Source organism: Maniola hyperantus, chromosome 13 (genome assembly GCF_902806685.2).
Source record: "Maniola hyperantus chromosome 13, iAphHyp1.2, whole genome shotgun sequence".
Lineage (NCBI taxonomy): Eukaryota > Metazoa > Arthropoda > Insecta > Lepidoptera > Nymphalidae > Maniola > Maniola hyperantus.
In genome coordinates, this window is record NC_048548.1 from 1,235,684 (window position 1) to 1,374,405 (window position 138,722).

A 138,722-nucleotide genomic window follows, 5' to 3' on the forward strand; every position below is an offset into this window, starting at 1 on the left:
CACCGAATTTCCGTACTACAGTCGTATTTTTTCGACATTTTGCACGATGAAGCAAAAAAATAACAATTATGCATAAAAATAAATAAAAATCTGTTTTAGAATGTACAGGTAAAGCTCTTTCATATGATACCCCATTTGGTATAATAATCTTACTTGAAAATACCAATTATTTGTTCATGAACACATTTTAATTTTTTTTTAAAGAATATTAGTCATGTTAAATGACTAAAAATCCCCTTTCCTCTCCAATTAAGCGTCAGGCTTGTGCTAGGAGTAGGTACGACAATAGTGCAACGGGCGGGGTTTGAACCGTCGACCTTTCGGTTTTCAGTCCGCTCCTATACCGGTTGAGCTATTGAGGCTCAAATTTTAATTTTCTTTAGGATGTAACCACAAATTCTCGGTTTTCGGATTTTTATACCCTTACGTGTGCTGTAAGACCCACATATACCTAGCAAATTTCATGATTATAGGTCAACGGGAAGTACCCTATAGGTTTCTTAACAGACAGACAACGAAGTGATCCTATAAGGGTTCCGTTTTTCCTTTTGAGTTACGGAACCCTGAAAATCATAGGTACTTACTGCTATTATAATAAAAGGGCCTCTAATTTTTAAAATCTAAAATATTAGATTTTTATTCTTTTACGCAACTTATTGATGAAAAATGTAAAAAAAGTATTAGATTGGCTCGTTTTTCTAACAGGTACAAACGGAATACAAGAAATAGGCTACTTGACTCATATCTAATTTCGTCCAATAAATGATTATTTATTATAGTATTTTGCTTAAGACAACGAAATATATCAATAACAATTATTAAAAACGCAGGATGGATATATAAATCCAATTTAAAAAAAAACAATTTTTATTTTTATTTGAAACGCAGAAAACGCTGTCAGCCATGATGTGACGTCATTAAATATGTAAACAAAGAAATGTCATCCCTATGTCACGCGTGGACTAACGTAGTATCCATATATTATATAAAATTTAAAGTCCGTAAAAGTTTGTCAGGACTTTAAATTATCTACTTTTTTTACATTCTCGGATGATACAATAACGATAATTACTATATTTTTCATGTAAACTAGTATAGAAGTCATGTTTATTAAACTTTGGGAGGTTATGCTGTTGTTTACAAATGCATGACGTCAGAGCACAGATAATCTATCGGCCAAACATGGCCGACAGTGTTTTCACCTGTCTAAGAAAAATATATTTTTAAATTAAAGTTTTACGGTTTTTAGGGCGCAAAAAAATATAGTGTTAATTTTTTTGATCTAATCAGACAAATATTAACCATTTAAGACCTACTTAAAAAAAGTGTCAACTAGCCTATTGTGAGTGGACGAGTCAATTAAAAGGTCCTTTATCGAAGGTCTCCATAAAAGCTTAGATAAAGTTATATGACACCGTTACAAGTTGCCCTTTCTAGCATGTTAGACTAAAAATAATCCCATCTACCTGATAATTATGCATTAAGGAGCTATAATATCAGCAAGATTTACCGCTAGGTACAGTTTTATAGCCCTTTTTAGAGACTTACCTTTTATGAGCGTTTGACTAACGGCTGAAATCCATACTTCCATACTAATATTATAAATGCGAAAGTGTGTCTGTCTGTCTGTCTGCCTGTCTGTCCGTCTGTCTGTCTGTCTGTCTGTCTGTCTGCTAGCCTTTCACGGCCCATCCGCTCAACCGATTTTGACAAAGTTTGGTATAGCGATAGCTTGCATCCCGGGGAAGGATATAGGCTACATTTTATCCCGGAAAATCAAGGAGTTCCCACGGGATTTTAAAACAAATAAACACACGCGGACGAAGTCGCGGGCATCATCTAGTAAATAATAATAATGTTCTTTATTTCAGGCAAAAAGTAACCATATTATTACAGAAGTCAATAAAAATTATAAAAAAAAATAACTAAAAAAAAAAAATAACAAAAATAAGTACAATAGTGTATTATTGTACAGTATTTCTATCATTATTATTTTGGATTCGCACTGCGATGCTGCGTCAATCAATACCGGTAGATGGCGACATCCAAGTGCTCACATATCGTCCGGAGAATCTCATTATTAGAGTGGCGTAGTGAGCTCTATAGATCTCCGCCTTAGAAACCAGTAGAGTTGCGGCGATCTGTCGCCTGCTGATGCTGCCTGCAGTCGGCTACGGACTGTTAGCATTATAGCCCGTTGCAGCAACTTACCTTATAAGCTCTTTCAGCTTGGCAGCAGCTTGGAGTGAGGCATAGCCGTACTTAGCGTAGCGGGCTATGTCTTCAGACGGCGCGTTGAACGCTGCCACGTAGCGAGCTGGATCCTTCTCGTCTAACACTAGACCTGGAAACAAGGACACAGAAGATCATCATCATCCGATAGACGTCCACTGCTGGACATAGAGGTCTCTTGTAGGGACTTCCACACGCCACGGTCTTATGCCGCCTGAAGCCAGCGGCTCCCTACGACTCGTCTGATGTCGTCCGTACCTAGTGGGGGTTCTTCCAACACTGTGTCTTCCGGTGCGAAATCGCCATTCCAGCACCTTGGGACCCCAACATCTATCGGTTGTACGAACTATGTGCCCTGTCCATTGCCACTTCAGCTTCGCAACCCGTTGAGCTATGTCGGATACTCTAGTCCTACGGATCTCCTCATAATATGAAGGAGATAAATGACTCTATCTACGTCGTGTTCCTGATTCCTGAGGGTCATGACCTTTCCATTAATCACTACCCATTATTATAAATGCGAAAGTAGTATGTTTGTTTATCGGTTGGGCCTTCAATCAAGTCGCAACAGATTAGCGGATCGATGTAATTTTTTTATAGTGAAAGCCCTGGAGAGTGACATAGGCTACTTTTTCCAGGAAAGTGAAAGAGTTCCCACGGGATTTTTTGAAAACCTAAATTCTTGCGGACGAAGTCGCGGGCTAGTCATAATATGACTAATGGTTTTTGAGGGTGGGCAGATTCTATATTTTTTGGTACCTAGACTATGTAGAACTTCTGTGTATAGACTAGGTATAGACTATAAATGTGAGATATCACATATTTATAATTTACCTATTTGTTTCTATATTCTTTGTTAGAGCGGCCATTTTATCAAAGCCTGAATCATCTTTTTATTATTATTAGATGAGTTTAAAGAATGCAATAAAGCGCTAACCTGAATTTTATTGCTTGTAAAATTATCAGTTTATGCGATGTTAATCTCTGTTATTGTGTATAAATTAACTTTCATACGAAAGCTAGAAAGTAACTCACCCATTGAATATAATTTTGGCTCTAAAACACTATACAGCTCATGCATCTTCATCATTCCATATTCGGCTGCCTCCAGTACATCTTTGCGACTTTCTATAGTAATATTTGTCATTTTATCTTGTACGCCATCATCAAAGTAAAAATAATCATCCCCTTTGTAATCATCATAGTCTTCTTGCAGAGGAATACCTTTCACATCTTCCTCTGCTTGATTTGTATCAGTTATGTTAACTTTCGTTAAGTTTTCTTTATCACAATACTTAACTATGATAGTCGATATGTTTTTCGTTTCAGAAAACGAGTGGTTTTTATTCTGATTCCTTTCAATAATTGTTATACTATGTAAGTCTTTAGTAACAGAAGCATTCAGCATAGGCATTATGTTTTTCAAGACTTCGAAAATGCTAGATTTGTTGACGCTTGTATTATTAGGCTCTATAGTTAGTATTTCTACGTAATTAGGTTTGTCTAGACTTGGTTTTGATGGTTTTTCAATTTCTGGATGAATGATTGGTTTCGTTGGGTTTCCTGATTCGTTTGGATCATCCATTTTATATTTATCATTATTTTTAGGTGTTGTTGGATTTGATACATCTATTTTGTCTTCTAAACCACTTACAATCGTATTAACTTTCTTATCTGTAGTTGTTTTAGTATTATTTTTGTCAGGCACATTTAATATTATGGCTTCATCCAGTTTACTCTCGCTATAAGTCAGGTTAGCTATTCTTTTAATAGATGCAATAATATCGTTCACTAGTTCATCTTGAATTGTTTGACTAATGTTTCTATCAGTATTCAATGAACTATTAGTGGAATTGAATGGATTATCAGTTTTTTTGTCCTTCCAATTTGCTGCACTGGTTTTGTTGCTAATTTTGAAAATGTCTTCAATTATTTTTGTAAACGGGCAGTTGTGTGTTGTATTTTCGACTTTAGGTTCATTTGAAGCTGTTGAATTTCCATCGGTATTATAAATAAGTAGTGTTAGAAGTATATAAATTCCTTTTTCTCTGTAAATAATTAAAAAATAAACTTAATTATTTATTTAAAGAAAATGCTGCAATGTCAAACAATGCCCGCGTGGAATGAATTGAAAAATTGAGTTTTTAAATAAAAAAAACCGACAGGATTCGAACCTGCTAATATTTTTAGTAAAACATGCAGATTTTCAGACAACGTGAGGTCGCGTCTTGTGTGATAATGTTGATAGTGTAACAGACCCCTATACTACGACCCCTATACTATAGATACGAGCAATTCTTGATTGAGATTATTAAAGACAAAGAGCATGGTAGGTTTTGGACTACACAAATTTTTATTTGTCCTTTGGGTATACCGTTTAACTATTAGACTTCCTACAAATAGCTATCACTTGGATAATAACCTGGTCTCAACAATCCATATCCATATTTGATATTATAAAAACAAAAGTGTGCCTGTCTGTCTGTTAGCTTTTCATGACCCATTTTTGACGAAATTTGATAAAGAGACAGATTATTCAGGAAAGGAAAATAGTGGAAAAAGGCTGCTTTTTGTCCTGAAAATCGAAGAATTACCACGGAATTTTTAAAAAACCTAAATCCACGCCGATCACTTATCTCGGAAAATCGAAAAGTTCCCACGGGACTTTAAAATATCAAATGTGACTGAAGTTGACCTACCGAATCTAGTCGTTCATAGAATGTAAACAATAAAATAACTGACCTGAAAACTTCCATTGTGGTAATCCAATGACAACTATAAAGACATTATGACACTAGTTTAATAACGAACTATTTTAATGATCTAATAATGATTATGAGCTCAAAAGTAAATATTATACTTTTCCCCTTCGCAAAATTCAGATGAGCACTGTTGGTAAAAAGTCACTGATCTCGTGTATAAAAAACAGAGGAACTGGTTTTGAATTTCGAACGTAACTGTTCCTGGGTATTTTATAGCGTTCGTTAGTTGCACGTGGTGTTTTATGGTGTAGCGATGCAATTTTTTTTTCGTGTACTTTATCCCTGATACCGCGTGATATGTTGAGGGCAGTCGGGTTGGGACTAGTTACGTAACATGGGAGACAAGAATCAAGAGTACAGTTATGAGACCTCGCTTCGAACGATGATCTCGAGAAGTTGCTTGTTTTGTAGCGAAATGAGCTTTCTTGGCCGCTGGTCACACCGAAGCGAGCGAGTTTACAGGCGCACCTCTCGGGGTGAGATCTATAGAGCGCACTCTGACTTTGCTTAGACTTAAGACATAGTTAAAACGAGACAGAAGTATATCTCTCATATAAATCTGTCTCGTATTAACTCAATCTTAAGTCTGAGCAAAGTCAAAGTGCGCTTTATAGATCTCAGCCTCGGACTTTCTTGAGGCGGTGTGCAGAAGCCGCGAGCCTATTACGACTTCTAATTTGCCTGTCGTGTTAAGAGAGTCTAGTAAAACTTATACAACAACTAGTACATACAATGTCGAATAAACTTTGAATTAGGGGTATTCGACCAAAAATCTTTTCTATTTTATTCTACTTTAATATTTTGCAGACATACATGATCCACCCCATCTAGTGTTCATTTTGTTTATTGATAATTAGAAAAAGCCCCTCTTAAATTGGGACGTATTGTCAAGTAGGTACCTGAAATTAGCACCTTGCAAAGCTCTATCGCCAGTTTATGTTTCACTAGAGGATGCCCGCGACTTCGTCCGCGTAGATTATTATAAATAATTTAAAAAAATTAAGAAATTTGGTACAGAGGTAGCTTACATGAACATCCCGGGGAAGGACATAGACTACTTTTTAAAAGAAAAAGGAAAATTAAAAAGTTCCCACGGGATTTTAAAAACCTAAATCCACGCGGACGAAGTCGAAGGCATCATCTAATGTAAAATAAAAGTTATTTTTAAAAGAAAATGACCGATCGGTGTGAGTGGCCGCCGCCCGCCGAAGGCTCAATCATTAGATATCCATTCTTGGAGCGGACGTAAGCGATTTCGAGCCCCGGTTAAAGACCCGCGCAAACCGCCGCAAAAAACACAATCACAGATTCACAATTACTGTCATTGTGTCATGTTTTTGTGTCATTCCGTGTTTAGATTGAAACTACGGTGTAAGTTGATCGCACATTGCCTCAACAGCCGCAATAGGAACGAAAGCCGCAAGAACAATTTTCACTGCGTAATTTCTTTCTTTCGGTTTTAGGTTTGTTTCCGGTTCTATTTACGGCGAGTATGTAATGTAATGTGCTAAGCTATAAGATGTGATATAAGTCCCGCAAATTGCTAATGCGCATGAACGCCATTTTAGTGATATCACCACTAGACTGAAGTTTCGTGCTGATGGTATATTTTTATTTCGGTTGACGTCAAAATGACATCATTTCGATGTTAATGAGACATGGTTCCAGTGCAATAGCAATTTGCGGGACGTATAGCCAACTAAGCTGTGATAGCCTAGTGGGTAGGATGTCCGCCTCCTAATCGGAGGTCGGGGGATCGATCCCGGGCATGCTCCTCTGACTTTTCGGAGTTTTGTGCATTCTTAGTAATTGAATATCACTTGCTTTAACGGCGAAGGAAAATATCGTGAGGAAACCTGCATGCCTGAGAGTTCTCCATAATGTTTTCAAAGGTGTGTGAGGTCTGCTAAAACTCTTCTCACTCTGAGAGGAGACCCGTGCCACACTAGTAGATATATAGACCAGAGGGGAAGCTTCATACTAGCGCGGGCTCGCTGTAGGTTCACTCACTCACGCGCAGCTCACGCACACCACGACGTGTCACGGACGCTCCGTCTGCCGCCGTTTGCCATCGAACTGGGCGCAAACGGAGAGTCCGTGACACGTCGTGGTGTGCGTGAGCTAGTGTGAAGCTTCCCCTCTGGTCTATAATATCTACTCGTGTGCCCGTGCTCTGTAGTGAGCAGGCAATGGGTCGATCATGATGATGATGTAATGTGCAAACAACATTACTCAATATAGAGATCTGTAATAAATGAATTACAGGTAGGTATGATGTATCAAGATAACTTCTTGAGATAGATCTCATAAAGCTCTTCAAAGTTCAAGATCTAACACATTTTAAATGTTGCTTTGATTGAATAAATCATGAGATAAGTAAGTATAAATTTGAAAAAAAATTGTTATTGCGCTGGAACCATGTCTCATTAACATTGAAATGACGTCATTTTGACGTCAGCCGAAATAAAAATATACCATCAGCTTAATCACTAGGCTATCACGGTTTTTTTACCTTTTGAGAAAAAGTAGGTAAATTAAATGTTTTGTGTTCATAAAGTTCAATATTTATCCACAAAGACCCCTGTCACCTCCTGCGGAGTGTGGATACGCGACATACAGTTTAGTTAACTATATAACTGGCCACTAACTGTAATTAAATAACAGTTACACTTATAAGAAAGATACGTTGCAATGAAAGGTTTCTATCGATTTTATATCATTAAACTAGACCCGGGCGGCTTTGCTCGGGTGTTTAATTCGTCAAGAAAACCTATAGGTTTTACATAAAGGTTCCGTATTTCCTTTTGAGGTACGGAACCCTAAAAAAGAATGAGGTAGGTAGGTAAGTCTAAGTCGGTACCTAGGGGTATCACCTACCTATTCCTCGTTCATATATGAAGACATCGCAATCGATCTCCTTAGCAAGTAGAATGCTGACCTCTTAAAATATCGTCGGTTTAACTATCATGGCAGTCCCAAGGCCCATTGCGATTTGTACGTGACGACCATAGCCTGATTCAAAGTGACGAATTAAACATGCCACCTACCTACCAGTGCAGCTACTAGCACACTAGTGCAGGCGTTACCAATGACCTCCATTTGGGGTCCGTTTTTAAAATAATATGACCGTCACGGTCCATTTCTACTTTTTTTATATAAGATTCTAAGCCAACAAACCGCCCTCCTCTATGGCCCACGTCTTTACTTAGCCGAAACTCAAAATTAACTTAAATATATAAATAAAAACCAGCCAAGTGCGTGGCGGGCCACGTGCAGTGTAGGGTTCCGTAGTCACAATTAACCTCGAAAAACAGATATAAGTAACTCCTCTACTTAGCCATGATAGTTTTCCTTTTTATACTACTGCTGTGAATTTTTTCACGTTCCTATATACTACCTTTTGACATATAGGGAAGGGGTGGGGGGGGGGGGGGGGGGGGGACACACTTGACTCTAACAAAAATTAGCACATCATATTTTACAAACGGATCTAGAAATCGAAAAATGATGTTCCCAAACCCACAGTATTTTTAAAAGACCTATTCAACGATACCCCACACTATCGGGTAGACGAGAAAAAAAATTCATCCCCACTTTACATGTAGGGGAGCTACCCTTAAAAAAATATTTATCACAATTTCATTTCACCACTTTGTCGGCGTGATTAATATATTTTATACCCATGCCAAATTTCAGATTTCTAGCACTAATAGTCTCTGAGATTAACCGAGGGCGGACGGACGGACAGACGGACGGACGGACATGGCGAAACTATAAGGGTTCCTTGGTTACTGCGGAACCCTAAAAATCATAAAATATCAATGTAGAATAAGAGATGTGATAAAAAATATTATTTTTTCGTTTGGAATTGCTGAAGTCTGTTCAATGTTGAAAAGAAATGGTCGTAATCGATATCCCCCACCGGGTGAGCGCAAGGGCTATGCGGCTGTGCGGGTTTGCGGCTGTGCGGGTGTGCGGCTGTGCGGGTGTGCGGCTGTGCGGGTGTGCGACTGTGCGGGTGTGCGGTTGTGCGGGTGTGCGGGTGTGCGGGTGTGCGGGTCGTCCCCAACCTGATTGCCATCTCGACTTGTCACGTACTATATCTATTTGTTTCATGAACGAATGAAATAAGGTAAAATTTTCGAATGGTAGGACTCAAATAAGTCTAAGCTATACATACCTAGGTCTAGGTCTAGGTATTACTAACTGTAATGAAAAGTGTAAAAAATAGATGTAAGTAAGTAGTTCTTGTAAAAATAAATAAAAAAATAAACTTATAAAATTATTTATTAAATTTTATTTCATAAAATATTCGAGTATTTCAACTAAATCTAAAAATTAATACAAAAAAATATATTTTTTATGAATAATATAACTCTGTCTTCCGAGATCACACCTTAGCTTCCATCATTTCTTCTTATCACAATTACAATCTGAAAAATAAAATAAAAAAAATGTTAACGAAATCTATCTATTAAATAATAGTTATAGGAAAACCCCTTTTATCTATGGGAAAAACCTTATAAAGAGCCGTGTTAGCCCAGTGGTTAGATGTCTGCCTCCTATTCAGAAGGTCGGGGGTTCAATCCCGGGCACGTACCTTTAACATTTCGGTGTTAATGTAAGTTTTAACCCATTCAAAATATATCAAAACCACAAAACATCGTAAGGAAACCTGCTGCCAGAGAGCAGAGAGCAGCAATAGAGCCTCGATAGCTCGACGGTTAAAGGAGCGGACTGAAATCCGAAACGTCACCGGTTCAAACCCCACCCGTTACACTGTTGTCGTACTTACTCCTAGCACACAAGCTTTACGCTTAGTTGGAGGGGAAAGGATAAACATGGCTAATATTCTTTAGAAAAAAAAGAAAGTTCTCCATAATGTTGAGAACATTATGGAGAAGGTGTGTGAATTTTGCCAATCCGCATTGGCCAGCGTGACGGACTATGGCCTAAGCCCTTCTCATTCTGATGTATATAATCCTACTCTATGCTTGAAACTGAAACTTTTATTGAAATCACCCTCTTGAGTCAAATGGCAGAAGTATAATACATTATGATAGCGCCATCTAGTAAAATACTTTTGTACTTGTATGCAACACTAGCAAAAAATACCAAAACACTTTATAAAAAGTGACATTGCCATCTAGCGAGAAGGTTCATAACTACGTAGTATCGTACTTGCGAGTAACGCCATCTATTTCATTACGGTGGAATTTCTAAGTGAACGTATGTTTGTCACCTGTCACAAGAGGTCGCTAGTGCGTCCGCCGCTCGTCCCGCCCGGTCTTCTGCTGCTTGAGGTCATTGATCGCGGTGACGCTGCCGAATAACACTTTCGCTGTCACTTGCTGCAAAATAACATACGCGTGGTTAGATCGATGTAACTATGTATGAAAACATATTACATATATAACTACTATCATTATAATGTGGACATGTACATTGTACAGTATGTGGATGATGATGATGATGATGATGACGGTCCGAGTAATTTTCGCAGAGGCGTGGAATCTAGGGTTGCATCAGATAATTATTCTGGGTTAGATTTCAGTTACGAAATTATAAATTTCTTCGAGATTTTCTATAATCTCGTAGTATTATCTTCTTTGTCCTAAAATGTTCTCGAGTCGAATCTGTAATCACAGATGGTTATCATCACAACCACCCTACTAGAAAAGCGAAAGCAGCAAAATGATACTGCACCGTCGCTAAAAGTTCTCTGACAGGTCAATCTGTCAATCTAGTGCTATTCAATCCGCAGGGAGCCTTAGTAGATATTGCATTTGACGATTCAAAAGTGCTTGTTAAAGTTTACGAGAGTAAAAATATTTATTCTATTTTAAGAGAGGAATAGCAATACATTTAGACCTGTTATGTTAGTTAGGAGATTACAGCAGATTAGTTCGTAACAGTTAAAAATACAGGTAGATACTGCAGTAAATTAAAAATGTTCAAAGAAAATAAAAAGAAAACTTTCGTTTAAGCATAAAAGATTTCAGACTTGTTCACTTTCGTTCCGACTGCCAGTTACGACATAATATCTGAAATACCTGCCTAGAACCCGAAGCATCTAACGAGGCCCAATTAGAAAATAGAAAAAAGCTGAAAGCCAGTTTTCGCGGCGTGACAATTTTATATGTTTGAAGAGAAAACTCGAATTGCCCGCATTTTTCAGCAGCAGTTGGAAAATAGGTCAGAAAACGGCAATTTAGTTGAGAAAGCAAAAAACTTTTTGGCTGTGCTCTTTTTAAAAATGCTTGCATGTGTGTCGGGCGACCATGATGATTGTTTTTCAAAGAATAATAACTACTAGCTTGTGATTACATAAATTTAAAACCTCTATTTTACCCCCTTAGGCGTTTAATTAAAAAAAACCTTTCTCAGAGGATGTCTACGTCATAATAGAAATCTGCATGCCAAACAGCCCGATCCGTGATATGATATCCCGAACCATTAATCAGCAAGTTCAAGAATAGATGTGGACTGACGATATATGAAGAGGGTGGTAGAAATTGGCTTGGTAAGGAAGGCTGAGGACCGGGTATGGTAGCGCTCATTTAGTAGTTGCGGAACCACTGAGCCAAAAATTTTGAAAACAGGCTGAAAGTAGGATGATGAACCATGTCAACATGACTAATATGTATTCCTTTTTTCTCTCCAACTAAGTGCGCTTGACTAACTAAGGGCACATAGTTCGTACAACCGATAGGATAGACGTTGGGGTCCCAAGGTGCTGGAATGGCGACCTCGCACCGGAAGACGCAGCGTTGGAAGACCCCCCACTAGGTGGACGGACGACATGAGAGGAGTCGCAGGGAGTCGCTGGATTTAGGCGGCGCAAGACCGTGGCGTGTGGAAGTCCCTACAAGAGACCTATGTCCAGCAGTGGACGTCTATTGACGGACGGACGGACGACGGTTGATGATTGTGGTAGGAGTAGGAACAACAATAGTGCAATGTGTTAGGACTTGGGATCGAACCCACTACCTTTAGGATTCCAGTCCTCCTTTGACCGTCGAGCTTTATAGGTTTAGTACCTTTTATTCCGTAACCGCACGTAGGATAAATGGTACGTATTTTTATTTACGGGGATTTTCTATTTTTCCATCAAAAAATTCTGTATTCAAATAGGCTTTTGGAAATATCAAAGGCATGTCCTTTGACATAAATCCTTTGTGGGATTTTAGCGGCTTTGGTATAATATTTTTACAATAAAACCTCAAAATGAAAATAAATTCGACGCGAACGGGTCAGTTGAGGAATTTGGTTTTGGTATAATACGAGTATTTATCAGGCCGACAGTGAAACTGAAACCGGGAATCTATTAAAATTAGACGCTTTATCTAATATCGTGTAAGCTTTCATTATCTTCATTAACAACCGATAGACGTCCACTGCTGTATATAGGTCTCTTTGTAGGGACTTTCACACGCCACAGTCTCGCACCGCCTGAATCCAGCGGCTCCCTACGACTTTGATGTCATCTGTCAACCCAGTGGGGGGTCTTCCAACGCTGTGATTTCCGGTCCGAGATCGCCATTTTAGCACTAAGACCCCAACGTCTATGGGTTTTTAGAACTATGGGTCCCGCCCATTGCCATTTCAACTTTACAACTCGTTGAGCTATGTCGGTTACTCTGGTTCTTCTAATGATCTCCCCTTTCTGTCACTCATACCTCTATGACGTTTTGTCGGTCTCAACGACAGAGACAATGCTCTAAAAATCTGCTATCTCCTTCTAAAGGTCGATGTACATTACTTTCTGCCGCGTACTGTACTATAAGTTACTAATCCATTTTTTTCTACATTTTGTTGATATTCTTTCCCATAAATGCTGGTCAACCTACAGTTAGGGAATAAAAAAAGAATTATATTGGTCTCTTTCCACCTTGGCTCCCGTTCAAAGCAGCGAGGGCTGCGGTCATTAGGGTACTCCGAGCCTCCTCCGTGCAGTAAACCTCACTAATAACCGAGCACCTAACTAATTCTGTTACCTACGTTCTTACTTCGTTTTTTCTCTTGGCTAAATGATGATTGTGGTTCTCACGCCAAACTTTTATTTCACTATGAATGAGGGTAGGTAATGTTTTTGTTGCTTTACTGAGGTTAAAATATATTAGTGCAAAAAAAATTACGAGACATTTTACCGCGATTAATAGCGTCATCTGGTGACAGAACATCAGGCTCGCTGGATCGAACCCCCAACCCTCTGAATAGGAGGCTGACCTGAGACGTCTTAACCATTAGGCTATCACCACTATACAGGATGTAACCAGAATGCTAGCAAAAACTTAGCGTTATTGTTATACTACCTAAACACAATCCAATACCAATAACCATTTGCCTCATTTTGTATTTTTAGTGATTTAGTATTTTTCAAACCCGCAATGTATAGCGTGTAAAACTCGGGTTCAGCAGGGACGCGGCATTGACTCCGAGTGGCCCACTTATGCAACGTTCGTTGACCTCTAGCGTCAGTCAGATGTTTTATTTCCAATATATCGTAAACTTTTACAAAATTACAGGTTTTTTTTCGCGTTTTTTTGTGGTATCATATCAGTAATCATTAGTACTATCACCTGTCTTCGTGTTTGCCAGCGTACTGGTTACACCCGGTATGTTTGCCAGCGTTCTGGTTACACCCGGTATGTTTGCCAGCGTTCTGGTTACACCCGGTATGTTTGCCAGCGTTCTGGTTACACCCGGTATGTTTGCCAGCGTTCTGGTTACACCCAGTATGTTTGCCAGCGTTCTGGTTACACCCGGTATGTTTGCCAGCGTTCTGGTTACACCCGGTATGTTGCCAGCGTTCTGGTTACACCCGGTATGTTTGCCAGCGTTCTGGTTACACCCGGTATGTTTGCCAGCGTTCTGGTTACACCCGGTATGTTTGCCAGCGTTCTGGTTACACCCGGTATGTTTGCCAGCGTTCTGGTTACACCCGGTATGTTTGCCAGCGTTCTGGTTACACCCGGTATGTTTGCCAGCGTTCTGGTTACACCCGGTATGTTTGCCAGCGTTCTGGTTACACCCAGTATGTTTGCCAGCGTTCTGGTTACACCCGGTATGTTTGCCAGCGTACTGGTTACACCCGGTATGTTTGCCAGCGTTCTGGTTACACCCGGTATGTTTGCCAGCGTTCTGGTTACACCCGGTATGTTTGCCAGCGTTCTGGTTACACCTGATATGTTTGCCAGCGTTCTGGTTACACCCAGTATGTTTGCCAGCGTTCTGGTTACACCCGGTATGTTTGCCAGCGTACTGGTTACACCCGGTATGTTTGCCAGCGTTCTGGTTACACCCGGTATGTTTGCCAGCGTTCTGGTTACACCCGGTATGTTTGCCAGCGTTCTGGTTACACCCGGTATGTTTGCCAGCGTACTGGTTACACCCGGTATGTTTGCCAGCGTTCTGGTTACACCCGGTATGTTTACCAGCGTTCTGGTTACACCCGGTATGTTTGCCAGCGTTCTGGTTACACCCGGTATGTTTGCCAGCGTTCTGGTTACACCCGGTATTTTGCAAATAAGAGAGTGGAATCCCATTCAAATAAGTCCAAATTGGCATCATAATGAAATGGTCAAAAGAATTCGGAAACTGGTGTAAATTGGATCGAGAAGGCATCATTAAGATCGAGAGCGGCCATCTTGTCGTTTATGGAAGCGGAGAAAGGCTTTTGATTACCCTTGATTGTGATGCTTGTACAAATATATAAAACGAAAGGACTGACTGACTGATCTAGCAACGCACAGCTGAAACTACTGGACGGATCGGGCTGGAGTTTGGCATGCAGATAGCTATTATGACGTAGAAATCCGCTAAGAAAGGATTTTTGAAAATTCAACCCCTAAGGGGGTAAACTATTTTACCCCCTTAGGGGTTGAATTTTCAAAAATCCTTTCTTAGCCCTAGACAAATTTCGAACCCCTATGGGTTCGAAATTTGTATAGTCCACGCGGACGAAGTCGCGGGCATAAGCTAGTGGCATATAATGCAATGTGTATCATGTTTTCTCTGTGAAGTATTTCAAAAGTAAATAAAATGATGCTGGGAAATAACAGATGGTTGGGAGTGAGTAAGCTAAAGGGTCTAACCATGTTTTTAAGTTTTTATCTTTAGACCTGGAAATACTAAGGGTCAACTCACACTGGCGCGGAGTCGAAGCGACGCGACGGGTCATGTTTTTCCGCCTCCAGCATATTCATTTCTATTGTTCTATACTTTAAGTATAAATGTGTGCTATGTAAATATTAAAGCGCGCGTTGACGCGCGCATTCGCGCTTCGACACGCGGCTGGAGTCGAGTGGATTCGCGAGTCGCCGCGACTACTCGGGCGCAGTGACGCGTCAGACCACATAAGGAAAATATACGACGATTTAGTACAGAAATGAAAACATGACGCGTCGCGTCGCTTCTACTCTGCGCCAGTGGGAGTTGACTCTAACTCTAACGAACTAGGTATATACTTTAGATTATTATTTAAGCACAGCTGAAACTGCTGGTTCTAGAAAATTGAGATTTAGTATTTAGGTTCTTTCTACAGCTACGTCCAGACGCTCACCAAGAAAGGATTTTTAGATTTTTAGGATTCTGCCTTAAGTCTGATAATTTATTTACATAGAATAAACAAGCAGGCAACATGAAGAAGACTTACCCGCTAACTAGTCTGGAGTTAATCTATAAAAATCAATTTTTTAGCCATGGGAGAGGGTGTTGTTGTTGGCGTCACGTGTTTCCTCCACCGTGAATCTGACCTTGAACTTCTGCAGCAGCAGAGTGGGAAGAGGAAAGTCTACCTGATAGTTGGTAGTCCCGCTGGGCGGGATGTAGCCCCGCCCACCGTAGCCCGGCGTCGCGGTGTCATAGTACAGCGTTTTGTTGTTGGCGTCACGTGTTCTCGCCGTCGATGTGACATGTAAATACGGAATTGTTCAGAATTTGAAGAGGAAGGCTACCTGATAGTTGCCGCTGCTCTTGACGCTGGGCGGCGTGTAGCCCCGCCCGCCGTAGCCCGGCGTCGCGGCGCCATGGTACAGCGTGTTGTTGTTGGCGTCACGTGTTGTTGCCGCCGTGTATGTGGTCTTACAGTTCTGTGACATGGTGATCTGGAATTGAGAATTATCCACAATTTAATGAAGTCGGAAACTTCATACGATCGCGTCATCTACGGCAAGCTAGCTACCTATACCACACGAGTAGATCTACTCGTGTGCCTATACTATGACAACAGACGAATTAAAATACTTATGTAGAACTAGAGGATGCCCGCGACATCGTCCGCGTGGATTTAGGTTTTTAAAAATCCCGTGGGAACTTTCCGGGATAAAAAGTTTTCTATGTCAATTTCCGGGATGTAAGCTACCTCTGTACCAAATTTCATATAAATCGGTAAAACGGATGGGCTTTTAAGAATCCCGTGGGAACTCCTTAATTTTCTGGGATAAAAGTAGCCTGTAAGCTAACTCAGTACCATAAAAATCGGTTGTACGTAGGTACATCATCTTGAACCGTGAAAAGCTAGCAGACAGACAGACAGACACACTTTCGCATTTATAATATTAGTATGGATCTACGAAAGTATTTTGACGATTTAGGAAAATTCTCCCATTCGGGTGTAATCGGGTAATAAACAAGAGGTTTCCTTAAAAATTAAAACATCAAACATTCTTTGTTAATTCCTATTTTTTTCTAATAAAAAGCCTCGTTGTAAATGATCATTCGCGACGGATACACCAGTTTGGAGCGAAAGGCCTTTAATCAAAGGCTTTTAATGAAAAGTCTGTTTTGCATTTTCGGAATCAAGTTGCGCCCAACTCGAGCGTACGCATAGGGCTGACGCTTTTGTTTTGAAACAATAAGTAACAATTCCTAAAGGGACTCCTTTTAATAATATATTTTAGTTATAATATTATATTTTTATAAGTAATTATATAGACACTAGCTGATGCCCGCGACTTCGTACGCGTGGATTTAGGTTTTTGAAAATCCTTTGGGAACTCTTTGATTTTCCGGGATAAAAAGTAGCCTATGTCACTCTCCAGCCCCCCGATTGTGTAAGAATAACCATTTCATCGCTATCGCAATCGTCAAGAAATTCTGCCCTTTGATTGGTTGATTCGCTGTTTACATTTTTTCACAACCAATCAAAGGGCAGAATTTTGTTGACGATTGCGATAGCCATGAATTGAATGAAATGGTTATTCTTACACAATTGGGGGACAGGTCTTAAACTATACCCATGCAAAAATCACGTCGATCCGTTGCTCCGTTGTGACGTGATTGAAGGACAAACCAACAAACAAACACACTTTCGCATTTATAACAGGGGTAGCGAAATATTACTAGCTTTGATGGTAAGGAAAACATTGTGAGGAACCTGCGAGCCTGGAAGATCTCCATAATGTTTTCAAAAATGTGCGAAGTCTACCAAGACAAGACCTTATTGCCTCCTAGTAGACATAGTTCTGTTTCAATGTAAAATACTTTTTTCCAAGAAACCGCCAAATTGCTTCATCTTTCTCACACCACCGAACGCTTGCTTAGTTAGAAAGAGAGGAAGCGAACCTCATCTCGGTTTGTTCATGGCAAACAATTGCTCGGTTTGAATTGGTTTTTAATTCAATTTTAATTTAATTTAATTTTAATTTATTTTATTTTGTAGAGACAAACAGGAGGTTTTGGGATAATTCAAATATTTCAAATCCCAAAATCACCCAACGTGCCTAAAGACGTTTTCACTGCAAAAACACGTCAAATGTTTGTGACATCACATTTACAAGCTCCCATATTTAGCGCGCTTTTTGACAAAGTGGTAAAGTGAGCTGCTGATTCGATTAGTTGGCAACATCCCTATTGTATAAGTCCCGCAAATTGCTAATGAGCGTGGCCGCCATTTTCGTGACGTCAGCACTAGACGGAAGTTTCGAGCTGATGGTATATTTTTATTTAAATATACGTAAATTTACGTCATTTCGATGTTAATGAGACATGGTTCCAGCACAATAGCAACTTTATATACTTAGTATCCTTTTTTCACGCAACCTATGGAGGCAACCCTAGCGTAGCGTAGGTAGACAAACTACAAAAGCATCATCGAATTGCAAATTTTGATAGTTGCGCTAGACAAACGCAGAGCCTCTCGAATTACAATTAAACTTTCAGTGATTCCCATCTAAACTATATGTCTATATATAAAACTCGCTTATGCTCGCGACTTCATCCGCGTGGACTACACAAATTTCAAACCCCTATTTCACCCCCTCAGAGGTTGAATTTTCAAAAATCCTTTTTTAGCGTATGCCTACGTCATAACAGCTATCTGTATGCCAAATTTCAGCCTGGACCTGTCGCGTACTATAGGTAGCTAGCAGTTATCAAGTAGTCTTCACAAAACATGGCAGACAATTAAAAAAACTGGTCCTGTCCGAAACTGTAGCAATTGGGAGCGGGTACAGTTATTACGGTTAATGTAACTTGAGATGTGCAATAGTCACATGGTACAAGCTATAAGAGGTAGCGGGCTTACGCTGAGTTGTTCGAAACAAATACAAAAACTCAAGTGGAGATTAAACTAATCAAATCACAATTTCACCCTCACCTGGGTGCAGGCACTTCGACCGTCCGTTGTGCCAGATCCTTTTTTCCACGCACATGCAAACTGTGGAATCAACTCCCTTCGGCGGTGTTCCCATTAGATTACAACAGGGGGTTATTAAATGGGGTTTTAAAAAACAAAAACAAAAAACAAGAATACTATGGGATCTCATGATTGAATAAGTTTAATCAACACTTAATTTTTTTAATTTCATTCAAAGAATAGCTTAGCGTTCGAATAATAAGCTATAAAAAATAAATAACTGTCCCTGTCCAAAACTGAAGTAATCAGGAGAGGGGTACAGTTTATTGATTTATTAATTTACTAAACAATATCCTCAGTATGCTTACAGCAACACCTAATCGCATACAAATATACATACATGTGCGATTAGTCACATGGTCGATTTATACGAGGTAGCGGGCTAAGAATAAAAAGACCTACCTAATAAAAAACTTGACTTGTCCGAAACTGTAGCACAGTAGTAGGTACAGTTATTACGGTTAGTGTAACTTGAGACGTGCAATTAGTCACTTGGCACAAGGTATAAGAACTAGCGGGCTCAGAATAAAAGGCTAATATAAAACTGGTCCTGTCCGAAACTGTAGCACATTGCGAGCAGGTGCAGTTATTAGTTATTAAATTTAACGTAACACAAGAAGTGCAATTAGGCGTATGGTACAAGTTATGAGAGATAGCGGGCTTAGCGTAAAAATAAGTCAGACTGGACCAATTTTTAGTCACTTATTTTATACTACCTTAATATACGGTATAGGTACAGTTATTATTTATTAACAGCTAACGTAGCATACGACGTGCAATTAAGCATGTAGTACAAGTTATAAGAGATAGCGAGCTAAGAATAAAAAGAAGTATTAAAAATGGGCCGGCCAAAATTGTAGCAAACTGGGAGCAGGTACTGTTACTAGTTATTATAGTTAACATCGCACACGATGGGAAATTAATGTACATCGGCCTTTAGAAGGACATTTCGGCTTTGTAGAACGTAGTCTCTGTCACTCATACCTATATGACATTTTGTCGGTCTCAACGATTGAGACAGTGCTCTAAAAATCTGCTATCTCCTTCTAAAGGTCGATGTACATTACTTTTGGCCGCGTACTGTACAAGTTATAAGAGGTAGCGGGCTAAGAATAAAAATAAGTGATCAAAAAACCGGACCCATCAAAAACTGTAGCACATTTGTAACGGGTACAGTTATTACAGATAACGTAACTTGAGATGTGCAAGTTATCACATGGTACAAGTTATAAGAGGTAGCGGGGAAAAAACTGACCCTGTTGCGTTCTGAACTTTTGTAACGTTTATTATTAGCTGTTATTACTTGTTATACAAGGATGTTAATAAGAGTTATTTCTTAAATAATACACACGCACGCTGATTTGACTGGCGCTCCCTTGAGCTGTCACACTCAGGGTTGTCACACTCAGGGTTGTCACGTCAGGTCACGCGATGTCCTTACTTTTCTCACAAACCACATAGCTTTTCCCGCAACTTCTGTGTGATCTAAATATATAAAAGAAAAAGCGGACTGACTGACTAATCTAGCAACGCATAGCTCAAACTACTGGACCGATCGAGCTGAAATTTGGCATGCAATCAGCTATTATGACGTAGCGTAGACATCTGCTAAGGATTTTTGAAAATTCAACCCCTAAAGAAGTAAATAGGGGTTGAAATATGCCCCGAGTCGCGTGATTCATTTCAGCTGTCATCCCCCTCCCCCTCCCACCCCTCTCAGCCAACCTCACAACGGGCTGTGCGGACCGCGGCGCCAATAGCCTCATCCAGGAAACCAAGCTACATACTTATAATTATGCTAGCAGAGATTATGTAAAACTAACCTAGATAATCTAAATTATGTCTAGTCAAGACCCAGTGTATTAGTGCTGTATATTTTAATGCCTATTATCATATCGAATGACTGATAAGGCTGCAAGGACACGACGATTTGCATATTATATGAGCAAAAACAAGGTAAAGTTTATTATTATTATTATTTAATATTATTAAAGTCTGACTGTATAGAAATTATTAACTAGGTATATACAATACCTACATTTTTTTAATTAACATGTTCAGTGAATCAAACTTTATCTTCAAACTTCTCGCTCGCTTCGCTCGAGTGGAATTTTAAAAATCGGTGACGGGGCGAAATTTAGAAAAATCCGAAACACGTATTACCAAAAGCTTGAAAACCAATTTTTACTAGCATAATTTCAAAAATTGACAGAATTTCATACAAACTTTCATACACTCTACCATAGGTACTGAATTTCAGTTGAAAAATCAGTCCAAGAGGCCCCTTAAAAATCGGTGATGATATTTTCATCCCACCCCTCTCAGCCAACCTCACAACGGGCTGTGCGGACCGCGGCGCCAATAGCCTCATCCAGGAAACCAAGCTACATACTTATAATTATGTTAGCAGAGATTATGTAAAACTAACCTAGATAATCTAAATTATGTCTAGTCTAGACCCAGTGTATTAGTGCTGTATATTTTAATGCCTATTATCATATTATCGAATGACTGATAAGGCTGCAGGACACGACGATTTGCATATTATATGAGCAAAAACAAGGTAAAGTTTATTATTATTATTATTTATTATTATTAAAGTCTGACTGTATAGAAATTATCAACTAGGTATATACAATACCTACATTTTTTTAATTAACATGTTCAGTGAATCAAACTTTATCTTCAAACTTCTCGCTCGCTTCGCTCGAGTGGAATTTTAAAAATCGGTGACGGGGCGAAATTTAAAAAAATCCGAAACACGTATTACCAAAAGCTTGAAAACCAATTTTTACTAGCATAATTTAAAAAATTGACAGAATTTCATACAAACTTTCATACACTCTAGCATAGGTACTGAATTTCAGTTGAAAAATCAGTCCAAGAGGCCCCTTAAAAATCGGTGATGAAAATAATGAAAAATTTATATGGGAAAAATTATTAAAGTTTATTTCATTTGCCATTTCTATAAAGTCAGATCTTATTTTCTAAGTTGGTACATTTTGTAGGTATTCTTTAAATACAGGGTGTAGCCAAAACGCAAAAACGAAGACAGGTAGTACCTACTGATGATTACTAATATGATAGGTACCATACAAAAAGCGAAAAAAATAAAATAAAAAAAATCTCAAAATTTGTAAAAGGTCACGATAATATATTGCAAATAATCGGACGCTAGAGGTCAACGAACGTTGCAAAAGTAGACCACACGGAGTCAATGCACGTCGTGAGTGGGGCATTGACCCGAGTTTTGCACGCTATACATTGCGGGCTTGAAAAATACTAAATCACTAAAACTACAAAATGAAACAAATGGTTATTACTTATTAGTATTGCATTGTGTTTAGGTAGTATAAACAATAAGGTTAAGTTTTTGCTAGCGTTCTGGCTACACCCTGTATATGCTTCAATTTCTTTTGTTTCCGCATTGTGCCTACTTACTTAATTTAAATAAGGGTGGGGAAGATATTAATTTATTACGTAAGAGTTATGGGAGGCGTTGGTTTATCTAATTTTGTTTTGTTTTGTTCTTAGAATAAGCCGTCTAATGGTTAAGGTGCTGCAAATGTTCATGGGCGGCGGTAATCACTTAACATCAGGTGACCCGCCTGCTCGTTTGCTCGCTATATCGATTAAACAAAAAATATAAGGCCCAGTATCCACCTAAGCGGAGAGGAGAGGAGATGCGTTTAATCGACCAATAAAATTCAAAATAGATGACGTGAAAAAATTATCGTAATTTTTTAAAAATCGGATTGTTTTACTGTGCACATCTCTTCTCCGCTCCGCTTAGGTGGATACCGGGCCTAAGACGTTGTTGGTTTGCTTATTCAATCCCTACCACCGACCACGCACCACTCTAACTTTTCGGAGTTATGATGTGCCTACTGCAAAAAACTTACCTACTCTAAGATTCATCATCATCATCATTATCAACCAATGGACGTCCACAGCTGGACATAGGTCTCTTGTAGGGACTTCCACACGCCACGGTCTTGCGCCGCCTGGATCCAGCGGCTTCCTGCGACTCGTCTGATGTCGTCCGTCCACCTATCGGTTGTACGAACTAAGAACTCGAAGAAGAACTCTATTTGAAAGCCTAGGTTATTTACTCGCATGTCCGTGGCGTATAGGTGTAATAAATTGTATTTATAAGGTTTATTATTATTTAAATAATGTACCATTGGTTTGAATCACTAGGTGTTTATTATAGTAATATTATTATGTACGGATAAACATTAAACATGTTATGTACATGTAATTGCTAAATAGCTCAACCGGTATAGGAGTGGACTGAAAACCGAAAGGTCGACGGTTCAAACCCCGCCCGTTGCACTATTGTCGTACCTACTCCTAGCACAAGCCTGACGCTTAATTGGAGAGGAAAGGGGAATATTAGTCATTTAACATGGCTTAATATTCTTAAAAAAAAAATTGCGTGTAATGTAACTACCGGCTCAATACAATTATAGTTTTCGATAAACTAAGTACAGTTATATACGCGTAGTAACTCTTTGATTTTCCGGGATAAAAAGTAGCCTATGTTCCCCAAGATGCAAGCCATCTCTGTACTTACCAAATTTCGTTAAAGTCGGTTGAACGGTTGAGCTGTGAAAAGCTAGCAGACAGGCAGACAGACAGGCACACTTTCGCATTTATAATATTAGTATGGATATACCTAACGCTTTGCCTAAGGCATATACGGGTCAAAAGTTTAAAAAAACTCTTTTTTCTTCCTGTAAATTAGGTTTTCATTGTTGTCGATCTGTAAACAATAAAAAATACAAAAATCTAAAAAAAACAGTTTTTCTTCCATTTAAATGAGTGTTTTTTGTAATGCTTCTTTGTGATGAAAGAATGCTGTCTCTTTCAGGAAATTGGTACTAAGTACTCAAATCTTTTGTGATGAAATTTTGTTTTAGTCATTGACTTATATATTACTTCGTATGGACAGGGCTATTGAACAAACAAAATGGCACCGATGCAGTGGTGCTTTAGCACCAATGTAACCTCAGTGACGTCTAAAGTAAGATTAGTAAGTAAGTAGTACGGAGGCCTCAGTGCGCGAGTCTGACTCGCTCTTGGCCGGTTTTTTTTATTTTATGCACTAGATTTTAAACCATCAATAATCGATATAAATGATAAGATATGCCCAAGCGAACAAAATTTTTCACGGTTTTGGAACCAAATAAGCACCTCTTAGATACTAATGAACGACCCGTTTGAAATCCATCAGACGTCACTGAGGTTGCATTGGTGCTAAAGCACCACTGAGTCGGTGCCATTTTGTTTGTTCAATGGCCCTGTCCATATGAAGTAATATTGAAGTCAATGATCCTATGATTTAAAATCTAAAGATTTTTAAAGGGATTGGAAAAAGAAGTTTGTTTCTTTCAGTAGGTAAGTATATAAAGGTAAGAATTAATCTAAATATATGTATGTATAAAAGGAAAAGGTGACTGACTGACTGACAGACCGACTGACTGACTGATCTACCAACGCACAGCTCAAACTACTGGACGGATCGAGCTGAAATTTTGCATGCAGATAGCTATTATGACGTAGACGTCCGCTAAGAAAGGATTTTTGAAAAATCAACCCCTAAGGGGGTGAAATAGGGGTTTGAAATTTGAATAGTTAACGCGGACGAAGTCGCGAGCATAAGCTAGTGTGGAATAGTTTGACGGACAGGCACAAAAGAACGCGTTCTTGGCAATTTAATACGGGGGCCAAATTGACGTCTCAAATTAACCAGTTTTTTAATAATCCTGCACTTAGCAACCGTATGTATATTGCCTTGAAAGGGCTAACTGGTTACTCGTTTGCTCTTAATATGTAGCAATTATAAATGCATTCTTTTGGCTAAATTGACAATCAAATTTAAACTCTGTAAAATTGCTTTAGAGTTGCATTTAGTGTTGAGAGCAAAATGTGATTTTTTAAAATAATGTTAGCCCAAGCTTTGGAGTATTTAGGGCAGTTTTCTATATCGGATGCGATGCGATACTGAAATATCCAATTTGTATGACATCTTTTGTACAGGAATGTCGTAGATTCTTGTTAAATATTTATTATTGATTAATTTGTATGTAGCATAATTAATAAAACTTTATCTTAATTTGGTATAATAATAAATAATAATAATCTTTCCGCAGCTGCGCAGATAAGAATTAATTTATTTGGGAATGTTTGTAATGTATAAGCGTGAAAAAATAATTACAGTGTGAAGCCACCCCAACTGATAACACAAAAATCCTAACATCATGAAAATGTTCTTCATAATATCAAGGAAAAACTACATCAAGTTTTGAGATATTTGACAGCTTATCATTTAAAACCCATTGATATTATTTACAACAACATTTAATATTAATATATTATTGACTAGAGTCTAGACGATGCCCGTGCCTTCATCCACATGAATTTAGGTTTTGTAAAAGCCCCGTGGGAACTCTTTAATTTTCTGGTACAAAAAGTAGTCTGCGTCCTAAATTTCATCAGTTACATCGATAAAACACAAATGCCGTGAATAGTTATCAAACAGACACACTTTCGCATTTACAATATTACTATAAAAACGGATAAATTAATCTTTTCTTTATTTTTTGCGTTTTTCATGTATACACTTACAAGAATAACGTGAGGTACTTAATATGAGACCCTGTCAGGGTATAGCATATGTATATTTATACATTATAATTATTAGACAATTCACTTACAGCCGTACTCAGACTCCCTAATCGTTACTTAAGATTGAGTTAAAACGAGACAGATTTATGTGAGAGATATAGCTCTGTCTGTAGAAAAAACAGAAAATATTTATTTTCCTCTCGAAAAATCGCTTTGTATCGCTGTACGCTTGTAGTGGAACACCATCCGTATTGATCTACATACATAATGAGAAACTCTTTCATTAAACATTAAAGTATCCGAACAATTTGGTAGTTCTTAAATTCTTAAATCGATATCACAAATTACCTTATTTGGTGTTGACGACTTTCCGACGGCGGCCAGTTCACGAAACGCCGATTTTGGTCAATGATACCTACTTGAAATATGTAATTATTACTTTTCGACCGAGTTTGGACTAATATTACATTTCTAGGGTTCCGTATACAAAGGGTGACAACGGAACCCTATTACTAAGCCTCCGCTGTACGTCCGTCCGTCTGTCTATCTGTCGGCAGGCCTCAGACAGTCAGTGGATCTCGTGAACCGTAATAGGTAGAGGTTGAAATTTTCACAGACTATTGTGTACTAGCTTATGCTCGGGACTTCGTCCGCGTGGACTGCACAAATTTCTAACCCCTATTTCAACCCCTTAGGGGTTGAAGTTTCAAAAATCCTGGATGCCTACTTACTACATAATAACTATCTGCATGCCAGCCCGATCCGTCTAGTAGTTTGAGCTGTGCGTTGATAGATCAGCCAGTCAGTCAGTCACCTTTTCCTTTTATGTATTTAGATTTCTGTTGCCGCAATAACAACAAATAATAAAAATTTCAGAACAATGAGAATTAAAAAAAATTGTTACTTATTAATTATTGTACGATGGTACGGAATCCTTCGTCTACGAGTTCGACTCGCACTTGCGCAATTTTTTTCCTGTTCCGTTGCTTAAATTGTTCTTTTTATTGACCTCATTAAGGTCATGAGGAAATACTTTGATTCTTAAATTATTTTTCGTTCTTCTAAATTCCATACGCGAAGGGTGTCAACGCAACGTGATCTTATTTCCGCAGCCTCCGCTGTCCGACAGTCTGTCTGTTTGTCTGTCTGTCAGCGGGATGTACCTATCTGTACTTAATACTTATCTCATGAACCGTAGTAGAGAATTGAAATTTTCACAGAGTACAAAATATAATAAAAAAATCAAAATGTAAATACTTATGGATTATTTGGATGGAACTATAAACAAAGAGAACAAGTATGTAAACTTGTGCACTTTGTTCGTAAATTTAAGGAAATAATATTAAATGAGTAAATCGTAGGTAGTAGGTACTAATAATTGTACCCGGACATCCTAAAGTTAGTGATACGGTTAGCGGCTTATAATCCATATCAATACTTATAATAAAACTGTAACAGGTCAAATTCTGTACATTGAAGATATTTTGAAAATTCAGCATGGTTCCCGTAGGAGAGGGGATGAAAGTTAAAATGTATACTGAGTTGTAATTCATTAACGCGTAGTCCGATTTCATTCATTCTTTTTTTGTTAGAAAGGGGATATTTTAAAAATTGTTCCGTAAATATTTCAAGGTAATCGGTTTTTAACCGACTGTCAAAAATGAGGTGGTTCTTTTTTCTACATCGATTTTTTCGAGGTTTCTGGACCGATTTGCAATTTTTTTTTTAAATCAACAAAAAATGTTTTCGTGGTGGTCACATAAAAAATTCTGGATTCAACTCTTTAATCCTGATGCTGCAGGGTTACTGCCCGCCTGAGTTATCAAGATTCAGGAAGTGTTCATAGTGAATTCATATAGTAGGTACCAAGCAACGACTTTATTCTCAGACTTCAAGTCTCAACTCCTCAACCCTGATGATGTAGGGTACAGCACTCCTAAACTATAATGTTTCAGGAACTGCGGATGATACAAAATTATTTTAGGTACCAAGCATAGGCTACATCATTGAACTTCGGATCCTAACTCCTCAATCCTGATGCTGCAAAGTACTGAAGTCCTAAATCGTGGGGATTTTAGAATTTCTGATAGTGAATAGATATTTAAAAAAAAATTAAAAAATTTGAATCGACTGTTAGGCGGAACGAAGTTCGCAGGGTCAGCTAGTCCATACTATACTCTGATTTTTAATTCGGTGGAATTCTGACGTTGTCATTTTTATACATCAGGGGAGTTATTTGTATGAAAAACAGTGTGACCACCACCTGAAGTTCGATTTTACCCCCAAATTACATTAAGTCCCTATCAATATAAAAAGCCCTAAGACATAACTTCGCATTATAATAGGGTGCAATCTTTAACAGTGGAAAGTGGAAACTGGCAGCAATGGGATCGGTTGATTTGAGGATGTAATCTTGACTTATGTTATTATGTTGAACATTTCTAAGTTTATTTTTAGTTCCTTTAAATTTTAATCATCTTGATGTGCCTAAAAGTACACGCTTAGATTATGATTCAGGATTTTTTAAGAAATTCTTTTACAAAAACCTTGTTCTTTACGAAAACAACAAAAAATCGGCACAAATCTGTTGATTTATGTACACTTATGTACAATATTTATGTACACTTATGTACAATATTTAAAGTTTTCTTTTTGTGGGAATTGTTTTATCTCTGGTAACATTAAGAAACGTCAGAATTCCACTGAATTAATAATCAGAATCATCATCATCATCATCATCATCAGCCTGTGGACGTCCACTGTTGGACATAGGCCTTCCCTAAAGAGCGCCACCACACCCGGTCCTCAGCCTTCCTCATCCAGCCACTTCCCGCCAGCCTCTTTATATCGTCGGTCCATCGTGCTGGAGGGCGTCCCACACTACGCTTGCTTAAACGCGGTCTCCACTCAAGGACTAAAAATCAGAATATATATAAATAATAAATAATACAATATATAAATAATACAGAATACATTTATTTATTTTGCTCAGATATGGTAGGAACATGTATATTATTTACATGGGGTCTTAAAAATTAGGTAATCGGTCACATATCCTGCCAAGCATGGCGTGCAAATTAATTGAACCCATACTTATATTCTCTGAAAAAGGACCCCTGATGGGTTCGAAACTAGTCGGGCTAACGTCTACTAAATACGTAAGTAAAGCCGGTTTGTCATACATGTATAATTGAAATCACTCACGATAGTTTAAACGACACGTCTTGTTAGTGCCTTTAGTCAAAAGCTTGTTTTTATCTTATGATCTAGAATCTAGATGTTCTGATACCGTCTGACGTTGTAACGTGTGTAAACTTCCCTTTCACTTTCATGCCTCGGTTATTTTTAGGGTTCCGTACCTCATAGGGAAAAAAGGAACCCTTATAGGATCACTTTGTAGTCTCTCTGTCTGTCTGTCCGTCTGTGGTGTTCTAGAATCATGTTTGGCAGGTAGGTAGCCTGCGCTCCAGAATGCGATATCATTCATCGATTGGATTATACTAGCTAAATAAATGGCTATAGCTCAAAAACGGTTTAAATTATTCTGAATGATATTGTGAACAGTTCCAACACTTACTTGAACTTCCTCAGCTATCATTTCAACAGTAATTCTTCTGTTATCACGAATAAGTCCGTCAATCCTCGATTCCAATGAGAGATCAGAAACTTTCACTGGACGTCCACATCGGGGTTCATCACCTACACTAATTGTTCAGCCACTTTTAAACAGTACCCACTTGTAAAAATTCATACGGTTCATAAAACTTATACTGTACTGTATCAACATTCTAGAAAAAAATTCACTTGGTTTTACACATTCTGCGACTAAAAATCTAATGACTGAGCGCTGCTCTTCTAGGGTGCAATCTTCTAGTGGATTTGCCATGGTGAACTAAAATTTTTTAAGTTATGTTGACATAAAATGATGAAATAGCTGATCAGAGCATAACCCAAGGTTACCAACTAACACCTCTGAAAAGATTGTACACTTCTTCTTCTTCTTCCTTACCTTATCCCACGCTACGTGGGGTCGGCACAACATGTCTTCTTCTTCCACTCATTCCTGTCATTCGTCAACGTATTATCCACTTCTTTTTCACGCATATCCTCTTTCACGCAATCCATCCACCTTTTCTTTGGTCGTCCTCTCCTCTTTTTTCCTTCCACATGCATACTTAACATTCTTCTAGTGACATGGCTTTCTTCCCTCCGCATTATATGCCCATACCATGCCAGCCTATTACCCCTCATCTTTTCTACCACTGGCGCTACTTTCAAATTACCCCTTATACACACACATTGAATAGTAATTTTAAAATTATAGAATTTGTCTCTTTACTTATTGAAGTAGATTATACTTATATAGTTCAATCACAGTTTAGTGATAAGAAGACCTGGTCCGGTTTGATCGACAGCGAATCATTAGGTCACCAGACATCCGCTACCTGCGCTCCAGAATGCGATATCATTCATCGATTGGATTATAGATTATACCTAGAGGAACTAGTTGTAAGTCATTTAGGGCTGCCTCTCTTATCATTTGCGTAGTTGCATCGGTTAACGAAACAAACTTTTTTTCATTTTTAGAGTTCAGTATCTCAAAAGGAAAACGGAACCCATATAGAATCACTTTGTTGGTTGTCTGTCTCTATGTCTGTCGGTCTGTCAAGAAACCTACAGGGTACTTCCCATTGACCTAGAATCATGAAATTTGGTAGGTATTAATTAGGTCTTATAGCAGACATAAGGGGAAAAATCTGGAAACCGTGAATTTGTAGTTACATCACCAAAAAAAATTAAATCTGTTCATGAACTAATAATTAGTTAAGATACTATACCAAATGGGGTATCATATGAAAGGGCTTTACCTGTACATTTTAAATCTAATTTTAAAACTATTTTATTTTTACCTACTGTTAATCTGTCAAGTTACTCTGTACGTTATTAAGTCTGTCTGTTATTAAGTTAATCTACCTATACTTTAATCTGTTAGTCTGTAAGTTAGTGCATGTTAGTTTATAAGCAAAGTTTCACCTGTAATTGACGACCATACTGTTTATTGTATGTATTTAAATGTGCGGTCTTTTATGTATGGAAGTTGTCGGTGATAAATAAATTAAAAAAAAAAAAAAAAAAAAAACAGATTTCGATTTATTAGGTTTTGATTTATCGTGCAACCCTCGGTGCGTGAGTCTGACTCGCACTTGGCCGGCTTTTTTTATAAATACAGGACGTCCCGAGAGATACGTGACGTCTGGCAACACTACAACAACACATAACAACAACACACTTGCATAGCAGAAAAGTTTACTCACTTGACTTCAACTCGACCGATTTGCGGTGTCGTGCTCGTAGTTCGCACCTATTGTTTAAACACTGGCAAATTATAAACACACAGTCTTTATTCACAGTTTCAATTAGTACTTTTATAGTCACTGTCTTATTTCAGGTTATTTTCTACAAACAATTCTATGAATTTCTATATTCTTTTACACTACAAAGGTTTTTTACGTAAGTATAATTCAATGCATTATTTTTATAAACTTTTTTTGTACGAAACAATTGAGTTTAAATTTTCCGGTATTCTTCTCTTAGGCAGCCATTAAAAGTAGTAATTTTTTGAAAATTTTGAAAGTTCAGACTCTATCTCATAGCACTTTTCGACGAACACTAAACTACAAACTAAGAAACAACACTAAAATAAACTAACAAATGTACTAGTCGTGTCTGTAATTAAATTGACACGGTTGATAATACGACATTAATTATTTTTTGTTGTGAATTTTTTTGCCGCAAAAAATGGCGCCACCGCGTTCGAATTCCGCGTCTAAGAACACGAAAGTAATCGATTTAAGATCGAATTAATCGATGATTGTTATCTTTTTTAATTTAAATTAAAAAAACATAAAGTAGTGGCGCCACTGCCGGCAGCGAAGTCAAAATAAGAGCTTGCGGATGGTGCAAGTATTTATATTATATATTTATTGACTAAAATGCTCTATGAGAGGTAACGGTAGCCATACAAAGATATAAACTTTATATTTTGTAACAGACAGGACAAGTTATTAGTAACCCAACAATGAGCCCTTTTGGCTACTTTTCTTCTTCTATTTTTCAACTGTCAAGTATTGAATATCATTAGTTGCCAGTTGACTTTGGAATGAAAATTGTGGTGCGATATTGTAAGCAACAAATTCACCTTTAATGGTTTTTATCACCATGATCAACCCATTGTCGGCCCACTACTGAGTACTGGTCTCCTCTCAGAATGAGAAGGGAATGTTCTTTATGTTATAGATATAATAAAACACATGTAATAAAATTAAAAAAAAATTAGCCAAGCATGATGACTAATATGGTTTCACTGCCCCACATTGATTACGCTCCGGTGAAATGTCTAAACATAGCTTATTCCCGTGACCTCGTACGCGTGGACTAAACAAACTTCAAACCCCTTCTTTACCCCCTTAGGAGTTGAATTTTCAAAAATCCTTTCTTAGCGGATGTCTACGTCATAATAACTATCTGCATGCAAAATTTCAGCCCGATCCGTCCAGTAGTTTGAGCTTTGCGTTAATAGATCAGTCAGTCAGTCAGCTTTTTTTATATGTAACATAACATAACATAACATATATCTTTATTTGCAAAAAAGGTTTGACACATAAGACTTTGACCACTGGCTCCCAAAGAAGTATAAACTGTGTCATGGGAGCCAGTGCCTTCCCTGTTACATACGCTTTTTTAATTTACAATACAATTATTGAGTATCTAACTATTACTTAATAATAAAATCTAAATTAAACAATAAAATAAGATAAATAAGTAAAATAAAATAGAATGATGGGTGTATGATTGTGTGGGTGTGTGGGTGTGTGTGTGTGTGTGTGTGTGTGTGGGTGTGGGTGTAAGTAAGTGTGTATATTATTTTTACGTAGAAATGTGGTGTGCGCTTAAAAGTTCTTCAATACTCACATAACTAAGGTTCTTGAGATAGGAAATTATTTTTGTTTTTGCCGAGTAGTTGTTAATATTATTAATTGTGGTTTTCCTATCAATCGCTTTATATAATGTATAGATTCCTTTATTAAAGAAGGTTTACATTATAAAGAAAACCTTTCAAAATTCTCAGTTCTTAGACGCAAAGGTTTAAGCTATATGATGATAACATTATTTGTGTCAGTAAGTTTAACTTTTTACAACATGTATAGTTTTAATACAAATCAAATTTATTAATCAAAATACAGCACATAGCTCATCATTTTCTAAAATGTGTTGAGATTTGATGGAAATATTTGAGGAATGTTGTCCAGAAAAAATATATAGGTACGCTACGAATGCTAAATCTCCTTTTCAAGACGTGTATAATTTTGGATAGCTACTCTACTATAATGAATATCAATATAAACATACCGTATCCGGGTTCGCGAAATAAATTCGGGACGATAGTGGGGGAAACCCGGCACGAACTGCCTATAGAGCCTATGAAACTGCCTACTTAGGGCGACCTAAGTCCTGTTTGGTGATTTTAGGGTTCCGTACATCAAAAGGAAAAACGGAACCCTTATAGGATCACTTTGTTATCTATTTGTCTGTCTGTCGGTCTGTCAAGAAACCTACAGGGTACTCCCCGTTGACCTAGAATCATGAAATTTGGCAGGTAGGTAGGTCTTATAGCTGACATTCGGGGACAAATCTGGAAACCGTGAATTTGTGGTTACATCACACCAAAAAAATTTAATTGTGGTCATGAAATAATAATTAGTATTATCAATTTTCAAAGTAAGATAACTATATCAAGTGGGGTATCATATGAAAGGGCTTTACCTGTGCATTCTAAAACAGATTTTTATTTAATTTTATGCATCATAGTTTTTGAATTATCGTGCAAAATGTCGAAAAAATCCGACTGTAATACGGAACCCTCGTTGCGCGAGCCTGACTCGCACCTGGCCGGTTTTTTATGTAAATTTTTGACGGTTTTCATTAACGTTTCTATATTATTGTGACATGATTAATGATTTGTTTTTTTTAAATAATATTATAAAGTGGGTCGATGTAACTTAATGATCGTGACACGTGTAGTTTCGCCGAATCTTCGTACAGTTTCACTGGAATTCATGTCTGAATCGTCCTCTAAAGAAGCCCCTATCGTGACTATGAATTCCGATGTTAGCGTTATATAACAAGTTTAAGTTAATGAAGTCGGTTAAAATTTTTAAAAAACCAGCCAAGTGCGAGTCAGGCTCGCGCATCGAGGGTTCCGTAGTACAATCGTATTTTTTCGACATTTTGCACGATAAATCAAAAACTATGGTTCATAAAAATAAATAAAAATCTGTTTAAGAATCCACAGGTGAAGTCCTTTTATATGATACCCCACTTGATATAGTTATCTTACTTTGATAATTGAAAATACTAATTGTTAGTTCATGACCACAATTTAATTTTTTTGTGTGATTTGACCACAAATTCACGGTTTCAGATTTTCCCCCTAAAGCCAGCTATAAGACCTACCTACCTGCAAAATTTCATGATTCTAGGTCAACGGGAAGTACCCTGTAGGTTTCTTGACAGACCGACAGACAGACAGACAACAAAGTGATCCTATAAGGGTTCCGTTTTTCCTTTTGAGGTACGAAACTCTAATAAAGCAAGACATGGAATTCGGAGTTCCGGCATCCGGGCTATCCGGAAAATTAAGATAATGAGTGGATTTCCAGTAATGACAACCTGTCAATATTCAACACGTCTCAGTGATACCAAGAACACTGATCCATATCTATATATATCTATTTCATCTATATATATATATTTTTTTTAATTTTAATTTTGTTATTTGCGATCAGTCCGAGGACTTTTAGCAAATTAGGTGTAGGATATATAAAAATGAATCACTAAATGTGTTGCTGATCGCAAATCTCGAGAACAGCTGAACCGATTTCGCTAACTCTTTTTTATAATATTTCTTGTAGTAGATACGAGGATGGTTCTTACGGAGAGAAAAATTTTAACGGGATTTTTAAAAACCTTATTCCACGCGGACGAAGACGCGGGCATCAGCTAGTTAATATTATAAATGCAAAAGTATGTATGTTCGTATGTAACCACTAGCTTATGCTCGCGTCTTCATCCGCGTGGACTACACCAATTTTGAACCCCTATTTCACCCTTTTAGGGATTGAATTTTCAAAAATCCTTTTTTAGCGGATGCCTACGTCATAATAGCTATCTGCATTCCAAATTTCAGCTCGATCCGTCCAGTAGTTTGAGATGTGCGTTAATAGATCAGTCAGTCAGACATGCGCTAAGAAAGGATTTTTAAAAATTCAATCCCTAAAGGGTTGAAATAGGGGTTTGAAATATGTGTAATCCCCACGGACGAAGGATAGTTAATATTTTAAAAAGAAAAGTCAGAACTCATGAAATTTTTACTGTAACTTTGCACAGAATTTCCCTTTATAATGTAGACAAATAGTAAAGCCGGATTTTTCAAAATTCTCACGGGGTAAGGAATAGAGAGGATCTACATTTTTGATTCCACGCGGACGAAGACGCGGGCATCATCAAGTATTCCGTTCGTATATTAGTGATACCAAGAACACTAATAAGTAATAACGTATTATGTAGAGTACCTACAAAGTACCGGATTCCATGTCAGTTTTTGATGTCGGCTTTGATAAAGTTAGTCGTACCTATACCCGGATTAACCCAATCTAGGTACTCGGTTAATTAAGAGGCTTATCGTTTCTGTTACATATAACTCATTAATACAAACTGCGAGACATACGCGGAGGAGCATGACCTAAAATGTAACTCAAATAAGAGTGAATTATTAGTATTTAAGACACCGAAAATACGGACACGCTATGTTCCACCCGTATGTCTCGGCGGTGTACCTCTGAAGGTCATGGATAAATTTAAGTATTTTGGTCATATTGTTACGAGTGACCTAAGAAAAAGACCATCCGAGGACGGCGGGAGTTCGCGCACGCGTGGCACAGAAGAAGGAGCTGCTCCGAAGTGCGGCAGCGACGACGGAAAAGAGGACGCGGAGAGCAGGAAGAGGAAGAGGAAGGAAGCGAGGAGGATGACGACGACGCGACGAGCTCAGAGGAGGGAAGCGAGAGCTAGGTATCCAGATACGCAATGACAGGAGAGGATGTGGGAAACAGGAGACACCACGAACGTCGACGGGAATCTCCCGTATCAGTGACGTCTGCCCCAGAATGGGGAGAGTGACATGATGGGGACAAGGAAGCAGAAAGGAAAGAACTTGTAGGGAGTCAAGAAGGCGCCCCGGGAAAGAGCCACCGAGCAAGTACCGAACGGGCGCCCTCCCGCGTTTCGGCCCATATAACCGCGAGGTTGGTGGGGCCATGGGTGGTGGTGGGTTGACCTAAGAAATGATGAGGATATTGAACGAGAACGGAGGGCGTTGGCGGTAAGAGGCAATATGCTTGACCGTAGATTTGCCCGGTGCACTGCAGACGTGAAAGTAACTTTATTTAAAGCGTTCTGTCAGTCCTTCTATACCGGTGCACTAATAATGGGTGACATATACACGCCGAGCGTACAGCGTCCTGCGTGTTCAATATAATAACGCCTTTAGGATGCTGTTGAGGCTGCTGTGGCGCTGTAGCGCATCTAAAATGTTTGCCGACGCTCATACCAATGACTTTTTTGCCATAATGCGTAAAAAAAGCGGCATCTCTCCTGCAGCGCTTACGTACCAGCGACAAGGGCATCCTAAAGGTAATTGCTGCCAGGCCCGACTGCCCCCTACTACACCACTGCGTGGAGGTAGCTATTGGGTCAATATAATAAAATTAACTGTACCTACCCATTAATGAACAAACAAAACTAACTTACTAATTAAAGAAAAATTGTAACTAACATACTAACAATCTATGGATGGAAACGTGTGAAGTAAACGTTTATTTATTTATTTATTTATTTAATAGGAATATCGACGTTGGATGATTATACAGTATACGCAGCAGAAAATAATGTGCGTCGGTCTAAAGATGGAGATATCTCGCAAACTATTTTGGCCTTTACACAAGTTTAAAAAGTCCATTAAAAGTGTGCTCCTGAAAAAAGCATAATTACACAATAATTATTGAAGACTAGCTGATGCGACTTCGTACGCGTGGATTTAGGTTTTTAAAAATCAAGTGGGACTCATTAATTTTCCAGGATGAAAGTAGCCTATGTACTTCCCCGGGATATAAGCTAACTCTGAACCAAATTTCATCAAAATCGGTTGAACGGTTGGGCCGTGAAAAGCTAGTAGACAGACAGACAGACACACTTTCGCATTTATAATATAAGTATGGATGGATTATCTGAATGATAAAAGAGCGTGGATATGACCTGCTGCTCGTTCCAGCAACGCACAGGATTGCAAATACTTTTCTTATACATGGCATAATATTGTATATCAAATCTTTGAAAAGAGCAACCGCCGAGTTTCTCGCTGGTTCTTCTCGGTAGGAAAAGCCTTCCGAACCGGTGGTAGATGCATGTGAAGATTCAAAAATACTTGTAAAAGTTTTATTAAATAAATTTTATTTTTATTTTTATTTTATTTTTAGAGTTTGCCTTAGGGATATGCCTGCCTCTGTGATGAAGTATGTTGCAAAAGCTACATTTGAGCGTACGTCCGTATATTTAGGAATTAAACAATTCCGCATATCGGAGCGCAGTGATTGATAGCAGGATCATTTGCTGGCGCCGCGCCAGTGGGGATGGCACAGGGAGGTTTTTTGTTTTGGGCAACCGTAGCGGCCTCTACGTAATTCCAATTTATATGCAATTTTTCAAAGGGGCTTTTCAGGGGAAATATGTAATACTAGCGAAAGCCTACTACCCGCCCCGGCTTCGCAAGGGTAGCTTATTACAATTTCATAGGGTTCTCTAATTTTTTTGAAAATGTTCATGGGCGGCGGTAATCACTTAACATCAGGTGACCCGCCTGCTCGCTTGCTCGCTATATCTATTAAAAAAAAATAAAAAGAAAAAAAAAATAAAGTGTAGCCTATGTCACTCACGAATAATGTAACTTTCCACAGGTGAAAGAATTTTAAAAACGCAAACGTGCACGCTGTTCTTCTCGGTGTTGGGCGAGCCTCTTCCAAGTTTTCCCCGCAAGCTTGGTGATGTCGTCGCCTACTTTTTAACATGTATTAGTTCTCTCACTCTAGTTCACTCTGACTAGACCTTGGATGAATAAGACTAGACAATCTAGTGACTACCAAATTGTGTGTCAAAATACAGTCTAAAGCCTGACCACACAAATAAAACACCTCATAACATAATATCTATCTATATATATAAAAGGAAAAGGTGACTGCTGACTGACTGACTGACTGACTGATCTATCAACGCACAGCTCAAACTACTGGACAGATCGGGCTGAAAGTCGGCACGCAGATAGCTATTATGACGTAGGCATCCGCTAAGAAAGGATTTTTGAAAATTCAACTCCTAAAGGGGTGAAATAGGGGTTTGAAATTTTGTAGTCCACGCGGACGAAGTCGCGAGCATAAGCTAGTTAATTATAAAGTTTTGTTTTGTTCCAAAAAAAGAGTAATAAATACAATAAGTTAGGTAAGTTCGCCATCAGCAGACCATAGTTCGACATTTCCACGCTAGCTTTCCATGCAGATTTCGAACGACAAAAGGGCCTTTCCGAGCGGTGAGATGAAGAATAACAATGTATGTATCGGTCGGAATAAGATACATGAGACGATGTTTCCGTATTTCGTAAGGCTGTCGGCACTAGGCACTAGGCAGGCAGGTACTCGTCTATTTACTATTGCGAGTGCACTAGTCGGTCCACTAAACTTGTGTGCCAATTCTTGACGACTCGTGGGGCTCCTAATGAAGCGGATGTGGATGCCGAAATTACTATGAGTTAATCTGTATCATAGAGTAACGGAACGTTGCGATATGTGTCACCTGTCAACGTAGAAATGACATATCTGTCATTGCGGCATATGAATATAACCTTGGTCAACAATTGATTTGGCTTTCACATTGTTTGTACCTAATTATTAATTATTAAAAACTAGATTAAATTAGTTAAATAAAACCACCATTGATTTCCAGAAACATCGTTTTAATCAATATCCATACTCATATTATAAATGCGAAAGTGCGTCTGTCTATCTGTCTGTCTGCTAGCTTTTCACGGCCCAACGCTTCAACCGATTTTAATGAGATTTGGTACATAGGTAGCTTACATCCCGGGGAAGGACATAAGCTACTTTTTATCCCGGAAAATCAAAGAGTTCCCATGGGACGAAGTCGCGGGCATCATCTAGTTACCTAATATATCAGTAAACCTTAGATAAATTGGTTGTCCGATTCAAATCAAGATTACAAATCATCATCAACAACCCATCGCTGGCTCACTACTGAACACGGTATTGTTCTCAGATTGAAAAAGGTTTGGTCATAGTTCACCACACTGCCCCATTGCGGATTTGCAGACTTCACACACCTTTGAGAACATTATGGAGAACTCTCAGGCATGCAGGTTTTGTTTTCCTTCACCATAATGAAAACTCCGAAAAGTTAGAGACCGTGCGTTATTTTCCGGTGCGAGGTCGCTATTCTAGCACCTTGGGACACAAACAGTCAACATCTATCGGTTGTACGAACTATGTGCCCTGCCCATTGCCACTTCAGCTTCGCAACCCGTTGAGCTATGTCGGTTACTCTGGTTCTCCTACGGTTCTCCTCATTTCTGATTTGATCACGTAGAGAAACTCCTAGCATACGTAGTTCTCTCCATCTGTACTAACCAGGCCCATGGCTTCAGAACCGTCTGAACTTCCACACGCAACGTTCTTGCACCGGCAAGACCGTTGCGTGTGGAAGTCCAAACTAATGTCCAGCAGTGGACGTCTATCGGTTAATGATAATGATGATTGATCTATTAGTTAGTATGTTCGAGTGTGGTTTTTTTTTAATTTATATACTAGCGCTTGACTGCAATCAGACCTGATGAGATGGAGCGCGCTTGCCTAGAAGATGCCTATTCACACTTTTAAATATAAATCAAGTATTACGACAAAAATAATTTCATGAAATTCGGAAAATTGTTTACGATATAAAATATCAAACAAGCGAGCAGGCGGGTCAGCTGATGTTAATTACCACCGAGTTGCTCATAAAAATTTGCAGTATCAGAGAATATAAAAACGGTCAAGTGCGAGTCAGACTTGCACACGAAGGGCTCCATATCATTTTTTTTTTTTTTTTATTCAGATACAAGTTAGCCCTTGACTGCAATCTCACCTGGTGGTAAGTGATGATGCAGTCTAAGATGATAGCGGGCTAACCTGGAAGGGGTATGGCAGTTTTTATTAAACCCATACCCCTTTGGTTTCTACACGGCATCGTACCGGAACGCTAAATCGCTTGGCGGCACGGCTTTGCCGGTAGGGTGGTAACTAGCCACGGCCGAAGCCTCCCACCAGACCAGACCAGAAATTTAGAAATTATAAAATTCCAAACCCCTGCCAGGAATCGAAAAATATTACCATCGTAATATTTTACTATTTTTAAATTTTCTAGGCGGCCATTTTGAAATTTTTATGATTTGTTGATATTAGTCCCGCAAATCGCTAATTCGCGTGGCTGCGATTTTAACATTAGACTGAAGTTGGGAGCTGATGGTAGGTATATATTTTTATTTCCGCTGACGTCAAAATGACGTCATTTCGATGTTAATGAGACATGGTTCCAGCGCAATAGCAATGTGCGGGACATATGTATATAGCGGCAACAGAAATACGCATTTTGTGAAAATTTTGACGCTTCACGAGATACAGCCGCAGCCCGTTGACAGACAGAATAGCTCTACGTACAATATTTCGCTGCTAATGAACATAATCAAAAATATATTAGCCCCATTTTCCACCGCGTCAATTCGGAAGAAAAATGACTTTACGATTCCTACCGCGGTTCTAATGGCCTGTTACTAACTCGGGGGCGTTGAACCGTGCGAGTCGAACATCCGGCGCTCAAAGAAAAACTTGTATCTACTTAATGATTTATGATAAAAGAAAAATCGTTTTATCACCCTCAATTCATCACTACCCTATTATAAATGCGAAAGTGTGTTTGTTTGTTGGTTTATCCTTCAATCACTTCCCAACGGAGCAACCCATTGACGTGATTTTTTGCATGGCAAATGGGTATAGTTAAAGACCTGGAGAGTGACATAGGCCACTTCTTATCCCGGAAAATCAAAGAGTTCCCACGGGATTTTTAAAAACCTAATTCCACGCACACGAGGTCGCGGGCATCAGCTAGTTTGATATGAACGGAAGATAGTATGGAAAATTTGTGAGCAAACATTTAAAAAATGTCTATCAGCCGGTTTTTTATTCCAGGTCTTAATATTTGCAAAAACCTGTGATTTGTTCATTAATAATAATAAATATTTATTAGCAGTTATTTTATATTTCTGTTGTTTATTTTATTTTTTGTTGTTCCTGTTACTTTAATTTTTGTTGTTTCTGTTAAGTACTTTAATTTTTGTTTGTTGTTTCTGTTACTTTATATTCTGTTGTTTATTTTGTTTTATTTTTTGTTGTTCCTGTTATTTGATTTTCTGTTACTGTTACCTTAATTTTTTGTTGTTTCTGTTATTTTATTGTTTGTTGTTTTTTTTTAAAATATGATAAAAATGAGAAAAATAAATAAATGAAAGAATAAATAATTAATTTATTTAATAACCTTAAATGATGTCTATAACCTAACTCAGTACAGTTCATTTCTCTGGAATCCTGACCCCTAAACTAGGAAATCCCGTGTCTAAACTTCACTGGAGCGTTTACCCAACCGCGATTTTAATGGCCTGTTACTAAGTCGGGGGCGTTGAACCGTGCGAGTCGAACATCCGGCGCTCAAAGAAAAACTTATATCTACCAGTTGTTCGCCATACGGTTTAGAAATTTATTTATTGCGTGTGATTTGGCGTTTTTTTTCTAATGTTTTCGGAGATAGATCTCTTCCCGTGAAGATAATAATTAATGTTACCTACGAAAACTTTTTTTTTAAATTATTATTAATCCATCATCATCATCATCATGATCAACCTATCACCGGCATAAAGGATATTTAAATATTTAAAACGCACATAACTCCGAAAAGTTAGAGGTGCGTGCCCGGGATCGAATCCCCGACCTCCGATTAGAATATATAATTCCCACGGCGGCGTCGCGCGTCGTCGGGATTTAGTTACTATGGGTAGTGACTACACGAGAAACTAAAGCAAAAAGTAATATGATAGGAACGAGACGATCGAATCCTGTTCGTAATCGAAAGTGTAGTTGTGTTGATCCACCTCACTATTAGAACTAATAACATGTAGGTAGATACGTAGGTTTGTTCAACACTACACGTAAAACAAAAAACGTTACTATTGACTGCTGCGATTTCACCACCACCGCGAGAGAATAGGCTACTTGACTCATATCTAATTTCGTCCAATAAATGATTATTTATTATAGTATTTTGCTTAAGACAACGAAATATATCAATAACAATTATTAAAAACGCAGGATGGATATATAAATCCAATTTAAAAAAATACAGTTTTTATTTTTATTTGAAACGCAGAAAACGCTGTCAGCCATGATGTGACGTCATTAATATGTAAACAAAGAAATGTCATCCCGATGTGACGCAGGGACTAACGTAGTATCCATATATATAAAATTTAGAGTCGTGACTAACTTATATATCAACGCACAGCCTAAACATCTAAACAGCTGATCCTAGATACATGAAATTTGGTGGGTGTGTTCTTTGTAGGTAAAGAGAAGGTATCCACTAGGAAAGGATTTTTTGAAATTCCACCTCTGAGTGGGTTAAATGGAGGTTTGAAATTTATGAAGTCCACGCGGGCGAAGTCACGAGCATAAGCTAGTTTTTATATATTTCTAAAAACTCATAGTAAACGTAAAAAAATATCGTTTTCTCTTTATAAATTGAATAAGTTATCAAGTAAGACTTACAACAAAGTGATCTTTGCAAAAATAAATTTGGGTTGAAGTCGTTAGTCATATAGGATCCCTTTAAGCAAGTCTTCGCGTGTTACGTATATTTATTTCACTGGGCACTCTAATCCACAACTTTCCTGTGGTCTTTATCGATGCGTTTTTTACATTCTCGGATGATACAATAACGATAATTACTATATTTTTCATGTAAACTAGTATAATAGAAGTCATGTTTATTAACTTTGGGAGGTTATGCTGTTGTTTACAAATGCATGACGTCAGAGCACAGATAATCTATCGGCCAAACATGGCCGACAGTGTTTTCACCTGTCTAAGAAAATATATTTTTAAATTAAAGTTTTATGGTTTTTAGGGCGCAAAAAAATATAGTGTTAATTTTTTTGATATAATAGGACAAATATTAACCATTTTTTTTGCATGAAAACTCGTATCGTAAAATGTTGGTTGTTGTACTCTACTCAATGAGTTCTAAACAATGATACCCCATATGCTAGGGTACGAAATCCCCCCCCCCCCCGCCCCCCTTAAAATAATGAAACTAAATTAAAATTTAATAATCTGTTTTGGGTCAACATTCTACACCAGATACCAAAATTTCAGGTTTGAAACTCATTTCGTCTATACGAGCTAGAGACAGACGGACAGAGAGACAGCAGAGTGACATATTATAATAGGGCTTCTTTTTACTCTTCAGGTACGGAACCCTAAAACAAGGATATACCTATCAGTCTCCCTAGAAGCATGTATTGTAATAATATATCACCTCGCTGAAATTCTATGAAACGCGCAGACACGCTCATTGTAAGATCGTTAAAGCCCCTCATTAATATAAACTGAAAGCTTTCGGCTGCGGCTTCGGAAGACTATTGGCTTGGGGAGATTATTGTGTTTTGGAAATTGCGGCGAACGTTGTTGGAATATGATGGAATTCATTTTCATAAGCTGTGATAGCCTAGTGGTTAGGACGTCCGCCTTCTAATCGGAGGTCGGGGGTTCGATCCCGGGCACGCACCTCTAACTTTTCGGAGTTATGTGCGTTTAAAATTAATTAAATAGGAAAACATCGTGAGGAAACCTGCATGCCCGAGAGTTCTCAAAGGTGAGTGAAGTCTACCAATCCGCACATGGCCAGCGTGGTAGACTATGGCCAAAACCCTTCTCACTCTGAGAGGAGACCCGTTCTCTGTAGTGAGCCGACGATGTGTTGATCATGATGATGATGATGAATATAAACTGAAGGCTTTCGGCTGCGGCTTCGGGAGACTATTGGCTTGGAGAGATTATTGTGTTTTGGAATATTTATGAAATCGCGGCGAACGTTGTTGGAATACTCAATATAAACAAGAGTGAATAGGCACCTTCTAGGCAAACGCATCCCATCTTAGACCACATGATCACTTCCCATCAGGTGTGATCGTGGTCAAGCGTGCGCCTATAATGAATTAAAAAAAAAATCATCTACCTTTACGAAATTTAAAATTACGATGTACCTATCAGTTTCTCGCACCATTGCATTGTGTAATTTCAGTTAAATAGGCATTTGATTAATCTAAATAAACATATAAAAGAAACAGGTGACTGACTGACTGATGGACTGACTGATCTATCAAAGCACACCTGAAACCACACTGGACGGAGCACACAGATCACCTCCAACCACCGGGGTGGTCTGTGACGGAGCATAATAAGGTGGCATTTAAAGCTAGTAGTAACTAATTCAGTTTTTTTTTTAAATAATGAATATTAGCCATGTTAAATGACAAATTAGATTATGACCCTTTCCTCTCCAATTAAGCGTCAGGCTTGTGCTAGGAGCAGGTACGATAATAGCGCAACGGGCGGGGTTTGAACCGTCGACCTTTCGGTTTTCAGTCCACTCCTATACCGGTTGAGCTATTGAGGCTCAAAGGCTTGTAGGTATCTTCTCTATACATAAAAAAAATGAATCGCTGAATGTGTTGCTTATCGCAAATCTCGAAAACAGCTAAACCGATTTCGCTAATTCTTTTTTCATGATATTCTTTGAAGTGCGGGGATGGTTCTTACGGAGAGGAAAAATTTAAAAAAATAGAAGTTCGCCGGGGCAGTTATTTAATAAAAATCTTTTGAATCCATTAGTAGGTACGTGATGTGATGACGATGATGTACAGTATCTTAATAATAGGTATAACAACAGTAGGTAATACTTAAACCTTTTTAGAAACCGTTATAAATTGGTAATCCTTCTGAGAACAATAGCGATCTTAATCTCTTTGAAACAACGAAATGAATGGAGTTAGATGCCGTACATGTACTACTTTACGTGTACTAAAGTATAAGTTGTGAATGAAGGAGATAACAATGCTAGTAAATTAATACGTGCGAGTGTAACGGCAATTTTTTTGTACCGTGTTTAATTGTGTATATATGTTGAGATTTGGCTTTGTTTTTGTAGATTTAAAATGATTAGTCGTAGTCTACTGTGGTAGTTTTTTTGATTAGTGTATTTGTATGCAAGGTGTTTGTTATTATTATTATCATCATCATCATCATCTCACTATTCGAGGGTCCGGCGTTCGATCCCGGGTACACATCTTTAACATTAAGTAATTAAGTATGTGCAATTTTAACTAGGTTTATTTCGGTTTAAAGACATTTATTTCTCAATAAAGAACACAACAGTTCACTTATATATCGAGAATTACAATATGTAAACAACATTAAATTAATTACTTAAATTAATGGTATGTACATGGTATCTAAGTGTCACTTTTTAAGTTTATTTTATAGAATTGTCAACTATTATTATACCTAATTTTAATTATTGCTTGTAAATTTAAAAAAAAACTAAAATTTATTAAATTTTAACTATCTATCGCTTGTTTTAAAGGTGATGAAAATATCGTAAGGAATTTAATAACCCTGCATGCCTGAGAGTTCTCCATAATGTTCCTAAAGATGTGTGAATTCTGCGAATCCGCACTTGGCCAGCCTGGTAGACTATGGGCTAAACCCGTCTCATTTTGATTCTGAAAGGAGGCCCGTGCTCGGTAGAGGGCCAGCGGTGAGTTCAAATGAAGATGATGAATAATTATAGCATATCATTTTATTTATTGTGTGTTACTTAAACCAAAACGACACAACAACCTCATCTGAAAGAAAATAATAGGACTTGTATGTCGGAAAATGAAAGAGTTCCCACGGAATCCATTAAAAACATAACATGCATAAGCATGCCAAAATATTTTTAGAGAGTTACATTTTTGTTCTGCTTGCCGTGGAGACCCTGGGGCCATGGATTTTTGCACGAGACATTTCACCGCGATTAATAGCCTCATCTGGTGACAGAAGGGCTGACTTATTTTTTGCGCAACGGATCAGCCTGGCTGTCATGCGCGGAAATGCAGCCAGTATTCTTGGCACTATTCCACGCGGGCATGATTTATATAGTAATTAGATAAGGCTAGCTTTAAGTTTTATTGTAATATTTTTTAAATAATATAAATGCCTCATTTCCTTTTATATTTTATTATAATATTTTATTGAATCCAAAATACTTTATATAAGGCAAGTACAGGTTTAATTTCAGACACGTTAATTTCCGCATAGCAACCAACTGCCAAGCAATTGCTGCGAAATTCCAAACTTGCTGAAATGAATCAACTGTCAATGTATTGCATATAATTTTTTTTAACAATAATTAATTATTTTTTATGCAAATAAGTGTCGCAACTAAAGAGCTACGTAATCAGAGCACCTAATACTATTGTATAGCCTGACCAGTTTTTTTTTTCATGTACCAAAATTGTAGTTAAATTGTGGTCACGAACTAATAATTAGTATTTTCTACTTTCGAAGTGAGATAACTATATCAAGTGGGGGTATATGCAAGGTCTTCACCTGTATATTCTAAAATAGTTTTTTATTTATTTTTGTGCATCATAGTTTTTGAATTATCGTGCAAAATGTTGAATAAATACGACTGCAGTACGGAACGCTCGTTGCGCGAGCCTGACTCGCACTTGGCCGGTTTTTTTGTTTAAAATAGTTATAATTTAATTTCCGCAAAACAATATCAAGTGCATACTTACTTACCTATACTTATTTGGAAAACTAGTTTTAACTTTTGCTAAAGGAATGCACGCTAAATTATATTTTTAATACTAATATATGTAAAACAAGTTTTGTTACTATCAACAATATAATAAAATCACGCCACGTAATTACAGGTAGTAAGTAATTGTACCTAGTTGGAAATTAAAACGACTTTGCAAATCAGATCATACTTAATTGATATAGGTTATATTTTAAAAGCTTAAATTTTTTAATATTCAAATTAGGTCTTAAAGTCTCGCCGATAAATTAATATGGTTTCTATTTTAATTATTAACCTAACGGGATTATTACAATATAACGTAATTAGTATTAGTATACCTATTAATAATTATGTAAGTATATTAGGTTTAAAATAGCTGATATCTGGGACTTCGTCCGCGTGGATTTAGGTTTTTAACACTCCCATGGGAACTCTTTAATTTTCCGGGATAAAGAGTAGCCTATGTCACTTTTCAGTTCTTTTGCTATATCCATTCAAAACATCACTTCGATCCGTTGCTTCGTTACGGCATGATTGAATGACAAACCAAGAAACAAATACACTTTCGCATTTATAATATGGGTAGTTATGTAGGATGCAATGATATGTAATTACTACGTAGTATTCAGATATGAAATATGCGCAACTCACAATTATGACATGCAATAAATTATATTAAAACTAGGCCTGATTTGATTAATTTATTAATGTTTATATGATTTGTCGATACCTGCCTGGAAATTAATGATTTATTAATGTTAATAAAATTATAATAATTAATATATTATTTGTATAAAATAAGATATTACGATTATTACTATTTCATTCCTGTGTAGTTTAGACTTTGTAATATTTGTAATAATACTGTATTATCTTGTTGAAGAATTATGAACAAGTATATTATTATTTTCTTTACATAATACAGGTACAAATAATTTGAAGACTTGTTTTTCGTAGCGTGCAAAAGGTACAATAATGATCCCAAAAATAGAGATTTTCCCTTTAGATACAATAAAACTATCAAGAGGGATCGCGAAGGATAACACTTCTTATTTTGCTTTTAGAAATTATAACGAAACCACATAATTAAAGTTCAAAGACAAAACCAAAATAATAAGTTTTTAAAATTAAAAATCAGCCAAGTGCAAGTCAGGCTCGCGCAACGAGGGTTCTGTACTACAGTCGTGTTTTTTCGACTTTTTGCACGATAATTAAAAAACTATAATGCAAAAAATAAATGAAAATCTGTTTTAGAATGTACAAGTAAAGACCTTTCATTTATTATGATACCCCACTTGATATATGTAGTTATCTTACTTCAAAAATAGAAAATAATAATTATTAGTTCATGACCACAATTTAATTTTTTTTGTGTGATGTAATCACAAATTCAGGGTTTTCAGATTTTTCTCCGAATGTCTGCTACAAGACCTACCTACCTGCCAAATTTCATGATTCTAGGTCAACGGGAAGTACCCTGTAGGTTTCTTGACAGACCGACAGACAGATATACAGACAGACAGACAACAAAGTGATCCTATAAGGGTTCCGTTATTCCTTTTGAGGTACGGAACCCTAATAAAAAAATTGAAATTGTAAAAACATGTATAAAATGTATTCTGCTTTCTAGAATTCACCGATAGCCATTAATTAAGTTAATCAGTTCGTTTTCCCAACTGTCCCGAAAAAAAGGTCTTATCTAAAAAAAGTGTTTAGGAAAATGTATGGGGATGTATTTTATCACCATTAATTAAAAGGGTTAGCCCTGGATCGATTTATTTGAAACGATCTACGTATCGGCGAGCCAATCTCTTGGGACGACGACGTAGGGTTGCCACCCTGGTTTATTATAGAAGTAGTTTTTGCCTGTGACTTCGTCCGCACGGTTTCAGTTCAATAAAACCCTGTAGGATCCCTTGTTTTTCCCGGGATGAAAATCCTATGTAAGGAATAGTAAATTAGTGTTTGGAAAAATAAATATGTACTTCGTTGTATCCTGGAGATGGGAGTATGCTGTCATTCACGGAAAAAAGAAAAAAAAATCCACACTAATGATGTAGTGGGATACAACTAACTACTAAGTCTATTTATAAGGTTTTAGAAGTGCTTTTGAATCGTTAAAATAATTTTCTACATGGTTCAGAAATACCTAGGTATTAATAGACAGAGAAGAAAATAAATTAATATTGTGTACTTATTCATTTGTCAGTTGCAAGACAGTATTATGTTTTTATTTCAAGGATCTAGATCTAGGATATAGGGTACCTATATTTGATTTAAAATCGACTTCAAATACCAAACAGACAGACAGATAAAAACGTGTTACTTAATAAAAGAAAAAAAACTTTAAAGATCGCTGGTAAAGCCCTGGTAATGAAGATTAAAAAATGCAATAAGTAAACTTTATTAATTTTATAGCACTGCATATTTTGTGTCACTTTGAAGGTTATTTTAAAACAATAGGTAAGTGTACACTTCGTGTAACAGTGGGGAATTTCGAATAAAAGCTGAACGTATTTTCCTCAAATCGAAATTCCCAACGGCCCTTACTAAAAATATTTCACTTAATTCGTAAAAGCGAGCGGTACGTAGATATGCGTTGTAACTAAAGTTTTGCCGTCCTTTAACTAAAAACCAAAAAGTGAAAAGTGTTTTTTTATATAACACCAAAAAACGTGTGATATTTAAAAGACTTACTAATGTTTTTAAAAATAATGCTACGTAGCTTCAATGACCTAGTCCTTCATATTATCGGGACGATTCAATGGGGAATGGACTTGGTACCAACATGTCCTCCCCAGCAACGTGTCGGAAACGATATATCGGTATCGTGTTGGTCAGTGAAAAAGCATCCCAGCCCACTCCATATATTTCAGTGCCCAGGGGTCTATATCGGCGACGATAACTATATCGATATCGTGTCGGCCAATAAAAAAATGTCTACTCTACTAAAACCTTGATACAGTATTTTAGTTCTCAAGTGCGAATTTAAATACGTCACAGCATGACGTCATGGATATTTCCTTTAGCCTTATGATTCGCCCGAGTACATTCCTTGTCATCCAGTCACTTTCTTTGTTGCGGAAGGTCGTGCGACCGCAATGATTCAATAACTGACTGATTTGTCACATACAGGCGGTTTCACCTCCGTAAATGCATGGAAGCACAAAGACGGACGTACAGTTACCGTCAGGAAAAAGAACGTTGACCTTGAACTTGCGCAGTGGGTGATTTATTGAATTTCTTTCGCTTACCGCGCAGCGTAACGTCATCTTAGTCCTGAGTTTTTCCGTACTTAGACGTAGTTGTTCGTTGTACGTGAGACCGCAGGCACAGAATATCCGCAGGCTCCTAGCAGGTTACTCGGGTCGATGAGGCGCAGCTTGACTCGGAAAGCTTCGAGAAAATTCCTCAGAGCTCCGGATCACATAGGGATCCGAGACATGGTCGCTAACTTGGTCCTTGTGAGAAAACTCGGAGCAGAGAGTCACTCAGCGGGTACTGGAAACAGCTATGCTTGGAGTTTCTCTAAGTGATCGGGCAGACACTGGCTATAATAAAAAAAAAAAAATGGCGCCATACTTTTTTTTACTTTTTCTTTTTTGGTTCTTTTTACATTGACAGTCGTTTTTTGATTTTTTTGAATTATTACATGTTGTGCCAATATACAGACGTATTGACTATTATTTTCTTTCGTGGGATTTGACACGTATAATATCTAAAAACACCTCACGTATATATATGCCAATAAAAATTCTTGATGTAATCTAATAGAAAAATAACTAAGATTGTTAAAACATTGTAAGGTAGGTATTTACGCGTTGATTGAATTTACTGATTATTTTGTGGTTTAGTAAACAACAATTATAATAAAAACTGCAGGTCGATTGCGGCAAAACTGTATCAATCATTATTACAAGCTCAACTATTGTTGTGATTGGCTGAATTATTTTTGGACTAGATGATGCCCGTGACTTCGTCTGCGTGGATTTAGGTTTTTAAAAATCTCGCAGGAACACTTTGATTTTCCGGGATCAAAAGTAGCCTATGTCCTTCCCCGGGATGCAAGCTATCTCTGTAACAAGTTTCATCAAAATCGGTTAGACGGGTGAGCCGTGAAAAGCTAGCAGACAGACAGACAGACAGACAGACACACTTTCGCATTTATAATATTAGTATGGATTTATGGTAATTTTCTTTGTGGGTTTCCTTGTTATAGATTCCTTCATGCAAAATCTCGTTTTTAGACAGTGGCATACGTTGAAATTCATTCAGTCATTTAATCCTTTTATTTATATATTACTAGCTAATGCCCGCGACTTCGTCTGCGTTAACTACACAAATATCAAACCCCTATTTCACCCCCTTAGGGGTTGAATTTTCAAAAATTCTTTCTTAGCGGATGCTATATGCATGCCTTTCAGCTCGATCCATCCAGTAGTTTGAGCTGTGCGTTGATAGATCAGTCAGTCAGTCACCTCTTCCTTTTATATATTTAGATATGCTTTAGATGCTAGAGATATATTGTGTTTTCGAATTTCTGTATGGATGTGAATCTGTAATAGATACCTATCATTTCTATTCGATACTTATAATTCTGTGGTCAGAGGTTAAGATCTAGCCGTTAACAGCGGCAAAGATCAAAGCAGAGTTGAAAATCGCTTAAACCAAGTGAACGGGGTATTTATAGCTTTCCAAAGACCGAAGCCATATTTCTTCCAAAGCTCTAGTAACTAACTCAAAGAAGCTTTCTGGCTTTCTGGTACTCGATTCAATTGACTTCGCATTCAAAAAGCTTTGGTGATTAAAGCACAAGATGTCTTTCAAATGTTTTGCTTAGTAAAAGCACAGAATGTAAAATAGTATGGTAAAAGCAAGTGATATTTAAATCGCATGTAACTCCGAAAAGTTAGAAGACGACCTCCCTGGCGCAGTGGTATGCACTGTGGTCTTATTAGTGGGAGGTCCCGGGTTCGATTCCTGGCAGGGGTTTGAAATATTATAATTTGTGGTCTAATCTGGTAGGAGGCCTCAGCCGTGGCTAGTTACCACCGTACCGCCAAGTGATTTAGCGTTCCGGTACGATGCCGCATATAAACCAAAGGGGAATTTGTTTAATAAATACTGACATACCCCTTCCAGGTTAGCTCGCTCCCATCGTAGACTGCATCATCACTTACCACTAGGTGAGATTGCAGTCAAGGGCTAACTTGTATCTGAATGAAAAAAAACCGGCCAAGTGCGAGTCAGGCTCGCGCAATGAGGGTTCCGTACTACAGTCGTATTTTTTCGACATTTTGCACGATAATTCAAAAACTATGATGCATAAAAATAAATAAAAATCTGTTTTAGAATGCACAAGTGAAGCCCTTTCATATGATACCGCACTTGATACTTTTTTCTTCGAAAATTGAAAAATACTAATTATTAGTTTATGACCACAATTTTTTTTGTGTGATGTAACCTCAAATTCACAGTTTTCAGATTTTTCCCCTAATGTCAGCTATAAGAACTACCTACCTGCCGAATTTCATGATTCTAGGACAACGGGTACCCTGTAGGTTTCTTGACAGACAGACAGGCAGACAGACAGAAAACAAAGTGATCCTATAAGGGTTCCGTTTCTCTTTTTGAGGTACGGAACCCTAAAAAGATGTGTGCTCAGGATCGAGCCGCTGGACCCCCGAATCCGAGGCCGAGGCCTTAACCACTAGACTGACACAGCTTTTGTTTCGGTAATTTCGTTTCACTTAACTTTGTGGGCGTATATAAGCTGCTTATAAAGCTTTCATGTTTTACCTTTTTGTTTTAAAATATTATTATGCTATTGCAAAGTACCAGCTGATGCTCAAACTTTGCAAACAATATTATAAATTAATATTTTTACACCACAGCGAAAGTGCGACTAATACTTACCGAGTGGAAAGTTGGTTCTTCTATGGACTTCTGATATGATCTAAATCTAAACGTATATATAATACTAGATGATGCCCACGACTTCGTCCGCGTGTATTTCGGTTTTCAAAAATCCCGTGGAAAGTCTTGGATTTTCCGGAATAAAAAGTAGCCTATGTCCTTCCCCGGGATGCCAGCTATCTCTGTTACAAATTCAATTCATTCTGTCAAAATCGGTTGAACGGATGGGCCGAGAAAAGCTAGCAGACAGACACACAGACAGACAGACGGATAGACGGACACACTTTCGCATTTATAATATTGGTATGGATGAAAAGCTGGCTGACTGACTGACTGATTTATCAACGCACAGCTCGTGTTTAGGTAGTATAACAATAATAAGTTTTGGTTACACCCTGTATATAGATTTTGGCTGGAATGGTCGGAATGTACCTAATTACACTTGCGGCCAATAATATCGGTCACGGAAGCTGCGGTTACCGTGACAGGCGGGTAACGGGTAACGGGTAACAGTCGACCTATCCGTATCAGTTTCTCATAATTTCGTATAATGTGCATAATTTATTATTAAATGCATTTATGGTATTTATCTGTGACATTTTAATTCATGACTCTTGGCGTATAATTATACAAACTTATGCTCGCGACTTTGTCCGCATGGTCTACACAAATTTCAAACCCCTATTTCACCCCCTTTGGAGTTGAATTTTCAAAAATTCTTTCTTAGCGGATGTCTATGTCATGATAGCTATCTGCATGAAAAATCTCAGCCCGATCCGTCTAGTAGTTTGAGCTATGCGTTGATAGATCAGTCAGTCAGTTAGTCAGTCACCTTTTCCCATGAATCGCCCATGAACATTTGCAGCACCAGAGGAACCGCCGATGCGTTGCCGGCCTTTTAGGAATTTGTTGGTCCGCCTCTTGAATAACCCCATGTTATAATCTAGTGGGAACACCGCCTAAATAGTCCTTTACATTGTAATAGGATTTTTCAATAAGTTTACGCTTTATAAAAGGCTTGAAATTTTTTGTTTTTTTTTTAAACTTAATCCTCAAAGGCAATTCAAAATCACGAGACCACTACTTAAACCCGATAAAGATAGCCAAATCGGGCAGAAATAAGCAATTATCGGCGTCTCGTATCAATACGTCTCAATCGGAATTTGAACTGGTTACCCACTTTCTAAATGCTCGTTATTCGCTTGTAAGTGCAGTTGAAATCCGTGTACCTAAGTACATCCAGGGCAGAGTGGACAGGTAGGTATTCTAGTTGCCTTACATCTCAGAACAAGGACTATTAGAAGTAGCCCTATTGTGGCACTTACAGTTAAAGCGAGATAGCTAAATGCATTTCAGCTCTTATTAGAACGTGACAAAATGATTATGTTTTGTCCTTATCACCGTGGCCACTTTTTTTTGTTTGCAAAAATGTATTTGTACGTGTGTATTTGGCAAACAACGTGAAGTGTAGAAGGAACACGGAACAGAAATTTTTCTGTTCCGTGAGAAGGAATTACATTTCACAAGTAAGAAAATCTGCTTGAGTGTGTGTATCTAGTATCTACGTACATAATATAATAAGAAATATGACTGAAGATAGAGATTTCATCCCGTTTGGATTTAGGTTTTAAAAAATCCCATGGGATCTCTATGATTTTTCAGGATAAGCCCATACCATTTTTCAGGTCTTTACCCCCATGAAATTCCAAAAATCCGAAATACCTAATTCATAATTTTTTATGATTATTTCATCTTTTTTAACCAAAAGCGCAAATACTTCATGGATAAAACTTGACAAATCACAGATTTTACTTATTTTCATCCCTTATTTAACGCTTATTGGGGTAGAATTTCCACAAAACGTGAAAAAAATTTTGGTACATCTACGAAGAGATTTACGTTAATTTTTTTTTCAAAACACATTTTTAAAACTTTTGAGCTCTTATAAAAAACTTCGTCCTTTGCTAGATAAATAACAATATTATAAAAAAAATATTAACTTATTATAGATGGTCACGATAATATTATAGAACTTAATTGTATTATTGCAATAAGTAAGCACTTGTAATATTACTGTATCAAAATATATTAAAGGAAAAGGTGACTGACTGACTGACTGACTGACTGATCTATCAACGCACAGCTCAACTTATTCGGCTGAAATTTGGCATGCAGATAGCTATTATGACATAGGCATCCGCTAAGAAAGGATTTTTGAAAATTCAATAGGTGTTTGAAAAGAGATTGCCCATTTTCTTAGGAGCTTTGGGCCCCCCCTAATATAATTGTTGTGTCACCATGGTTTTAATTTTATTTTGTAGACAAATAATTAACTCTTTATATTCTGCAAACGATTTCTATTTATTCACCCTGGTTATAAAGAAATCTTATTTTTTATATTGCTGATATTGAGGTTATATTTAATTAATACTTCTTCAAAATAAATGCATGTTTACGATTCTAACTGTAATTGTAGATATTTTCTATAATAGAGTGAAAAAAAGTCGTTATAAAACATAATCGTAAAAAAATAACACATTCAAAAAAAAAATTAATTTAAGTTTTGATTCGACCCGATAAAGAGGGCCCGTTCACGGGCGATCAGTCCACGAGGACGAAGTCGCGAGCATAAGCTAGTTGGTTCATATTTATCAACCTTCCTTATTAATATTTACCCATTTCAATTTGGATTTGCGTTCTTGTAAAACATAAATTGGTTGTAAATACGACGTTAAATGACTGAGTTGTCGTGTATTGGTCACAATGATTCATTTCAACGTATCATCGTAATCGATGAAGCTTAAATCCATTACGCTATTTCCAATGTTCAAATCATAAGCGATAGCGGGTTTTCAGGGTTCCGTACTCGTATAGCTCACCAACATCGACTTCGCCATCATGTTAATTTGGAGGCTGTGAAGCTTCTAGATAACATGGACATCAAAAGGAGGCTCAAAAGAACCAAGCCGTTCGAATTAGTGTTAAAAAGTACATAAGTGCAGCGTTTGTGTAATAGTGCTTGTGCTATTTTATTTTTCTAGGTCACAAGAACACAGTGAACTGTAAGTACGTGTTAGAATAAACTAGGGACAGTTATTGGACTATAAATTAGATTTAAAAATTAATCATAAGTAGAAGTTTAAGCTAGAATAATATTACTTATTAGCCCATAGGCTAGATGGTAGTAGTAATAAAGCTGCCATTTTATAATGGTGCTTTATGGTAGGAAAAAAAAGGGTTCCGTACCTCATAAGGAAAAACGGAACCCTTATAGGATCACTTTGTTGTCTGTCTGTCTGTCTCTAGTTCTAGAGGTGTTAAATCCTATGTTTAGTTATCTACACTAATATTATAAAGAGGAAAACTTGGTTTGTATGTTTGTTTGTTTGTACTGAATAGGCTCAAAAACTACTGGACCGATTTTAAAAATTCTTTCACCATTCGAAAGCTACATTATCCACGAGTAACATAGGCTATATTTTATTTTGGAAAAAAATAGGGTTCCGTAAGATATTTGGGTTTTTCGGACACAAGGTGTAAAAAATCAACCAGAAAAGTTACTTATTTTGCGTACGCTGCCTAAACTATAAAAGATAGAACCATAAAATGTTCTAATTAATTGTAGATCTTATAAATATCTACAAAAAAGTCCGCGACACACTATACCCATCTATGTCGAGTGAGGCACAGCAACCATTTTTTTATTTAAAAATCTTGAATTTTTTTTGGACTACATTTAAACGCGTTTATTTTACTCATGCTATTAATCCTTATCAAAATAAATGATTTCATCACTAAGAACAGTTTATGGAGATAATATTTGGTCTTTGAATGATTAAAATTGGACGTTTGGTTTTGAAGTTATGGCGAAATTAAAATATTACGATTTCTGCTGCACGGCCCGTTGCGAAGTGGGCGTCACCAAGGCGGGGGTGCGCGTGCGGGAGGGGAGTTTAGTAATATTATAAAGAGGTAGTAGAGGAGGTAGGGGGTAATCTCTGGAACTACTGAACCGATTTTAAAAATTCTTTCACCAGTATTAAGCTACATTATTCCTGAGTGACATAGGCTATACGGGATCTTTAAAAACATAAAACCACGCGGGCGAAGCCGCGGGGATCAGCTAGTCAGTGATAAAACAGCAACAATGCTCCATAAAGCATACGTGTAAACAACTTTTCTATAATATAAAAATGAATCACTAAATGTGTTGCTCATCGCAAATCTCGAGAACCGCTGAACCGATTTCACTAATTCTTTTTTTTTAATATTCCTTGAAGTACGAGGATGGTTCCTTGGAGAGAAAAATTTATATAATAAAATGGGTCACGGTTCTATATAAATTCTGTCATTGTCCTTTTTGTAGTCTTTTTTTCCCCGCTGCCGCTACCGCGGCCTTTCGTCGCGCGTGGACGCAAATAAAGCTTTGTGCGGATTACAGTAGGTACGTACCATTTAACGATACAGCAGTGCTCGTAAAACGCAAACTTTTGAGAATGTCAAATACCATCCGGGCGACTGTCTCAAGGCTGGCTTTAATGAACCAAATACCAAAAACGAAGTGCCACATACCAGCTCTATTAATTTGATTCTCACTGAGGGTTAGGTACCTACTAAATAGATAGAAGTTGTAGAAATCTTTGCTGACTTAAAAATGGATTTACTTAGAATTGGTTTATGGACACAAATATTTGTGGATCAAGGATCGAGTTGCCGCAATTTCCGAGTTAGAAATAATATTTTGAAGTTTTTTTTTTCAAAGAATATTAGCCATGTTAAATGACTAATATTCCCCTTTCCTCTCCAATTAAGCGTGAAGCTTGTGCTAGGAGTAGATACGACAATAGTGCAACGGGCGGGGTTTGAACCGTCGACCTTTCGGTTTTCAGTCCACTCCTTTACCGGTTGAGCTATTGAGGCTCATATATATATAACAAGATATACAGATTATTTATTCGTTAGCTTATACATCGATATAAATGACAAGATATGGTCAAGCGACCAAAATATTGCACGGTTTAGGAATCAAATAAATCAGCGCCACCTCTTAGATACTAATGAACGACTCGTTTGAAATCCAGACGTCATTCACGTCATTGGTGCTAAAGCACCACTGAGTCGGTGCCATTTTGTTTGTTCAATAGCCCTCTCCATACGAAGTAATATATAAGTCAAAGATTATGTCAGCAATTTCATCCGCGTGGATTATACAAATTTGAAACCCCTATTTTTGAATTTTCAAAAATCTTTTTTTATCCGATTGTCTACGTCGTAAGAGCTATCGGAATATTATATCCATGCCAAATTTCAGTAAGATCCCTCTATCTATACTAGTAGTTTGAGCTGTGCGATGATTACATGATGTGTGTTACAGTTAGTCAGGCAGTAACCTTTTCCTCTTATACAGGGTGTAACCAGAACACTGAAAAAATGAAGACAGGTGATATTACTGATGATTACTGATATGATACCACAAAAAAGAACGAGAAAAAAAAACCTATAATTCTGTAAAAGTTTTCGATATATTGCAAACAAAACATCTGACTGTCACGTAGGACAACGAACGTTGCGTGAGTAGGCCACTCGGAGTCAATGCCGCGTCGTAGGCGGGGCACTGACCCCAGTTTTGCGCGCTATACATTGCGGGTATGAAAAATACTAAATCACTAAAACTATAAAATGAAGCAAATGGTTATTGGTATTGGATTTTGTTCAAGTATTATAACAATAATGAGCAAAATAAATAAATGATTATTAAGTTTTTGCTAGCGTTCTAGTTACACCCTGTATATTTAGACTAGATTATGCTCGCGACTTCGTCCGCGTGGACTACACAAACTTCAAACCCCTATTTCACCCCCTTAGGGGTTGAATTTTCAAAAATCCTTTCTTAGCGGATGCCTACGTCATAATAGCTATCTTCCGTCGAGTAGTTTGAGCTGTGCGTTGATAGATCAGTCAGTCAGTCAGTCAGTCACCTTTTCCTTTTATATATTTAGATTACACACTAAAGAGGACTTCACGAAAGCGATATCATCGGAACACAGCCTATTTGACGTAGAAATCCGTTTACCTATTCAGTGAGCGCACTCAATTCGTACGATTATTATTCGTACGTTTACGAACGATACAAATTCGCATCCGAAGTGCAATTAACCTTACACATTGAAGTGGGCGTTTGTAATTAAAACCTCGGTTATTGTTGTTAATGCTGTGTCATTTGTTATGAATAGTTGCACTAGAGAGGAAATTAGTGTTTTTGCGCCACTTTATTTTAGACATAGAGGAAATAATAAACATGATTGGAATTTTATTAGCCTTTTGTGAATTAATTTTTAGGGTTCCGTACCTCAAAAGGAAAAACGGAAACCTTATAGTATCACTTTGTTGTCTGTCTGTCTGTCGGTCTGTCAAGAAACCTACAGGGTACTTCCCGTTGACCTAGAATCATGAAATTTGGCAGTAAGGTCTTATAGCTGACATTATGGGAGAAAAATCTGAAAACCGTGAATTTGTGGTTACATCACGCAAAAAAATTGTTGTCATAATCTAATAATTAGTATTTTCAATTTTCGAAGTAAGAAAACTATATTATCAAGTGTGGTATCATATAAAAGGGCTTCACCTGTGCATTCTAAAACAGATTTTTATTTATTTTTATGCATCATAGTTTTTGAGTTAAGTATCATGCAAAATGTCGAAAAAATACCACTGTAATACGGAACCCTAGGTGCGCGAACCTGTTTCACACTTCGCACACACCCAAGCGAAGCCGGGGCGGGTCTGCTAGTCATAGGTTGGTATTAACTTTCATACTTAAGTGCTTAGACCGAGCTTTTGACCTGTGCTTTAACTGCTGATTACTTCTTGAAAGGCTAACATTATAAACCTCAATATTTCATTTCAAACTATCTTATTTATTGGCAATGCAATGAAATGACAATGATAGCCTAATGGCTAATTAGGACGTCCGCCTTCTGATCTCTGTACCCATAGTACAAGATTTTACGTCTCACCAAACGAAACCAAATTCGAGAGTCGAAATACTTCCGCGTTACAGTAAAATGGACCTAAACAGCCTTGAATTGAAGTCAAATATTCAATGCCACTGATTTTAATTTCGCAATGTTTCCGCTTGGAGCGCTGGCTGTAGAAGTGTAGACAAACTTGAGCTTTAAAACAAGGCTTTTAAGATCCAGTTTACTGTAACGCGGAAGTATTTCGACTCTCGAATTTGGTTTGGTTTGGTGAGACGTAAAATCTTGTACTACGAGTACTGATCAGACCTCTGGGTCGGGGGTTCGATCCCGGGCACGCACCTCTAACTTTTCGGAGTTATGTGCGTTTTAATTAATTAAATATCACTTGCTTTAACGGCGAAGGAAAACATCGTGAGAAAACCTGCATGCCTGAGAGTTCTCCATAATGTTCTCAAAGGTGTGTAAAGTCTACCAATCCTTGTCATTCTGAGAGGAGACCCGTGCTATGTAGTGAGCCGGTGATGGGTTGATCTGATCATGATGATGATGATGAAGTACAGTTAGCATAAAACGAAAACACTTTCGGTATTCAATTCCCCTCTGCTAATCTGCACTTGGAAGGCGTTGTGGACCACATGAGCTCGTGTGTTGTGGAATATGCCAAAACCTTTTCGGGCGAAGACATATTCTATTTTTAGTGTGTAAAATCAACCCTTATTATAGTGTGTTTGTCTGTTGATTTGTTGGTTTGTCCTTCAATCACGTCACAACGGTTGACGTCATTTTTTGCATGAGTATAAATAAAGACCTGGAGAGGACATAGGCTACTTTTTATCCCGGAAAATCAAGAAAATCAAATCAAAACAAAGAGCTCCCACGGGATTTTTAATTTTTTTACAACTAAGCATTTTCATGGAAATTTAGACACATATAAAATATTGGTTTGTAGAACGTATCTAAATTATTTTAATTGTGTTTGATTAGTTCATATTCAAAGGACAATCAAACGACGTTTGTATGGGGACGGCGCTGGGGAGCGCACTAGGGAAACTTCTCTTAATAATACCCATACTCATATTATTAAGCTAAGCCCACTATTATGTTAGCCGACGACCTTTCGTTTTATGGGTTTGCTAAATATTTCATTTTCGATTACCGCCTCGCAGTTTAGTGGGCACTCGATAATTTATCGAAGTCCAATATTATTAGGTTGGTACGGTTAGCAACGCAATATACTTTCAATTAGTTTATTTATATACTAAAACTACATAGCTCATGTCCGCCAATTCGTCCGCGTGGACTACACAATTTTCAACCCCCCATTTTACCCCTGAGTGGGCAAATTTTCAAAAATCCCTTCTTAATAATTGATGTCTACGTCTAGATATCTCCGTCCAGTACGTAGTTAGAGCTATGCGTTGATAAATCAGTCAGTCAGACACCTTTAATATATTTAGATACCACTTTAGAAGACAATTTGTATTGTTACCAGATGATGCCCGCGATTTCCTCCACGTGGAATTAGTAGGTTTTTTGTAATTACGTAGAAATGCTTAATTTTTTGGGGTAAAGTAGTAACGTCACTCAAAAAATCAAGTTGATCCTTTGCGCGATTGAAGGACAAATCCTCACGATGTGTTCTTTTATCGATTAGGTACCTAATTGTTTAAAACAGACATAACTTCAGAAATTTAGAATGGGCCCCACCAAATTGGAGATCAAAGATTTAACCATAGCCAATCACAGTTTTACAACTACGTAATATTAACAAACTAGATGATATCCGCGACTTCGTTCGCGTGGATTTTTTAAAAATCTCGTGGGATCTCTTTGATTTTTCGGAATAAGAAGTAGCTTATGTCCTTCCCCGGGATGCAAGCTTACTCTGTACCAATTTTCGTCAAAATTGGTTGAACTGCTGGGCCGCGATACACTTCGCATTTATAATATTAGTATGGATAGTATGGATAATAATAATAGAAGAGAAGTAGTTTTTTGCGCCCAGTACATAACAAGGGTCAAAAGTAAATATAGCTCATATTTCTGATTTACGGCATATTGCAAGGGATATATTTCGGAAACCCTTTGGTCCTTTCTTGACGACACAAGCGTAATTAAAGGCGACGAAACAATGTATCAAAAGTCCCCTGTCGAATAAACTTGTTTCAGAGTTTTGGGCATTTCGTAATGATTTATGTAGGTTCGAAATACTAAATCTAGGATATTACTCATATTTTTAGGGTTCCGTACCTCAAAAGGAAAAACGGAACCCTTATAGGATCACTTTATTGTCTGTCTTTCTGTCCTTAGAAAATAAAGGAGTTCCCATGGGATTTTTCAAAACCTTAATCTACGCGGATAGAGTCGCAGGCATCAACAATTTTTTTTTAAATTTAGTTTAGTCTAGCTTCTAGAATCTACTTAGCATATTCAAATTACCGATGTCTTGCTCGTTAAATCTAGATTATTTCTGACATTTGTAGAGCAATCGCATTGCAAGCGTAGGTTTAGTATGCAACCGCGAAATCCTTGAAGATTCTCATCGGCATTTGATATTAATGCAGACCAGATTGTTATGTCCTTACAGTCATCATCATCATCATCATCAACCGATAGACGTCCACTGCTGGATAGGTCTCTTGTAGGGACTTCCACACGCCACGGTCTTGCGCCGCTTGAATCCAGCCGCTCCCTGCGACTCGTCTGCTGTCTTCCATCCATCTAGTGGGTGGTCTTCACACTTGGATACTGCGTTGGTATAGAAAATGTGCCTGAGAGTCAGAGACCACCACGTATAGACGCCTAATAGCCGGACACCCCCGTTCGCCACGCTTAGGCAGTTAGGCCCACGCCCGTTCGGTACCCTCATTCCGCACATTGTCTTGATTACGTGACTTTCGAGTCCACCAATCATAACAATATATTCTCCCCTGTCCCCCGCTAACATTTTATACGATTTTGTTTTCATACAAACCCTTGTATATGCGTTCTCTTGAGGTTGAATTCTCTGTGCTAAGAGTACTCTATAACGTTCTCAAAGGTGTGTGAAGTCTGCCAATCCGCACTTGGCCAGCAAGGTGAACTACGGTCACAACCTTCTTATTCTGAGAGGAGATCCGTGCTCAGTTGTGAGCCGGCGATGGGTTGATCATGATGATGATGAAGAAGAAATAAAGTCTAACATTCCGCTGTTGGAAAGCGATTGTATTGATAAATGACTTTGTCTTGGAGAATATCTTTTTTTCTATAGATCCTGAAAGTTTGTAGCATTTCTAACAGACTTCCAAAAAGGAGGAGGGTTGTACCTATGTATGAATGAAGTCGGGCGAGTATAATAAAAGAAACTTGAAATCAAAGCGTGAAGCTCGCCCGACTTCAACATACATACACGTGTAGAAACAAAAGTTATTTTTTACTTTGTAGTGGTTTTGGAAGTCGGTTTTTTTTTAATTAAGTTTTTATGGGAAAGTAGCTGGAAGACAACTCGTACCTACTCGAAACTCGGAAGTAAATGATTTAGAATTCATATCTACTTCTCGTTTATTATACTTAGCTAAATTATAAAACGCTTATTTTTTCTCAAATAAATTCCTTGAAATGTGAACTTTATACAACATACTCACTATAAAATTACAAGTACTTACCTAGGTACATTTCGTAAGTACACATTTATGCAAAAATATACCATCAATCAAACTGTATCTACCTACAAAAACTTGCTTTTTTATTGCGACATTTTATCTACATTTTACCTTCATAATTAAAGGTCTTAAGATTTTTTTATTCGTTTGAAGGCTCAAAAATGATATTTAATTTGTTTGGCGACTTGGTTTTAAATAAAAAGTTGACTTTTAAAATTAAAAAAAATAACGAAGAATACAACTCACCCTTGTCCTCAAAAAGCAATCAACATGAAAAAACAAAACACAGACAAAAAAAATCACAAACAAAAAAAATATGGCGCGCGAAAATGACAGCTCCACAAAAGGGGACAGGCTGTCAAAACGGAAAAGGCGCGCGGTTGAAAAAAAAGTTTTTAAATTTCGAATTGCTAGTGCCGCGACTGCATCGCGATTCGCGTCGTGGGTAAAGACAAAATGAATAGTGAGGTGCCCGTTCAACGACTTTGTCGGTAACACTCGGTAAATGTGTAAGCCTCCTACAGACGTGGCCGACTTCCAAATACAACGTACTTCCAACCTGGGTAGTTAGTTCGTTATAAGTCAGCTGTCAACTTGGTTCTCAACTAGACTTGTAGGTGCCTGTTAAAAAGCAATGGTTTAATTTTAATTTTATGTTATTGGTTTGCCAACAGATAATACACATATGAAATAAAAATTACAATGCACAGAGAGAAAAAATTAGAGTGTATACCCAATTACTGGTAAACTGGGATGCATTTTTAAAAGTGTGCGAGTGCGGGATTACCAGTTAACTTAAAGCTAAAAATATAAATATGAAAAAATCACCTTGTAATTTAAAAAAAATACTAAATATATTATAAAACAAGAAAAATACGAAGAAGCATATCATGAGTTTATTCTGTCATATTCTGTATAAATTATGCAGACTAGTCGAATTACTTGAAGTCCTTATATATTACTTCATCAAGGTAAAAGTGAAGCAGCCAAACGAGCTTCAACCTAGACCATTTCTAGGAACCCTTACAGGATCTCTGCCTGTCCGTCTGTCCATCGTGTCTGTCAAGAAAACCTATACTTATTTTTAATTTTCAAAGTAAGATAACTACATATACCAAGTGGGGTCTTATATGAAAGGGCTTTACCTGTAAAATCTAATCCAAAACAGATTTTTATTTATTTTATGAATAATAGTTTTTGATTTAACGCGCAAAATGTCGAAAAAATACGACTGTAGTACGGAACCCTCAGTGCGCGAGTCTGACTCGCACTTAGCCGGTTTTTTTTCATGGACCTTCCCATCCATTGCATGATTGTTGTCACGCATATTTTACGTTATTTTCGACTACCCTATGCGGAAAAATTCGACTCGTGTGAAGTTTAAATCAAGTTGGAGTCGGAAGTCGTGCCCGTCTGTAGGGACTTTATAAATTGTGGCGGGAGTAATGACTGTTGATGCTTTCATTAGCGATTTTATTTTGCTCTCGATTTTAATGATCGAGTTCCGCGCGCAATTTGACAAAACGAAAGCGGAGCGTGTGGTTCCAACGCGCCGCGAACCGCTAACGGCCCTCTTTTCAGGATTCCGTACCCAAATATAAAGCTGTAAAATAGCCTTATAAAAACTGTCTCTCAACAGCTATACTCACGTAGTCTCCGTTAGCCCGACTAGTTTCGAACCCATCCGGGGTCCTTTGTCAAGGGAGTCAGTTCGCGCACGCGTCGCGTTTAAGACTGCGCGCCGCGCGTACCGCTGCCCGCAGAGCCCGTTGTTGTTGGTGACGGCTCCAGCGATGAAGATCAGCAAGTACTGTCGGGAGACGATCTGCAGCTGTCTCCCCATGAGGTTTGAAATTTGTGTAGTCCACGCAGTGTGTAGCATAAGCTACTTCAAAATAAATCAATGTTTACCTAATATCAAGACTATCCGTTCCCGCTACAGACTACAGTGGATTCCCATAGATTCTTGCAGCTTGGCATTTCAGCAGACAAATGCTAAAATGTAATGGAATTAGCACTATTGCTAGAGATGTACGATGTACTTTGTTGTCGAAGACTGAAACGATCGTTCGAACAACCGACCTGCTGGGCAAATTGATCAAGTGATCAATTCGAATGTGTGAGAATAATATAGATGTATGCGTGAATTTTCGGTGTGTTTTTATACAAATCTTTAGTCTAGTGCCTATCTTTATGGGATTATGACGTGGTCCCGAATATGAATCCCGAGTTGGGCCAAAAAAGTTATTAAGTTTTTTTGTGTATAATTTCTCAGTATAGCAGCCCGGAGTTGAGAAGTTAGTGGTGGTACACTCCAGTGCCTCGCAGAGTATACGAAACCGTCGGTTCTGCCTATTCTGCCGACTTCTCTTCAGTCACATTCGTGTTGGTTTGCCATCCCATAAGACTATGAGAGTAAGGGAAGGCACTGTGTTTGCGTACACACTGGTGCATCATAATAATATCTTCTACGTTGACGAAACTGCCGTGGCTGGAATGAGAAGAACATTATTTTTATTATTATATGGTTTGTGCAAGTGGGAAGTGTGGTTCAGCCCCCCGATTGTGTACAGAATTTGTTGACGATTACGATAACCATGAATAGTACGTTTTTCTCATACAATTGGGGGCTGCTTTTAATCACCTTAATCTTTGAATATTACAAGCGTGCGATGGCCCCTTCAGATGGGTTAAGCCGTGATATTGCTACTTTAAGTATGTGGAGAATAGAATTATGGTCAACCGATTAATCTATTCTCACAGTTTATTGCTTTAATTTGTTACTTTTTATTGAAAACGACTACCTACCATTTCATTTTACGGTAAAATAATGACGTAGGTAATCTGGGAAGTACATTATGAATTATAGTTACAGAAAGTTAATAACATCTTACTGTCTAGGCCGGAAATAAAGGAATTGCCGGCCCAATAATATTGGAAGGACGAGGCAAAACAGAGTTTTTTTGATATTTCAACGCTATCTGCAATCAGTCATTGAATGGACTTTTATCAGATTGTTATGAGTGTATTCAAGGTACTTCGGAAGTTATTTTAAAAGTACGGAACACCACCCGAGTCCTTTTAAACTAAACGAGGTTGTTAATGAATATTTCGGTACTTGTATCTCATTTAAGAAAAAATAATAAACTCAGAGTCCCTACAAGAGACCTATGTCTAGCAGCGGACGTCTATCGGTTAACGATGATGATGATGATGATGGTAAGAATTTTACCGAGAATATAGCTTAGTATCAAGACTATTCACGACCAGGGTACGCTGCGTTGTTTAGATTCGTATCGATTCAGCTTGGCATTTGGGCTGACAAATGCGAGCTCTCAGTGCGGAGGCTGTATCTATTAATTATACCGCTATTATACCAATACCGTAACCGTACCTTTTTAGGGTTCCGTACCTCAAAAGGAAAAACGGAACCCTTATAGGATCACTTTGTTGTCTGTCTGTCTGTCTGTCTGTCTGTCTGTCTGTCTGTCTGTCTGTCTGTCAAGAAACCTACAGGGTACTTCCCGTTGACCTAGAACCACGAAATTTGGCAAGTATGTAGATCTTATAGCTGACATTTGGGGAAAAATCTGAAAACCGTCAATTTAGGGTTAGATCACACAAAAAAAATCAAATTGTGGTCATGAACTAATAATTAGTATTTTCAACTTTCGAAGTGAGTGACTATATCAAGTGGGGGTATCATATGAAAGGTCTTCACCTGTACATTCTAAAACAGATTTTTATTTATTTTTATGCATCATAGTTTTTGAATTATCGTGTAAAATGTCGAAAAAATACGACTGTAGTACGGAACCCTCATTGCGCGAGCCTGACTCGCACTTGGCCGGTTTTTTTTTTTCGAGGGGGAAATCTTCTGAAGATACCCAAATGGGGGGATTTTTTTTAAGGAATATTAGCCATTTTAAAGGACTAATACTCCCCTTTCCTCTCCTGTTCCTAGTGCAACGGGCGGGGTTTGAATCGTCGACCTTTCGGTTTTCAGTCCATTCCTTTACCGGTTGAGCTATTGAGGCTCTATTATGTGGGATTTCTTCCCAATGAAAGCCCCTCGATGGCCCTCCCCACCACGTTATTGAGAGGCTCCGGGAACTCTAGAACGTACGCCGCGCCGCCGGTGCCTCTCTCGCGCGACGCCCGTTGGACACAGGAGAAAGTGCAGCCACTCGTGACCTCGAAATCCTAGCGCCAGGGACTATTGGTTGCACGGATCAGGACGTTGATCAACGCCGCCCTGATGTCTCCGCCTTCGAGCAGGATCAGCTCCCTCGCGAACCCGCTCGGCAGCCTCCTTCTTGAACATTACTGTTTCACAGAAGGAGACCACTGCCCGCCATGCTTCATTGTCCTCTAGCATTGCCAACCAGGATGCACCGTTACCATTCCTACGAAACAATAACGTATGTACCTAAAACGTATCTGTGGACTTAACAATTTTTTTTTTTTTTTTTTTAAAAGATTTATATGTATTTATAGGTCTCCTATAGGTCTATATATGTTATAGGATCCGTGATATTATTGGCCCCGATTCTCTAGTCTCTTTCTAAACTAAATTTAGAGTATCTGCATCCTTTTCTTTTTACTAATGCTAAAAAAGGAACGGAACATGACTTTCACATTTAAAGACTCAAAATTTTAGTGCACAATACAAATTTAAACAGTAGGTTCGCGAGTGCGTGCTAAAATCACGGGTTTTACCATCTAAAAATTAAATTTAGAAATGTCAAACTGCTTCTGTCCTTTTCATATTACAATAGTTAGGGTGCGATTACTCTAAAATAAGGTTGTGCTTAGAATCGGTGCCATTGTCGTTAGAGCTAAACTTGGAGTTTCCCTGATCAAATCAGAAATGAGCAGATCAGTAGGGGAACCAGTACCACAGTAACCGACAGAGCTCAACGGGTTGCGAAGCTGAAGTGGCGTTAGCCAGGGCTTACCTTACCCAGTATTTTTTAGAGTTTTTTTTTTTTTAATAGATATAGCGAGCAAACGAGCAGGCGGGTCACCTGATGTTAAGTGATTACCGCCGCCCATGAACATTTGCAGCACCAGAGGAGCCGCCGATGCGTTGCCGGCCTTTTACGAATTTGTTGGTCCGCCCCTTGAATAACCCCATGTTATAATCTAGTGGGAACACCGCCGATGGGAGTTGGTTCCACAGTTTGCACGTGCGTGGAAAGAAGGATCTGGCGCAGCGGACGGTCGAAGTGCACCAGACACCCAGATGGTGAGGGTGAAATTCCTTACGGTGGCGCGCGGTGCGGTTGTAGAAAAAAGAAGGTGGAATGAGGTCAAAAAGCTCCTCAGAGCACTCCCCATTATACAGGCGATAGAACACGCATAGGGAGCTAACGTTTCTGCGGTTAACTTGACCGTACTATATTTTACATTAACTAAAAGTATGTTTGCACTTTAGGGGCTATGATTAAAAGTTTTATACGCTTATGATCAATTATTGATCTATAAACGTGATATCCTGTGTTAACTAAGGCTGTAATTTCATCTGAAATTGCTAGATAAACGGTATTTATACCCCTTCGTGTAATTAAGGTGAATATAATTTACCGTTTACAAAGCACCTACCTACATTTGGTATCGATTTAAAACGCAATTAACTGTTTATTAGCAAAATAAATTCGTAATCTTAAAATAGTGATCTTGAGCGGCGATAGCCTCCGACTTCGTCCGCGTGGACTACTTAAATTTAAAACCCCTATTTTACCCTCTTAGGGGTTGAATTTTCAAAAATCCTTAGCGGATGTCTACGTCCTAATAACTATATTCTGTATGCCACACCGCTCAATCCTTTCAGCAGTTTGAGCTGTGCGTTGATAGATAGCCCCTCAGTCATCTTTTCCTTTTAATTAACTAGCTTATGCCCGTGACTTTGTACGCGTGGACTGCACAAATTTCAAACCTCTATTTTACCCCATTAGAGGTCGAATTTTCAAAAATCCTTTCTTAGCAGATGTCTGCGTCATAATAGCTATCTGCATGACCAGTCACCTTTACCTTTTATATAATATTTAGAAATGGCTGTGATAGATGAACAGACTGACTGGACGAAGCTATAAGGATTCCTTGTTTTATTACGCAACCCTAAAAACGATATAGCTTAGTTTGAAGATGAGATATATTGTGTACTCAGAAATGCAATAATCCAAGCTGGGAGAGCATAATATTTCGTTCGCCAAATACGTTGGGTTCGCGCCAAGAAAGAACTCCTATCTAGTATTCCACCACCGAGCTTCCCAAATAGATGTGGGGTTAGGCAATAAACCTCCAATCCAGGCCAATACTTATCTCGATTGTTACACTTTTATTTATGGCCTGAACCCTAATTGGCAGAAATGTCTATTGGAGACGGACAAAATTGGCCCCGATTCATCATTTAGATAGATAGATTTTTAATTGGAACCACTAGGATATGGAAAGCCCTCCCCTCCCCTCTGTTTACCTCTCCAATTTATTATGGGATCAGATTTTAATTGGAACCACTAGGATATGGAAAGCCCTCCCTTCTGTTTACCCCTCCAATTTACTATGGGATCAGATTTTAATTGGAACCACTAGGATATGGAAAGCCCTCCCTTCTGTTTACCTCTCCAATTTATTATGGGATCAGATTTTAATTGGAACCACTAGGATATGGAAAGCCCTCCCTTCTGTTTACCCTCCAATTTATTATGGGATCAGATTTTAATTGGAACCACTAGGATATGGAAAGCCCTCCCTTCTGTTTACCTCTCCAATTTATTATGGGATCAGATTTTAATTGGAACCACTAGGATATGGAAAGCCCTCCCTTCTGTTTACCTCTCCAATTTATTATGGGATCTTCAAGTCAAGAGTGAATAGGCATCTTCTAGGCAAGCGCGCGCTTCATCTTAGGCTGAATCAGCACTTAGACGTCTATCGGTTGATGAAGACCCACTAAGAAAGGATTTTCAAAAATTCCACCCGAGCAAAGCCGAGGCGGGTCAGCTAGCTATGAATAAGTGCGGTCTGTACTTTTTTAATAGGAACTTATTTACCTACTTGTTTTTCTTTACAATTTTAAAGGAAATCTTGTACATATTTTTTCCAGCCCGCTGTTCTGCGAGCGTTGATAAGGCCGTCTTTGTATAACCTATAAGGACAAAGGTCTGGCGGGATGGCACGCGATTGTTTAAACGTGGGATTAGCATGAAGCGCGCGTGTCCATTGCAGCGTCATGACGGACAGCGGAATGACGTTGTACGAGAGCAGGTGGCACAGGATCTACGGCAAATTTCACGACAATTAGGGAACTTGTAACATAACGCACTTGTACCATATTCGATTATTTAATTGACCAATGTTTCTATAGGGTTAAAGATTTTTTTTGATAGCTGTAGGATTTGACATAAATATTATTACTATTGATTTATGACATTTTGATATTGTAAGTGTAACCATTTGCAACATTTTGCTGCCGTGTCATCTCTATTTATTTTTAATTTTTATTGTAAGCAAAAGTTTAATCACATATTTTACGCGCCATACACATAAATGGCAAAATATGAAAGAGACCACCCATAAATGCACCATCATTTATTGTTACTCATAGTTGGCACCATAAAAATAATTTCATTTCATTTCAACGTCGAGACTTTGATGTCACTGGCAGGCATTTCCTACATTTGACGCTAGGTAGCATATGAATCGCCTATTTTTCTTTGATTTCAAATCACTCATAGCCTAATATTTAACATAATATCGTTGATTCGGGATGAAACCCAGAGTTCCCTCACTCTGTCTACGGCGAAAGATCGAATTTCATGTGATGACATCTAAGCGGCCGGCGCTGAAAAACATCTTTTTATCTAAGCGTATTATTAACCAGGAGTAATTTCATACTTCTCCATGAAATATGATCTTCCGTCTTTTCATTCCCAAATTAATGTTTTATATTTGTCGTCCGCTATTATTATATAATGGAAACAAACCGAATAGATTCGGCTAACAGTACATTACATGGTAATGATAGAGTCGGTATCTTATCTTTACGCTCGGTTTAGCAAAGGAGAAAAGAATGTCTGAGGTTTCCTTAATTAAAAATGTAAGAAGAGATTAGATAATACTTTTGTTTAAGTAATCTTAATCTTAAATATATAAAAGGAAAAGGTGACTGACCGACTGACTGACTGACTGATCTATCAACGCAGAGCTCAAAATACTGGACGGATCGGGCTGAAATTCGGCATGCAGATAGCTATTATGACGTAGACATCCGCTATGAAAGGATTTTTGAAAATTCAACCCCTAAGGGGGTGAAATATGGGTTTGAAATTTGTGTGTCCACGCGGACGAAGTCGCGAGCGTAAGCTAGTTAAATATAACTTGCTTTAACGGCGAAGGAAAACATCGTGAGGAAACCGGCATGCTTGAAAGTTGTCCGTAATGTTCTCAAAGGTGTGTGAAGCCTGCCAATCCGCACTTGGCCAGCGTGGTAGACTCTGGTCAAACCCTTCTCACTCCCTTTAAACATGTTCAAGTATTATTTGCGCATTCGATTCCCACTCTTACTTGACTGTTTTTATAAATCGTTAAACAGTAAACTACCATTCGCGCATGTAAGAGCACTCCAAAGTTACAAAAAGCCTATTCTGTAAAATGCAGCAGCGCGAAATATCAGCAATATTGCAACCGCAGCATCTGCAAATTGCAGCACAGTGCAGCGCCCACAGAGCGGGCCCGCATCTGCCGACGCGTTTTCCATTTTGTATCACGATCGATGCCTTTTTAGGGTTCCATACCCAAAGGGTAAAAAAAACGGACCCCTGATAATTATGTTTTCAAAGGTGTGTGAAGTCTACCAATCCGCACTTGGCCAGCGTGGTGGGGTGATAACCTATCTCGCGACACGCGTAAATCTCGCAATCATTGCTGTCAAACGTTCGGCTAGAGAGAGACAGCAATAGCCACAAAACAAAATAAGAAAAAGAAGAAGAGAGACAGCAAATGACTGTCGCATTGCTACTGCTGTCGCGTCGCTGTCGCTACTGCAACGTTTTACGTAATCACGTCCTGCAGTACTCAGTAGTGAGCCGACGATGGGTTGATCATGATGATGATGATTAATAATGTCACTCATTAACTACGGAACCACACCTCATGCGGGTCACGATGCGAACTTGGCATATTATAAAAATTTTCACGAAACATTTTGAAGAGCTTTCACTTATTTTTAGTTAAAGCACCCTTTTACAGTGAACTTTTATATGGTTCAGTCGAATGGATATTATTTTGCAAATATTATGATTTCTCGCTCCAGGTACTGGTAGAGCTTGTAAAAGTTGGAAATCTCTATTAATCTAAATCTATTATAAAAAGAAATGGTGACTGACTGACAGACTGACTGATCTATCAACGCACAGCTCAAACTACTGGACGGATCGGGCTGAAATTTGGCATGCAGATAGCTATCATGACGTGGGCATCTGCTAAGAAAGGATTTATGAAAATTTAACCCTGAAAGGGGTTGAAATAGGGGTTTGAAATTTGTGTAGTCCACGCGGACGAAATCGCGAGCATAAGCTAGTGTTGTAGCGACCTCGTCCGCGTGGACTTAGTTCTTCAAAAAATGACGTCGATCTGTTGCTCCCATGGACTATAGAAACTTGTTCCGTTGCGACGTGATTGAAGGATAAACTAACAAACCAATAAACAAACACTTTCGCATTTATAATAGAGGTAGTGATAAAAGGGGTAGAGATGAGTAATATTGAAGTTTAAAAATGTTTGCAGTGATATTACTACGAGTAAAAACGGATTTGGACACTTTTTGCATTGGAACCTCCATTACAAGTATCTCGATGTTCAATTGAAATGCAAACTATCAACGTTTAAATGCCAAGAGTACTGACCTATTCTCTCCAAATAAGCGTAAAAGGTTCTAGGAAACTACGACAATCGGCAGAGGTTCAAACTTGCGACCTTTCGGATCGTAATCTGTTTTACCGTTGAGAGTTGAGACCTTTTAGGGTCGCAAGCACTTTAGATACTTGATACTTACCTTTTCATACAGTTTTCATTACCATTTCTATAGGGATCTCTATAACACATTTCTATAGGTATGTCTAATACATGAAATTGTGTTTACTTGTATAGTCTAGGTACTACTACTAAGTACTTACTAACTTGTTAAGTTACTAGCTGATGCCCGCGACTTCGTCCGCGTGGAATTAGGTTTTTAAAAATCCCGTGGGAACTCTATGATTTTCTGGGATAAAAAGTAGCCTATGTCACTCTTCAAGTCTTTATTTATACCCATGCAAAAAATCACGGCAATCCGTTGCACCGTTGCGACGTGATTGAAGGACAAACCAACAGGCCAATAAACAACAAACTAACAAACCAATAAACCAACAAACCAACAAACAAACACACATTTATAATAAGGGACTTTTATACTTCTTTTAAAATGTAGAACCTAATCATGTAAAGCCAGAAGACGAAAAAATAAAACCAAATCAATTTGTGTTATAACTTAGTGTAATATGTACAAATTGTCAGTTTAAACGTAGCATGTTTATATTAGCTGTAACATAAAAATGCAACTCCTCAATATATCGAAGTAGGTTGCCTGCACATCGGATTGAAAGAGAGGTGATGCAAAATTATGTGGGTTAGGTAGTTAAGCAATACGATTAAGACAATAGTATGTAAGATTTCTTTATTGGTATTGTTAGCCTATAAGTTTTGTAGATCATAAGCCGGCTCTGAGTAAACATCTTTCACGGTTGCCGCATTTTATTATTACCTACGGTCTCAACATACTTCATTAGTTTAAACCACTTACTCACCTATTTTAAACCACCAAAGCCTTTAATCTCGGAACACTGCAATTTGAGCTGAGTTTTTCACGTGTAGGTATACCTAATTGGCGCAGAGCCAGTGCACTTACAGGATTAGGCTTTTAGTCGGACGTGGAGTTTCCCCCGCGGGCACAACCACCACTGCGGTTTGGCGGTGAACACTTCTTTGTAAAATCTACTAATTATGTTAGACAAGCTTACTTTTATAGTGCTGCGGACATCTAAATATACACTGACTGACAGAAAGGTGACTGACTGACTGTCTGACTGATCTATCAACGCACAGCTCAAACTACTAGACAGAACGGGTTGAAATTTGGCATGCAGATAGCTATTATGACGTAGGGATCCTCTAAGAAAGGATTTTTGAAAATTTAACCCATAAGGGTGTGAAATAGGGGTTTGAAATTTGTGTAGTCCACGCGGACGAAGTCGCGAGCATAAGCTAGTTGCATTTATAAAATGTTTAATCATAAACATTGCAATTTGAGCTGAGTTTTTCACGTGTAGGTATACCTAATTGGCGCAGAGCCAGTGCACTTACAGGATTAGGCTTTTAGTCGGACGTGGAGTTTCCCCCGCGGGCACAACCACCACTGCGGTTTGGCGATTTTAACACTTGTTTGTAAAATCTACAAATTATGTTAGACAAGCTTACTTTTATAGTGCTGCCACATTGCAGTTATAAAATGTTTTAAAACATTATTGAACATTAACTAATAATAGCCTCATCTGGTGACAGAAGGGCTGGCTCATTTTTTGCGCAACGGATCAGCCTGGCTGTCCAGCGCCGAAATGCAGCCAGTATTCTTGGCACCATTCCACGCGGTCATGATTTATATAGTAATTAGATAAGGCTAGCTTTAAGTTTTATTGTAATATTTTCATCAAAGTCAATAAAAAAAAACTAATAATGTTCTATAACATCACTACCCCTATTATAAACGCGAAAGCGTGCTTGTTTGTTGGTTTATTGGTTGGTTGGTCCTTCAATCACGTCGCAACGATTAGGCTTTTAGTCGGACGTGGAGTTTCCCCCGCGGGTACAACCATTACTGCGGTTTGTCGGTGTTAACATTTCTTTGTAAAATCTACAAATTATGTTAGACAAGCTTAAACCTATCTCTCTCAAGGATTGACCATTTTTAGGGTTCCGTACCTCAAAAGGAAAAAGGAACCCTTATAGGAACACTTCGTTGTCTGTCTGTCTGTCCGTCTGTCATGTCTGTCAAGACTGTGTTAGTCTGTGTTTTGATTAAGTCTGCTTCACCTGCAGTCACAGACACAAAGTGTAATTATCATCATTAACAACCCATCGCCGGCTCACTACTGAGTACAGGTCTTCTCTCAGAATAAGAAAGGTGCGGATTGGCACATACCTGAAGAACTCTCAGGCATAGCAGATTTTTTTTTCTTTTTTTCACCGTTAAAGCAAGTGGTATTTTAATTGTCGAAAACTTATAGGTACATAAACCTGGGATCGAACCTTGACCTTTCAAATAGGAGGTGGGACGTCTTAACCACTGGGCTATCAAGGCTAAAACATGTAGGTATATATTGAAGTAATCTATAGCGTCTATTTAAATAATTTTTGTTTAGATAAATATTTTAATGTATTCTACAAGTACTACAAAAATAATAATAATAATATGCACTAGTGGGTACCTAATTTATGTACACGTGTAACCTTACTTGCTAATCAAAAACAATTCGCAAGGATTTTTATTACAATGTTTTAGGGGTCCGTACCTCAAAACGAAAAACCGACTTTGTTGTTTGTCTGTATGTCAAGAAACCTATAGGGTACTTCCCGTTGACCTAGAATCATGAAATTTGGCAGGTAGGTAGATCTTATAGCTGACATTTGGGGAAAAATCTGAAAACCGTGAATTTAGGGGTGGATCACAAAAAAAAAATTGTAGTCATGAACTAATAATTAATATTTTCAACGTTCGAAGTGAGTGACTATATCAATACGACTGTAGTAACCCTCATTGCGCGAGCCTGACTCGCACTTGGCCGGTTTTTTGCATTTATTTCACTTGTTGGATAGAAGCAGGCGTTACTATGTGGAAGTCCATGATACACAAGGAACTAAAAGTTTAACTCTCTATAATCCGCCAAAACAGATACAATGTCAGCTGTATGGTACAACGTGCAGCATGCGATATGCACCGCCTGCCCTCCCACTACTGAAGAAGCAGGAAAAGCAAGCAATACACACCGCCAACACTACACAACAAAAAAATACCGCATACCCGAATCTCACCCGCGCTCGCCCGCACCGAGTTAGCGTGGAGGCTGGGCGTTTCCTCCCCGATTGCCATCTCTGTCTATCTATCTGTCTATCTAGTTCAATATAATGTGTTGCGTGTGTACAGTTAATTTAGTACCTAATATTATTAATTAAAAATTCATGTTTTATTTTAGTCATTCATATTTCACCAAAACTCAAAAGAATTCTCAAACGAATTAGCAAATTCATCTTTCGCCTTTGACGCTCCTTCGTCGATCGTTTCGTAATTCGTCAAATCGAATTTATCAGCCAAGAATGTGTCAGCAGCATACGTAGTCGCCTTCTCAGTGGAGAAAAAGGCATCTACTTTATAAGTGACAGGTTTGGCTGTTGTTGTACTGAGCAACACTGAGCTCGCTTCTCTACTTCTCTTCACTTCTTCCTCAGGACGACAGAAGGTGTCCCAAAAATGCCAGCCGTGTGGGCAGATGAAAATTTGAGGATACAAGTGGCCATGCCTTGAAATGCATACGTAGTAGTGGTTTGGGCTGCTGTCCAAAACGCCGAATTGGCCAACTTTGGCGCAATCTGGAACAGGTTTCTGGCTACATTGGCCATGTTGGAGTTGGACCTGTAACAAGCGTTTTGTTGAGGTTTCTGTTTTTAAATTGGGTTAAGTTAAAGTTGGGTTGGGTTAAGAAATTGTTAAATTAGCACATCAAATGCATACGTGGGCTTATTCAATCTACTTTAAGATGAAAGACCCGGTCTAGCCGCGAAATTTGAATTTAATTTGTCCTTCAATATCGTCGCAACAGAGCAACGGAACCACGTGATTTTTGCATGGCTATAGTGAAATACCTGGAAAGAGACATCGGCTACTTTTCATCCCGGAAAGTCAATGAGTTACCACAAGATTTTTAAAAACCTAAATTCATACTGACGAAGTCGTGGGTATTGTAATTGTAAGGTTTAAACAAAGTCTTCCTTACCGAGCACTGAGCAGTTCTTGGATCATAGCCATAATGTCTTGGGCAAAGCGCAGTTCTGTGATCAGCTGGTCTGCCATCAGGGAAACCTTCAGGAGGAGAGCAGAGGTGGAATTTCCTGCAGTCGTAAGCATCTGGGAATATGCCCACCTGCAAAACAAAATACAAATATTACTTGAAGTATCGACGTCAAAGCATTTATTGAAATGGGGTACCATTGTATACTTGGTGATTGTCAGTTGTTGAGTTTGTAAGATGTACTTACTTAATGGCGATATATTTAATAACTTAAACTTAAAACTAAAGCTACGAGGGTTCTAAACGCGCCCAGGTCTTAAGGTTTCGGTATCAAACTTTTTTGACAGCAATTTTTTTAACTATATGAGCTTGCGCTTAATTGCATCATTATTATCATGACCCATCGCCGGTTCACTACAGAGCACGGGTCTCCTCCCAGTGTGAGAAAGGTTTTGCTGGTCAAGTGCGAATAGAACGAGAGTTTACCATAATGTTCTCAAAGGTCAAAGGAAACTTGCATATCTGAGAAGACGTGCAAGTTTCCTCACGATGTTTTCCTTCACCGTTAAAGCCAGTGATATTTAATTGCCCGAAAATTTAGAGGTACGTATCCAGGATCGAACTCCAGACCCCGGAATAGGAGGCCAACGTCTTAAAAACTAGGCTATTAACGCTTTATTCTATTTCACTTCTGACAAAATGAAATGCAGACCTTTGTTAATTATTTACCTATGAATTACCAAGATAATGCCACATGCCAAGTAAAAGAAAGAGACATTTGCGTGTTGTCTAAAACTAAAGGTCTCATTTGGACACAGTTAGGACCGTGAAATGTGAAGGCTTTTAGCAAAATAATATGGCCTAAGACAATGATACGGGTAGGTATTTGAAACTATAGATAGGTAACCACTATTATGTTTCGCTGTTAAATGCTGGCTTACTCTCTATTTAAAGTATGCTACTGAAAAAAACAGAGAATCAAAATTTTGTAGCGTATTAGGCGGAAGACACGGTCTGCCCGCGAAATTCAAATTTAATTTGGTTTTTCACAATCTGTAAACTAATGCGACAAAGTAGACTTATGAGATTCAAATTTCGCCCCAAGCAATATTATCTTCACAGGATTTTATAAAAATATTTACTTGAAAGTGTCCAGTTTAAGAAATTAGTCAAAATAATGAGTTTGACGTGACACAAATTAGTCACAAATTAGTCATTATTTTGACTAATTTCTTAAACTGGACACTTTCAAGTAAATATTTTTATAAAATCCTGTGAAGATAATATTGCTTGGGGCGAAATTTGAATGCCATAAGTCTACTTTGTCGCATTAGTTTACAGATTGTGAAAAACCAAATTAAATTTGAATTTCGCGGGCGGACCCGTGTATAGTCCGCCATCCGAAACTAGTTGTTTCGATAACTGCAAAGTATCGCTACTGCGCGAAACTCGATATGCTCGATTTTGGCAATGGCAGCAAGCAACCGTGGCCTAGCGGTCAAGGCGTCGGGCGCGAACCTAGAAGAGGTAGGTTCGAATCCTGCCGGTTCCGCAATTTTTGATATGTAATTATAATTATTTCGAAATCTTTGGTATTCTATATCAATGGGAGTAATAAAGTTTTATTACAATCATGTCTATTGCTTTCGGATTGATCCCGTATTCTCCTTGACATTTCCTGTCTGTCGAGATCTTCTCACGTCTGATCGAGATCATCGTTTCCTCGACGTAGATGCACCGTTGTCTTTGTTTGTAAACAATATAGAGAGAGAGCCAGCGAGGGCCAGACCTTCGTTATGTTATAAAAGCTGAAAGTTTCTCGGCGTATTGTCCCCAACACAGGGAGGAACGATCAGCGACTATGAAGTTGGATCATGGTGGCTTTGGGTGATAACAGGTAACAAGGGTGTAAAAAACCTTACATGAAAGTATAATTTTGTTTTATTTTCTACGGAATATTATCAGGAATCACGTCACGCATTGCCAGATATTTAGTGTCGTAGCAACTCCCTGTCGGACGCCCTTAAAGTTTATAAGTTAAAGGGTGTCTGGCAGGGTGTTACCACTTTTATAAAATAACGAAGGTCTGGCATTTGCGGGCTCTTAGTCCAATACGATCACGACTAAGTACAATGTTGGTACATAGAATCGTATACATTTTATATAACCTAGGACAACTTTAACCTTTTCGAGGGCTATAAAAATAGATGCTTGATTTAAAATCAATGGTTCTTATTCAGATAAATATAGTCACTACTTATTTCGACAAGGGCCATATTTTATTGTCTGCAAACAGCGCTTACCTTGGAAAATGATAATAATATTGGAGTGGGATGGATTATTATTTATTTATTTCGGCCGTAGAAAAATTTGTTGGAATGTATAATATTAAATAGGTATATAAGATGTAATAAGAATGCTAGCAAAAACTTAGCGCTATTATCACACTACCTAAATTGTCATACATACTACCTACACGCAATCCAATACCAATAATTATTTGCTTTATACTAATTGTAGTTTTAGTGACTTAATATTTTTCAAACCCGCAATGTATATCGTACAAAACTCGGGGTCAAAGCCCCGCCCACGACGCGGCATTGACCCTTCGGCACCTAACTACGCAACGTTCGTTGAGCTGTAGCGTCAGTCACATGTTATATTTGCAATACATTACGAACTTTTAAATTAAACATGTTTTTTGTAGTATCTTATCAGCTGTTATCAGTAATCGTCAGTACTATCACTTGTCTTCGTTTTTGCTAGAGTTCTACTTACACACTGTATATTACAGGGTGTAACCGGAACGCTAGCAAAAACGAAGACAGGTGATGGTACTGATAATTACTGATATGATAACACCAAAAGAAACGCTATATTTTGTATATAAAATATAAATATTAAATCATATATTTTGTAAAAGTTCACAATAATATATTGAAAATAAAACATCTAACTGACGCTGGAGAACAACGAATGTTTCGTAAGTAGGTCATTCGGAGTCAATGCCACGTGTCGCGTGGTAGATGGGGCATTAACCCCAGTTGTGAACGCTATACATTGCGGGGTTGAACAATACTAAATCGCTAAAACTTCAAAATGAAGCAGGGTGGTATAAAATAGCGCTAAGTTTTTGCTAGAGTTCTGGTTACAACCTGTATATACCTGTTCACAAATATGACGGTATTTGTCGGTCGCAGCGTCGCATTCTGGCACAGCTTCCGAAGAGCATTGTTTTAGATGAGCGTTGCAGGTTTGTCCGTCAGAACATTGCTGAAGAGGTACCTGGAAAATAGAATAACACTAGATCATGCCCATGATTTCTTCCGCATGGATTTTATCATCATCATCATCATCATCATCAACCGATAGACGACCACTGTTGGACATAAGTTTCTTGTAGGGGTCCCAAGCGCATTTCCATCGATTTTCCGGGATAAAAAGTACTATATTATACTTATATCTGTTCCATATAGCGCCATTTTCAATTATGTGATTTTTTTACTTTTAAATTCGTTTTTAAATTTCCGTGTCTCAAAAGGAAAAAAACAAAACCTAATAGGATCACATCGTTGTCTGTCTGTCAATTCTAGAGAATTAAAACCTATGTATGCGGCCGAAAGTAATGTACATCGATCTTTAGAAGGAGACAGCAGATTTGTAGAGCACTGTCTTTTCGACCGACAAAGCGTCATATGGGTATGAGTGACAGAGACAACGCTCTACAAAGATGCAATGTCATTCTAAAGGCCGATGTTCATCACTTTCGGCCGTGTACTGTACCAACCTATCTCTACCATTTTTAATGATTAGGTTATTTTCAGAGGTAAGCAAACATTTCCGCACCTTTCTTCATAAAACCACAGAATAATATGTAAGTATTTATTTAGTCACGCTGTTGACCATCATCATCATCATGATCGTCAACCCATCACTGGTCCACTACTGATCATGGGTCTCCTCTCTGAAATGAGAAGGGTTTTGGCCATTGTCCACCACGCTGGTCAAGTCTGGATTGACAGACTTCACACATGTTTGAGAACATAATAGAAAACTTTCAGGCATGCACCCTGCATATTTTAAAAGAATTTTTATTGAAGTAAACTTTTAAAATGCTTTTGAATCGTCAAGTGAATTTCACTGGTTCGGAATGTTCTTCCTATCGAGAAAGAGAGAAATTCGGAGGCTGCTCTTCAAATATCGAAGGGACATACCTTTAGCCATCCGAATGGCAACGGTATACAAGTGACAGCGTGACTGCAGTTCTGGCAAGTCATGCCAGCCTCCATGCAAACACCCTCGATGTCTAGTTCCCCTTGGCCCAGGGATTTGCCCAGGGGCACCGCTGCCATACGATTGCCAGAGACAACCCCGCTTAGGTCGTATGAAGTAGATTGCTGTGAACAGAAAAAATATCCATATCTTAATATATAAAATGTGTGTGTCCGTCTGCTAGCTTTTTACAGCCCATCCATTTAACCGATTTTGATGAAATTTTGTTCAGAGTTACTTTCATCCCGGTGACCGACATAGGCTAATTTTTATCACGAAAAATCTCATTATTTTAAGCGATTTTTATGTTACAAGTGACAGCGTGAGTGCAGTTCTGGCAAGTCATGCCAGCCTCCGTGCAGATACCCTCGATAGTCAACGTTCACCCTGACCGAGGGATTTGCCAAGGGGCACCGCTGCCATACGATTGCCAGAGACAACCCAGCTTAGGTCGTATGAGGTAGATTGGACAGAAAAAAATACACTTATCCAAATCTACTAATATTATAACACCGAAAATGTGTCTGTCTACCTGTCTGTTAGCTTTTCACGGCCCATCTGTTTAACCGTTTTTAATGAAAGTTAGTGATGAGATGGCTTGTATCCCAGGAAAGGACATAGGCTACTTCTTGTCCCGGAAAATCAAAGAGTTCCCACGGGATTCTTAAAAAATCTAAATCCACTGACTGACTTAGGTTATACATCAACGCACAGCCTAAACCACTGGTCCTAGAGACATGAAATCTGGAGGGTGTGTTGTTTGTAAAGAGTAGGCATCCACTAAGAATTTCTACCCCTAAGTGGGTTAAATGGCGGATTGAATTGTATGTAGTCCAGGACGAAGTCGCGAGCATAAGCTAGTCTGAAATATAAAACCATAAAAACGAAAGACATTGCGAAAGTATTCAATTTCATAACAGTTAGGAGACGCAGAAAAAAGTTCTCCTACTTATCATAAGTGCCAAAGTTTCATACTCCATCACGCCTAAACGGTTGTAAGGATTTGAGGAAAAGAACGAAAATAGATGGATCTGTACTGAAGCCCTTATTAGGGTTCCGTAGTTTAACAAGGGGGTAAATGATGATGCAGTCTAAGATGGAAGCGGGCTAACTTTGAAGGGGGTAAATGATGATGCAGTCTAAGATGGAAGCGGGCTAACTTTGAAGGGGGTAAATGATGATGCAGTCTAAGATGGAAGCGGGCTAACTTTGAAGGGGGTAAATGATGATGCAGTCTAAGATGGAAGCGGGCTAACTTTGAAGGGGGTAAATGATGATGCAGTCTAAGATGAAAGCGGGCTAACTTGGAACGTGGTAAATGATGATGCAGTCTAAGATGGAAGCGGGCTAACTTGGAACGTGGTAAATGATGATGCAGTCTAAGATGGAAGCGGGCTAACTTTGAAGGGGGTAAATGATGATGCAGTCTAAGATGAAAGCGGGCTAACTTGGAACGTGGTAAATGATGATGCAGTCTAAGATGGAAGCGGGCTAACTTTGAAGGGGGTAAATGATGATGCAGTCTAAGATGAAAGCAGGCTAACTTGGAAGGGGGTAAATGATGATGCAGTCTAAGATGGAAGCGGGCTAACTTGGAAGGTTCAACAATTTAATTAAACCCATATCCCAGATTGGCTTCTACGCAGCATCGTATCGGAACGCTAAATCGCTTGACAGCACGGCTTTGCCAGTAGGGTGATAACTAGCCACGGCCGAAGCCCACCACCAGACTAGAGAGTGTTCTATTTAGAGAAGAGAAGCAATACTTACAATGCCATGGCATCCAAAAAGAAAAATTAAACACTTAATCCACATTTTACGAACTATCTCACTTAAAAGTTAAGTTGAACTAAATTCGTCAGTACATTATTTTGGAGGTCTACTCCCTGACCTGCGTTATCAATAACTCTAAACATTGATAACTACGTGATGTTAGAGCTAAAATTATAAACTGAATTAATTCATACTTTTTTAATACAGCTCATGCCCGCGACTCCGTCCGGGTGGAGAACACATGTATCATGTTTTATCAAAAATTCTTTAATTTTCCGGGATAAAAAGTATGTCACTCAGGTTTTTTTATACCCATACAAAAATCACGTCAATCCGTTGCACCATTGCGACGTAATTGAAGGACAAACCAACAAACAAACACACTTTCGCGTTTAAAATAAGGGTACTGATTTTATTTATTCACCAACTTCCTAACTCCGGGCTGATATGTAAGTAACCTGCTAAGAATTTCTAAACAGAAAATTATGGCCTGGCCCGGGAATCGAACCCATGACATCGTCATCCGCAGTTAAACATCCAGCCACCTGACTGAGGCTGTCACGCCTAGATATAAAAATATAGCAAATTCAAAGTAGATAACATTGAATAAAAAATTTAATGTAGGGTCGTACTTATAACACAACTAGCTGATGTCCGCGACTTCGTCCGCGTGGATTAAGGATTTTCAAAAATCCCGCGGGAACTCTTTGATTTTCCGAGATAAAAAGTTGCCCATGTCAATTTCCGGGATGCAAAGTACCTCTATACCCATGTAAATCGGTTAAACGGATGGGCCTTTAAGAATCCCGTGGGAACTCTTTGGATTTTCCGGGATAAAAAGTAGCCTATGTCCATTCCTGGGATGTAAGCTCACTCTGTACCAAATTTCATCAAAATCGGTTAAACTGTTTGGCCGTGAAAAGCTAGCAAACAGACAGACACACTTTCGCATTTATAATAATACTAGCTTATGCCCGCGACTACGTCCGCGTGGCCTACACAAATTTTACACCCCTATTTTACACCCTTAGGGTTGATTTTTAACTCATCGCTTTAGTTAGCTCGTAGCTTTAGTTTTAAGTTTGCGTAAATTATTACGCAAACTTAAAACTAATTATCACCACTATATCTTACAAATCTAACACCAGACCATCAAAAAGAGTATTTTATTACCAATTTTGAATTTTAAAAAAAAAACTATGAGATTTTAACATATATGAGCTTTAAGTATAAAATATGTATGTCATACTGCTAATTATTGCAAAAATATTAACTACAAAACTTCTTTATAGACACTTTAAAACTGACAGAGTTTCATACAAACTTCAAACCCCTATTTTACCTCTTCAGGGGTTGAATTTTGAAAAATCTTTTCTTAGCGGACGCCTACGTTATAATAGCTATCTGCATTCTGCATGCCGAATTTCAGCGTGATCCGTCCAGTAGTTTGAGCTGTGCGTTGATAGATCAGTCAGTCAGTCAGTCATTCAGTCAGTCAGTCACCTTTTCCTTTTATATATATATATATAAATATATAGATAAGTATGGATGGATTACAAAATTTAAAGTTTTCTAAAACAATTAATTACAAAGTAACTAAGTACCTAGGTACCCTAGTTCAAAAGGAATTTTTTATTGTAAAGAATTTCTGATGTTCACAAAAGCAATGTTTTACAAGTTTTACGAAGTTTCGGCTTCTTTTAAAAGTGAAATAATAGTTGGGGAGAGTTCGAACTCCTCACAAAGGGAAAATAACAGGATCTCAAGTTTAGCTCTAAGTACCTTCGGAAAAACAACACTCGAATTACCTACGTAACTGTTTTGGAGCTGTTAGGGTTACCATTATTTTTAAGTATTTCGTTGTCGTCAAATAATATCCGTCCACAGCTGGACATAGGTTTGGTAAAGGTGACTGACTGACTGAACACTTTTTTTTAACCACAAATTCACGGTTTTCAGATTTTCCCCCTTACGGCTGTAAGACCTTCCTACCTGTCAAATTTCATGATTCTAGGTCAATGGGAAGTACCCTGTAGATTTCTGGACAGACACGACAGACAGACAGACAACAAAGTAATCCTATAAGGGATCCTTTTTTCATTTTGAGGTACAGAACCCTGAAAACGATAAAGGAAATGCGGACAATAGGTACTAAAATCAGATTATTTAATGAACACGCGGCATCTATATACCAAGTCAATGAGAAGGTACACCTGCGGTCCCATATTCGCATTTCTTCAGCGTGGAGACCTTAGGAAAAGGTTTTATGTTTCCCGGAAGGTCCTCAAAGAGGTCCCGCCTAACTTACTTGTAGGTAGTTGTTAATAAACATTAAAAGGCCCTCGCGAACTGTTTGCCCTCCGCCCTTCGCCCTACAAGGTGCTAATCAGCCCTTCGTCCTTAGAAATAGGACCTCAAGGACGGAGATTTGAAGAAATACGATAAAGTGTTTTTCTTTTTTCACGTACAACGGACGTCTAAATGCTACAAGAAATACGAGAAAACGTTTTGTTAGAAATCGTACTAAAATATTGTATTTGTTTGTTGGTTTGTCCTTCAATCAAGCCGCTACGGAGCTACGAATCGAACGTTGAAGATTTCTTATCAGAAACACCCAGTCACTTTTTTTGGTTCGACTCGGAACTCGAATCTGGGACTTTATCCGGGAGTAAGCTAACCACTAGACCAACGAGGTAGGACGTGCATCATCATCATCATCATCATCATCAATCCATCGCTGGCCCACAACTGAGCTCAGGTCTCTACTGATCGTGGGAAACCTGCATCCTGAGAGTTCTCTTAAGTATAATGTTATTATTATTATTTATTTATTATTTATTATTATACCATAATGTGCACTGTCCTTACAGGGTAGTCCTAATGCGACAGTGCACTCTAATCTATATTATACCTATTAACAATTATACTTAAAATTAAAAAATAAATTATTTACAACGATAATAAAATTATTAATCTACTACTTAACGGCTATCTTATGAATAACTAATAATCCACATTGCTATCCTTGTGAGCTCAGTCAGAGAGCAACAAAAAATATCTATTCTTTCGGCTATTAAGTGTGCGGGTGCGGAGTGCGCGCGTCAGCGGCGCCTGCCTGAGCAAGTTGGTACGCCCGTACGGCACGGCCAGCAGCGGCGGCCGGCGTCTCCGCTCCACGTACCTCTCCGGGGCACACAGACTAACCTGCGCCAATATGTCTGCATCGCAAACCTTCCCTCTCAATATCTTGAAGATATATGTAACGAGCGCAAGTTCCCTCCTTACCCTCAGCTCGTTATATCCTACCATCCCTAGAACAAACAATGTTGGGTACATTAGAGGATAATATGGATATACCCCATACAGCCTCATATACAAGTACCTGACAAACTTGTTCTGTACCCTCTCCAACATCATACAATATTTGGTTTCATGAGGAGCCCAGATGACTGCATTACTTTCTAATTGGCTTCTTACAAGCGCATGTTCTCAAAGATATGTGCAGTCGGCTAGTTCCCACTTGGCCAGCGTGGTGGACCCTTCTGAGAAGAGACCCCTGGTAGACGTTAATGGTTTTTTTTGTATGAATAAAAGCTTAAATGAAATTTTTTTTAAACTTTATAATGTTAAAGTATATCATGTGAAACCAATTATACAACCCGGTCATAAATTTCACTAATTGACATCGAATCGAATTCACGAAATGAATCGGGTTTCCATTTTATAATGCGGAAAGTGGGCCAAAATATATTCGGTAGACTAGAATAAGCATAGAAGTTGTGGTAGCCTAGTGGTTAGGACGTCCGCCTTCCAATCGGAGGTCGGGGGTTCGATCCCGGGCACGCACCTCTAACTTTTCGGAGTTATGTGCGTTTTTAAGTAATTAAAATATCACTTGCTTTAACGGTGAAGGAAAACATCGTGAGGAAACCTGCATGCCTGAGAGTTCTCCATAATGTTCTCAAAGGTGTGTGAAGTCTGCCAATCCGCACATGGCCAGCGTGGTAGACTATGGCCAAAACCCTTCTCACTCTGAGAAGAGACCCGTGCTCTGTAGTGAGCCGGTGATGGGTTGATCATTCATGAGAATAAGCATTAATTTTCAAATCAACATCTCAACCCACTTGTGGGTACAGGAAACGAGTCTTCTCTCAGAATGGGAAGACCATTAGGCCATCACTTTGCTATATAAGTACGGATTGTCTGACTTCACCAACTTTGGACATTTGTTTAGCCCTGCAATCTCACCTGGTGGTAAGTGATGATGCAGTCTAAGATGAAAGCGGGCTAACCTGGAGTGATATGGCAGTTTTTTTCATTAAGCCCACACCCCCTTGGTTTCTACACGGCATCGTACCGGAACGCTAAATCGCTTGGCGGCTCGGCTTAATGTACGAAACGGTGAATTAAAAAAAAAACTATGAATGAATGAATGAATGAATGAATATTTATTTATTACTAAATTTTTGTACATTTCACTTAAATGGAGTCCTGGCTCCTAAACTAGGAGATCCCGTATTTTAGGAGCCAGTGCCTTCCCATACATATTGGTTGAACTTAAAAAATAATTATTAACAAATACAAATATTGTGTTTGTGTGTGTGAGTGTGTGTGTGTGAGCGGGTTTGCGCGCGTGTGTGTGTGTGTGTGTGTGTGTGTGTGTGTGTGTGTGTGTGTGTGTGTGTGTGTGTGTGTGTGTGTGTGTGAATGTGTGAGTTGCTATGTGTGTCTGTTTTAAGGTCAAATCACAAAATCTTTTTTTTTTCTTTCCCTTTTCCTCTCCAATTAATCGTGAAGCTTGTGCTAGGAGTAGGTACGACAATAGTGCAACGGGTGGGGTTTGGACCGGCGACCTTTCGAATTTCAGTCCGCACCTTTAACCGTTGAGCTATTGAGGCTATAATAAGAGGCTTTAGGTGGTATATACTTCCAACATTTCCTTTTTAAACGGTTTTAATTTCAATAAATATAAATGAAATATTGTAATTACGTGAAATCTCTATTAAATCTATTTTTTTACCACACCAATTAATATTTCGTGCATAAATTTTCGTATTACAACTCAGTCACTCGCCAAATTAAACGAATCGTTTTCCCCAATTCTTTATAAGCGGAATCAATTTAAAATGAAAAGAGTTTTGGCAGCGTGGAGTCTGCATCTCCGACCAAACACTCGTAGGTATATCTAGTTCTAGTAGGTACCTACCTATCTAGTATAGGGCTGCCATAATGCTTGGATTTGACTCGCTCCAGCAATGCTTAAAAAAAAAATGCACAGGGCTGCAATGGCTTGTATAGTACGGTATAATAACATTGTAAATTGAAAAATTAAATAGAGCAACCGCCTCGTTCTCTTCGTTTTCTTGCTGATTCTTCTCGGTAGGAACGGCATTCCGAACCAGTGGTAATTTAAAACTACCTGACTATTCATAAGCACTTGTAAAAAGTTTACATGAATAAAAAAACATTATATTCTATTCTATTCTATTCTAATTGCTGAAAGGACGACCGGCGGAGTGATTACGTTACGTATCTCGCGACAGGCTTGCGACATGCGTAAATCTGTCAAACGTCCGGCTAGAGAGAGACAGCAATAGCTACAAAGCATAAGAAGAAGAGAGACAGCAATTGAACTGTCGGATTGCTGTCGCTACTGCAACGTTTAACGTAATCACCCCGCGGGAAATCCATCCATAAGCATACTTTGATACTGTAAATTCAAAAGTGTCAGTCTGTCTGTCTATGTCTGTGTGTTACGTTTTCACAGTTAAAAGGCTAAACGGAGAAAATTAGAGTGAGAGAAATCCTCATATAATACCTACCTATTAATATTATAAATGCGAAAGTTTATAATTATCTAATATTTACCTTTTCACAGCCTATCTTCTTACCCAAAAGGTAGAAAGATAGAAAGAAAAAGTGTTTATTTGGTGCCACAGAAAGTACACATCTAAATATATAAAAGGAAAAGGTGACTGACTGACTGACTGACTGACTGATTGATCTATCAACGCACAGCTCAAACTACGGACGGATCGGGCTGAAATTTTGCATGCATATATCTATTATGACCTAGGTGTCCGCTAAGAAAGGATTTTTGAAAATTCAACCCCTAAGGGGGTGAAATAGGGGTTTGAAATTTGTGTAGTCCACGCGGACGAAGTCGTGGGCATAAGCTAGTAAAAAATAAAATAAAAATCAGTCAAAATAAGATGCGTGGCGTGTGGTACCAAAAATATGGACTCCACCCAGCATTTGCTGATTGGACGTATGGCAGCCCTAATCTAGTATCTACCTGAACTACGTGCTGCGGCAATGCAGAGATACACGACAAACTACCGAAACACCTATTTTTGAGGAGATAACAAGAAAAAAAAACCGGCCAAGTGCGAATCAGACTCGCGCACTGAGGGTTCCGTACTACAATCGTATTTTATCGACATTTTGCACGATAAATCCAAAACTACTTACTAGATCTCGTTCAAACCAATTTTCGGTGGAAATTTGCATGGTAATGTACATCATAGATTTTTTTTAGTTTTCATTCTGTTATTTTAGAAGCTATAGGGAGGGGGGGGGGGGGGCGGGGGGCGGCACATTTTACCACTTTGGAAGTGTCTCGCAAAATATTCAGTTTACAAAAAAGTTATATTAGAAACCTCAATATCATTTTTGAAAACCTATCCATAGACACGTATGGGTTTGATAAAAAAATATTTTTGAGTTTCAGTTCTAAGTATGGGGCACCCCAAAATTTATTGTTTTTTTTTTCTATTTTTGTGTGAAAATCTTAATGCGGTTCACGGAATACATCTACTTACCAAGTTTCAGCAGTTCTTACAGTTTCGGAAAAAAGTGGCTGTGACATACGGACGGACAGACAGACACACTTCCGCATTTATAATATTAGTATGGATTGTATGGATATAATTTATGATTTATGATTTATTTATTCATTTGCTTTCATGGTTACATGAAGCCCCGTTAGGGCATTGCAAAGTTAAGTACATTAACAATACATACATGCTAAATATATAATTATTATACAATTACATGCAAACTACGTGTTACATAATTTTATAATAGATTTTATCAGGTAATTATATAGGGCATTCATTTTGAATCGAAATTATTTTTATTTATTGATTGATAATGTCAATTAGTTTCTTCTTTGTTAATAATTTAGTAATATTAAGTAGGTACAAGTATGTTAATATAAAATAGTTTCGATTTTCAGTAAGAATGTCATATTAAACTTAAATTAACAGGTTATAGTAAGTACAACATAGTCTGAACATGGTTTTAGAAGTAGTAATTCTTATAACTTACATAAGTATTAGTAGGTATTTAAAAATTCTTTGGTCTAAGGTCTAAACATACAAATAGGATATGCAAATATAGTGTCGGTCGTGCAATTGAGGTCATGTATTAAATAGGTAGGTATGGTTAGTTTTGCAGTAATTCGTCTATCTCATAGAAACTATTCTGTATGAGCCATTGTTTGAGTTTACGCTTAAAGGTCCTATCGTTATTTTCGTCTGTAATATATTTAGGAATTTTGTTATATAATATGTGAGTTGTTCTGTATAACGGGCCGCGACTAGAGATTTGTAATTTATATGTGGGGTATACTAGTTTATTTTGCAAACGTGTGCTTACTATACTTATTCAAAGCACTAGGTAATTCCTTAGTGTCTAAAAAAAGTGTTTTTGAGTTGAAGCTTTTTTGATTTAGGGGTGCGGTATGGGTACCTACCTAGTGATAGTATAGGTATATTATTAGGCAGGGTAAATGCAGTGTATATCCGCAGTGCCACATCACGTTCACGGCAGCGAGCCAAGCCGAGGGGGCTTACTGGCTCCTCCTATAACGCGATTCATTTCACGAGGGGCTTGATTGAGTTGCGTCATATACAATGTACGACCTATACGACCACTCACTTGGTCACATGACCGATAAAATCAAAGTCAAAGTCAAAGTCTTTGAATAAATTCAAAATCACTACCCATATTATAAATGCGAAAATGTGTTTGTTTGTTGGTTTGTCCTTCAATGACGTCGCAACGGAGCAAACGGATCGACATGATTTTTGTCTGCTAGCCTTGCGGATGGGCCGTGAAAGCACGGCCCATCCGTTCAACCGATTTGGACGAAATTTAGTACAGCGATAGCTTTCATCCCGGGGGAAGGAGTGAGGACATAAGCTACTTTTTATCCCGGAAAATCAAAGAGTTCCCACAGGATTATTAAAAACCTAAATCCACGCCGACGTAGTCGCGGGCATCCTCTAGTCTAAATATATGAAAGGAAAAGGTGACTGACTGACTTACTGACTGACTGACTGACTGATCTATCAACGCACAGCTCAAACTACGGGACGGATCGGGCTGAAATTTGGCATGCAGATAGTTATTATGACATAGGCATCCGCTAAGAAAGGATTTTTGAAAATTCAATCTCGTCTTTGGTGGCGCGCTCTTGGAAAGGCCTATGTCCAGCAGTGGCCACAAACAGGCTGATGGATTGGAAATTGATCGAGCCGATAATCGAACCTAGGCCCACGCTCAACTACCATGTCGTCGGTTGTCAGTTACCCATTTACTTTTCATTTTCACTGAGAGATTTTGCATTGAAATCTCGCAAGGAATTCTGTAAACAAACTCTTTGATCTCCAGTTCTAAAGGCCGCCGTTTCGTATACAATTTATTTGTAAAGTCACTTTTGTGATGCTTAACTAGATTTTGCCTACGGCTCCGTACACAGAAAGATTGTACTTCATCATCATCATGATCAACCCATCGCCGGCTCACTACAGAGCACGGGTCTCCTCTCAGACTGGCCATATGGGTTTTGGCCATAGTCTACCACGCTGGCCATGTGCGGATTGGTAGACTTAACACACCTTTGAGAACATTATGGAGAACTCTCAGGCTTGCAGGTTTCCTCACGATGTTTTCCTTCACCGGTAAAGCAAGTGATATTAAATTAACTAAAACGCACATAACTCTGAAAAGTTAGAGGTGCGTGCCCGGGATCGAACCCCCGACCTCCAATTAGAAGGCGGACGTCCTAACCACTAGGCTATCACAGCTTGTACTTAATACATATTAATAAAATAATCTCAAGTGAAAAATTGGTTGGTTATAAAAAATGATTTAATAAACCATCCAACTGTTGTGTTTTAAACCGGTTTTATTAGAAAGGCTATAATGCAAATATGGTTTTAGAGTTTTTTTAAAGTTTTTTAGCGTATCCGATAGTATACAATAGTTTAGAACCAGTATAGAGTTTTAGACAGCGGTAAAATTAAAATTCTACAGATCCTATTTGTTTCAACCTCCATGCAAAACTGGTCCCAAACTCATATAAAACAAAGCTACGGCATTACTCATAAAACATTTCAGTATTTTTTGTCTGAAATTCGAGCCTAGACAAGTTAAAATATCCCCCCAAAAAAGTGGTAACAAACTATGGTTAAAACTAACTTATGTTTTAGAGTTTTGTTGGTGTAACCGCGCAGTATGTGACAACCGCAGGGCGACAGATTTCGTTGACAGTTTTAACTTTCAAACATACGAGTGGTGTATACAGTAGTTTTGGTTTGGGGACATGAAAAGAGCCTCCCCTTTTTTAAACGACTTCAAAAAAGGAGGACGTTCTCAATTCATCGGAATCTTTTTTTTTTTCAATGAATGTTCCCCGATTACTCGAAGACGCCTTGACCGATTTTGAAAATTCTTTTTTTGTTTGAAAGGGTATACTTCAATTACGGTGGTCCCATATGAATTTGGTAAAGATCTGATAAATATCTTCGTAGATAGACAATGGAACTCCTCAACGGATAAGAGTAAATTGCTCGCGATCAGTGTAATAGCTTAGTAAACTGTAGATTTTTGACCAGTCAGCATATTTTAATACGATGGGGCCACTAAAAATTGTGAAATAATTTTTTTTTACAAAAAATAAATAAAAACCGAGCGGGGGAGAGGGTAACAAGCACCCAGCGTCCCTGGAAGCCTATACTACACAACAGATAAGTAGGCTAACTAATCTTTTCACCACTGTGGCGGTTACCACAATAGAAACTAGATGGCGCTGTTCAATCGATGACGTAGTCTCGAACAAATGTACCGCCGATAGTAATCGCACTAACGGAGTTTTCTGCAATCTGGACTATATATAGAAGTTTCAAGACATAACCGTCGGCCCAGCTGGCGCTACCGAGCACAACCAACCGCTCGGTGGGAGATCTCCCCTTTGGTACGGTCGAGCCTGCACACCGCTCCCGTACACCACTATGGCCACCTTTAAGACCGAGCATGTTGCGGCTTTTTAGGCTGCCCGTGTTTGAGGTGACCGTTGACTCGAGAAGAAGAAGAAGAAGTAGTTTTGGTTACACTGTATTTTGGTTACAAACAATGGGTTAAGTGCGAGTCGGACTCGCACACGAAGGGTTCCGTACCATCGTACAAGATATGGGTACATAACAATTTTATGTAGAACACTTCAAGTTAATGACCGTCACGGCGCGGCGCCATCTATAGTCCGCGACAGTTGAGATAGCAATCAATCAATAACAGTTAGCTATTTTACAAACGGATCGTTGCCCCTTCATTCAGCTTCACCTACCAGCTCGCTTCATTTGGGACCTTATTTATTTATTACATACTAGATGATGCCCGCGACTTCGTTCGCGCGGATTTGGGTTTTTAAAAATCCCGTGGGAACTCTTTTTATTTTCCGGGATAAAAAGTAGCCTATTTTTATTTTATTTTATTTTTATTTTATTTTTATTTTTAATGTAATTTTAATTTAATTTTTAATTTATTTAATTTAGTTAAATGTACCAAAATTGTAGTTACAAAGTAATAATACATTAAGTTACATTGGAAATGCTTATCTCTAAACAGAGATTTCTTCCAGCTTCCCATTCAAGGTTGTGAGTAAGGCGTATCAAGTAGTGGAATAGGACTACGGTACTAGAATCTAATAAAATACATAAATATCTTATAATAAATACCCAAATCAACTTATATACAATAATAATACTTATAATAAATAATTATATACTATGTCCTTCCCCGGGATGCAAGCTATATCTGTACCAAATTTCGTCAAAATCGGTTGAACGGATGGGCCGCGCAAGCCTAGCAGACAGACAGACAGACACACTTTCGCATTTATCATATTAGTATAGATCTCTTATGTCATTGAATGCGGTGCGTCAGCTGCAGTAATAATAATATGCCAGTGATCAGTGGCGTGCACAGAGTTTGAAGCCAGGGTAAGCATTAGTAAGATAGGCCTTAGATACACCTTATAGGGACCTGCTGAACGGCAGGTCATAAAGAAAAATGAGCACTGGTCATTTCAACCAGGGTAAGGAGTACTTTTATGCCTCTATGAATTGCACACCACTGCCAGTGATAATGTTGCTATGCATAATGCAAGGCAGGCTTATTGATATAAGGTATTACAGGAATCCTAAGCAGAACTGCCGTGATAATTCTGTTTGTATGATATTATATGGGGCCCTACTATGGGTCTGTAAAATTTAAATATTCGAGTATAAAATGAGAAATCTGACAAGTCTACTTGAAAAAGAGCTTTGAATAAAACTAAATTGACGTGGATGAAGTCTCAGGCATCATCTATTTGGTACAGAGATAGCTTGCATCCTGGAGACGGCCATATAGGCTACTTCTTAACACTAAAATACCCTCTGTCCAGAGGCGTCTTTACCTATGGCGCAGGGTGTGCGGCGCACACGGGCGCCGGGTCTAAGGGGGTGCTGAGCGCCCTCTAATGCGACACCTCCAAAGATGCGTCGATGCCGGCGCTCTCAAAGACCCTGCGCTCGTGTTATGGCCGACGCCGTCATCATTTAAAATCATCATTTAAAATTGCACCATTTGCATCCGAATTTCCGTTTGAAACTATAACTGTTAGTACCTATTCCATTTTGACTCTGCTCCTACTAGACTAGAGGGCGCCAGGGTACTGGTTGCACACGGGCGCCACAAGGGCTAGAGATGCCTCTGCCCCTATCCATACTGTTTACAAAGAAAGAGTTTTGGACGAACAGATGACGTGGACATGTATAGATGAGTACTTGAATGAAAGATATTTTGTGTGTAATAAAGTGTTTTTACTTACTTGCTTCCTACAACTATAACTCGCAGCTCGTAAACAGACAAAAAAATATTCAAAACTCGTTCGCAACTCTTTGTCGCTTCGAGTCTCGATCGATAACTTATTGTAGGGATTAGTAATAATGATATATTAAACGGTAGCGTTGCGGTATGTCTGTTTGGTTTGCGGACGTGACTATAGCTCCCAAACTGAATCCTTCCGCAACCGCAGCAGAGTAATGGCGCGTTAATAACCGCACAATAATCGCTTTCATCATCATCATGATCAACCCATCGCCGGCTCACTACAGAGCACGGGTCTCCTCTCAGAGTGAGAAGGGTTTTGGCTATAGTCCACCACGCTGGTCATGTGCGGATTGGTAGACTTCACACACCTTTGACAACATTACGGAGAACTCTCAGGCATGCAGGTTTCCTCACGATGTTTTCCTTTACCGTTAAAGCAAGCGCACATAACTCCGAAAAGTCAGAGGTGCGTGCCCGGGATCGAACCCCCGACCTTCGATTAGAAGGCGGACGTCCTAACCACTAGGCTATCACAGCTTCGTAATAATCGCTTTAACTAGATATTATTTAACAATTATTACCTACGTCACTTTAACTGGAAATAATTTTCATACAAATAAAGACCGCCCAAGTGTGACTCAGACCTTTTTTAGTAATATTAAAAACTAGCTTATGCTCGTGACTTCGTCCGCGTGGACTACACAAATTTCAAACCTCTATTTCACCCCCTTAGGAGTTGAATTTTCAAAAATCCTTTCTTAGCGAATGCCTACGTCATAATAGCTATCTGCATGCCAAATTTCAGCCCGATCCGTCCAGTTTGAGCTGTGCGTTGATAGATCAGTCAGTCACCTTTTCCTTTTATATATTTAGAAGAAGAAGATAAGAACTGAGATGATTAATACTCAACCTCAAGAGTGATTATTGAAAAAGTTGGAACATTGGCTCGAGTAGGCAGCGATGCCGAAGTGGATTCTTGTTACGTTTAATTACTGCCGGCGGCAGAGCTTCTAGCGTTAAGGCCGGTCCGTATTGTTCCAGTTACTGGATCCAGTGAGTACCTACTAGCACTGGGGACCAGCGCGGCGGGGACGCATCTCGCGACAGGCTTGCGACAGGCGAAAATCTCGCAATCTCCGGCTAGAGATAGATAGCAATAGCCACAAAGCAAAAAAAGAAGAAGAAGAAGAGAGAAAGCAAATGAACTGTCGGATCCTCAATAGCTCTGACTAAAAACCGAAAGGTTGACGGTTCAAACCCCGCCCGTTGCACTATTGTCGTACCTACTCCTATCACAAGCCTGACGCTTAGTTGAAGAGGAAAGGGGAATATTAGTCATTTAACATGGCTAATATTCTTTTAAAAAATATATATTAAAAAAAAAATTGCTACTGCTGTCGCGTTGTTTTCGCCACTGCAACGTTTTACGTAATCACTCCGCCGTTTTGTGGTAATTTGCACGTTTTGGACCACACTCTTGTTCCTTCTTCATCGTTCTTCCACAGAATAGCGAAAAACACGTTTATGTATAGTTGACATCCAATCAAAACGTACTGTATGCTTAGTATAAGATTTTACGTCTCACCAGCGTTGCTAAAATTCGAGATTCGAAACACAATAACGTCAAAGTAAAATGGACCTAAAGAGCCTTGTAATGTAGTTAAAAATTCAATGCCACTGATTTTAATTTCGCAACGTTTCCGCTTGGATCGCTGGCTGTAGATGTGTAGACAAACTTGAGCTTTAAAACAAGGCAATTAAGATCCAATTTTACTATAACGCGGAAGTGTTTCGACACTCGAATACTATCAGCGTTGGTGGCACATAAAATCTCGTACTAAGCGTACAGGGCGTTAATCTTTGAATGGACTCTATTTAATTAATTACCTTTTATAATAAAATCACGCAAACTATTTTGGACTTACCTTTGCACAAGTTTAAAAAATCTATTAAAAATATGCTCCTGAAAAAAGCATATTATACAATTGAAGATTATCTAAATGATAAAAGAGCGTGGATTTGACCTGCAGCTCGTTCCAGCAACGCACAAGACTGCAAATACTATTTAATACATGGCATAATCTTGTACCTATATCAAATATTTGAAAAGAGCAACCGCCGAGTTTCTTGCTGGTTCTTCTCGGCAGGAAAGGCATTCCGAACCAGTGGTAGATGCATCCGACTATTCGTAAGCACTTGTAAAAGTTTATACGAATAAAAAAGATTTTCATTTCATTTTCATTTCATTTCATTTAATAATCAATCAATCAATCAGCCTGTTTGCGTCCACTGTTGGACATAGGCCTTCCCTAGAGCGCGCCACCACACACGATCCTCTGCCTTCCTCATCCACCCACTTCCCGCTAAGGTCGTCAGTCCAGCGGGTTGGAGGTCGTCCCACACTGCGCTTGCCGATAAGCGGTCTCCACTCCAGAACACGTCTGCCCCAGCGGCCATCGGTTCTGCGGCAGACTGCACTAGAACGCTATACTGGAAAGCTGCTAGAATGATGTAAACCAATCGTTTCCAAAAGTTAATTGCGACTTGGAAGACATTAGAGGAAGATGATGGAACTGAAAGGAATACTTAGCGAACTTGTTTTTGAAGTTGCTCACTGACTTTTGTAAAACGTTAATTATTTTGTTCAATGTTTGATAATGTTGATAGGCCTGAAAATTTTCCTTTTATGTTATTTTTACGTGATAGCTAACTGTAGCCCTCGGTTTTGGCCATGTTGGTTTGTTTGGAGAAAACGACTAACTATCGGCGATTTTCTCTGTCAAGAAACGCTCAATAAATGCACATTCCGTGTAAACGAAAGAGATGCATATATCAAAAGTTGATCTCTGACTGTTCACAATGCCAGCGACGACTCGCTTTACTAGTTGTGTCGCTGAGCTACGAGCTTTCAAAAATAAACTCGCTCAGCGATATTCGTTCGGCGATGCTCGCTCGCTTGAACACGTGTAACGCGCGCGCAGGTTTGCACAGGACTAAGCGACCGCGGGAGAATGGCGCGTTTGTCGCACTTGCACAGTCGCTTATAGCCTGGCGACAAAACTATCGAAACTAAACACTCGCTTCCCGCTGATTGCCAACTCGTTTATAGTTTCTAGTTCTACTCGTTTCTCGTTCATCTTTGGTGGTCGGACCACTGCCTAAAACACGGCCGTATTAGTTTTCGCCTAAGTTCCGAGCCTCGATAGCTCAACGGTTAACGGAGCGGACTGAAATCCGAAAGGTCGCCGGTTCAAACCCTACCCGTTGCACTATTGTCGTACCTACTCCTAGCACAAGCTTTACGCTTACTTGGAGGGGAAAGGGGAATATTAGTCAACATAATAAACTTGGCTAATATTCTTTTAAGGTGGTTTAATACATCCAGCCGCGAAAATTCAAATTTTGGTTAGTTTTTCGAAAACAGTAGACTAATCTCATAAGACATCAAAGGCTTATGATAATGAGTTTTGCGGGCATAACATTTATGCATCTACATGTTTTTCCATAAAAACTTTGGTCAAATATACTCATTTACTTCATATTTGTGCAAATTTGGGAAAAATCAGAAAATTATGTTTCAGGAACATACCTAAAATTTGAATTTTCGCGACTGGATATGTATCAAACCACCTTAAAGAAAAAAAAAAGAATTCTGTGCACGGTATCAATGAACAAAAATTCTATTTCGAACATAAACTTTCGTAAGTAAATTATTTCAGTTAGATAATCAATGTTGATGTTTTTGATAGGAAAATTTTTCAATTCCATAATCCTCTTATGAAAATGAAATTTCTTTAAGAAGTTGAGCGACTTCAAACACGAGAGTACCTACAGACCTTACTTACTTATTTAATTTTAGTTCTTTTAGTTCGAGATATTTTTTTGAAGAATACTATTATTATCGGCCGTTTATGTTCACCATCAGTTTGTGCAGCTATTCTTTCCTTTATCTCCACGCGAGTATTAGACATTAATTCAATGGGTTTAGACCTTAAGTCTAACCCATTGAATTAATATGAGGTAGGTAGTTATTTCGAAATTACAGACAGATATTTCAATTTTATTTATTAGTATAGATCAAAAGCATTTTAGAATGAGGAGGTTTCCAGACAACGTTCGAGAAAATTTTCATAGATGGCGCTGAATATTACAACCACTAAAGATGAAAAATAATACCTATATCTATATGATATCTATATGCTTTAATGTTTAGGTTGTGTCAATCAATGACATAGATGAAGAGTAACAGCTAGCGTGCACTGCAATTTTCCTTACGTTTCTTCCCCACAAAATCTGTGAACTATATCTAATAGAAGTAATTAATTAAATTTGCATCCGATTTAAATTTGCATAGATGATATAGATATAGGTATTATTTTTCATCTTTAGTGATGGAAGTTTTCAGCGCCATATCTATGAAAATTTTATCGAACGTTGCCCTGAAACTTCCTCATTCTGTTTAGCGGTGTGCCTTGGAAACTGGCTATCTCGGGCACAGGCGGCTCCGAAACACGGACCCTCATCAAAAAGTCATTGATAGCGCGCTTGTAGGTATATCACCGGCCAGTGCGCTAGGTTATGTCGCCTCTACTACTGTCGTTTATTTACTACTAACTTTATACATTACAACAAAAGTTTGGAACATCGGTGCAAAGTTGCCTGTCTATCGGTATTTTACAGGATATATTTCGGAGAGCGTGCCGAAGAGATTTCCGACCAGTACCCGTAGTACAAGATTTTACGTCTCACCAAACCAAACCAAATTCGAGAGTCGAAATACTTCCGCGTTACAGTAAACTGGATCTTAAATGCCTTGTTTTAAAGCTCAAGTTTGTCTACACTTCTACAGCCAGCGCTCCAAGCGGAAACATTGCGAAATTAAAATCAGGGGCATTGAATATTTGACTTCAATTCAAGGCTGTTTAGGTCCATTTTACTGTAACGCGGAAGTATTTCGACTCTCGAATTTGGTTTGGTTTGGTGAGACGTAAAATCTTGTACTACGGGTACTGGTTCCTCTTTCACCTTTCTACTATCGTACCGCAAGGCATCGCCAAGGTCTGCATCCGTACGTAGCCGAAATTCCACGGATAGTACGAAGCGATTTGCCTCCTCATTTCTAATTCGAATCGCTAAGATTTGGAACACCCTGCCAATATCAGTTTTCCCCTCCAATTATAATATGGGTACCTTCAAGTCGAGAGTGAATAGGCACCTTTTAGGCAAGCGCGCTTTATCTTAGGCTGCATCATCACTTGCCACGGTCTGATTGCAGCCAAGCGCTAGTCTATAAATTAAAAAAAAAGAGTTCCCGCGGACGAAGTCTGAGACGTTGTTCCGACCAGATACGAGAAGCGGTCAATGCCTTCCGTAAGTTCTCCAACAGGGGAAAATGGCGCAACATCGTGAAGAAAGTGACATCCGAGGGAGCCACGATCCTCAAAATTAAGGGACCGACGCGTGAAGAAAAAGAAGAATAAGTAAAAATATAAAAATCGGCGTACTGTGTCTGTACCGACTGGGCCGATGGACTTTGTAATGCTGAACATAGGTCTTGTAGGAATTTCCACACTCTGATGACCTTATGCACATAAAATATTACTAGGTACTTACATTTTTTAATGTATATCTAGCATAAAAGAAAACCGCAGGAGAACCTAATGACTGTACCATCTGTAAAGACAATCCAGCAATTGTCAGTCCGTCAGCGGTCGCCAGTGCAAACTAGTACCTATAACTTCGCAATTACGGCTTGCGGTCTCACCCCACCTAGCGGTCTATCGGTCTAATGAGCGGTCGACTTATCATCCGTTGTATCTTACTACATTTGCTGAGGTAGCTAGAACTGCCATTTTAATCTTTCTATTATTGTTTACTAGCACCTTAGCCGTCACCAATTTAAACTAGTACAACTTCGCAATTATGACTTCCGGTCTCACCCCACCTAGCGAACTATCGGTCTAATGAGCGGTCGAATTATCATCCGTTGTATGTCGTTGCGGAGTCTATTCTGTTTGCTGAGGTCTATGTGTCGTTAGGGCTGCTTCTTCAGTACATTTAGTGCTTTTTATAAGACAGATCTACAGAGCGTACGTTGATTATGCTCTTTTATTTAGAATTAAGACAGATTGATGTGTCTGACGTAAGTAATAATATCTGGTATACCTCAATCTGACTCGTTTTGACTCCAAGCGGTGTCTGAGCAAACTAAAGAACTTACAGTTTATACATCTCAGCCAAAATACATGAAACCAAATCAGTAATTCATCAGATCGTCAGTATAAACTAGTATAGAAAAATAAATAAAAACAAAAAATAAATAACTTCGTAACTACGGCTTGCGGTCTCACCCCACGTAGCCGCTCTATCGCTGTAATGAGCGGTCGAGTTATCATCCGTTGTATCTTGCTGTGGAGTCTATTCTGTTTGTTAAGGTCTATGTCCGTTGTTAGGGCTGCCTCTTGGGGAGTTAATCACATGCATGATTTAAGGAAAGCAATGATAAACTTTAATCTATAGTAGTTCGTTTGCCTTTGTGTTTGCTATTGTGTGAAAGAACGATGAAGAAGGAACAAGAGTGTGTGATGTTGATGTGATCCAGTACGCTTAGTACAAGATTTTATGTCTCACCAACGTTGATAGTATTCGAGTGCCGAAACACTTCCGCGTTATAGTAAACTGGATCTTAACTGCCTCGTTTTAAAGTTCAAGTTGTCTACACATCTACAGCCAGCGCTCCAAGCGGAAACGTTGCGAAATTAAAATCAGTGGCATTGAATTTTTTACTTCAATTCAAGGCTCTTTAGGTCTATATTACTTTGACGTTATTGTGTTTTGAATCTCGAATTCTAGAAACGTTGGTGAGAAGTAAAATCCTATACTAAGCGTACAGAATGTGCAATTATAAGTGCCGCAAATTGCTAATGCACGTGGCCGCCGTTTTAGTGACGTCAGCACTAGACTGAAGTTTCGAGCTGATGTTATATTTTTATTTCGGCTGACGTCAAAATGACGTAATTTCGATGTTAAATGAGACATGGTTCCAGCACAATAGCAATTTGAGAGACATATACCATAAAAATTGCAAGCATTTTTCGAAAATAACACCCTCCCAACTCAGATAGTAGGGGTCCCAAAAAACCGTCGATCGACAGGCGGCAACTAACGACCTCGTCGATTTATGTCCTCATTGGCGGCGGAATTAAATTGAAAACCGCTCGTTTGCGCGACAGATTGATCGGGGTCTTTTAATTTCTTCCCCCCACCCCCTTTACACGACTGACAAAAAAAGGAGTGTGATGTTTTCAGGGTTCATGGATTTATGCATATGTAATATGTCAAATCATAAAATGATTTATTCAAAATCTCTAGGTATATAATATAAAAATGAATCGCTAAATGTGTTGCTGATCGCAAATTTCGAGAACAGCTGAACCGATTTCGCTAATTCTTTTTTCATAATATTCATTGAAGTACGGGTATGGTTCTTACGGAGAGAAAGATTTAAAAAAAATCCTGAAAAAGAATCGATTGTTAGGCGGTACAAAGTTCGCCGGGGCAGCTGGTAGGTAATAAATTTCACTTTTCGATTGTCAGTTGTTGGATTTGTAAGATATAGTGCTGATAATTTTTACACAAACTTAAAAATAAGGCTACGAGGGTTCCAAACGCGCCCAGGTCTGAGAAGAGCCCACAAAAAACTCAGCCGGGCATTTTTTTGTTTGCGAGTTTCTTTATTCCATCATGACTTCTAAATGCCTGAACTATTAGATGTATGGGGTATCGTTGGAAGTTGGATTCCCAAGCTAGCCACTACCCAAACTATGACTACGTCCAGTCTGCCAAGACTGTAGCATCTAAAGAGGTAAAATAGGTTAACTGTCAGCATCCAACATGTCGGCGCGTCTGTAGACGCTTTGTCACACACGTCGTCGGCTAGACAAAAGTAGTAAACGCTTGTGTGAACATCAAAGGGCTCCTCGTGTAAAGCCGCCTCTATCGCGACGTAGCGGTGTGTGCGCTACTTTGATTCATCTAACTTGAACGTGAAGCCGGGGTTGTCACTTACGCAAAAAGTAAAAAAAACGTATTTTTCCCATCAACTAGGCGTTAAATAAAAATGTTAAATTTTGAGGTTTTGTAGGGTTCCGTACCTCAAAAGGAAAAATAAACCCTTATAGGATCACTCCGGATCAGGAGAAAATCCGAAAACCGTGAATTTGTAAACAAAAAAAAAATTGAATATATTCAACAAATAATTAGTGTTTCCAGCTTTCAAAGTAAGATTACTTTACCAAGTGGGATCTTCTTTCTTCGCTCTGGGCTGGTTTCCGCACTAAAAACGTTTCCGTCTGTTGTGCGTGGAACCAAGTGGGATATCATATGAAAAGGCTTTGCCTGTAGATTCTAAAACAGATTTTTATTTGTTTTTACGCATAATAGTTTTTGATTTATCCTGCAAAATGTCGGAATAAATTTTTTTTACAAAAAAAATAAAAACCGACTTCGATACACAAACACTAAAAATTGAAAAATAATTTAATTTATTACCGAATATATTATGTATACATGAGTTGATATAGTTCCATAATAATATTTTTTGGTGCCGGTGCCAATTAGCTTCAGCTGCGCGAATCGTCTAGACTTAGAATTTTTATGAGACTCCACAATGGCACCTCATTGGCACCTCATTTACACTGATCGCGAGCAATTTACTCTTATCCGTTGAGGAGTTCCATTATCTATCTTCGAAGATGTTCATCAGATCTTCACCAAATTTAAATGGGACCAACTTTGAAGTATACCCTTTCAAACAAAAAGAATTTTCAAAATCGGTCCAGGCGTCTTCGAGTAATCGGGGAACATACATAAAAAAAAAAGATTCCGACGAATTGAGAACCTTCTCCTTTTTTGAAGTCGGTTAAAAATACGACTATAGCACACTCTCGGTGCGCGACTCTGACTCGCACTTGATCGGTTTTTTTCTTAAAATTTGTTTGAGAAAAAAATGTACCTGCAATAGAATAAAATTTAATTGATTGCAATAAATTGACAACCCTATGTCAAAGCTTTTTCTTGCCTATGAAAGCTTAATGTTTTTTCTATTCTTCTATTTTTTTCCGTAAAATTACATTCGAGATACAATATAGCTTTATTTGATCGACTGAATTTAAGCTTTCTGTAAGTTTTGGCTTATTTCATTTTTTCAACCTAAAGCAGCCACCCTAAGGTGTATACTCGGAAAAGTGAATCCATCTATCCATTTTAAGGATTTTTTACATTATTTTCTAGTCTGGGGTGGATAGTCGGAGTCTATGTTTCCGAGTATATACATCCTGGCAAGGTGTACCTATACTCGGAAAGGGTGATCCTGGGTGACTGTTTCAGGGTGGATACACGGAATCAACGGCTTGCGAAGCTGAAGTGGCAATGGGCAGGGCACATAGTTCGTACAATCGATAGACGTTGGTGTCCCAAGGTGCTGGAATGGCGACCTCGCACCGGAAGACGCAGCGTTGGAAAACCCCCCACTAGGTGGACGGACGACATCAGACGAGTCGCAGGGAGCCGCTGGATCCAGGCGGCTCAAGACCGTGGCGTGTGGAAGTCCCTACAAGAGACCCATGTCCAGCAGTGGACGTCTATTGGTTGATGATGATGATGATGATGACACGGAATAAGCGCAATGAACTAAATAAGTAGATACGTATAGAAGGGCTATTTCAAATAAAACACGTTTTACAAAGAAATAATTAGGTAATGTTATATAAAAAATATTATATGACAACTTGAGACTATCAATGCATACTCACAGGCTAACTCGTAGTATGTATCGTAAATGCGTAATCTAAAATTTTTAAATAGTAGGAATAGTTAAACTAAGACCTTTGCATAAAATCTATAGTTAAATTAATTGCTTAATAAACTAAAAGTACAATTCTTATAATTAACTAACAATAGTACCTATCAATTTCAAAATATAAACTTAACATTTAATGATTCATTAGGTGTTTTTAACACGTTGTTACAAAGACGAGTTCAACAGCGAATTCAGCGACGAATACAACATCAACATCAGTTAAGGTGTATAGGAAGTAACTAACATCCCTTCCAATTTGGCTTTATTAAAAAGGGCAACTTCGATCGTCACTTTATGTTACTACGCCTTTACACCTAGATTACTTCTCGTAAATCAAGGTAGTCTCAGGGCTTATCTAGGGGAACGTATTACCTAATAATATACCTAAGATGTGAAAGCTGTGGTAGCCTAGTGGTTAGGACGTCCGCCTTCTAATCGGAGGTCGGGAGTTCGATCCCGGGCACGCACCACTAACTTTTCGGAATTATGTGCGTTTAAATTAATTAAATATCACTTGCTTTAACGTTGAAGGACAACATCGTGAGGAAACCTGCAAGCCTGAGAGTTCTCCATAATGGTCTCAAAGGTGTGTGAAGTCTACCAATCCGCACATGGCCAGCGTGGTAGACTATTGCCAAAACCCTTCTCACTCTGAGAGCCTCAGCCTGAGAGAGAAAATTTCAGCCCGATCCGTCTAGTAGTTTGAGCTGTGCGTTGATAGATCAGTCAGTCAGTCAGTCACATTTTCCTTTTATATAATTAGAGCCGCGCTATCCCGTACGGGGTTAGCGCGGGGGTTGTGCAGGACATCCCCACCCCGATTGCCACCTCGACCTGTCGCGTACTACAGGTATATTTAACGAGACCATGTGAACTGCTGCAATTGAATTTTTTTTTAACCGACTTCAAAAAAAGGAGGAGGTTCTCAATTCGTCGGAATCTTTTTTTATTTATTTTTTATTTTTTTATTTTTTATGTATGTTCCCCGATTACTCGAAGACGCCTGGACCGATTTTGAAAATTCTTTTTTTGTTTGAAAGGGTATACTTCAAAGTTGGTCCCATTTAAATTTGGTGAAGATCTGATGAACATCTTTGAAGATAGATACTGGAACTCCTCAACGGATAAGAGTAAATTGCTCGCGATCAGTGTAATAGCTTAGTAAACAGTAGATTTTTAACCAGTCATAGCATAATTCCATGGGACCACTAAAAATTGTGAAATAAAATTTTTTTACAAAAAAAATAAAAACCGACTTAGATACACAAACACTAAAAATTGAAAAATAATTTAATTTATTACCGAATATATTATGTATACAAGAGTTAATATAGTTCCATAATAATATTTCTTGGGGTCGGTGCCAATGAGGTGCCATTGTGGAGTCTCATAAAAATATGAAGTCTAGACGATTCGCGCAGCTAAAGCTAATTGGCACCGGCACCAAAAAGTATTATTATGGAACTATATTAACTCTTGTATACATAATAATATATTCGGTAATAAATTAAATTATTTTTCAATTTTTAGTGTTTGTGTATCGAAGTCGGTTTTTATTTTTTTTGTAATTTTTTTTTATTATATTACACCTACTCTAAAAGTGATTGAAGCATAGGTCAACCGTCAACCAGACCCTACGCGTGGACTACAGGCACTACAGGTGCTGATTTCCCTTGCGGCCGTATGGGTCGCACTACGCAATACCATGCGATTGGATAATAATTGCGTCACGTAAAATTGGACTTTATGGACTGTTGCTTTTTTGAATATTGGATGAAGTAAAAATATAGGTTTTTTTATTTTTTAATTTTTTTTAATTCAGATACAAGTTAGCCCTTGACTGCAATCTCACCTGGTGGTAAGTGATGATGCAGTCTAAGATGATAGCGGGCTAACCTGGAAGGGGTATGGCAGTTTTTATTAAACCCATACCCCTTTGGTTTCTACACGGCATCGTACCGGAACGCTAAATCGCTTGGCGGCACGGCTTTGCCGGTAGGGTGGTAACTAGCCACGGCCGAAGCCTCCCACCAGACCAGACCAGAAATTTAGAAATTATAAAATTCCAAACCCCTGCCAGGAATCGAACCCGGTATTTGGTACCTATCAGTTGTTTCCCACGACTTCGTTTGCGTGGATTTAGGATTTAGGTATCTAAGTATTTTTCCCTTGGAATTATTCCAGATTCTTTCAAGTGCTGGTACAATAGCTACCTACTAGAGGAATCATCATCATCATCTTCATCATATCAGCTTGCAGACGTCTTACGCACAGAGATTACTGATATCCTGGAGACGGACATAGGATACTTTTATCTAAGGAAATCAAAGAATTAAAAAAATTATACAAATAATAAGCCGGTGTGTGATATATGTGTATAATGGAAATCACTCACAAACACGATCATCGATTCTCACGATAGTTTAATTACAAAAAAAATAAAAACCGACTTCGATACACAAACACTAAAAATTGAAAAATAATTTAATTTATTACCGAATATATTATGTATACAAGAGTTAATATAGTTCCATAATAATACTTTTTGGTGCCGGTGCCAATTAGCTTTAGCTGCGCGAATCGTCTAGACTTCATATTTTTATGGGACTCCACCATGGCACCTCATTGGCACCGACCCCAAAAAATATTATTATGGAACTATATTAACTCTTGTATACATAATATATTCGGTAATAAATTAAATTATTTTTCAATTTTTAGTGTTTGTGTAACGAAGTCGGTTTTTATTTTTTTTGTAAAAAAATTTTATTTCACAATTTTTAGTGGCCCCATGGAATTATGCTATGACTGGTTAAAAGTCTCCTGTTTACTAAGCTATTACACTGATCGCGAGCAATTTACTCTTATCCGTTGAGGAGTTCCAGTATCTATCTTCGAAGATGTTCATCAGATCTTCACCAAATTGAAATGGGACCATTTTTGAAGTATACCCTTTCAAACAAAAAAAGAATTTTCAAAATCGGTCTAGGCGTTTTCGAGTAATCGGGGAACATACATAAAAAATAAAAAAAAATAAAAAAAAAAAAGATTCCGACGAATTGAGAACCTCCTCCTTTTTTTGAAGTCGGTTAAAAACAGTTTAAACGCTAAAATTCAATAAATATAATATACCTACGTCATAACAGCTATCATCATCATCATCAGCAACCCATCAACGGCTCACTACTGAGCGCAAGTCTCCTCTCAGAGAAGGGTTGTAGACCATAGTCCAACACGCTGGCCCAATGCGAATTGACGGACTTCACACACCTTCGAGAACTTTTTTTTATGTGGAACTCTCAGATATGCAGGTTTCCTTCACCGTTGAAGCGAGTGATATTTAATTACATAAACGCAAAGTCAGAGGTGCGTGCCCGGGATTGAACCTGCGACTCCCGAATAGGAGGCCACAGCCCTAACCACTAGGCTATCACTGCTTATAGTAATAACAGCTATATTCATGCCATATTATTATTTCAGCCCGATCCGTTGAGTAGTTTGAGCTGTGCGTTGATAGATCAGTCAGTCAGTCACATTTTCTTTACCCGACTACGGCAAAGCCAAAAGGAAGGGTTATGAATATGATTAATATATATTTAAAGAGCGTAATGTATAATTAAATTTGATATTGATAAGTTTGTATAGAAGCAGGCATTATTTTGCAAAAATTCATGATATACAATGAACCAAAAGCTTAATTATTGTTAAATGATTAGTGTCATCATCATCATGATGATGATGATCTTGTATCTAAAAAAAAATTATCAACCCATCACCGGCTCACTACAGAGCACGGGTCTCCTCTCAGAATGAGAAGGGTTTTGGCCATAGTCTACCACGCTGGCCAAGTGCGGATTGGCAGACTTCACACACCTTTGAGAACATAATGGAGAACTCTCAGGCATGCAGGTTTCCTCACGATGTTTTCCTTCACCGTTAAAGCAAGTGATATTTTAATTACTTAAAAACGCACATAACTCCGAAAAGTTAGAGGTGCGTGCCCGGGATCGAACCCCCGACCTCCGATTGGAAGGGAGGGATTGAAATATTTGTCGGGAGAAAAACACTTTATTCAGGTTTCATTATCTTTTTTTTGTATTCAAAACAATTGTGAGTATCTATACCTATAAATATCTGGGCTAGACTCTAACATACTATGACTAATTATGAGAATCTAGCTGCTAGATATCTATATCCATTTTCCCTATTTCTGATTACAGGGACCGATACTACAATTAGTATTAGAAAAGGAGAAAAATAAACAAGTCTTACTCCGCCATTGATTTGGCAGGCTTTCTCACTAAACGACGTTGTCTTCCAAGTAGCATTAGATAGATCTTTAATACCTGCTACTAGTTTCTCAGTCGCTATCTTAGCTTCTGGCGAAAGTGTCAGGGTTTTCCCTAGTTTCCACGCCCATACTGTAAACATGTTCATTCAAGGTGAGAATATAAATAAGGGTTCACACTCGCGAGCTGAGCGGCTCACGACTCGCTCAGCAGTTGTACAGTGCCCGGCAAACAACTTGGACGCGATTGGCTGGCGAATGGCGGGTGAAGGCGATTGGTTGATCAGTCGGCGCGAGTACACGCGATTGGCTGCTATGTTGGCTTTCGCTTCACGGATTCGTCAACTTTCTCCCACTACGCTGTTTCAGGTCTAAGTTGTTTAAATCAGGCACTATACGAGTCGGCTCAACCTTATATATTTTGTTGCAAACCAACCAGTGTTCATACTTTTGCATTCACTCGCAATGACTTAATCCTATTGTTATTGCTAATGACAATATCAAGTGGAAACACGCCAGTTAATATTGAATGCACTATACAATGGTAAGTGCTTGTTATCATCACGTTGTGTGCATTGAATAAATTCATTTTGTTTTTCTTTATATATTTTATTCATCATTTCTTTATAATAAATATAATATATATTATCTGTGAATTGAGCGGCTCATGAGCCACTCAGGTCGCAGATGTGGATCTTCATTTATAAAAGTCAGCTTGAAAACTGAAGCTAAGGCTCAACGCATACCAACAGATTGGAGCGGAGTTGAGGTGCAGCGTCTTTTTTGATTAAACTCTATTTTTGAAGTTTTTACTAAAAAAGGTGTGTTGAGAGTGGCAGACCAGAAACAGAGAAGATTTTGGTGGAAAAAATATCATATTTTAAATATACTTATGTTAAATAGGCAGATCTTAGCAAGCCGGGAAGGAATCCCGCCTCTACACAGTCTCTGTGGTGGTTACCTGAACTCGTGTTCCCATCCTTATTCTGACAACTGTACAATACCATACTTTCGTGTCCATAATTAGTTACTGGCATTACCACATAATCGTAAGAATTGCCATCTGCAAAAAAAATATTAAAAGTGAGATTGCAATTAAGGATTATAACTTGCAAATATAGTAAAGTTTAAGCAAAGTCAAAGTTTGCTGTATAGATTTCAGCCTCAGTAGCTTACGCACTAACTCCGACTTCCGTCATCCGTGAAAATACGTATCTGTGCTTCAGATTCAAACCGGACGTACTATTACGAACACATGTCAAAGGTGTCCGCTGAATAGCTTGGATTTTGATCAGAGATCGGGTTAGTGCATCAGCAATATCCGAGTTCGGTCCGAGTTTTTTATTTCCGTATTTTCACGGACTCGGATCAGAGGAGTGCGTAACCACTCTAAAGGTGGTAACATGATTTTCTTACGCCGACACGCACGTGCGCACATAGTCGGTAACGCGTCCATAGGCGTTCGATGCGTGTTCGTGCGCGTGCGTAGGTGTGGAACTGCCTTAAGAATCTAAGCACTTACCAGTAAACGTAAAGTTCAGTACACCATAAGCAGTCTTACTTAACGAAACGGAGGCATTCCTGTAGACTACACTACCAGCAGCCACTTCCGTGCTAGAGAACTCAAGTCCAAAAAGAGTTTGAATTGACAAGACGACGGTGAAGGTGGTGGTGGAACAGTCACCAGTCTCAAGGGTGTTCTTGACTCTTTCTAGTTGGTACCATGTTCCTGCTATCTACAACATTAGGTAGATAATTTGTTTTTTTTTAATTTATAGCCTAGCGCTCGGCTGCAATCAAACCTGGTGGCAAGTGATGATGCAGCCTAAGATGGAGCGCGCTTGCCTAGAAGATGCCTATTCACTCTTGTCTTGAAGGTACCCATATATTAATTCGCTGGGAAAACTGATGCTGGAAGGGTGTTCCAAAGGTCTTGAATTATCTCTTTGTTTAAGAATAGAGTTTAATAACGCCTAAAAAAAGAAACTTTAACCCTACAATGTTAAAACGAGACAGATGTTAGATATCTCTCACATAAATCTGTCTCGTTTTAACTCAATCTTATGTCTTAGCAAAGTCAAAGTAGGTATACGCTTTATACATAGATCTCAGCCTAAGGGTGAAATCTATAGAGTGCACTCTGACTTTGCTAAGACTTAAGACTGAGTTAAAACGAGACAGATGTATGTCTCTCACATAATTCTGTCTCGTTTTAACTCAATCAATCTTAAGTCTTAGCAAAGTCAAAGTACGCTCTATAGATCTCAGCCTAAGATCTTAGAGGGGGTGGCCTTCCAACATCAATGCATGAGACCCTGTAAGGGTATGGCAAAAAAATATAGATATAGAATAGATAGAAAAATTGCTACATTAAAATTCACATAAGTATAACTTTAGTTTTTTGACATTTGTGATACTATATTTGTATTTTTTTTTGTGACTAAGTATTTAATGTGACTAATTTTATCAAAACTATGTACACGTTGTTAGGTATATCATAACATATTGCATGCTAATAGGCAGAATTTGGCAGTACCTTTTTGTTTTTGTAACATCTCCACTGTTTACCCAGATTCCCAATAAAGAAATTTGAATTGAATTTAATTTAGTACAAAATGTACTTACACTTGTCACATCGAAATATGCCTTTATTAATCCTGTAAAATTACAGGCTTTATCAAGAGTGAGCTGCGCGCGCGCAGTTGACAAAAGCAAAACAATAACCACCTTGAACATTTTTCTAGTTCAAAACAATAATTAAATTGCACTGATAATTGCTACACCGTCATAAGCTCATAGGTACATTGAGTCTTTATAGTACAATCTACCTATTGCCAGTTACCACTTATGGGGTTTTAAAGGTTCCAGTACACAATAGCCCAAATTAGTCAGTGTGTTCGGCAAGTACCGGCCAATGGTGTCCATTCTGATGACTCTCTTTAAACTATATTTAGAGTAAATATCCGTATCCCTTTCTTTTTGATTTAACTAAAAAAGTACGGATAATGAATTTTAAATAGACTTAAAATTTTAGCGCAACCTACGTTACAAACACTGTGCTAAAGACCTAAACGTCACTAAAGTCACAGGCATCCTAGTTTTAAATTTAGTTTGTCTTTCCTTTTCTTATTACATTGGTAAGAAAAAGTTGCGAATGCACTAAAATTAGCCTTCAAAATCAGTCATTTAGTCATTTATTATTCTTGCATTCCAATATTGATAAATTATTAATATATATTATTACAATATTGAAGCCCCGTTGGGGCACAGCAATTTTAGTAGGGAGACGGCGCCAATTAATCCAGTACCAATTTCCATAATATGTTTGTATGATATCGCACAAAACACGACCAGCCTGCAAGTGTTTTCTAAGTGTAGAGAACACAACTTTATCTACTGAGAGTTTCTGGTACAACAGGACTGCATCTGCTTGGAATTTGGAAAACATCCCACAGCAACTCTTTGATTTCTCGGAATGAAATATAAACTCATGTGCGGCTCCGGGATGCAAGCTGTCTCTGTACCAAATTTCGTCAGACTCAGTTAAATAGCTGTGGAAAATAAGCAGATAGGCAGCACTTACCGAAGACTTTAGGCCAACGTGTATTGGAGTCATCACAATCCACCCTATATCAGTAATCCTACCAGTCACTTACGCAAATAACTTGTAATCTAATCTTTTTCACATTTATGTACATTGTACATACATAGGTACTAGCTGACGCCCGCGACGTCGTACGCGTGGACTTAGGTTTTTAACAATCCCGTGGGAACTCTTTGGGTTTCCGGGATAAAAAGTAGCCTATGTCACTCTCCAGGTCTTTGACTATACCCATGCAAAAAATCACGTCCATTCGTTGCTCCGTTGCGACGTGATTGAAGGACAAACCAACAAACCAATAAACCAACAAACACTATTTCGCATTTGTAATAAAGGTACTGATAAGTACTTAAGTACGCCCTCTTACATGAAAGATTTCCTTGTCTGACTAATTTCGTCCATCCATACATCAATATCAATGCCCAAGTGTGTTTGTCTGTACATATATGTTACCTTTTCACGGCCCATCTATTTAATCGATTTTAACGACTTGTAACATGTAAGTGTATTTCGGCTTTGTAGAGCGTTGTCTCTGTCACTCATAGGTTATGTGACTTTTGTCGGGCTCAATGACAAAGACCGAAAAACCGCTATCTCTTTCTAAAGGTCGATGAAAAATATTTTGTGCCGCGTACTGTACTGTGGTTTTCTTCAAAGCCGTTTCTGTGACTTCATCATCATCGGCCCGTGGACGTCCACTGTTGGTCATAGGCCTTCTCTATAGAGTGCCACCACATCCGGTCCTCAGCTTTCCTCATCCAGCCACTTCCCGCCAGCCTTTTTTTATCGTCGGTCCATCGTACTGGAGGGCGTTCTACACTACGCTTGCTTATACGCGGTCTCCACTCAAGGACTTTCCGGCTCCAACGGGCATCGCCTCTACGACAGGCATGACTTGCCCACTGCCACTTCAGCTTGCTAATAGTTTGGGCTATGTCAGTGACCTTGGTTCTCCTGCGGATCTCGTCATTTCAGATCTTATCCCTCAGCGAAATTCCTAACATACCTAGCCCTCTCCATAGCTTGCTGAGCTACTTTGAATTTGTGAACAAGGCCGTTTGTCAGTGTCCACGTTTCAGCACCATAGGTGAGGACGGGAAGGACACACTGATTAAATATTTTCGTCTTCAGGCACTGAGGATTATGATGTACAGTGCTACAAGGCTCTCTTGGCAGTTGAATGACATTGACAGGGGGGCGCTGTTGGAGAACACAGGCTTAGAATATTCAAACAAGAACAAAGGGGACACTTGACGGCAACGTTCGTTCCGATTTTCGCCACGCGCCAAGATAGCCTTGTCGCACTGTAGATATAATTATGTTACAATTCGTTAAAATAATGAAGTCGGTTGAAAAGTTACAACTATGGGCTCTAAATAAGAATGTTTTACGCAGCAACTAAAGTAGGTCAAACTATCCACCAAATTGTGGTTTAAACAGTAGATAGAGTTAATTACTGCCTAAACTCCTGAACGGATAGAACATAAACTGCATACAACGCCCAGTGAGGGCGAACTCCTACAAAACTAATTACTCAAACTCTGATAAACCAGCGAGTTATGGCCAATTCTATTATGTTAATAACAACACACCCATTCCGCTTCAACTCGACTCAATAAGGGTCGACGCATACCCACAGAGAACAGTGGACATGTCGCACATAAAAGGTTTTTAAAAATCTCGTCCGAACTCTTTGTTTTTTCGCAACAAAAAATAGCCTGTATCACTCTCCAGTACCCGTAGTACAAGATTTTACGTCTCACCAAACCAAACCAAATTCGAGAGTCGAAATACTTCCGCGTTACAGTAAACTGGATCGTAAATGCCTTGTTTTAAAGCTCAAGTTTGTCTACACTTCTACAGCCAGCGCTCCAAGCGGAAACATTGCGAAATTAAAATCAGTGGCATTGAATATTTGACTTCAATTCAAGGCTGTTTAGGTCCATTTTACTGTAACGCGGAAGTATTTCGACTCTCGAATTTGGTTTGGTTTGGTGAGACGTAAAATCTTGTACTACGGGTACTGGTCTTTTACTATATCCATGTTGAAAATCATGTCGATCTGTTACTCTGTTGCGACGTGATTAATGAATATACCAATAAACTTAAAACCAACAAACACTTTCGCATTTATAATATGAGTATAGTGACGCTGTCGCTGTGATAAAACGATCACATATCCATCAATAATTTGATTGATCCACTCTGCTCCACTCCACTCCACTCCACTCCACTCCACTCCACTCCGTTTCACTCCGCTTCGCTTGAGTTTACACGAGCGTATGATGAAGGCAGAATGCGCATAAAAGACAGGGTTATGTTGTTTACGGCTACCTGGGTAAATGTGTGGTATCCTTTATACCCAAGTTATAGTCCGCAACAGGTAGAGATGGCAATCGGGGTATGAGGCAGAGGCTGTGCGGGTGTGCGGGGGTCCCCACCCCGATTGCCACCTTGACCTGTCGAAATATACGTACAAAAAAAGGAATAAAATATGTAAAAAGTTATATTTTGATTGCATCGCGCGCTGTGGCGCGGCGCGCGGGCGTGCTGCCAGATGATGAATATGCAGATCAAACAATACCGCAATGGCGTATTTATTGTATTTACTTTTTAATTGTTTATTTTAAACAATTAAAATCCATACTGATTGTCGGCTCATTGTTCAATTCAATCAATTCCCAAATATCTATATAATAACTCTTAGGTGTGCTAATAGCTTAATTGTTAAAAATTATTGATCTAATATTTTTAAGTCATATTATAATTTTAAATGAAAATTATTATATTGATTATCAATGGTTAACAAATAAACTATTAATAAACTTAAATCTAAAAAAAAAAAGTCATATAATTTATACTCCTCGTAGCTCTAGTTTTAAGTTTGCGTAATAATTATCACCACTATTATATCTTAGAAATCCAACATCTGACCATCAAAAAGAGTAATTTATTACCTATTTTGAATAAATCATTTGACTTAGACTTTGACTTTTCTTTTTATAATATTAAAAAATAAATAAACGTGGTTTTTGAAGCCAATTACTTGATTCTTTGAACATCCGAAATGTGTCTCAACACCGCTTTAGAGACGTGAATCGCCTTAACCGATTTTGAAAACTATCCAAAATCGGAAATGATTTATTGATATAAAAAAAACTTGTTTAGTGTTTTTAAATATTGCATTTTAGTTACGTTACAATTTCTAGAACTAACTAATAAGTACAATTTCTAATACACTACGTTTTAGCTGTGCCAGAAGCATTGAGCCAAGGCTCTACAACCTAAAAAAATGTATCCTTAGATTTTAGTTATGGGCCATTCTTCCATATTCTCAGTTTTAGTTACAGGTTTTCTATTTTTAGAGCTATATTTCCACCAAAACCTGTAAAAAATTGGGCTTATGTGAGAGCTTAGAATTTATAGCTAATCCTATTTCAATACTGTAAACATGCTAGGGCAAAGAAAAAGGATGTGGTGCCTTCCAATTCACCGGTTCACTACAGAGCACGGGTCTCCTCTCAGAATGAGAAGGGTTTTGGTCATAGTCTACCACGCTAGCCAAGTGCGGGTTGACAGACTTAGCACATCTTTAGTAGAGAACTCATGCATGCGGGTTTCCTCACGATGTTTTCCTTCACCGTTAAAGCAAGTAAATTTTGCCTATCCGCACTGGGCCAGCGTGGCAGACTATGGCCTAAACCCTTCTCACTCCGAGAGGAGACCCGTCTCAGTAGAAGCCCGGCAATGGGTTAATCGTAATGATGATGACTGGGCCAGAGTGGCATGGAAAATTGTTTTACCTTTCCGTCAGCATAATACAAGTTCCCAGGATAAACCCAGCAGCCAGCACAATGAACGCCGGGGCAGCTCCTCCTAAAGCCAGGGCTCTTGGGGAGCTTCCTGCACACTTCACCTCCCGGGACCAGGTCCTCTCATGCGTGCACTGGAATATACCTCTTTCTAGAAGACGAGCTAGGCTGAAAGAATGATTGATTTTTAAATAGAGGGTCTTCCAAAATACATAAAATCCACGTTCTTTGTTAGTTTCAAGTGTAATAACCAACCAGACCAGAAATTTAGTAATTATATAATTCCAAACCCCTGCCAGGAATCGAACCCGGGACCTCCCACTGCGTACCACTACGCCAGGGAGGAGGGAGGTATATAGTTAGGGCCCTACGTTGAATCTAAAAAACTAAATTACCTCCAGCTAAAAAACTCCCGGTACGGACTGTTCTTCTGTACACTGGAATAAAGCAAAACTTTCTCTATAGAATGTAAAGAGTCCAGATCACATAGCTCTTGTTGGTCGAAGGTGCGAGAGATTCTGTCGTTCGCCGCGTTCGTCTCAGCGTGGTATGCATATCCTGGAGTCAGTATAGAGCTTTTAAAATTCCAAATCAAATTTTTTTTTGTCAAAGACCAAAGTCAAATACTTTGTTAAAAAAAAAACGGACCGAATTGCTGAAACCACCTCCTTTTTAGAAGTCAGTTAAAAATACTAGCCAGACTCGCACTTAATCGGTTTTTAGGGTTCCGTACCTCAAAAGGAAAAACGGAACCCTTATATTATACCCTTATACTTTGTTGTCTGTCTGTAAAGAAACCTATAGGGTACTTCCTGTTGACCTATAGAATCGTGAAGTTTGGCATAAAGGTAGGTTTCATAGCAGACATGAGGGCAAAAATCTAAAAACCATGAATTTGTGGTTACATCACAGGAAAAGAATTAAAATGTGTTCGTGTACAAATATTGCTACTTTCAACTTTCAAAGTAAGATTACTATACCAAGTGGGGCATCACATGAAAGGGCTTTACTTGTACATTTTAAAACAGATTTTTTATTTATTTTAAGCATAATAGTTTTTGATTTATCGTGCAAAATGTCAATAAAATACGATTGTAGAACGGGACCCTCAGTGCGCGAGTCGCACTCTCTTCGTCGACTCGACTCGACTCGTCGACGACTTCTCTATGTCACTCAGGAGTAATGTAGCTTTCTACTGGTGAAAGAATTTTTTAAATCGGCTCAGTAGTTCCAAAGATTACCCCCTACAAACAAACTTAACGACATTACCTCTTTATATAATAGTATAGATATAGTAGATAGAAAATGAGCCGAATTGCCGAAACCACCTCCTTTTTGGAAGTCGGTTAAAAATACCAGACCAGACCAGACCAGACTCCCAATCGTTTTTTTAAAGAAAATCATTACCTCCTTTTCTAACCAACTCGATGCCTTCGTTCATAGACGCAACCACAGTTGTTCCTTTCTTCATCATGTTTCTTAATTTACTTTTTAACGCATCCTCACTATCTGCCTTCTTGTTGTTGAAATAATAGTCCGGCAACTGGAAAAATGCATTATTAATTAATTCAACTACGGTATCTCCATCATCATCATGATAACCCATCGCCGGCTCACTACAAAGCACGGGTCTCCTCTCAGAGTGAGAAGGTTTTTGGCCATAGTGTACCACGCTGGTCATGTGCGGATTCGTAGACTTCACACACCTTTGAGAGCATTATGGAAAACTCTCAGGCATGCAGGTTTCCACATGATGTTTTCCTTCATCGTTAAAGCAAGTGATATTTAATTACTTAAAACGCACATAACTCCGAAAAGTTCGAGGTGCGTGCCCGGGATCGAACCCCCGACCTCCGATTAGAAGGCGGACGTGCTAACCACTAGGCTATCACAGCTTATAGTGTATAGCTTATAGGTATACAAACGTAAGAATGTAAACTAATCAAGCTCGATGTAGTTTTGTAGACAAGTTCTAGAAACTACAAAAGTTAGTTCGCGTGCCCGAAATAGAATTGTTTCTCTACTTGAGTATTCTGAATTCTATGGTATTAGTAAATAAATAAATAATCATTTATTTGCAAGAACGTTGGTACAAAATAAAATAAAAATAAAATAAAATAAAAATCTTTTTTATTCGTATAAACTTTTACAAGCACTTACGAATAGTCGGATGCATCTACCACTGGTTCAAAAAAATACAACAAAATGGAATACAAAAAAATGGAAGTATACAATACTAGCTGATACCCGCGACTTCGTACGCGTGGATTTAGGTTTTTAAAAATCCTGTGGGAACTTAAATTTTCCTGGATAAAAAGTAGCCTATGTCCTTCCCCGGGATGCAAGCTATCGCTGTACCAAATTTCGTCAAAATTGGTTGAACGGATGGGCCGTGAAAGTCTAGCAGGCAGACAGACAGACAGACAGACAGACAGACAGACAGACACACTTTCGCATTTATAATATTAGTATGGATTGATAAAGTCGACTAAATTAATAGTGTGCAAATATTTACTACTATAATATAGTAGGTTATAAAACTTTATGATCCTCACATAGACTAATATATTATGGATCCTCAAAATAATGCACTTCGAGATCTAAAGCTACGGCCACACTTACGTGTCATGAACGCGGGATGCGGGACGCAATGCGGGAGCGTCCGCAACGCGAATCTATATACGTGCACACCTAACCGCCACGCTGTTGACTTTCTCGCTTCATAGTCACCTATGCATACTGATTCTCTAACTCAGAGTCTAACACTGATTGATAGCCATAGAGCTCATTTGACATTTATTTATAATCCATTGAAGGTTTGCTACGAAAAATCATTTAATATAAGCTATCATTCATCGTTGAACACTGAGTTAGCGAATCACCTAGCAGGTCGTGCAGGTTTGGATGTTGCTTCACCTGTAACCATGAATAAGTATATCCAGTATCCTCGAGTATTGGCTGAAGTGGACTGGCAAGCAGTTCCCACAGAGAGTTGATGGAAGGAGGAGGTCCGTTCAGCAGCCAGCTTACCACGCTGCTGGTATAGTAGTTGTATATCAAGATGCATGATAGACCTGTCACTAGTATTGTCATTTTCTTGGCTATAAAAAAATGTTCCATTTGAAAATTAAAAAAAAAAAAAACATAATTGACAAATATATCTACGAATTTTGAATTTTTTGAATACCTGCTGATGTTCTTCGCAAATCTTCGAACTCTTCAAAAACTAAAACAAAAAACCTAAACTTAATTAAATATTATAATCTTTTGATTATACTAACCCTTTGGTTGAATCGATTATCGAAGAAGAAATAAGTTAATCATCTGAGACGCTCAGTGGTTTATAAATACCAACTTAATAATGAATCATCATTCACTCGTATTCAAAATTTTAATTCAATATAACAATTGGAATTTCGGCTACTGAAATGATGACATACAGACAAGACAAGTAACATAGGACAAGTTGTATGTAACAAAATCACTGAAAATATACGCTTTTATTTATTTATTTGTGTCAAACTAGTAAAAAAATACTTGCATTGCTGACAAATCAACGCCATAACAGACAAAATGGAGTAATGATACGCGTTTATTGGCTGGTTTTCCACGATCACTGACAGCAGCAGAACGATGCAGCAAAGTATACAAATCCCAATCACACACCACCAGGTGCCTGGTGAAAATGGACGTAGAAACTCATTCTCGAAATTGCCCACACCTTGAGAAGGGATGCGGTAGTAAAATCGACTTCTAAAATTAAAAGGAGAAAATACAGGGTGTAACCAGAACGCTAGCAAAAACCAAGACAGGTGATACTATTGATGATTACTGATAATGATAACATCAAAAAAACGCAAAAAATCCAAAAAAAATCCTATATAAGTTCACGCACATAAAACATCTGACTGACGCTAGAGGTCAATGATCGTTGCGTAAGTAGACCATTCAGAGTCAATACCATGTCGTAGGTGGGGCATTGATCCAAGCTTTGCACGCTATACATCGCGGGATTGAAAAATACTAAATCACTAACTACAAATTAAGGCAAATGGTTATTGGTATTGGTTTGTGTTTAGGTAGTATAATAATAACGCTAAGTTTTTGCTAGCGTTCTGGTTACACCCTGTATGAACAAGTTTGAGTTGAAAAAAAATAGGGTCTTCCCGATTGAATTTCTGCCACGGCGGCCAATCTCCATAGAGATTAGCCAACTGCGCGGGTGATGTTTATAGTACATAAGTGTATGCGCAAACACAGGTGCACTTTCTATTCCCTCACTCTCGTACCCCAATGGCACGGAAATCCGACACGACCGGAGAAAGATCAGGCGCAGGTCTGACAGCTTTACGTGCTCTCCGAGGCCAAAATGACGAAAATCATGTTTTTTCAAAATAAGTAGACAATCGTAAGTCCTGTGTAGAATATTCACCTACCCGCCTGGAGCACTTCGACCACCCGTTGTGCCAGATCCTTTTTTCCACGCACATGCAAACTGTGGAATTAACTCCTTTCGAAGGTGTTCCCATTTCGACATGGGGTTATTCAAGGGGTAGTGCCAGATCCTTTTTTCCACGCGCATGCAAACTGTGGAATTAACTCCCTTCGAAGGTTGTCCCATTACGACATGGGGTTATTCAAGGCGTTGACCAACAAATTCCTGAAAGGCTGGCAACGCATTGGCGGTTCCTCTGGAACCGCAAATTTTTATGGGCGACGCTAATCACTTAACATCAGGTGACCTACCGCGTGCTCGTTTGCTTGTTATTTTTTATTAAAATAAATATGAATACAGGTCAGTGATTGTAACTTACTCAATAAAAGTGACAGGTGGTGCGATCACATCATATCTGTCAAATTGTGCTGGATGAAGGCGCAAAAGTGGCGTAATGTCTTGCTCTCGAAAGTAAAGTGCGTTCGTCACTGCCTGGAAATTGTTTCAAAGTTCATGTTGGGTCCTAATGGCTGGCTCACTACAGAGCACGGGTATCCTCTCAGAGTAAGAAGGGTTTTGGCCACAGGCAACCACGATGGCCAAGTGTGGATAAACAGACTTCACACACCTTTGAGAACATTATGAAGAACTCGACATGCAGGTTTCCTCACGATGTTTTCTTTCACCGTTAACGCTTTAATATTAGGCAACTGTCCCTTTGCCGATTAGCGAGAAGTGAGTTGAGTTTTAAACTCGAGTTGGCGAGTTAGAATAATTTCTTTTCGGTGAGCTAGTTTTTTCTTTGTTAGCCCTTGTCGCAGTCATAAACTAGTGCAGGAAAAGTTCTTACTGACAGTGCACACACATCAATTATTAATATATTTATATCTTTTATTCACACAGAATCGATTTCTTGAGCGAGAAATTAATAGTCGATAGCTATAGTCGCTTGCTTGTTAGCGGTGGGACAAGTACCTTATGCCAGTATTTAAAAAGATATTAACCTTGTGTTCCTTTATATAATCACCGACCCATATATCCATAATGGTGTAATTGTATCTGAAAATGAGAAAGAACATGGCATAATAATAGGGATAATGACTACTAGTCAAATCAGCGACTTTTTATAGACATCAAAACGCTCGCTTAGTAAGGGAGCTTGTATGAAATACACAGATGTGACGTCATAAACATTTGACGTAAGTTTTTTTGTTAAATCGATAATTGGAAATGGTTAGCAAATTTAAAACTAACAGCGGACGTGGATTTTACAAATTTTGGAAGATCCTTATTTAATCATTCCTAAGAAATGATTTATTTTTGACATAAGCGTCAACCCCATTGAATATTAGTAAAGCGTAACCGTCGAGTTTCGTGACTTACGGGACCACTAAACCTGCATGTATCCCGCATCACGTCCCGCATCCCGCGTTCTTGACGCGCAGATGTGGCTGTAGCCTTAAAAAATAGACTAGCGCTTGGTTTCAATCAGACTAGCATGCTGATTCACTAACTCAGTGTTCAACATTGAATGATAGCCTCCGAGCTCATTTGGCATTCGTTGGTTTTACATTGCTGTATAACTGAGTGATATCGACATGATTTTTCGTAGAAAACCTTCAATGAATTTAAAATAAATATTATATGAGCTCGTGTTATATTCATCGTCGTCACTTAGCGAATCATCTCGCTGATGGCTAGGGATGATACAGCCTAAGATGGAGTGGGCCTAGAAGATGCCTCTTGACCTCTAGGCTCTTGAATTAAATGTATAGTTCCCGACAGTTAAATAGTCGCGTCCGACCTACGATGCGAGTGCGAGCTCGCGCACGTATTGTTCCACACGGTCGTATACTGTGTACGGATGTAGCACTCACACTAATGCAGATGGCAGACGTGGGGTGCGGCGTAGCACTTGGGCTGGTGTGTTCACCACTGGCGCTAAAAATGCTATAGCGACGTGTCTTGCGGTTTCAAGAACGACTATTTAACTGCCGCAGACTATACCTACTTACCTAAAGTTATGTATACCAGCGATTTCATGTAGGAGTATAGCGCTTGTGTGAGATACAGTAGATACTCTATAATCAGGGGTCATACTTAATATCATCTGCGGATCAAACACTGGAGGTATCGGTGTCATCTGCAATTTAGAGCCAAAGTTAGAGGTGTGTGCCCGAGATCGAACCTCCGACCCTCAGGATAGAAGTCCGATGTCTGGACCACTAGGCTATCACCACTTGTTATATTAATGTATTATTATTCTAGACTGTAGTAATTATAATAGTACTTACTACTACTACCATTTTGAAAGCCATCTCCTGAAAATCCCAACGTCTATAATATTTAAATTCCTTTGAAATGTTCAGACCTAAATTAATAATGTTATCTATATATATAAAAGGAGAAGGTGACTGACTGACTGACTGACTGACTGACTGACTGACTGACTGACTGATCTATCAACGCACAGCTCAAACTACTGGATGGATCGGGCTGAAATCAGGCATGCAGATAGCTATTATGACGTAGGCATCCGCTAAGAAAGGATTTTTGAAAATTCAACTCCTAAGGGGGTTAAATAGAAGTTTGAAATTTTGTAGTCCACGCGGACGAAGTCGCGAGCATAAGCTAGTTAGGTATATTTTTGTACCTCAAGATGCATAAAACTATATTATGTGCTCGTATATTTATTAAAATTTAAAGAAATGTATATACCTTTATCTACATTCCAGTCTCCTATATTTTTGATGACGAATTTTCCGTTGCGTGCTTTTCCAAAATTATACACTTCGTACAATTTAAAAGAAGAATCATCTGTCAAAAAATAGAAAGCAGTTGGCTAGTAAGTTTTTTTTTATTCACTGTAGGCACAGGCTCATCTGTTGGGAAGTTTGACGATCTTCCTGGTACAGTGGTGAGCGCTGTGGTCTTATTAGTGAAAGGTTCTGGGTTCGATTCCCGGAAGGGGAAATTTCCAATTTTATAATTTCTAAATTTTCTCTGGTCTGGTGAGAGGCTTTGGCCGTGGCAAGCTTTAAAACTAAAGCTACGAATGTTCTGAGAGGGCCCACAACAAACTCAGCCGGGTATTCTTTTTATTATTACCATGTCACAAAATCATTTATTAGAACTTAAACTTGAAGCAACTCATTCCCAAGCTTTCTTTTTTCCGTTGGAAAACCAATTATTGATTTAAATAATCTTAAAATCTAAATAATCATTGCAGTAGGATTTTTATCATGTCTTCATTTTCTTCGCATTATTTTAATGTATACTGTAAGTTACCTTATCAAGACGACTATTTGTTCTATAAATAAAATATTACTTATTAATTTATCGTTTAACAATTTCAAGAGATCGATAACATATAACCTACTTACCTATTTTAACTGACAATGTAATATCAGCATCTATGCTCAAGTGCAGATTACTGAGAACTGCTGTTGATGTCATTTCATTCTCGTTAACATTATATATCTCATCATCAAGAGTCCCTTCAGAATCATCTGTTTCATTTCCCAGAATAACGTCATTTTTGAAAACTTCACTTTCTTCTTTAATGAGCCATTTGTGTTTGGAATCGAAGAGAACGTTTCCAGATGCCTACAAATTAAAGACTGTTGTTATATAGCGTTGGTTTTAGTATAAGACCCCCCAGTTTTAACCTCCAATTATAATATGGGTCCCTTCAAGTCATCTTCTAGGCAAGCGCGCTCCATCTTAGGCTGCATCATCACTTGCCACCAGGTCCGATTGCTGCCAAGCGCTTGTGTAATATTTGAAAAAAAGCAAAACCTGAAAGTAGTTTGTTTAGGATCAGTAACAGAATCGATTGAACCATTTTTACGTGTTATATTTTAATTCAAAAAACACTTTAAAATCCTGCAAGTTTGGTCACCTAGTTAAGTGACCAAATGCACCAGCTAATAGGCTACTTGACAATTTTTTTAAGTTGGTCTTAAATGGTTAATATTTGTCCTATTATATCAAAAAAATTAACACTATATTTTTTTTATTTTTTTTATTTTTGTTTATTTGAAAGTAATCAACAGCGTAAATACATAATTATTATTTAAATTTAAATCTAGGTATAACAGAAGGCCAAAAGAGATTACTTAAAATTATAATTAAACTATTTTAACAGAATAGAGTAGAATAAATGTAGGTATATACAATAATAAAATAAAATTACAACAGTGTGTGTATGATAATAGTTAACAGTATAACCACAGGGTTATACTGTTGTTTACAAATGCATGACGTCAGAGCACAGATAATCTATCGGCCAAACATGGCCGACAGTGTTTTCACCTGTCTAAGAAAAATATTTTTTTAAATTAAAGTTTTACGGTTTTTAGGGCGCAAAAAAATATAGTGTTAATTTTTTTGATATAATAGGACAAATATTAACCATTTAAGACCAACTTAAAAAAATTGTCAAGTAGCCTATTCAAGCCGTGCAAGCGAGAGCGCGCACTATCGATGCTAGCCGTCCCGTTCTTTAACTGCCGCTAGCTTGGGGTGACCATGTTTTGCGAGGACAACGACTCAACACAACATGCTTTAACTTCGCATTTTTTTAACATTTTTGAAATTTTCGATAGGTGGGTACCTATATAATCTTGTATAAAAGTTTTTGCTTAAATATACTAAAACTAACGTTATATTGCTGATCTAGCGACTGACAGTGACTTCATCATCAACAAAACGTTACAGAGGGCCTTGATTTCGTCAAGCAAACTCCGTCATCAAGGCTGATCAGAAGCAGCTTCCTTCTAGCTTCGAACCCTCAAAACCCTCACGTCTTTCTCTACACCATCTATCTACGTTCTCTTATCTCTACGGTTTAGACGCTGGGTTTAGACATAATAATAATTGTTTTAATTGTCATTTTTTATTAAGGATATTCTATTACTTACGTGATACATAATTTCTTCAAAGTCAGGACATTTTGGATTTATGAAAACCCCGGTAGACGTTGTAGTTATTTTCAAACATAAATCGAGATCCTTTGAATAATTTTGCAGGTTTTTATCAATATTAAAACTTGATACAGCTATATTCTGAATTGATGCATATTTTGCAAAGTTATGGTGAAACCCTTTAAAAATTAACAAAAGTTAAAGTACCTATTGATACGATACATTTTTATTAAGTAAAGGAAATTTTTATCTTCTAAATATATAAAAGTAAAAGGTGACTGACTGACTGACTGATTGACTGATCTATCAACGCACTGCTCAAACGCGCTGGACGGATCGGGCTGTTCGGGGTGTGTCGGGTGTGTCGAAATTTGGCATGCAGATAGCTTTTATGACGTAGGCATCCGCTAAGAAAGGATTTTTGAAAATTCAACCCCTAAGGGGTGAAATAGGGGTTTGAAATTTGTGTAGTCCACGCGGACGAAGTCGCGAGCATAAGCTAGTTTTTATTCTAAATCTGAATTCTGATTTAAATATTATCTTTTTGTCGTAACAGGTCGTAACATAAAAATACTTGGATTGCGCCTTTGTTTATAGATACTACTTAGAAAAGAAAAGTAGATAAAAAGAGAAGAACTTTAGAGAAAAATAGATGCCATCTTACATGACTCTTTCCCACATGTCAATAAACACACAAAAGTCACACGCCTCCCTTTGAAGTAATCAACGGAAAAGTCAATCCAATGGCCCAATATCAACGGTGTCACATATGAGATGGTTATTAAGTGACTAATGAATAGCATTATGATTGCCAACGACCGCTGTGTTGCGTGTTTGAGAGGGCATTAAGTGAGTATCAAGTAACTATGAGGTTTATAAAGGTGGCCGTAATAAGCTATCAAATATTAAGACCGGCCGTAAGTGAGTGGTTTGCTTTGATGTGATATCATAATCATTATTATATTAACGTAGTTTTGAATACTAATGAGCGCCTTATTTATTATTATTATTGCTAAGTGTGTGTAATAGTATAGATAGCGGTAATCAACTTGATTTTTCCCGCTATATTGTCCGCATGAATTATATTTTTTAAAAATCTTATTGGAATTTAAACTTAAATTATAATTATTCTTAGTGGGATATTTTTCTTAGTGGGAGTCTACCTTAGCACAAGAATTTACTATGCAGAATCTCAAGATACAAGTACGTTGACATGTCAGCTGTATGATAAGCTTAGAATCCTATGCCTAAAATCTATCTATAATTAGGTAACCCTAAGATTTTAGATAGATTTTAGGCATCGTGGACTTTTTCAGAACTATTTGAAAGAAACAACACCACATTGTAGAGATTGCGCCTTTGTTTTAGGAATATTATTTCAGAAGAAAAATAGAGTTGAGGTAAAGAGAAGAAGAAAAGAGATACGGCCGGCCCCCGGCTACTTCTTATTTTTAAGGCAACCATTGGTCATCATTTTATCCCACTAAGTGGAATATGAGAGATTCTCCGACTGTGACAAATGGACCAATGGGCGGATATGACGACCATTTGGCTACTGAACTACATTACGTAGAAAGCGCTAAAATATTCTGGTCATTCTCAACTTTGTCTATTTTGGAGACAGTTTGAAGTAAAAAGGTAAGGGTTTTTGCGGTCTTTTTAGGGTTCCGTACCCGAAGGGTAAAACGGGACCGATTTACTAGATTTTTTTCAATGATATATCATATCATATTATCATAGAGAAATACAAAACCTTTGGCAAAATTACTTATTAGTAATTTTGCCAAAGGTTTCTATTTCTCTACTTCCATACCAACTTCCATACTAACTTCCATACTAATATTATAAATGCGAAAGTGTGTCTGTCTGTCTGTCTGTCTGTCTGCTAGCTTTTCACGGCTCAACCGTTCAACCGATTTTGACAAAATTTGGTACAGAGATACCTTGCATCCCGGGGAAGGACATAAGCTACTTTTTATCCCGGAAAATCAAAGGGACTACGGGATTTTTAAAAACCTAAATCCACGCGGACGAAGTCGCGGACATCAGCTAGTAGGTTATAAAGAAACTCCCAATAACTTGCAATTACGTGATATCTACTTTGATTCGTATTCGATTGAGTTGATATCATTTGCCTGTCATTTTTGACTCGATATCATTTTTGTGATCAAAGGGGACCTACCTATGGTAATATGTACGAGGACTTGGTAATTGACATGAATCTGTAAATAAAAATTAGGTACGCCCAACGATTTTATCTGCGTTGTTTTTAGGGTTCCGTACCCAAAACCTTTTAGAGCCTCAACGGTTAAGGCACGGACTGAAATCCGAAAGGTCGGCAATTCAAATCCCACCCGTTGCACTATTGTCCTAGCACAAGCTTTACGCTTAGTTGGAGGGGAAACGGGAATATTCTTCATGATTAGCATGGCTAATATTTTTTTTTTTAAACCGGCCAAGTGCGAGTCAGGCTCGCGCAATGAGGGTTCCGTACTACAGTCGTATTTTTTCGACATTTTGCACGATAATTCAAAAATTATGATGCATAGAAATAAATAAAAATCTGTTTTAGTATGTGCAGGTGAAGACCTTTCATATGATACCCCACTTGATATAGTCACTCACTTCGAAAGTTGAAAATACTAATTATTAGTTCATGACCACAATTTTTTTTGTGTGTGATCTAACCCTAAATTCACGGAGTCAGATTTTTCCCCAAATGTCAGCTATAAGATCTACCTACCTGCCAAATTTCATGATTCTAGGTCAACGGGAAGTACCCTGTACAGTACTGTACCAGACAGACAGACAGACAGACAACAAAGTGATCCTATAAGGGTTCCGTTTTTCCTTTTCAGGTACGGAACCCTAAAAAGGGTAAAACGGGACCCTAATACTAAGACTTTGCTCTCCGTCCGTCTCTTTGTCCGTATGTCTATCACCAGTGACGCTGGCTGCCCGTCACTGATCTGTTCTATCTAGAAACCTAGGTTTGGAACGGTTGTCCCGCCATTCTTCGGTCTGTTATAAATTAATAATTTTAACATGACGTGTTAATTCGCTGCTTCAGCATTTCAATTTATATAAAGCGAACAATCCGCGAGGCGGCGAAGCAGTCCACATTTCCATATTGAACAGTTAACACTGAAACTACTGTATTCGCGTGAAGTAAAAGTTCCGTGTGTGTGAATTTCCAAATTAAATTCGTTGGACATTTCTTGTGGTTTTTTTTTTTCAAAAGACTGTCGAAGCGGACCTCCTAACAATTGGTGTCAGAAGTGGGATGCTGAGAAGGTTCACGCAAGAGGACCCTTAGCATCCAAAGAATCCTGAGGTCATCGCAGTCGTGATCGACGATAAGCCTCGCCCGCAGGGTTGAGCCCGCATCACAACCACTAAGCACCGGTTCTACTCAAGATCGACGATAAGTCTCAGCCTGCCAGACTGAGCCCGCATCTCACACGAAGAACGCGAATATCCTGGACTCACTCAAAAACATCAGTGAAATAAATTTTAAGCCTTCAAAATTACGAAATACAATTTCTTCAATATCTTCAGAAACCTACTCGATATCGTCGCCGCGTGAAATACGAGACGCATTCCGTACAGTTCAAAGCCTTCACGTGTCGCAAACGCATCGACCTAATTTAACTTTCAGTGCAGTGACATCAAAGTGAAAACCTTTTTGTGAAAAATAAATCGTGATGTTTGCCGTTATCCTGTAAGTAGTTTATATTAATTTTGTATAAAAAGCGTAAATTGTCTAAATTGTATATTTTCGTACTGTATTTTAAATTTAAATCCTTTTTTTTTTCTCTCCATATCTCAGTTTCAGTAATCAAAAATGAGTTTAAAGTCAGAAAGTTCGGACGCAAAAGTGACTCTCTCTATACTCACTAAATTCGTAAGGTCTTATGATGGGAATCGGGAAACTCTTGCCGCGTTCCTAACTAACTGCGATAACGCAATTAGTTTAGCTGCTCCCGACCAGCAAAATATCTTATGTAAATATATAATCTCCCAACTTGAGGGCAAAGCTCAATTAGCCTGCAGCCTTAAAAATTTCAATAATTGGGATGAATTAAAATCATATTTAAAAAGCACGTTTGGCGAGAAAAAACACTCGTCCCATCTGCTACTTGATCTCCAAAACTGTAAACAGGGCCAGTCCGAAAGTGTGACACAATATTCTATCAGACTCGAAGCATGCCTAACTCGACTTCAAGCTGATATTCAAAATTCATGCACTGATCGTAATCTCCTTCTAGGCAAAATCACAGCTATGGAAGAACTCGCCTTAAGCTTATTCCAATTAGGTCTTAACCCTAATATTTCTAATATTGTCCGATGCAGAAACCCTTCGACACTTAATGAAGCAATTTCTCTAGCAGTCGAAGAAGAAAAAATTTTCAAATTTGTAAAAATTACTCAACCAAAACATCCAACTAAATTTTGTTCCTTATGTAAGAAGACCAATCATAGTTTCTCAGAGTGCTTTAAGAAAAAGCACGATTTCACACAGAGATCATCTTTCCATATTCCTCCCGCTAACCCTCAATATTCTGCAGAAACAAGTCAAAGTTCATCAAAGGACTCAAATTTCGTCAAAACCTGTGCCTATTGTAAACACAAAGGACATCTTATCTCAGAATGTCGTAAGCGCCAATATAATAATAATCAGCGTCGGATGAACTCTCACCCTCCGTCGGGTCCCTCTCATAGTAACAGTGCTAATGTTAACATGTATGAATACTCTGAACCCTTAAATGAAGTGACGAATAGTTACGTCCCTGAATCAAAAAACTTAAACTGATTTCGGATGCGTGCCTGCCGAAATCAACAATCCAAAATGGCACTCGAACTACTAAATCCTTTTATACTAATTCTCCCAAATCGTTTATATCTCGGCAATCGCTACATGACTGTCCGAGTCACACTGAATCTTATACCAAATCTTTTATATCCCGGCAATCACCAAAAGACTGCCAAAATATCGCTGAATCATATCCTAAATCCTCACTGATTCCTACAAAATCGAATACAAAGCATTCCAAAGAAGATTGCTCAAATAATACTATATCTCATTCTAATTCTTATACTAGCTCTTATACTACAAAATCCTTTAAATCTCAGTTTCCTTCAAAGGATCAACTGAGTCTTACAAACTCTAAAGTCATTCAAAATGACCCCCAAAGCGACGCAAGCAAAAGCTCATTGCCTCTTAAAGACGTCCCAATCTTCGAAACAAGCACCCTGAAAAGTTGGTGTCCTTACCTCATGCATTTTTACAAATAGAATGTAATAAAAAACCTCTCTGTTTCTTAGTTGACACAGGCGCAAGTGTCAGCATTATTAAGCGCTCGTGTTTACCAGCAGAGCCCCAATTGTCTCAAGAAATTATAAAACTCAAAGGCATAAACGATAAAGATTCCTATAGCGAAACTTTAGGAACAGTTGTGCTTAACCTTATTATAAACGACCACACCATTTCTTTTAAATTCCACGTCATAACTGACGCTCTGAATCTGGAATCAGACGGTATCTTAGGTACCGATTTTCTACATTTTTTCCATACTAATATCGATTATAATACTAAATCCCTTACTATCTCAAACTACACTTTACCAATTCATTATTCGAGCCCTAGATATATAATACCGGCTCGCTCCGAAGCTATTGTTGAATGCACTGTCTCAAATGACAAGTTCGAGTTACGTCATTTAAAAGACGCACTCGTATTAGATCACTCTATATCCGAAGGTGTATATATAGCAAACTGTATAGTAAGTTTGAAGCCTAATTATAAAGTCAATGTCTCTGTTTTAAATACCACTGAATCTCAAATAGAAATCCAAGACTTCAAGGTCCATTTAACTCCTATAGACTTCTCTGAACTACGCCAAGTGTCTCAATCCCCCGAAATTATCAACCACGTTTCTAATTCTTTATCAAATCGACTCGATCGTGTTCTAAGTCTTATAAGACACTCACATCTTAACGATGAGGAGAGAAAAGCTCTCTTAGAGTGCTGTTCTGAATACTCTGATATATTTTATCTCGAAGGAGACACTCTAACTCATACTAACGCTATCCAACACTCTATTGACACGGGTAATAGCTCTCCTATTAATGTAAAATCTTACCGTTTTCCCGAATGTCATAAAAACGAAGTCGATTCCCAAATCCAGAAAATGCTACAACAGAAAATTATAAAACCGTCTATCTCTCCATGGAATGCTCCCGTTTGGGTGGTTCCCAAAAAAATGGACGCATCCGGGAAAAAGAAATGGCGAATAGTTATCGACTACCGCCGCCTCAATGACGTCACTGTATCCGAAGTATATCCTATTCCCTTGATCACAGATATCCTAGATCAACTAGGTCATTCCAAATATTTTAGCACACTGGACTTAGTCTCCGGTTTCCATCAAATTCCGCTGAATCCTTCAGATGCACCTAAAACTGGTTTTACTGTAGTCAACACAAATGGTTCAGCAGGCCACTACGAATTCACTAGGATGCCGTTTGGACTTAAGAACGCTCCCAGTACTTTTCAACGTCTTATGAACACAGTGTTATCAGGTCTTCAAGGTTTACATTGCTATGTCTATTTAGATGACTGTATCATCTATAGTGCAGATCTCAAATCACATTGTGAAAAACTGAAAATGGTATTCAACCGTTTCAGAGATTATAATCTCAAATTACAACCGGATAAATGTGAATTCCTTAGAAAGGAAGTCACCTATCTAGGTCACATTATAACGGATAAAGGTGTCTCTCCAAACCCAGAAAAAATTAAATCAGTCTGTGATTTCCCAATTCCTAAAAATCCTAAAGAAGTAAAATCATTCCTCGGTCTCGTTGGTTATTACCGCCGATTTATTGACAATTTCTCCAAGATCACAAAACCTCTAACATCTTTACTCAAGAAGGATGTCACTTTTCATTGGTCTATAGAACAGGACCAAGCTTTTAACCTCCTGAAGGAAAAGTTAACCTCAGCTCCTCTTCTCCAATACCCTGATTTTTCTCAACCATTTATCGTTACCACAGACGCCAGCAACTACGCCGTTGGCGCAGTGCTATCTCAAGGCCCTGTCGGCAAGGACAAACCAATAGCCTATGCTTCTAGAACCTTAAACAAACAAGAAGGAAATTACTCGACCACAGAAAAGGAGTTAGTTTCTATTTTATTCGCCGTTAAAACTTTCCGACCATATCTCTACGGCACTAAATTCAAAATCGTAACAGATCATCGGCCCTTAGTATGGCTCTTCAACGTCAAAGATCCTGGTTCCAAACTCGTCCGTTGGCGCCTCAAACTTGAGGAATACGATTACGAGATTATTTACAAACCTGGAAAATTAAATTCAAATGCAGACGCTCTGTCTCGCATCCCAATTCATGCTATAAATACAGATAATCTTACTAAGCTTTCCTACGAGGCATATTTTAAGAAACAACTTACAAACTCTTTACCAGATTCTAACACAAAAATTGAAGAACACTCACAAGCTTTACATCTTTCCAAATGCAAAATTATTGCATGCCCCGTTTCTCTAGATTTCGACAACTCAATGCCACATTGTGAGGAATTATTATCTCAGATAACCGACACCGCTTCATTGTTAGAAGCCGAACGTGAACAATGTTCGGTAAGGTCAGTTACAAAAAATAATAAAACATATTATTTTCTTTTTACCAAGGTTCATCATTACGATGAGACAACTTTTCGCTCCATTTACGACACTTTGATGATGCTTCGTGATGAACTTATATCACATCACCCTAGCATTGATGAAATAGCTATCTCCGATTTCTCTGAACCTTTTACTAAATTATCCTATACCAAAATTTATAATATGATTTCCTACGTATTTCATAACACTGATATCAAAATACATATTTATAAAAATCAAATAATATTTCCAACTCCAGCTGAAGTTCCTACAATTCTCAAAGAGAATCACGACACTCCCATAGCAGGACATCCTGGTGTGAATAGGATGTATAGTCGAATTAAAGCCTCATACTACTGGAAAGGAATGAGAACTGACATAGAACGCTATGTGAAGTCTTGCAAACTATGCCAAGTTAACAAACCTTTACGAGCCTGCAATAAAGCTCCTATGGTTATTACATCCACGAGCACAAAGCCTTTTGAACGATTAGCTCTGGACATAGTTGGTGTCTTACCTGAAGCAGGTTTCCAAAAGTTCAAGTTCATTCTGACTCTGCAAGATGATCTTACCAAATTCCTATGTGTCTATCCTATGATTTCTTCAACAAGTGAAGAAGTAGCCCGTAATCTGGTCCACTTTATGTCCTTATTCGCTATTCCTAAAATGATCCTTACTGATCAAGCCATGACTTTTACATCAGAACTGTTTAAACAAGTTACCGATATTTTCAAAATCAAACCCTTACTTTCTAGCCCTTACCATCCCCAAACTAACGGTGCGCTGGAACGCAGCCACGCTACTCTTAAAGAATACCTAAAATCCTTTGTAAACGAAAATCAAAATGATTGGCATTGCTACCTAGCAACAGCTGTTCTCGCGTATAATACAACTCCTCATACTACTACTCAATTTACTCCGTTTGAACTTCTGTTTGGACAGAAACCAACCCTTCCTAATTCTCTCTACGACACAGATAATAATGTTACATACCACGAGTATGTCCGTGCGCTTCAGTATAGAATGAAAGTAAGCCGCGAAAAAGCTTTAGAGTATATTAGATCAAGTAAAGAATCTTCAAAACAAATCTATGATTCAAGTTCTAATCCTAACATAGAATATAAAGTTGGTGACATGGTATATTTAAAATACCATCACAGACTTCGTAAAGCCTTATCTCCAATATGGAAAGGCCCTTACAAAATCGTTAAAATAAATGGAAAACATAATGTTACTTTATTAATAAATAGAAAACATGTTAAGTATCATACTAATTTAATTAAGCTCGCTGTAACTTAAGCTTATCATTATTTTCAGATTTTTCTCCTACGTCTCGTCTGAGCCAATGATTACACCCATAACGCATAGCCCTGGAATATATTTCGACCCCATTACTAAAATTTATTTCTACAATGATTATTGGAAAGTAATCACGCATCTCAACACCGTCTCATTGGAACCACAGCTTGACAAAGTTGACCGGTTGATTGTTAAAACCTCTCTAGTTTGTGCTAAGTTGCAACCAGAAGAGTACTCTAGCTGCAAAGATGTTTTTAGTCCAATTGAAGTACTTCTAGAATCCAATTATCTCAAGGCTCAATCTCTATCTCATATTATCTCAAGCGAAAATCCTGCTAGATTCAAAAGATCTTTAGAATTTGGTGGTGAAATCCTTAAGTTTTTCTTTGGCACTTTAGATGCTGAAGATGCCCGAAAATATGATGCTGCAATTAGCTCTTGTCAGAGATCTGAATCTGAGATATTTCATTTAATGAAAGATAATATTCATATAGTTAAGTCGTCTATTAATACCTTTAATTCTACTATTTCTAGGTTTAATCAAAATGAGATAAAGTTAAACTCTCAGATTAATAAATTAAACGATATATTGTCTTATGTTACTAGTGATAATGAAAAATTAGTGTATTTAACTAGATTTAATAGCTTAGTTAATATAATCGAAAGCTCTTTACTAGCTATCTCAAATTTTCTCGATACTGTAATAAACTCAATTTTGTTTTCAAAAGTTAATGTTCTACATCCTTCTGTTCTAAGTCCTGTAAAACTGTATGATGAACTGTCTAAACATAGAAACTCAATCAATAAAGGTTTAGATTTCCTGTAGCACTAAGTATCGAAAATATACATACTATTATAGATATATCTAAGTTAGTCTCCTATTTCTATAATAATAAGATAGTATTAGTAATACAGATCCCTCTTGTCTCTCCCGTTAAGTATAACGTCTATAAAACAATCCCGCTCCCGACTCCTCACTACGAAGGACAATCCAAAAGTTTTGCCTTAATCAAACCTACTAAACCCTATTTAGCTATAACTGACGATAGATTAAATTACGTATTATTAGATACTTTAAGAGATTGTACTATTTTAAATAGTGAAAATTCCATCTGTAAATTAGAGTCAATTTATTCTGTAAATTCGAATCCTTCATGCGAGACAAAACTTTTAACTGAAGTGACTCTATCTTTACCAAGGGAATGTGAACCGAAAATCCTATATGGTCTTATTGACATATGGCATAAATTAAAAAATAATCAATGGATATTTGTACAGTCAAAAACAAGCAAACTAACTATCAATTGTAATGATAACTTTAAGGATTATTCTATATCTGGCACTGGAATATTAAAACTGAACAAAGGTTGCATTGGTTACTTTAAAACGATTCAATTTATACCTTCTACCATTTCAAATTTAACTATTGATAATAATAACTTTAATATTAATTTTGATATAACTAATGATAACTGCTGCAACCAAGAGATTGTTAACAAAACGATTCCTCTTCTATCACCTATTAACCTAAGTAATATTAATTTAGATTCCTTAAAAAATTCGATAAACCAATTCAACGATCTTGAGTTGCAAATCAACAGGATCCAAGAGGAATCTCATTTTATAAAATATAGCTCGTATTATTCTGCTTTTACTTATATAATTATTTCGTTAATTTTTCTATTTTTATGTTATAAGATTATCAGATGTTTTAAACAACGTAATTGTAACAAATTCTGCATTCAATTTTTTTTCCAATGTAATCGCAAAAAGATTTCGCATAAAGAAAACAAAGCCCAAAGTTCTATTGAAATGTCACAGATAACAGATGATGAAGATAACGCATCTGTAGACCTTCGAAATCTTAGTGCATCAGTGCAAAGAAATCTTTCAAATAATTAAATTATGTAGAATATTTTACCATTTCTCTCCTTTTCCTTTTCTTTTTTTTACTACGCTTTATTTTAAATTAAAGCTTCGTCTAAAGGGGGGAAATGTTATAAATTAATAATTTTAACATGACGTGTTAATTCGCTGCTTCAGCATTTCAATTTATATAAAGCGAACAATCCGCGAGGCGGCGAAGCAGTCCACATTTCCATATTGAATAGTTAACACTGAAACTACTGTATTCGCGTGAAGTAAAAGTTCCGTGTGTGTGAATTTCCAAATTAAATTCGTTGGACATTTCTTGTGGTTTTTTTTTTCAAAAGACTGTCGAAGCGGACCTCCTAACAGAACGATGCCTTTTTAGGGTTCCATACCCAAAGGCTTAAATAGAGCCCTGTTAATTATGTTTTCAAAGGTGTGTGAAGTCTACCAATCCGCACTTGGCCAGCGTGGCGGGGTGATAACCTATCTCGCGACACGCGTAAATCTCGCGATCATTGCTGTCAAACGTTCGGCTTGAGAGAGACAGCAATAGCCACAAAACAAAATAAGAAAAAGAAGAAGAGAGACAGCAAATGAACTGTCGCATTGCTACTACTCTCGCATCGCTATCGCTACTGCAACATTTTACGTAATCACGTCCTGCCGTAGTCAGTAGTGAGCCGACGATGGGTTGATCATGATGATGATGATTAATAATGTCACTCATTAACTACGGAACCACACCTCATGCGGGTCACGATGCGAACTTGGCATATTATAAAAATTTTCACGAAACATTTTGAAGAGCTTTCACTTATTTTTAGTTAAAGCACCCTTTTACAGTGAACTTTTATATGGTTCAGTCGAATGGATATTATTTTGCAAATATTATGATTTCTCGCTCCAGGTACTGGTAGAGCTTGTAAAAGTTGGAAATCTCTATTAATCTAAATCTATTATAAAAAGAAATGGTGACTGACTGACAGACTGACTGATCTATCAACGCACAGCTCAAACTACTGGACGGATCGGGCTGAAATTTGGCATGCAGATAGCTATCATGACGTGGGCATCTGCTAAGAAAGGATTTATGAAAATTTAACCCTGAAAGGGGTTGAAATAGGGGTTTGAAATTTGTGTAGTCCACGCGGACGAAATCGCGAGCATAAGCTAGTGTTGTAGCGACCTCGTCCGCGTGGACTTAGTTCTTCAAAAAATGACGTCGATCTGTTGCTCCCATGGACTATAGAAACTTGTTCCGTTGCGACGTGATTGAAGGATAAACTAACAAACCAATAAACAAACACTTTCGCATTTATAATAGAGGTAGTGATAAAAGGGGTAGAGATGAGTAATATTGAAGTTTAAAAATGTTTGCAGTGATATTACTACGAGTAAAAACGGATTTGGACACTTTTTGCATTGGAACCTCCATTACAAGTATCTCGATGTTCAATTGAAATGCAAACTATCAACGTTTAAATGCCAAGAGTACTGACCTATTCTCTCCAAATAAGCGTAAAAGGTTCTAGGAAACTACGACAATCGGCAGAGGTTCAAACTTGCGACCTTTCGGATCGTAATCTGTTTTACCGTTGAGAGTTGAGACCTTTAGGGTCGCAAGCACTTTAGATACTTGATACTTACCTTTTCATACAGTTTTCATTACCATTTCTATAGGGATCTCTATAACACATTTCTATAGGTATGTCTAATACATGAAATTGTG

At 38.2% G+C, this 138,722-nt stretch overlaps 3 protein-coding genes and 1 long non-coding RNA gene across 5 annotated transcripts; all 4 read right to left on the reverse strand.

Annotated features, from left to right (window-relative positions):
- Window positions 1–9,266: 9,266 nt before the first annotated feature.
- Window positions 9,267–63,375, reverse strand: LOC117987731 (uncharacterized). Of its 2 annotated transcripts, none has more exons than XM_069502810.1 (4): window positions 63,161–63,375; window positions 15,953–16,102; window positions 10,237–10,345; window positions 9,267–9,427 (listed from the first exon to the last, which is right to left on the reverse strand). In XM_069502810.1, the coding sequence occupies exons 2-3, from the start codon at window positions 16,094–16,096 to the stop codon at window positions 10,253–10,255; spliced, it is 237 nt and encodes a 78-aa protein (XP_069358911.1). In that variant the 5' UTR covers window positions 16,097–16,102; window positions 63,161–63,375; the 3' UTR covers window positions 9,267–9,427; window positions 10,237–10,252. The 2 variants fall into 2 exon arrangements, with proteins under 2 accessions (XP_069358911.1, XP_069358912.1); XM_069502811.1 differs by lacking the exon at window positions 63,161–63,375 and adding an exon at window positions 30,579–31,199.
- Window positions 63,376–76,214: 12,839 nt separating this feature from the next.
- Window positions 76,215–81,404, reverse strand: LOC117987818 (uncharacterized). The gene is made up of 4 exons (XM_034974883.2): window positions 81,231–81,404; window positions 80,182–80,301; window positions 77,002–77,148; window positions 76,215–76,640 (listed from the first exon to the last, which is right to left on the reverse strand). Exons 1-4 carry the CDS (start codon window positions 81,366–81,368, stop codon window positions 76,215–76,217), a joined length of 831 nt encoding a protein of 276 aa, XP_034830774.2. The 5' UTR covers window positions 81,369–81,404.
- A 27,712-nt stretch (window positions 81,405–109,116) lies between these two features.
- On the reverse strand, window positions 109,117–112,196 carry LOC117987473 (uncharacterized). Its single transcript, XR_011237500.1, has 4 exons — window positions 111,993–112,196; window positions 110,890–111,103; window positions 110,329–110,430; window positions 109,117–109,500 (listed from the first exon to the last, which is right to left on the reverse strand). It is a non-coding gene; the product is annotated as an uncharacterized lncRNA (long non-coding RNA).
- Window positions 112,197–116,128: 3,932 nt separating this feature from the next.
- Window positions 116,129–126,955, reverse strand: LOC117987819 (ionotropic receptor 75a-like). The gene is made up of 15 exons (XM_034974884.2): window positions 126,805–126,955; window positions 126,138–126,319; window positions 124,599–124,821; window positions 123,934–124,032; window positions 123,510–123,586; window positions 123,231–123,358; window positions 122,220–122,274; window positions 121,595–121,707; window positions 120,322–120,533; window positions 119,968–120,006; window positions 119,697–119,881; window positions 118,188–118,323; window positions 117,176–117,338; window positions 116,772–116,948; window positions 116,129–116,353 (listed from the first exon to the last, which is right to left on the reverse strand). Exons 1-15 carry the CDS (start codon window positions 126,941–126,943, stop codon window positions 116,269–116,271), a joined length of 2,013 nt encoding a protein of 670 aa, XP_034830775.1. The 5' UTR covers window positions 126,944–126,955; the 3' UTR covers window positions 116,129–116,268.
- Window positions 126,956–138,722: the final 11,767 nt, after the last annotated feature.

Excerpts from the sequence above, each read along its gene's own strand:
- LOC117987819 (XM_034974884.2), bottom strand. The coding sequence starts at position 126,943 with ATGCTATTCATTAGTCACTTAATAACCATCTCATATGTGACACCGTTG. Across the intron at positions 118,324-119,696 it reads ATACTTATTCATGGTTACAG|TTGCCGGACTATTATTTCAA; the intron begins GTGAAGCAACAT and ends GCATTTTTCCAG. Across the intron at positions 116,949-117,175 it reads CGGGAGTTTTTTAGCTGGAG|CCTAGCTCGTCTTCTAGAAA; the intron begins GTAATTTAGTTT and ends TCATTCTTTCAG.
- LOC117987731 (XM_069502810.1), bottom strand. The coding sequence starts at position 16,096 with ATGTCACAGAACTGTAAGACCACATACACGGCGGCAACAACACGTGAC. Across the intron at positions 10,346-15,952 it reads AGAGCAGCGGCAACTATCAG|CAAGTGACAGCGAAAGTGTT; the intron begins GTAGCCTTCCTC and ends GTTATTTTGCAG.
- LOC117987818 (XM_034974883.2), bottom strand. The coding sequence starts at position 81,368 with ATGGCAGCGGTGCCCCTGGGCAAATCCCTGGGCCAAGGGGAACTAGAC. Across the intron at positions 80,302-81,230 it reads TGCCATTCGGATGGCTAAAG|GTACCTCTTCAGCAATGTTC; the intron begins GTATGTCCCTTC and ends TCTATTTTCCAG. Across the intron at positions 77,149-80,181 it reads ACCGTCATATTTGTGAACAG|GTGGGCATATTCCCAGATGC; the intron begins GTATATACAGGT and ends TTTGTTTTGCAG.